This window comes from Apodemus sylvaticus, chromosome 14, assembly GCF_947179515.1.
Source record: "Apodemus sylvaticus chromosome 14, mApoSyl1.1, whole genome shotgun sequence".
Classification (NCBI taxonomy): Eukaryota; Metazoa; Chordata; class Mammalia; order Rodentia; family Muridae; genus Apodemus; species Apodemus sylvaticus.
In genome coordinates, this window is record NC_067485.1 from 11,014,466 (window position 1) to 11,158,185 (window position 143,720).

The 143,720-nt window shown below is 48.2% G+C and overlaps 3 protein-coding genes across 3 annotated transcripts; 1 reads left to right on the forward strand and 2 right to left on the reverse strand.

Annotated features, from left to right (window-relative positions):
* Positions 1-35,561: 35,561 nt before the first annotated feature.
* Positions 35,562-38,582, forward strand: Il9 (interleukin 9). Its single transcript, XM_052157637.1, has 5 exons — positions 35,562-35,675; positions 35,764-35,799; positions 35,884-35,916; positions 37,075-37,206; positions 38,424-38,582. Exons 1-5 carry the CDS (start codon positions 35,562-35,564, stop codon positions 38,580-38,582), a joined length of 474 nt encoding a protein of 157 aa, XP_052013597.1.
* Positions 38,583-45,833: 7,251 nt separating this feature from the next.
* On the reverse strand, positions 45,834-90,692 carry Slc25a48 (solute carrier family 25 member 48). Its single transcript, XM_052157638.1, has 11 exons — positions 90,623-90,692; positions 89,513-89,764; positions 89,253-89,383; positions 82,543-82,717; positions 78,724-78,767; positions 74,041-74,112; positions 71,482-71,740; positions 56,014-56,256; positions 54,211-54,344; positions 47,638-47,763; positions 45,834-46,197 (listed from the first exon to the last, which is right to left on the reverse strand). Exons 1-10 carry the CDS (start codon positions 90,690-90,692, stop codon positions 47,641-47,643), a joined length of 1,503 nt encoding a protein of 500 aa, XP_052013598.1. The 3' UTR covers positions 45,834-46,197; positions 47,638-47,640.
* An 898-nt stretch (positions 90,693-91,590) lies between these two features.
* Positions 91,591-92,931, reverse strand: LOC127664967 (uncharacterized). The gene is made up of 2 exons (XM_052157273.1): positions 92,491-92,931; positions 91,591-91,812 (listed from the first exon to the last, which is right to left on the reverse strand). Exons 1-2 carry the CDS (start codon positions 92,929-92,931, stop codon positions 91,591-91,593), a joined length of 663 nt encoding a protein of 220 aa, XP_052013233.1.
* Between the last annotated feature and the right edge of the window lie 50,789 nt (positions 92,932-143,720).

The following is a 143,720-nucleotide window of genomic DNA, read 5'->3' on the forward strand; positions in this document are numbered from 1 at the left end:
AACCAACAATGGGCTACAGATTTTAAAGCTTGTTTTTTTGTTTGTTTTTGTTTTTTGTTTTTTGTTTTCTAAATCTTTCAAAATATGAGATCAAGCCATGCACAGCATTCTGGAACATAGTTCTACGTTAACATACAGCATCTCTCATACTTGTAGTGACCAGCTTTATCGAGGTATAACTGGCAAACAAAAACTGAACATACCCAAGGATTTGTTGACTTTGAAACCATCATAGCAGACAAGATAATGAACATACTATAGATGTATGTCTCCCCCAAATTCCCTAGGTCCCTCTATAATTCCTGCATCATGGTTCTCCCCCTCCAACATTTTAGATTAATTTGCACTTTGTATTATAAATTGATGTCTGTGTTGTCTAGCTGTCAGCTCTTTTCCCAAATCAAGAGTTCAGTTGACACAGATCTTGCCACATTTGCCTCCAAGTGATCTGGACAGGCTTTTTTCCCCTGTTTTATCCTAATTCAATCTCTTTTAGATCGTTTTGTCACAGTATGAACTTAGATGCACATGCCAGTCTAGAACATTTGGGTTTGTCAAAGCCTCTACTTCGTAAACTTCACTTCCATCCACGAACTCAACCAGCCACCTCCACGTTCTTGTTCCTTGGAGAAGGCTTTTCAGCTTAGATCTGTCTTGAACCAGCATAGACTTGGGATTCCCTCTTTGACCCACTATGGCTCAGTCCTCCTTACACATCTCACTACCCATAGCAAGAACCTTGCAACTCCTGCCCCACCCCCAGAAAGCAGCTGTATCCCAGAAATACCCACCCCAACTTGGGTGGCAACTCACTGGAAAGATGCAAGCCTGGAGTCCTCTTCTCAGTCCTCAGGTAGTTTAACAACCAGGGAGACTTGTCTGCAGCTCAGCCATCGGAGCTTGGCTCCCAGCAGCTGTGAACTGCTCTACACAGCTGGGCCTCCGAGGAGCTTAGAGAATGCTCAGTTCCATTTCCCAGGAATGCGATCTACTCCTGCTTTCCAAAGTCCTTCCTGGAGAAGCTTTATCAGTTTCAAGGAAACATCCCTTATTCTGTGCCCATAGTTTTAGATTTCATTTTTTCATGATATCTCAAAGAAGATACATCTTATATTTACATTTTAGAAAAAATTTTAATGGTTGTCCTTGAATGAATATACCAATTCCCGCCCTGTCCTCAGGCCCTGATCCCTTGTCCTCCTCGGGATGTCCCTCTTTGGGCCTCTCCATGGAGCTCTGCCTCACTTACTGGAGTTTTCATTTCCAGCATCTTTTCAGGCTGTCTCCCCCCCCCCCCCCCCCCCGGCATCACTGCCTTTACTGAGTCCCATTCAGGGACTGCATTGGCTTCTGTATTTCATTCAGCTGTTGTGGTCTCCGGGACTTCATTCAGCTGTGTGTGTTTGTGCCTTCTGACATCTCTATGAATGGATTTGTCGTCATGCTGTTTGGATTCTTTGTCTGGAGTTTCATCTAGGTCACTCTTGTTAAGCATTACTCTTGATGGGTAGAATTTAGGGGAGACATGTCTTGGTTTGTTGCTGCTGCTGCTGTTACTTGTGTTTTGACATCAGAATGAACGTATCAGGAGCAAGGTCATTGGTTTAATCTTGTGATTATTTAAATTAGTTTATTATTTTAGTTGGAAGCATTTGCAAACTTCAGGAAACACTAGGTTGTGGCAGGGTTGAGTTGTTGCTTTTCTCTGTTAGAATGGTGTTCAGGGAGCCAAGCTCTATTTCTAGCCCTCCCTTATTGTTGAAAAATAAATTTCTATTGTTTAATGCTGTGCTGACTTGTCTGTGGTCACTTCACACACACACACACACACACACACACACACACACACACACACACACTGGAGTTATTCAAAGGGAGGGAACCTTACTTGAGAAAGTGACTTCATAAGCTCTAGCTTAATTGTTTTCTTTTGTGACTGGTGGGTGGGGTAGAGCCCAGCCCATTGTGGGTGGGATCACCCCTGGGTTGGTCTTCCTGGGTTCTATAAGAAAGCAGGCTGAACCAACAGTAAGCAGCACCCTTCTGCATCAGCTTCTGCCTCCAGGTTCTAGCCCTGCTTGAGTCCCAGTCCTGACTTCCTTTAGTGGTGAACAGCAACATTGAAGCATAAACCAAAATAAACATTTCCCAACCCAACTTGCTTTTTTGGTCATGGTGTTTCATTGCAGCAACAGGAACCCTAATGGAGACAATAACCTACCCACTTTAAGGTACTTTGTTGTAGTATAGCATATGGGCTAAGACAGCAAGTTGCTATCCAGGATTAGACTCAATATGAAGAAAACAGAGACATGGTCAGCCATACAACTCACCCTCATGCATAGCTAAAGAAGCCCTGAGTGAACTAAGGCGAAGATTAATGAGCACAGCCACATCAAGGACCTGATGCAGCATGGGAAGTGACCAAGTCTTTCCCCTAGGGTAAGGCTCAGAGGGGTGGCAACATCTTTTGATTCCAGTGCAAACCTTGAGTATAGGCACTGGTGAATTTGCAAAACTAGCACCTGCAGCTTCCTGGCCCAGCGGTTTCAGCCTGAGACTGCTTACCCCAAGAGACCTCTCCCCAATGCTGCCGTTCAGTTCCAGGCTGCTGTTGCCTGTTGGTGCCACTCCATCAGAGTGCCTGTGGCCCACCTGACTCCAGATTTTCTGCGCATGCCTCTGTTCTTTCTTCATCCTCTCTTTGTCCCAATCAGGACTCGGGCACAATCTTAAACTGTAATCTTTTTAGGAGGTAAAGAGACATTGATGATACTATGAGTAGTTGTATTTTAGCTATCGTCAGTGATGCAAAGGCCAGATCAGACCAGATTAAAAACACATAAATGCAGTTTTATTTGGCATTGTTCCCTGGCGTGTTCGCCTGGGCCAGAGAAATCATACAGGTGTCTGGATTAAGGTGCAGAGGTTTTATAGACCTTATGGGCAAGGAAGCGATAATCTGTCCCCCAGGAGTTGGGACAGTGCCCACGAATGGTTTAAACCTAAGCCCCTGGGCAGACACTGGGATGGGCACGCCATGTCAGAAAGTCGTGTTGCCTCTGTTGCCAGAAATGGGGAACAGGGCTTTGGGAGCCATTCCTTTGTTTTCTCAGAGTGGGTAGGGTTAGGGGAAGGAGGGCAAATGGGGTTTCCCTGCTTGTGCAGGGGCAAGCTCCAGTCAAATATAAATGGAGAAGGACGGGGAAGGGGAGAAGAGGGGGGGAGGGAAAACACACAGCAAGGTCAGTGGTTAGTGGATGGCAGAAAACAAACAGAAGAAAGAAATAGTCATGGGGTGGGCTGCAGGGGCAAAAGATATGTTAGGGAGCTAAGGAAAATTTCGACTGAAGAACGGTAACGATGCAGATAACATGGGCTGCCCTCATCTTTAGGAGGCTGAGGCACAGGGATCTTAAAGACAGGGCCCCTTATGGCCTTCAGGCAAGAGAAAAAGAAAAACACATAAGAGGCAGGAACTACAACAACGTAAGATGAGAAGAAAACAGGGCCAACCTGGCCTGGGAAGCCAGAACCTGTCCTCTAAGGTATTAACCCGGAGTGAGGGCTTCTCCCAGATGGCCTAGCTAGCTTTATGGAACAGATGCAGAAAGAGCCTCGTTTCTTCTGCTCTCTGGGCTTGAGAGACAGCGTGAGGTGATGGAGACTCGCATCCTGCTTCTGCTGTACCATTCCCTGTTGTACTAAGGACAAGCTGCTTCAGATAACAGGGCGTTTGTTGTTTTCATAGAGTTATTGGACTGGCTAAGACATTTGTTTACAGCAAGGGCTTAGGTAGCAGCTGGCACACAGTGAGTGCTATGCCAAGAATGTCCCTGCGACTTCCCCAGCTCCTTTGCTGAATTGAAAACCCGGAAGCTGGTGCTACAGGTTGTAGTGCATTGAGGAGCTGCTAGATATCGAGGGTGGGACTCTCACGCTTGACATTAGTGTCATTAAAAAAAAAAAAAAGATTACAAAATGCTAGCTCTCTCCTACCCAGTGAAGATGTAGACAGTAGAAAAGATAACAGGAAACAGGCCCATAATGAACCTACAAGCATTTAATGTTGAACCGCACTGCTTCCAAATTGTGAGAGTTCCCATTGTTTCTAAGCTACCCAGTTTATAGTTCTTTGCTATAGCAGGCTAATTAGACAAGGACAGCAAGTTGTTCAATACAGGCAGGAAGTCACGTTCTTTCTGGTGCTTCTCGCCCAGTGCTACGAGTTCACTGCACAGATGATCTCAGGCTTTGCACTTACATGCTCTAAGCTGCGACAGATTCTGGGTCATCTACATGGATATGCTAAGCGTTCTCAAAACATTGGTTCCTATCAAGTTTCCTGCTATTTCCTTCCTTCCTCACAACTAACACCTAACTTCCGACAAAAACAAAAACAATCAAACAAACAAAAAACAACCTTACCAGGCAGGACATACCAAGGGCTGAAAGGTCACACCCAGGCTGGAGTTGGATCCCTTCTCTGAGTGGAGGTTAAGTGTTTTCCACACCTGGATTAAATGGTACTTGATTTGACATCCACTTCAAACCCTACAGCGAGAGGGTTCATATGTTTTTTTGTAAAGAAAAGTGCATTTGAAATATGCCTATTATGTGTTCTAATGAAGGACTTGTTATTTGGGATAGTGTAATATTGTAATATATATCAAGTGTCCCAGAGGAGACGTCTACCCTTTGCCTCTTGTATACTGTCAGACTCACGACTGGAGGTGGGGGTGTTTGGGGGGATTGGGGTGGGGGTGGGGGGATCCGAAAGGGCACAGTGGGAGGAGCAGAAGGAGAATGTGATCAAAGTTCTCTAAGAATTAATACAAATAATAAGAAGGTTCCCTAAGACAAGGTTCCAAGTAGGCAAACACGAACAAAGTACAATGTTACATACATACGACACTGTCAATAATTAAGCGCACTGTTTTATATGCTAAAAAATTAATATAAAATTTTACCTTTGTTATTATCCCATTTGAACCTTTATTTAATTTTATTATTATTTGAATATCTATTTGTCATTACATGATTTTTTTCACTTAAAAGGATGTATATTATTTTCTAAATAAATTTCCACAATAGCAGGTTACACCATAAATATTTTCTATGTAGTAGAAAGCATACAACTTTTGCTTCGTAATCCCTTAGATTGATTTTTTTTTCCTGAGGGAAATCAGTAAAGGGAACATTTAATTTTTACTCAAAAAATTAAGGCTACTGGTTCAAAAATCATGTGTCTAACAATCCGTCCCTAAATGCAGCACTTGACTGTTCTCACAGCACGAAGCGCCCCCGGGAATGGGGAATTAGGAAGGAAGTCTTTCTAAATGGGTCAGGGTTAGTCACCACTGACAACAGCAACTCAAAGCCACCACTCTCTCTGGAGAATGAATAAAGCCAAGGCATTGCACGGAGCTCACGATTTCATTAACACCTGCTTCTGGCGCATGGTAGCCTGGTCTTACTCCGTTTTGTGGATCTGAACCACGTATTTTTAAAAACAAGGAAGAGAAATTGCTTTTAATCTGCTGCCTGGCGCTTTTCTAGTCAAGCTCCTGCCCAGCAGTCTTTACAATACAATGTAACACTGGGTCGTGGTTTCTGTCTTTGTAGATCATGTGGTTTGCAAAGCTGGAGTCCTAGCAAAGGGCTCAGAGTTCTGTAAATACAATCCGCTTAAAAAGAAACAAATGATTCTATTGCCACGTTTAACTAAAAAACGCCACAGGAATACTTTGTTAGTCTAGAGGTAATTTCCGGAGTACTTCATTCGTAAAAGACAAAGCCCTGTTTCATTACTTTGTTGGAACAAACCTGGAACCATTGAGAGAAAGGGGGGCATTCACTCCAAAGCTCCTTAATAAAAGGAAGCTCGGTAATAGATCATGCTTTATAGTTGCCTTGGTGACGATGTTAGGGTTCTGTCTAAGCTCCACCCCACAGTTACCTGGCAACCGCCAGGTAGGCCTGGCCTACTATAAAGGGTGCTGCTCAGCCCCTCCTCCCTCTCTTATCTCTCTCTCCTACACCTCGCACTCAGCCTCTCCCTTGCTCCTCTTGGGCTCTCCTCCCCTCCCCCCTCTTCACGTGGTCATGGCCGGCCTCTGCTTCTCTACTCTCTCCCTCTCTCTGCCTTTCTCTGCCTCCACTACCCCCTTAACTCCGATCCCAAGCCCTGAATAAACTCTATTCTATACTATGCCTGTGTGTGTCTGGTCCCTTGCGGGTAGGGATGCCTCGGCATGGGCCCGCAGCGGCGCCCCTTACCCCCACACCACTGTATGCCATATTCTCTAACCTCTTTCTCTTTTTATGATCACAACAACGGACATTTCCAAGAGTCATCATTAGCAAGAGTGACATTTTCTCAGATTTTTTTTTCTTTAACAAAAAGAAAAATTTAACATGGAGATACTTTCTTACACACTCTTTCAAGGCTCCAAGCGTTCCTGCCTTTTTAATGGCAAGGTCGCCCATGTTAATTCTCGACCTGTGAGTGGACTTAATACTGGGTAACAAACACACAGACACACACTAGCTTGTCGGATTTACCATCTGTGGAAAGAAAATGAAGGTGTTTTCAAAACAGGCTTCTCTGAGACTGGGGAGACGGCGGGTGGCAGTCGGGAGCACCGGCTGCTCTGGAATGGTATTCTCTTCCCAGCACCCACATGGCGGCTTACAACCTTCTGTAACTGCACCTCTAGACTCTAGTCTCTCTCTTCCGGCCTCCATCAGCATTACCCAGACTTGGTACATAGACATACACGAGAGCAATCTACTTATACACATAAAATAGAAATAAATAAATAGAAATAAGTAAAATTTGAATCAGTTTCAATTCAGTAGAAGGAATAGACTATTATAGGATTCTTACACTGGATTCACAAAATGGGATAAATTTCAGACAAAATAGAGAAATATACTGTTATTTAACAGCTAAAAGCCCTATGTGGGAGGTTTATAACAGTGATGGTCTCAACTGTTTGATTCATCGCTGATCCCTCATACAGTTCACCAAGTCTCCCAGATAGTACTACTAATGAATTATTCTTCTTCTGTTCTTTTTCCAAATAACTTTTATTAATTCTTTGAGAACTTCATACAGTGCGCCTGATCATATTTATCCCGTCCTACAATCCTGGATCTACCCCACTTCTCTCCCCACATAACTTCCTGTTCTCTCTCCTTCCCCCCCCCCACCCCCCAATTAAAATGCAACAGTTTGTGTTGGCCAATTGCTTTCAGATTTGGGGACTGCCCCAGAGTGTGGTCAGTATACCAGAGGGAGATCAGATCGGATCCGATCATCAAGGGCAAATGACTCTCTTTCTCCCAGCAGCTAACAGATAGCAATAGTTCTTCAGGGAGGGCTTTGGGCCCACCCTCTCCTCCATTTAAGTAAAACTACTGGCTGGACTGCATGTGCATCTGGCTTGTGGGGTGGTGTGACTCTGAGGCCAGCTCAAGAAAAGTCTGATTCTTTGGGATGGTACAAAGCCTGGAGCCTAAAGAAGAGGTTTCTCCCTGAAGCAGAGAACTAAACACTGTTTTCCCCACAAGGATCGCTCTCATCATAAATGCAGTTTGGCTTGAATCACAGCAAGTGAGTATAAATACTGTCCCTGAATCCTTGCTGAGCCTTTTCACCTTTTTATTTAACAGAAGAGGGTTTTCTCCTCAAAGAATATTTCATCATCCATTTTCTCAAACAACATCTAGCACTCACACTTGCCTTTAGGGAACTGTTCAAAATTTTTAAAGGAAATTTTATAACACAATCTCTTCATTTAAAGGAAATTTTATAACATGATCTCTTCATTTAAAGGAAATTTTATAACACAATCTCTTCATTCAGCAATGGATTGTGCTTCATGAAAAGCAAGTCGTTACTGCGTCACACCCTGAAGTATTCTGTCACTCTTAGGAAGGTGCTCCAGAAGAAAGCCCAGCCAAGTCTCTGATTTTCCTGTCATATTTCTTTTGGACAGAACTTTTAAGTTGGCAGGCGCATATGGGCACATGTGAGCACAGATGTATGCTTTTTTTTTTTTTTTAACAAGTAGTGACTATGGTAGGTAAACACTTCACTGACCCCTAAACACAATACTGCCCTTGCAGTCTTTGAATGACACAGCTAGAAACTTAATAAATGAAACACAGAATTGCTTACCCAACTGTCATAATGTGTATCCTTGAGTGTTGGGGTGGAATTTTCTATAGACATCCATTAGTTCTAATTTAAGATGTCATTTAACTACAATGTTTCTGTGTTTAATTTTTTGTCTGGATAACTTTTCCAATGGTAAAAGTGAGACATGAAGTCCCCACAATTGCTGCATTGAGATTAATTTTTGACTTTAGATCTAGTAGAGTTTGTTTTATGAAATTAGATGTGCCTGGGTTTGGCACACACATATTCACCACTGTAAAATCCCCTTGGTGGGTTGCTCCCTTAGAGACCTTTATCCCTCCCCCCAAATAGTCTTGGTTTGAGCTTTATTTTGTCAGTTATTAAAATGACTACACTACTTGACTTTTTCTTGGGTGAGTTGAAAATATTAATGCTCAGAGTTAATTTAGAATTATCTGTGTATTAATTCTTGTCATCTTGATTATTATGTTTTCTTAGGCACATTTCAATGAACTGCCTTGATACTGCTTTTCTTTTCTTGCGGTCTCCTGGTTGTACTTATCCTTATCTTTAGTCCAAAGTATTCCTTTCAGTATCCTCTGTAGGACTGGCTTAGTGGTCATGAATTCCTTTTATTCTTCTTTACTCATAAAAGATAGTTTTGTTGGGTATGATATTCTGGATTGGCAGTCAAGATCTTTCCAAGTTCTTCTGGCTTTAGAAGTTCCACTGAGGGAACGAGACATTGACCTATACACAAAACCTTCAACCCAAAATATGTCCTACCTATAATATGCAGAGGGATAAAGATAGGGCAGAGACTGAAAGATCAACCAACCAATGACTGGCCCAACTTGAGACCCATCCTACCCCTGACACTATTAATAATACTCTGCTATGCTTGCAGACAGGAGCCTAGCATAAGTGTCTCCTGAGAGGATCTATCTAGCAGCAGATGGAAAAAGATGCAGAGACTCACAGCCAAACATTGGGTGGAGCTCATGGAGTTTTGTGGAAGAGTGGGGGATAGAATAGAGTAGGCTGGAGGGGTCAAGGACACCACAGAAGACCCACAGAGTCAACTAACATGGGCCCATGGGGGCTCACGGAAGCTAAACCACCAACCAAAGAGCATGCAGGGGCTGGATTTAGGCCTCCTACACATCTGTAGCAGATGTGCAGCTTGGTCTTCATGTGGGCCCCCTAACAATTGGACCTGGGACTGACTCTGACTCTGTTGCTGCCATTGGTTCCCCTTTCCCTACCTGAACTACCTGGTTGGACCTCAGTGGGAGAGGATGTCCTAAGCCCAGCTAGGACTAGATGTCCCAGGGTGGGGTGGTACCCAAGGGGGGGGTTCTTCTCTGAGTAGAAGGGGGGGATAATAGAGGGAGGGACTTGTAAGGGCAGGACTGGGAGGAAATAAGGGAGGAAGGTTGCAACTGGGATGTAAGGTGAATAAAAATAAATAGACTTATAGAAAAAAATAGAAGTTTCTACTGTATAATCAGCTCTTAGAAAGGCAGGACCATTAGAATATGTGATTTGCTCTCTCTCTCTCTCTCTCTCTCTCTCTCTCTCTCTCTCTCTCTCTCTCACCTTTCAATAGTTTTTCTCTTGTGTTTTTAGTGTTTTAGCTATAATGCATAGTGCAGAGTTTCTTTTCTGGTCCTGTCTGCTTTGTGTTCTTTAGATCTCTGGATCTGTGTGGATACAGATTTGAGAAATTTTCCTTTATGGTTTAATTGAATATATTTTCCATGCCTTTGACTTAGCTTTCCTCACCTCTGTGCCTATCCATTCACAGATTTGGTCTTTTGATTGTTCCTCCTGAATCTGGTGTTTTTCCATCCCTGTGCTCTTCTGAGAGTCTCCTTGACTTGAGCACATGATCCAGTTCCTCTGTGTTGTCTGGATACCCCGATGCTCTGCTTTTCACATGCTCTATCCTGTTGGTGAGGATTTTCACTGAGCTTTCTACTTGACCATGGACATGTGCTCCTTCAGTCCAGATCTTCTTTATGATTTGCCTCCGTTGAACTATTTCTCCTTTTCTGGAACTGATGTCCCTCTGCAGTTGTTTATATTTTCTTAACTTCAGTTTATCCCTGTCCTCTTTCGTCTCATTTAAATTGTTTGTTTGCATGTCCTTGAAGTTATTTTTCCTTTTCTGAACATGTTTTTAATTGGTCTTTTGAATTCCATGTCTTCTATTTCATGTAGGTCATTTTTCTTCAGACTATGAGAATGATCCTTTTGGGAGGGGATATGTTGCCTTGACCTAAAGTTGAGCAGTGGGATAGACCACTTTAGGGAGGCTAGAGGGTGGGTACAGGTAGGGAAGGGAGGCCTTCAACACGTCTCCATCAGACTGGGTCATCTGTGGCTAGTCAGTGAGAGCAGGTCTCTAGGGCCAGAGAGAGGTCACGGGCAGCGGAAATAGAGGGGTGCCTTGTGTAGCCTCAGTGGAGCCTAGCCACTCTGTGACAGTTTGGCTCAAGAGGGCTCTAGATGGTCTCTTGATTGAACTGCAGACTCTCTACTTCAATTAGATCTTAATAGTTATCTCTCATTTCTGTCCGTAGTGGATTCTAGATGGTCTCCAGAAGTTGGTCTCTTCCTGTCTTCCTGTCTCAGCAAATAGAAGTTCCAGTCTTCAAGTGCTTGGGACTAAACTTTGAAATTATCTGACTCTTTGAATTTTTTTTTCCCTTTATCATCATGTCAGCACATCCCCCATCTTTCAAGCATGACCATAATCTGAGTCTCATCGCCGGTGACCTGCCACTAGACTGGCCTGAGTCATCATGCCCCCTCATGGGCTATCTGCCTCCCTCCTCTCACCCACGAAGCCTCAGAGCAGGAACTACAGTGTTACGATCACAGTATCTGCTCTAGCTCACCCAGTGGCCTTCTCTTACTCAGAGTAAAAGCCAAGTTAAGTCCTTAGCAGGACCTGTGATGCCTCCTACATCTGCCCCCAACCCCATGTCTCTGGTCCCCTCTCACCATCCCACTCTCCTTCCTCCCTCTTCTCCATACAGAGTCCTCCTTGCTGCACCCCAAGCACACTGATACCTCCGACTTTCTGCACCTGCTTTTCTGTCTAACCACAATGATCATGCGCAGGTGGCAGTCATCTCCTGTCAGGCCTTTGGCCCGGCGGCACTGGCCTAGTCTTTCTTCCTAGCACTTGCCGCTGTGTCCCGCAGGCAGGCACCCTTCATCACTTTATTCCTCGCACCTCTAAGTCGTGCTTGGAATTCAGAATACAGAGTGCACACAGACAGAGGTGGGTGAGTTAGTGTCCCAGCCCCTTCCAAAACCGTGCCAATAATGAGAAGACAGGTAGTAAGATAATTAGACAGATATAAAGACAGGGCGGAGAGGTAGAGGGTAAACAGATGTCTAGATGATAGACGGGAGCTGTGGGCAGATAGGAGTCATCTGTCCTGCCCAGTACTCTTCCCTAGGAAAAGCAGCACCAAGTATTCGTAGACAACCCAAGATAGAGCACGCCCATGGAAGGTTAAAGGAAGCCTATAATCATTATACATTCTGTATTTCTCATACATTAAGCACCAATGCCTTTCATTTGACGATCTTAAAGCATGTTACAAAAAGGGCACTGTAATTACATGTAGTTCTACATCACCCTTGCACTTCAGGCAGCACTGGGAGGCTCTAATGGATTCAAGAACTCACTTGCTCTTGACACATCTATATTATAAAAGAAAATCTGAGGTGAGCCCGTGTGGCAGTCTGACACTTACGCGGTGTCATCTGAGCCTCAGGAAATCTATTATGGTGTGGCTCATTAGCATAAGAAAAAATTGAAATGACTTATAGACTGTCTACCATCTCTTGGCATCTTTGGACCAGTCAGTCACCTCAGCTGACCTCATCTGTTCTGTCTCCCCCGGGGCATTCCACAATTGACTAGATTTCTGAAGGAGGGCTTTGAGGTGGAAATGGGGCTCACTCTCTCCTGCTAGTTAACGCAAAGAACATCTCTGAGGTCAAGGTGTGGCAGGCACGCTCCATGCTGGTCACACTGGGTCAAGAAAAGTTCTCTTCATGAGACCAAACCCTGACAAACTTCCCAAGTGTTTTGGAGCATGGCTTTGGTGTTTAGTAATCTAATGGCATGTCCCTTGACGCACTCACCTTCTCTTTAGATACCAATGATCTTCACCATCCCTCTCCAAAGATAAAAGCCTCTGGATTACAGCTTAAATGCTCAGCTCATCTGAGATTCCTACATGACCATTTGTATACCATGACCAGGAGTAAAACTACTGGTAAGCCTACAGTGAGATCTCGGGTCCAGCCTCTATGTCTGGATAGGAGAATTTGACTCCAGAAACCATGGATGGCCCAAGCATAGCTAGCATGCAACCTCTCTACAACAGGTACTGTCTCACTGGTATGAGATACGAGAGGCTGATAGAGCCTCCTTAGCCGTGGTCACAGATAGCTGTGTCTCCTCTCGTTGCATGAAATGGAAGTCCCAAAGAGAACACTGCTGCTCTGTGAGGCTCCGGCCACCGCGATTTAACGTCTTAAGTTGGACAATTGCTCTCACGAAAGTAGAATGCAGTTCTTCTAAATGGTCCTGTGCTTCAGCAAGATCGTTCTGTCATCTTCATCATCTGAAGAGTGGCTCAGATGATCAGCTAGGCCACGCCAAAATCGCATAATACAAACCACACAAAGTAATGATGCTTTAAACCTAGAATTAGCTCGTTACTTGTTGTGGTAGTTTGAATTGTAAAAGCCATATATTTAAAATGTTTAGTCACTGTGGAGAGACACTACTGGAGAGGGATTAGGACATGTGGCCTTGTTGGAAAAGGTGTGACCTTGTTGGAGGACTTGTGTCACTGGAGGTGGGCTTTGGGGTTTCAAAAGCCCAAACCATCCCCAGGGTTTCTCTCTGCCTGCTGCCTTCAGATTCAGATGTAGAACTCTCAGCTACTGTGTTTGTCTATCTGTCACCATGCCCCACCCCCACCATGCATATAATAGACTAAACCTCTGAACTGTAAGCAAGCACCAATTAAATGCTTTCATTTTCTGAGTTGCCACGGTCATGGTGCCTCTTCACAGCAGTAGGACACTGACTGAGACACTTCTTATACACTGAAGTAGTCCCACAACTCCAAAATGGTCAGTCAGTACCATCCACATGACAAAAGTGAAATACCGGGGCCATGGAGAATAGAGAACCCTGAGTCGGAGTTGTAGAGTTCAGCTCAGGCTTGGTGAGCATCTAGCCATTTCACTCTGACAAGAATTTCATCCCCTTTGGAGACAGAAACTATTGCATAGTTAGTTACCTGGGGAGATGTGAACCAATATCTATTCCCCCCATAACTGGTAGAATGTAGTAATTCCACTCAAGTGTAACAGTGCACAGTGAACTTCTCAGGGTCACTTAGAATCATCTAGCTAACCCAGAGGCAGGTACATCCCTGAGAAACCCACACAGCCTGAGTTCATGAAAAAAACTGCACCACTGGAGCTCCTGCTCAGCCAAAGGCAGCTTAGGAGTTTGGAGAGTCATTTTCAGTTCAGTTGCTGGGCACCTCTGCTGGGCACCTCTGCTGGGCACCTCTGCTGGGCACCTCTGCTGGGCACCTCTGCTGGGCACTGCTTCAAGACAGGCGGGCTGTTCTGAACTTCTTGTCTAAGAGTCTGTTTAGGCAGCGGACTGGTTTCTGTCTCTTTCAGGGGCTTGCTTGGTCTCGGTGACTTTTTGGAGGACTTACTGGCTCACATATCACTTGGGGAGGGAGGGACCTAGTAAATCTGGTCAGTTTCAGAGACTTCCTGAAGCTATTGAGTTGTTTTCTTCCTGAGCTTAGCTTAGCAAGATGTCTTTCCTACTGCTTGGACTGTTTCGCCCCTTCCTGTGTCTAAAGGAGCTTTCTCTGTGATGGAAGGCTTTATCGGGCAGGAGATCACTACACCATGAAACTGGAAGGGAGCGGGGAGGGAGAGGGAAGCTAGAGGACTGAAGGAAGAGAAATCCAGCAAGTTTCCAGTAAACAGTTTTTCCTTTGTTTAACTGACCTTATAATTTGCTAACTAGTGTCTTACAGACTTCAAAAGATGTCATGAGGCTCCTCTGTCAAGCAGGCGCTTTTTCCTAAACCTAACAAAAGAAACTGCAAGAGAAACCTCAGACCACAGGGGCTTGAAGATTAGGAGTGAATGAGGTAACAGAAGACGGTGACTCTTGAGAGCAGTCCTCATCATGCAGATTCCATGAATTGCCTATGACAGGGCTGCGGCAACGCCAGCGGCTCTGTGTTGGGGCAAATCGTGTGAAAGTGTGGGCACTTGGTGGGTTTAGTGACACAGTGAATAGAATTTTTACAAACTCAGATGTTTGAGGAGGAGGAGGTGGGAGATTGCTCTGACAATCGTTTAGTATGAGCTGTATCAGTCTCTCTGATCAGATTTTTTTTTTTCTTTCAAACCGCAAACAGGATGCAGAAAACTTGTGCTGAGACAAAAAATGTTTGGGTGCCAGCAACAGAGATGATCACTAAAAAAGTGTGTTTTGCATAGTTTTGTCAAGATAGGCAAACTTGTCATTTTCTAGCTTTAAATCCAGTCACGACAAGCAACTCTTCCAGTGATTCTTCACTGGTATAAGCACACGCTGAAAGTCAGCTTACCCATCTGTTTATATGCAGGCATTATAATCAAGAAAAAGAGAAACCGTTTCACTACCATTTACATTCTATAAATTACATTAAAGTGATGGTTTTTATCAAGACAGATAGGTATAGTAAATCTCTAGAAAGCACCGCAAACTAGAAAAATACTCACTTTTAGAACAATAGCCAACATTCTTCATGATATATCATGGACTGTTCAATCAACAAGCCTCAGTAAACTCGTAAATATTAAATAAAAATAATGTTTTATTCATGTAAAAATCTTCAAAGGGGCGTATTAAAAAGAAATTAATTGCAGTCATGAATGAGTTTTAAGGATACTTTCTTCTAAGGCTGACGAGATGGCTCAGCAGGTACTCGCCACCAAAGCCAATGACCTGAGTTTGATTCTGGCAACCTACGTGGTAGGCAAGCAGAGCTGACCCTACAAGCTGTCTTCTGACCTTGCAGGCATGCTGTGGTGTGTGTGGGTACACACACAGACTCAGATACACAAACAAAAAATTCATCAACAGTTTCATATCCGAAGCACATAATGGTATAACTATTTTTTAGCTTTCTGAAGTTCTGGAAAACGGAGTTATGACATTTGGGAAGAGCCACCAATAATGCTGTTAGCATCACCCAGCCATGTTGTTTACGGTTGAGGATACAGACGCCAGGCTAACCGCCTAGCAAAATGCTTTAATTTCCTGTTATTCATTCTTCTGTTTACGCGTCTCTCACTGCACATCACAGCATCTCCTAGAAATTCTAAAGACTTGGCTTTGCTGGTTAGCAACCTGCCATCTTGTTAGAAGTGCACAATGGCACCATGCACAGCTTTAACCACAGATTCATTAACCAGAGCATCCGTTCAGCAACACATGCCATTCACTGATCAAGACTCTGAAAGCAAGAGCGGGCCAGACTGCTTTCTGACTCTGGAGCCTTTTCTTCTGTGGAAGAGAAAGAGAATGAAGTGAAATACAAACAAGTGAGTGACTGGGAATGCGATTTTAAAGGACGATAAGTGTCACTAGGGAAACAGAACCGGTAATACGATAGAGGCTGCAGGAGGAGGGTCATATTAACAGCGCCATTTAGGTCAGTCCTTACTGAACATGGCATCCCAGCCAGACCCAGATGATGGGAAGGAGCCAAGCCGTTTGTTCTAGTCTCATAGAACAGTAAGAGCAAAACAGACGGGACTGGCACCATGTTAGAGGAACTGGGGCCAGTCGAGAGGGAATGTGATGAGGATGGCGAAGGTATCAGGGGCCAGACCAGGAAGAGCATCACAGATTATGGTGGGAAACTGCAAGTCTGGCTTCTGAGTCAAGGATCTTCAGCAGAATGAGGAAACCTGATTGACAAAGTATCTCAGTGGGGAATGGGAGAGCTGCTGGCCACCTATGATGTCCTAGGTTGAACTCTATGCAAGAGCATCAGGCACAGGGAGTCAGCAGAGGCCAAATTCGATGACTTGCATATACTGCAAGCTCTGTATCCCATACAGCGGTGATCATCTATAGAAGGAAGGGGTTCTTTTGTTTGTTGAGACAAAATGGCTTTCGACTTGCTATACAGCTGAAGATGGCCTTGAACTCCTGATCCTTCCGGCTTCCACCTCCTGAGAGCTAAGGTCACAGGCATGTGCTGCCACCCCAGTTTTGTGAGGTACTGGAGTTTGAACTCTTGCCAACTGAGTCACATGTACCCCAGCTCTAAAAAGAGATCTCTTTTTCATAGCCCGCACCATGCCCCGTGGAAGCAACCTTGAGAGAGAAAGCAAGGATGTGTGTTACAGCAAAGTTTACAAGGATTAGTTGTTGGAGAAGAGAGAAGCAGAAGAGTCTGGCCACATCCAGGGGTAGAGACAGCTGCTGCGTGAAATATGAGAGGTGATGGGCCTCTCATCAAAGCAAGCCTTAGGCCTGAGGGGAGCAGTGTGGCCCAGGACTGAGCTAGGGAAACTGGAAATTTTCTTTTGGGAAAAGGGCGAAATATTACCTCAGGCTACAATGAACAAAACATGCACCATGTCAGAAGCCAAAGTAGCACCTGTGCCCATTGAAGACATCTTCGCTTCAGTAAATGTAACCGCAAAGCACAAAGCTGTACCTGCACTTTGGATCCTCCCAGGATTCCTGACCCACTAGGAGATGGGGCTAAGGGACTAGAGTTAGCAGTCTGGGATGCTCCAGTCAGAGAAGGCACAACCTCTCCAACGTCCAGCCCTCCCCTCGTCCCCGTGATGATAGAAGCCCATGGAACCCTTTGCAGAGGGAGTGGTTCTGTCTGGTCCTCTCCTGCCACATACTCTGGGTCTTTGCTGCTCAGCCCACTGACCTTCCCTGCTGGACCCGAGATCCAACTGTGACTGGATGAGTCCTGCTGAAGCCCCTGGGACCGCCTGACTGACTGCCAGCTCATACAAGCTGGACCACTAGAACTGCTGGTGTTTATCAGACCTCATCCCGACTCCTTGCTCTGTGGGCCTTGTATATGATGTCTGCTAAATTTCTACCTAGATGAAGTGTAGAAACCCTTTGGTAACCTAGGTGTTTCTGACTCCTATCCCTGTGTAGGAAAATGAATGGAGCTTTACCTAGCTCCAGTCCCCTTCTGACTCTGTCTGACTATATCATCAAATGTGCTCAGGCATGCTGCTACTATCTCTTTCCCAGTGTCCAGGGGAGTGGCATAATGATTAAATTGGGGATAATTGCCTCTTGAGAGTTGTAATGGCTATTCCTGGTTGTCAACTTGACTATATCTAGAATGAACTACAATCCAGAATTGGAGAACTCACCTTTGACCCAGATCATGAGGCTGAAAGACAGAAGTTTCTGACCTGGACCTTAGAATAGAAATCTTGAGGCACAGTGACTATGAAAAGTTTAGGCCCAGGTGAGGTAGTATACGCGTTTAATCCCAGGAGACTGAGGCACAGGAATCTCTGAATTCAAGGTCAGCCTGGGACAAAACAAGTCCCAGATCCAGGGGTGGTGGCACACACCTTTAATTTCTGCCACACCTTCTGCTGGAGGCCTACATAAGGACACTGGAAGATGAAGATTCGCTCTTCTTCACCTGCTTGCACTTACTCGCCAGCACATCTGTTGGAACCTACTTCTACAGAAGACCAGGGGAAACAACTAGCCTCGTGGGACTGAGCAACTACTAGATCCTTGGACTTCCCATCCACAGCTGACCATTGTTGGGGAGTTGGACTACAGACTGTAAGTCTTTGTAATAAATTCCCTCAATACAGAGAGACATTCCATTTGTTCTAGAGAACCCTAATTCAGGGGCCCACAGAGTAAAATAAGCAAATCCACTCTCATCATCCTCTTGGGATCTATAGTGTATCTCCTCTGACTGACTAGGACAAGGAAAGTGAAGACAATCACCCTGTGCCTCTCTCTGTCCCTTCTGTTCTTCTCACAGTGTCTTGGCACTAGATGAGAGAGGCTTACAACTTGAATTCCTCCTACTCCATATTCCGGCCTGGGACAACTAGCCTCACAACCAAGCCATCACTGTGGAGGACGGCCTTCCATCTGTTTGCTGAATCTACATACAGTGAAAGAATCTACTTGCCACACCCAGGTGGTTGAGGAGCGAGCTGACTTTTTTTTTTTTTTTATAAAAAAGTAAGCTATTTTCGTACAGAAACATCTCATACTTGCAACACTAGTTTGTGATCCATGAAGCCATTAAGGCTGGAGACAGCACCTGAGTCTTTGGCATGTGGCTGAGTAACACTGGGGACTGGACAAAGACTTTAAGTCAGGCCAGAAAGACCAAGACTACCTCACGTATTACTACCTGACCTAGGACAACCCACTATAAGTACATTAAAACATGAAGGTGCCTCAGAGCCCAAAGAAATGAGGTTGCATTTGAGAGTGAAAGAAAATTACTAATGTGCATTGAGCTGGAGTCCAGGAGACAGCAGGCGTCCAGATGGAAGGTACTTAGCTGAACCAAGTATGTCTGGAAGGTCTAACTAGAGCAAGATCCCAACACATGCTCGGATCCTAACCCAGACAGACACTCTCCTGGAGTGTCGAATTTTCCTAGAAAGACACTAGGGACTACTTTTTCCAGATCATAAATAAACTCGGTTGACCAAAGAGGACCCCTAGCAAAGAAAATTCACAAACGCATGCCACCATTTTCAAGGAAGACAGCGAATACTGCACTCTTTGAGCCAAAATGAAACTCCAGTAGCTGACTGTAATAGTAAGTCCTGGCCACTGGAGAGTCCCCGTGGTTACTGAGAATCATATACAAAGCACTCCAGAGGATCCACTGTCTACCTCTTACTGAACATCATACAGACGGGGCACTGTCTACCTCTTACTGAACATCATACAGATGGGGTCTCTCTCTCTCTCTTTCTCTCTCTCTCTCTCTTTCTCTCTCTCTCTCTCTCTCTCTCTTTCTCTCTCTCTCTCTCTCTCTCTCTCTCTCTCTCTCTCTCTCTCTCTCTCTCTCTCTCTCTTCTGTCTCTCTCTCTGCTTTGCCCATCATTTTCTGAAATCAACCTGGAAAACACTATCATTCTTTCAGGCACACACTGAAGTGTGCAGTTGTGAGTGAGGCACACCTTCACTAGAGAGTACACAGCATGTCTCAGGTGTGCTGGATGTGGTGGGGGCATCACCAGAGATAGACGCCCCCCCCCTTTCCAACAATGAAGCAAAATCCTGGGGTGTAAAAGATGCCCACATCCTTCTGCCTTGCTCCACCTCCACTCCGAGCTCCTGGTACCCACCCCTCCTCTATTGACCTCAGCCGCCATCTGTGACTGTGGCCACGGTGGATATTTTTTTATTTGTGTCTCCCATTCCATCTGAACTGTTAAATCCAATGGAGAGAGAGCCAAGGAGTTTGTCTCTGGGCTGTACTCCGTAGTATGGTGAGAAGCAGATATAGAAAAAGAGGCCAAGTATGTCTTGGGGGCTAAACCAAGAGAGACTCAGCAGATCTGAAGAGAGATGAGGAAGTCAGCGCTACTCTAGCTTCAACACGCAGTCCTGACACAGAGCCTTGGGGAGGGAGGGAGCAAGTGACTAAGTCAAGCGATTCCTGGGAGTGCGTGTAAGCTTCTTAGGGTATCAGATGGCCAGAGGCTGCAAAGCTGTGTAGACAGTGCCTTCCCTATAGACTTGATGTGGGGTTTATAATAAGATAGCAATGTATAATATTTAAGTCAAGGGCTAGTTTATAGGAAAGGTTAAAAGAACTATTATCGAACAGCAGACTGATTTTTTATTTTTATTTTTTAAAGTTTAGGGACTGGTGGGATGACTTCATAATTCAGAGCACTTGCTGCTCCTCCAAAGGACACCAGCTCTCAAGGTTCTCAACGCCCAAGTAACAAGCTCTGGAACACACCTTAGATGCTAGAGGTCACGAGGCAGAGGCAGGTGGATCTCTGTGAATTTGAGGCCAACCTGGTTGACATAATGAGTTTAGGACAGCCAGAGCTACATAGTAAGATCTTGCCTCAAAGCTAAATGAATTGATTAAGTAAAGCTTAGAATGTTTAATTTTTTATATTTTATTTACTCACGGGGAGGGGGGGGGACAGGTTTGAGGACACAAGAAGTCAGTTCCCTCCTACCACGTGACTCCCAGGGAACCAACTCAGGCTTGTAGGCACGTGCCGTTACTAACTAAGCCATCCACCAGCCCAGGCATTTTGTGCTTGGAGTCCCCTATATATTTCCAACTTATGAGAAATCCCTAATTTCAAGTTCATCATATTCAAACTCCAGCTCAGTGCGGGACTAAGCAGGTGTACCAAGCCACTTGCTTGTGTACGTTCTTTCCTTGCAGTCCAGATGGTTCCAGAAGAAAACACGATCCCGCTATAGCGGTGGTGGAGTCTCACCTCAAGTGGTCAGACAGGTCCTGCCTTCTGCTTGTCACACGCCGTGTAGCCCCCTGCTGGGAGTCTGAGATGGACACAGTAACAGGATGCCCTCCCTCTCTGCGATGGTTCACAGGTGACAGTGACTTCTGCTCACTGATCCTCACCTCAACTTGAACACTGTGATAACACCAGTTGCCATATTAGAGATGTTGGCATTTCGTCTAAGCTCTGCCCCATGGTTACCTGGCAACAGCCAGGTGTGCCTGACTAAAACACGGGAGACTGTGATAGGGGCTGAGATGACCCTGCAGCCAACAGCCAGAGAGGACTCAGTGTGTTCGGTCCAACCACCCAGGAGGAACCAAATCCACCCACATCAGCTAGCAGAGGCAGGCCCTGCTTCCAAGGGAAACTTCCAATGGAACCGGACTCCCTTTGTTGACACCCTACACATCCTTGAAACACAGGATACAGCTGAGCTATGCCTGCTCTAGGAGAAACCATGTGACAGTAAATAAACATTGCTTTACACTCATAGTGCTGTTTGTTACACAGCCATAACTAAAAGAGCCAACTTGTCATAGTCTCACTGACTATAAGGGTCAGGGTTAGGGTCCAACCCTGAGCCATTGTCACACCTTCCCCGCCATGTAACACCATCAGGCCTTGAGGAAGTGAGTAAGGAGGAAACAAAGTTCAGTGTATTGAATCTTCCACCTCAAGTACCCAAAGAAGGCACTGGGGGCTGAGCAGACCGGTCCATCAACCCTGCTCATGAGCTGGGTCAAAGGGCAGAGCCAGTCCTCTGGGAAAAGAATTCCATGAGAGGAGTGATGGCCTGGTGCCACCTAGTGAGAAACGCTGAATCAACCAGCCTGCAGCTTCTACAGACGCAGATGACAAGTCACACAAGGGCTCTTGATTGGACAACCCCCTCCTGAGTGTCTAAGCTGTTAAGCTCTAAGCCCCAAGATTTGAGGACCTGGTTCAGTACCAGAGCCCACAGTATAGAAGCAGAGAATCGACTTCAAACGTTTTGTCACTGATTTCCATGTTTCAGCCAATGAAAAACCATTTACAAATAAATGGGGGAAATTTTAAAATACATGTGTAAATTATTCTCTGTTTTTGTTAAGCATGAGGAGAAATTATATTGGAAAAATGAAGAGAAATTATATTGATTTACATAATCCCAGCTGGAGATTATCTCAGCTCCTAATACTGATTTTATTATCTTTCTGAGCAAAAACCTATTTGCATTAATAGAACAAAAACATTACCAGATGCATAAAATACTCAGCAGTTTAAATGGATCGTTCAGTGCAAACGACTCTCTTTCAAGGTAAAGGTTCTTCCTAAAGTGCAGCCTCTATCTATTTCCTATGCTAATTATAATTCTGACAGTTACATTGTATCAAAACGGTGAGAACAGGTTGTTAGGGAACAAAACGATATTCAAAAAAAAAAAGAATCACTGAACAAAATTCCTCTCAGTGGGACACTAATCACAATGACCACCCTGTAAAGGCTCTTTCTAAAGAGCAGTCTCTATTTCCTAAACTACTTATAATTCTGGCTGTTACATTGTATCAATTCGGTGAGAGCAAGTTGTTAGAGAACAAAAACCATGTTCAAAAAAAAAAAATCACTGAAGACAAGTCTCAGTGGGACACTAACTGCAATGAGTATCCCTGAGGGGTATTGATGGGGAATGCACCATCCCCACGCCTGATTTCTTCTTTAGAGAAATAGAAGCTTCTAAGACTGGGGAAGGGTAGACCATATGAGCCTGGAGTATCTCATGACAAAAGAAAGTGAAAGTGAAGGGAAAGGAAAGGAGGGGGAAGAGGAGAAAAGGGAAGAGAAGAAAAGAAAAGAGGAGAGAGGGTAAGAGGGAGAGAGGGAAATCAGAGGGACATTTCCCTCTGAATACTAAATTTAAAAAGCCATACTCCTGTGAAAGCTCGATGCCCCAGTGTAGGGGAATACGAGGGTTCGGAGGCGGGAGTAACTGGGTGGGTGGGTAGGACACACCCTCATAGAAGCAGAGGAGGGGGAATGGGATGGGGGTTTCTGGGCAGGGGAACTGGGAAAGGGGATAACATTTGAAATGTAAATAAATAAAATATCCAATAGAAAAAATGACTAAGCATAAAAACAAAAGCCAAGCTGATGAACTCAAAGGGTGCACAGAAGACAACTCCAATAGGCTCCTGGCGGTAAACTTGGACTATGTGAGCCACAGGCAAAGCGTCATCAAACTATAAGATGAAATATACTCTATCCACAAATCTCTATTGGTAAATACTTTACTTGAGACATCCGGAGGCCAATATCCCATGTGTAAGAGTTCTAAATCATTTGTGAAGACACACAGCCATCAAGGAGGCAGGGCACAGCCAGTGACAACCTAAGTGCACCTAGTGTGCAGTGGTTTTCTCCTAAAGAACACCCTATGGGAGAGGAGGGGGAAAAGTCACCTTAAGACAGAGAAGCTGCAGGACCAACCAACCACCTCAGCCAAGCCATCAAGGCAATGAAAAGGTTGGCAATCTATACCTTTGACATCAAAAAACTAAAAGGCCTTTTTAAAAAATACTGAACTAGAGAATGTGACCTTAAGATTAAATGAGCCAACTACATGCTGGTCTGGAATAGCCAAGGAACCACTGTAACTTGGCAATTCTTCCTGCATATGCCTGAATTTCTGTAGGGAAGGTTATGTAGGTAGGAAGAATCAAGGTGTTTCCTGAAGAGAGGAAACAACAGTAACTTCCCCCAAAGGAGAGACAAAGCTGAAGATAGAGACTAGACACTACACTGAGGGGCCGGAGCTGGCTCAGCAGTTAAAAGTGCCTGCTGCTCTTCCAGGGGACTGGAGTTTGGTCCCCGACATTCATTTCTGGCAGCTTGCAGCTGTAACACCAGTTCTGAGGAATCTGACACCCTCTTCTGGCCTCCAAGGGGATCTGCACATATATCATATACTTACCTACACACACACACATACACACACTATCAAAATAAAAAATTGTGGTTGAATAACTCTGCACTGCAATCTAGGAACTGATGTAGGCTTTGTTCTAACGATGGCTGCTTCCCTAGGGCAGCCATGAGACTCATTCCAAGGCCTTTCTAAGCTCTCATTTTCCTATCTTCAGACAATGGTATCAACCACTTTCATGGTGGTAAGTGGGTCCCTCACTGTTGTTGGGACTTCATATGTACAAATCATTAATCATCTCCCTATGATGGGGGGCTCAATGGTGTCCCAATGATACAGATTCTAACATCATCCCCTTCTATGGATGAGAAATTAAGGCAGAATTGATATGCATAAGGTCATATTTATACAAAAGCAGCAGAGGCTCTCTGGCTCAGGTTTATACTCATAGCCACCCTGCTTTAAAGACTCCTTATGATGTATCCCAGCAGCACACATTTAAATGTGTGGCTGTACCTGCCAAAAGATCAATTATAGATATTGTTTGTGTAGAAACTAAGACAAATATGCAACCCACAGAGCCAGAAAAGAAATGGTAAAAATAAACTTAAATCAAATAGACAATAAGGGAAAGATATATAGTGCCATATTAGCGTGGTAGTTTGAATAAGATCTACCCCAATGGACCCATATGCTTGAATACATGGTGCCCAGTTGGTGGAACTGTTTGGGAAGGACTAGGAGGTGTGGCCTTACTAGAGTGGGTGTGGCCTTGTTGGAGTGGGTGTGGCCTTGTTGGAGAGGTGTGGCCTTGTTGGAGGGGTGTGGCCTTGGAGGAGGTGTGTCACTGGGGGGCAGGCTTTGAGGTTTCAAAAGCCTCTCACATTCCCAGTGCCCCTCTGCCTTGTGGATATCATGATCTCTGGGTTACTTCTCCAGCACTACAGCTGTGTGCCTGCCTGCTACTATGCTACCCATTATGACAGTCATGACCCTCTGAAACAGTTATCCCCCAAATAAAGTCTTTTCTTCTGTAAGTTGCCTTGGTCATGGTATCTTATCAGAGCAATAGAAGACCAACTAAGACAACTGTGATAGGCCTGACTATGGTTTTTTTTTTTATTTTGAATGTGGAAACCTTTAGGATTTTGAATTAGTGAAGCAGTTGGATGTGGCGAGATGGTCTTAAATGGGCCATTCTAGTAGGACTTGGAAGGCAGTAGTTCTGAGAGTAATGTGGACTAGAGAGATGCAGAGATGTACTAGAAGAGTTTTTTTTTTTTTCATTCTGAAAAGTTTTTTTTTTGTTAGATATATTTTTTATTTACATTTCAAATGATTTCCCCTTTTCTGGCTCCCCACTCCCCGAAAGTCCCATAAGCCCTCTTCGCTCCCCCTGTTCTCCCACCCACCCACTAGAAGAGGTTTTTAGAGGGAAAGAATATTAGCAATTGGGCTAGAGACCATACTTGTGATATTTTGGCAAAGAATATTGTGTCTGCTTTCTGTTCTTGTCCTAAAAATTTGACTGAGGCTAAATTGGAAAGTACTGGCTTAATTTCCTTAGCAGGGGAAAACTCAAGACAGCCTATTTCTGATTGGTGAATAAAGATGACTTTAGCCAGTAGCTGGGCAGAATTGAGAAAAGCAGGGCTTGGGGTTCCTAGGTTTGGAGTCAAAGGAGATCAGGAGGGAAGGGACAAGGTGAGGAAGAAGGAAGACACCTTGGGTTAGGAGTCAGGAAAGCACAGCCCTGAGGGCTGGCCAGTTGAAGATGTCCAGATGAGACATAGTAATAACTTTGGGTTATCAGTAGGAAATAGATTTTAATAACATAGAGGGTAGGTATCTGCCCAGCTGTAGTGCTGATTAAGGCTTATTATAAATATAAAGGTTGTGTGTGTGTATATCTTTTATCTAGGAAATAAATGCTCAAAGGCAGGGTAGAAGGCCCCTGATTGAGATATAATACTATCGACAACAGTCCTGTTCTAGGAAAATCAACATTTAGAAAATTAAGAAATGGGAGGACTGGTGGGCAGAAGATAACATGCTAACACTTCTCTGCCACAGGGGGTGGTGTTTGGCTCCAACTCTACTTTTCTCCCATCCCCATGCTTTCTGCTGTGTCACCTTCCAGAGTTCTGAGCAGTGGCCAAGGGGTCCCCTTGAGTCATCGATCTGCCGTGTGACTTGCTTTGGCTCTGCGGACTTGGCAGATGTGATTAGAACAGAACTTGGTGTGAAGCTGAGCTTAGAGCTTGATAGACTTGCCCTGTCACCATGGGAAGAAACCCAGCCAGTCTCAGGCATGAGAGCAGCGAGCACGGCATTCAGTCCACATGAGGCCAACAGATTCTTCTAGGAAAACCCAGCTGAGCCCTATAGATGTGTGTAAAATGTGTGAAAACCATCAGAATCTGGTGAAGTACTATGGTTATACCACAAAAGCTAAGGGCTGTATTTAAATATCAGTAGTAAAAAGTTGAAACACACACACACCCCAAACACACATGCACACACACACACACACACACACACACACACCAAACACACATACTAGATGTATTAAAGTAGCAAACACTTCATCTTTTACTTAGACTTTAGTACCTAAGGAGATATTCTACAAGGTCCACAAATGCTTGATAAGGTACATCAAGCATTCAAAATAAAATGTTTTGTCACAAGCCCTACACCCTGATCCTGCAGTATTCTTTATCCAGCTGACAACCACCCTCATCAGCTTCCCTGGCAAAGGCCTTGAAGTCATTTTGTGCTCTCTCTCTCTCTCTCTCTCTCTCTCTCTCTCACACACACACACACACACACACACACACACACACACACACATACACACACACACACTCCCCCTCTCTCATCATTTACCCAACTCCACCTTAAAAGATTCTGAGTTTGACGCTGGTTGTCATGTGTTAGCTACAATGGATCAGGCTTCTTGTGTTTCACATGGGGAATTACAACAACACTCTAAAAGGATGCCTGTAAAAGGATCTCATCTTCTATCCTGTAGCTCTTGCCCCTGCTATTCTCCATGCAACGGCCAGAGGAGGCTTCCTAAGTGTAGACCAGTGTCACGTCATTTCCCAGGCCTATCGCCCACCAGGGGTTCCCACTTTCCTCAGGGTAGAGTCTGGAATCCACCTTCTTTGCCTATAGGGCTGTGGTTTGCCCTTTTGCCTCTGACCACAACTATCCCTTTGCACCAGCCTATAGAAACACTAGCTACCTTGCTGTCTGTGCCTCCTGCATGGTAGGCACACTGGAGCCATGAGGCCTTTGTGTTACCCAGTCTTTCCCCCTCTGCCACAAACGCTCTTTCACAAGCTGTGCGCGTGACTCACTTGCTTTCTTTGAGCCTCTGCCCGAATCACCATCATCAGAGAGCCTTTCACCGGTTACACAAAGGCCCGAGCTCTGCTCTTCTCCTGTATCCCCTGTCTCTTTATTGGCTTTTGTCTTCCCGGGCACGGCTCACCACTTGACATAGTACCCGTGTCTTTATTTCCATTTGTTTCTCAATGTCTTTCTGTGCTTTCTACAATCTAGGCTGCATGGATCAGGGATTTGGGGCTTTTTCCTTTCTGAATCCTAAGAGGCCAGAACAATGCTCAGGATATAAGTCCTCAATAAATACTATTGAGTGAACCTAGGAAAAAAAACTTTGTTAAAAATTCATGGAACTTACATGAATTAAAAATAATAATAAACCTATAAAACTTAATTGAGGAGATAGAAAAACACTCAAATATATAGTGATAACTAAGCTTTAGGAAGTGAGGTCTCATTTCTTCTCAAATTCATTTTAGAGAAAATGTGTTGGACACATTCCATATAGTATTTAGTGGAGGGATCATCAAATAGATTTTAAAGGACAATTTAGAAGTGTTAATGTTTGCAACTATCTAAACTGCTATGTAAGAAAGAACAATAAGTGCTGGAGATATGTTCGCTCACCATCTGCAAGGACCTGTGCTGGGTGAGTCCTTAGCACTGGAAAAAGAAAAGGTAGCCATATGTTCTCTACCATCCATCAAGACATTTAGAAAACTACAGAAATAAGGTTGTAGCAACAGGAATGTGAACAAACATATGTGAGCAGATTATAGCCCAGAAATCCAGAATCATCCATACTGATTTTCAGCTTGATGAGATTTAGATTCACCTAGACATGTGTGTGAGGGAGTTTCTAGATCGCATTAACTAACATGAGAATGCCCACACTAAATGTGGATGGCTCTATTTCCTAGGCTCAGATCCTGGACTGAATAAAAAGAGAGCAGGCTGGGCATTAGCAGACATTGCTCTCTACTTTCTGACTGTGGATACAATGTAACCAGCTACCTGCTCCTCCGCCACCCCCCCCCCCATGCCTTCCCACCATGATGGACTGTAACCCCAACCTGTGAGGTGGAACCAATCCTTTCCTCAAGTTGCTACAATGTTGCAATGGCAGCTTGGAACAGTAACACAATCTCTTTAGTATGTATTAGTTACTCGCCTTACTGTGACCAAACACTTGAAAGAAGTAACTTTAAAGAAGAAAGGTTTTGTTTTGCTTACAGTAGCAGGGCGGGGTGGAGGGTGGGAGGGATCCAGTCCATCCTGATGGTAGCATGGCTGCAGGTGCAAGAAGCCAGCTAGTCACACTAATGCCACAGTCAGGAAACTGCAAGCGATAGCTCCTTGTGCCTAGCTCCCTTTCTCATTTCTAAACGCATTTTTAAATTATTTTATGTGTATGAGCATTTAACCTGCATGTGTGTCTGTGTACCACATTCATGATTGGTGCCCACAGAGGCCATAAGAAGGCCTCATGTCCCCTGGGACTGAAGTTACAGATAGTTGTGAGCTACCATGTGGGTGCTGAGAACTAAACCCTGATCCTCTGGAAGAGCAGCCAATGCCCTTAACATCTGCACCATTTCTCCAACCCCATTTTCTTCTCTCTATTCAGTCCAGGATCCCCAGCTCATGGAATAAGGGGGTCCTCTTATCTCAGTTAACCTGGATAATTCTTCAAAGACATGCCCAGAGGTTTATGCCTCCAGTGATTCTAGGTTCTGTCAAGTTGACAGTGAGTACTAACCACCACACCCCTTGTATACCACCCATCATCCACTATCCACCATACCCCATCCACCGTACCCCACCTATCACACCCCACATACCACCCACCCACTATCCACCATACCCCTTGTACACCATCCATCATCACCACCCACAATACTCCTTATACATCATACACTTTGAGTTATACTGACTTTCTGACTATATTAAGTGATCTTGGGATATGGGACGTGTGGGGTAGGCAGTACAAACAGAGGTTGCCTCCTGACATCCTCCACAAACACACAAGCTTTGGGATTTGCTACTTTTTATTCAGGTTGTAAATTCTGTGATTAAGACATGCCTCTGGACCTTGACATCTATTTCCACATAAATATAACTGTTTTTCCATATAAAAAGTTAAAAATAATTAGGTCACCGAGCCCCGTGTGAGCAAATACAGAAGGGTGCTGAATATGAACCTTTAACTGAGTCGAATATCTCCAATGTAGCCACGAGAATCATCATTTTCTGAACCATGTGGATATGAATAAATCAACCAGAGTAAAGGGGTCCCTGCAGTGTCTGGGAGGCACGGGCAAGTTTCAAGCAGTGATAGACTATGCTGGCCGTGGGGACTGAGAAAGGAGGAAAGAATCATGGGTCTCAGACTAGGGAGAGCTTCGCAGCTAGTCGATGGGGAACAACATTCCCCATCGGGCAAAGAAGAACTGGCCTAGGAAAGATTCTGGGGAGCGGCCCATGGTGTCCAGTTAAAAGGCCCCCTCCTTTGGAGAAAAGTGTATCCAGAGGGGTTTACCCCCAAATAGCTGATGAGAAATACTGATCTAAGAATAACTATTTGACAAAGAAATTAGTGCTGAAAGATTCTTGGTACTAGTTATCTCTCTACTGTTTAGAGTAAAATGTGGAATTGTTTTTCACTTGGAAATTTAGCTATTTAAGAAAAAAATTTTGGGGGGTCATTTTGTGTTGTGACTTCCTAGAACAAATAACCATTTTGTTGTAGAAATAATCCATGACACACTAGCCTTTTAATCACAAAATAAGTGTGTTGAGCTTTATCTTTAAATTATCTTTTGGTTGATTATTGTCTCCTGTCATTTATTATGAAAGATATTATCTGCACTCGATCTTGGCCTGCGTTCAGCTCCCCAGCCTCCCCTGTAGGTAATGTCACTGAGTCATTTTGAAGTTGGGTGTATTTCCTGCCTATCATTTGCATACTTGCATTCTGATGCTGAGAAAAATCCTAGAAGCCAAAAGTTGCCCAGGGCTTGGGCTTGGACAGAGCCTGCTGTCTCAAAGGTGTGTTCAGCTGCAGCACTCGGCCCCGCCCCGTGGCCCTTGTTTTGCATAAGTGAGTGCGTGTGTGGGGGGAACAGAATGGGAGTCCCCGCCCCCACAGCTATTCCTTGTGCAGCCTCCATGACAAGAGCAAGCCCTGCACCAAGGGCTCAGAACCCAAGTCACCTTCTCACTCCTCAAATGCTTCCATGTTGAGCTTCTTAAGACATTAGTTAATTGTCTGCTGGGAATGATGTGTTGGTTATGTCTAAATTTTATACATGTTTTATAATAATTTATATTATTAATTGTTTTTATAATAGCAATTCTGAATGATAACAAGTAAAAGAAATTTATATTATATACACATATGAGTTTTCACAAGAGCAAATTTATCAGTCATCTAGTCAGCAATTGCTGAGCACTTAATAAATTTAGAATCTGTTTTTGCCTATTTCTCTAAGAATGCCTTTGGCATTTGGATGGAAATTGCATTAAACCTATAAACTACTTTGGGTAGTATAGACATTTTAATATGCTCACTCTCTCAGTGCACGAGCATATGCAGGTTTCCCTTGTGTGTACACAGACCATCCTCAGATTCTGTTATCAGTGGTTTGTAATTTTCACTACAGAATTTGTCACTTCTTTGGTTGAATTATTTCTAGACTTTGGGGGTTTGCTTGTTGCTGCTCCTGAATGGTTCACACCATCTTTCTGTCTCAGCATCCTAAGTAGCTAGGACGAAGGGCTTGCCCTCCCAAACCTGGCTCATTCCAAGGCATTTATCTTGTCTTTTTTGACTTAATTTTGCTGGTATTTTTTGTGAATAGATAGAATTCCTCTCATATCTTCCAAGGAAGTTAATTATTAGTGTATAAAATATGGGTGGCTTTTATGTTAGATTACGAAGGATTTTTATGTCCTTCAGTTTCTCTGAATCCCTTTACCTTTGTCTTTTGGTGGCATTTGTAGAGTTTTGATTTATTTTAAATCTATATATTACATCATTTCATAACAGGTGGTTTGATTCCTTCTCTTCCTATTTATATGCCTCTGATTTCTTTTACTTGATCATTTCATCCATTGTTTTAAAAAGTAGTAAATGTTGACTGGCAAGAGGCAGGGTAGAATTTGGGCACTGCTGGTGGAAGGTAGATCAGTACAGACAGCTTAGTGTCAACATTTTAAAAAGATGAAGATCAGACTGGCCCAAGAATCTACAATCCTACTCCTGGTTCTATTGAAAGGAAAAGACTAGAAGCATGCAACAAGCAGAGCATGGCACTAATATAACAACTCAGATGTAGGATCAGCGTCCAAGTTTATGACAGACAGAAAAAGAGAAAAAGAAAATGTCTGTGCTTATGTGCTTGCACAATGGAATTTGTTCTACCACAACACTGAAATCTGCCACCTGGGACAGGATGCACACAATTGGAAGACAATATGGAGAAATAGGCCACACAGAGAAGCAAGGAGCTCCCACACATGGAAACCAAAAATGTTGGTCTCACAGCAGACAAGAGTAGAATAATAATCCTGGAAGGTAGGAAAGGTTGTAGACGATTAAAAGATGTTGGATAATAGGTACCAAGACACAGCTGGATTTCCATCTGTGGAGGAGGGAATTCTAGTGCACCATAGTCTTTTAGGAGGAATTAGTAGTTCACCAAAGCACAAGAACTCAGAGATTCCAAATGTAGGGATAGAAAGATGACTCAGAGGTTGAAAGTACTGCTTCTCTTGCAAACCCAGGTTTGATTCCCAGGACCCACACAGCATCTCACAGCCATCTATAACTCCAGTTCCAGCGCATCTGAGGCCCTCTTTGGCTTCCATGGGCACTGCATACATGTGATAAATTTACACACATGCAGATAAAATAGTCACATATATAAAAATCAAAGTTAAAAAATCTGTATATAAAAAGACTTTAAATGTACAGAAGTGGTAGGAAGAGGAAAGCGAGCTGTCTTTGGTGATAAGGACACATTGTATCCATACAAAAAGTATCAGCACAGTGATAAGAAAACATTGTATCCATGCACTGAAATATCACCACAAGGTGTCTCACAAATACATACAATTATTATGTATTGATTTTAAGGACATCTAGATATATACAATTGCAATAATTCCTGTGGTCAGGGAAAACCTGGTGAATGAGAGCAGACCTTGTGGGAGAGAGTTGGGGGGGGGGCAGTCCAGGAAGAGCTTAGCAAGCTGTAGGACAACTAGGCAGAAAGAGAGAGCAACATGTCCTAAAGGAGGTCAGGGTTTGATGAGATTGGACCAGATCAGGCCAAATTTCCAAACTGTGGCTAACTGCTGGGCTACGTATTCCAAATTGAACTGTGTTATCTTTCTGGGAGGAAGCCCCGAATGGATGATGTCTCCAGCCTGATTCCTTGGAACTGGAAAACTAGGTGATCAGCCTGAGAAGCACCCAAAGGTATGGACACCATCTTTACACCATCTCTTCTGGGTGGTAGGAGGGTGCTTACCCAAGGACAATGGGTCAGGGCAGAACTTTCTAGGTGATGTAAAGTAACCGGGATTAAAATGAGATCCTGCTGCAGCAAAATTGTGAGGAGAAAGTAGATCTTTAGTTGGCTGTATTACAGCACTGAACTCTTCAGAGCCCTGCCGGAAAGAGAGGTGCAGATGCAGACTGAAGTAGAAACTTAAGGGTTCTTTGGAAAGTCAGTTGTGTTGGATGGCATTTTGCTGGGACAAACACATGAAGAAGTATTTTCCTAAAGCAGAACAAGTGAAAGGATATTTTGCTGAAGCAAATGTATGAAGGACTATTTCGGTGAGGCAGACACAGGGGAAAGGATATTCTGCTAAAGCAAGCACGTGAAAGGACTTGTGATGAAGGTTTCTTCACTAAGGATATACATGCATTGGTCCACCTTATGGTGCACAGTTGAGCTCCATTTGTTGGGACTCTATAGAGAGAAACACACCAAAAATCTTCTGGTGGTACGCCTCAGCTTTTGCTGCTGCCACAGATTTGGCTGAGGCAATACACCTGGGGGACACACAATGTTTGGAACGAGCTTAAAAAGGACTTAACGGACAGTGACAGAGGCTGGGCTTGCTTGCATAGCTAACCGCTTCTTGGTCTCACATCTTTGCTGATCTCCACTACACTGAGAGAGGCACAGCCGAGATCTTTTCCTGGCATTCCTGTTGGCCCTGGTCCCTCCTGCTGAATGGTGCTGAGGCTGAGGTCTGACCGTCTTTGCAAGGGTGCGCCACCACTACTGCTATTCCCACTTTACCAAAGTGGCCTGCTGGTGGATCCATCAAGTATTTGCCAGGAATTGAGTTGCCACTGCTAACCTGTGAACTAAACTGCTGAATTCCTGAAAACACAGATGGGTTTTCCTCCCATTTCTAAACAAGTCTACTTCCCCTGTATCCTTTCTTTCCCACCACCTCTGGCTAGAAGCACTTTAGAACCATCCTTAAAAGAAGGCTTTGAAAAAATTAAAGTTACACTGGACTTAGAAACAAAAGTGTTTTCCACAGATAAGGAGGCCGTCAGCAAAAGGCAGGTATGTAGGACTAAGCTGTGAGGAGATTTGGCAAATTTAGGAAGAAGCATCTCTAGCTTGTTTACCTCTAAGAAAACTCCTTTTCCCGCTGTGTAGCCAAATTCTGACAGTGCCCCTCTCTCCTGAGAGAAGAAATTCAACAAAAACCAACACTGCCATCCTCTCTCATACCACCCAATGCTTAGTTCATTCCTGCTGACAACTAGAGTCAAGGTGCTCAGCCAGAGAACCTCTTGCCTGATGGTGCAGAAGGGAAACTTTGTTACCTAAATTTACCTCTGAATATAACTAGCCCTGAAACTTCACAGAAGCCCAGTTTAAATGCACTTTTCCATTAAAAAAAAAGTGTTTCAAATTAATGTTTGAGGTCAGTCAACAAACATTTAGTCAGAGTTTTTGAGTATCCAGGTATTTCAGTATAGAGAATAGGCTAGAGGACCAGACCATAAAGACCCTAGAATATAGGTCAGGGTGGGCAGGGCAGACCAGGGCAGGGTAGAACAGGGCTGGTCAGCCTCAGAGCAGCCAGGGAACAGTTAAGAGTTAAACTTGAGAGTAGTTGAGCTGGCATAGCCGGGAAGAGCAACAGCCCCCAGGCTGGCCCACCAGGCTCAGTTCCCAGACCCCACATGAAGAGCAGGATGCAGTGTTACTTACCTGTCACCTCAGATCTCCTACAACAAGAGATGACACAGGAGAATTGAAGGCCAGCTGCCCTGGAGTACGCAAAACAGCCAAAACAACAGAGACCCTGCCTCAGAGACAAGGCAGAGAGAGAGAATCAACTTCCACAAGCTGTCTCTTGACCTCCACACACACGGACCACTTGCCTGTCAGAATGCAGCTCGGCAGAATGCTTGCCTGTCCGAGTTCAATTTCTGCACCCCCAAAAACCTACACTTGGGATTTGGGGTCAGAACCTACAGATTCCAAATTGTATGACTTTGGGCCAATTACTTGTTTCTCTGTGCCTCAGTTTCCCTTATGTATAAAATCCTGAGGACAATTATAGCATTTACATCAGTACATCACAGAAGTCTGCTTTTTGGTCACAGTGATGAACATAAGGACACTAGAGTACTTGGTAGCTAAGATGTATACAGTGGCTTCAGGGGTAGAAAATGAGAATGGCAACTTAGTATCCGCTGGTAACTTAGTATCCGCTGGCAACTTAGTATTCACCTCACTTGGTGTTAACTTACATAAAGTTCCCAGGATGGCTGACACGTGCTGTGAGTGCTCTGGGTGCTAGGTGGTACTCTGTTTTAGTACTGAGCTTTGTTTTGTGTTTTAAACCTAGTGCTTCCTAGTACTATACCTGGTCTGTAAAGAGTCCAAGCATCCTCAGGGGTCATGCTAGTAAGAACAGTTCCAGCATCCATGTGCTTACAGAGAACAACCGTTCATATACTCGCTAGAGTTGACTTCTCAGCGGTATGTGTATGAGGTGAAACTTTTGTTCCTAGACCTGACATACTGTGTGTATCTAGCAATCAAGTAAACTGAGGCTCCAATAGCCAGAAGAAAACCCCAATGAGTGGAAGGTGAGCCTTGCTTTCTTCCCCCTGATATCCCCACCTTGACCCCTTCATTACCACCCCTAGAACTCACCAGCTATCAGCATTTCCTCTAATGTAGAGGGGAAAACACAGACCTGGGCTTTCATGGAAAGTGTTTTGAATCTCACAACCAGAATTCCTACCTTTAAAGGGGGTTGGGGCTAGATCTTTAACTTTTCCTTTAGTATTTCAGAACCGACTATTTGAAAAGCATCTTTTCTGAGGAATGGTATTTCCTAGCATGTCAAGTGACTCAGACTGATTTTTTTTTCAATATCAATTGGCCCCAACTTACAGAGAAAAAGTGGGCACTGGGTATCAGTTTGATGTCAGGGGTTTTTCCCAGTTTGAAGAGCTTTAAATACAGCTAGACTGGAAGATGCTGGCAGACTGAGCTCCAGACTCCTGTCAGCATGTTGGTGACATACATCCTGGCCTCTGCTTTGCTCGTCGGTTCTGTGCTGGGCCAGAGATGCAGCACCAGGGAGGTCATCCATGACACCAGTTTCCTTATTGAAAAGCTGAAGGTAGATTTGGGGGGCTGGGGAGAGCCACCCACTGGAGGATGACAAGGGGGACTCAACTCACTGTGGGGTATCTCTTTGCCTACTGTAGGACGATCCTGTGTCCAAATGCAGCTGCAATGGCACTGTAAGTGAATAACCTTTAAGACCCTTCCAAACTTCTCTCAGTGGTCACAGCTAGGATGCTCACGCCGAGACTTCTCTCTTGCAGGTGACCAGCTGCTTGTGTCTCTCCATCCCATCTGTAAGTATAGTCTGCCAAAGGTCACAGGACGCTGTTTACGCTTTGAAGAAAAATAGTGCATAAGACTTACTTGACATTCTAAATTCTAAATTACTGTTTAAGTAGGACTGTTATAGCATACATCTCACGTTTAAAACTTGTATTTATATGTACATTATACACACACATCTATGTTTTTAAGTTAGCATCATGCTCTTGAGAAAGCTGAATATTTTTCAGAGTCTAAAACTTACTATCTTCTGAGATAAATGGACATGTATAAAATGAAAAAAGTGAACATTGCTTGCTGATTCATCTTCTGGTGAGTCCAGATTTGTGGAACAAACAAAATAGCAGCATCAGGCACGAATCTAGACACCACACACACACACACACACACATACACACCTCCTTTCTCTGGCATCTTCCTACTCTTTCCCTCTTCCCTTTACTATCTCTTCCTCCTTCTCTGTCTCCCTGCTGGTCTTTAGTGGCTGCCAAGGGTTCCAACTGTCCTCTGGGAAGACAATATCTACGTTTGGTGCGAATGGGACCCTAAGAGAGCAACTCCCACTCTGGCAGTGAGAGGAAGGCAGGGGGCTCTGGTACTATTCTAACCCCCCGTTATGGTGAGGGAGCAGTCACTGAGACCTGTAGCCACTGCAGGGCTCACCCTTCAAGTTGGACCAGGGAAAGACTGATCTGGGAACCCTGTAGAAGTCAGAAGTTCCATTCTTTGGGGTTCTATGGCAAGGGAAGGGTCCAATCTGTCCCCTCCCTTCTCGATGCAGGATTGTAGCTTGCGGGAAACGCGACTCCTGTGCAAAGGCTTGTCCCATCAGGTGGTGTGAGAAAATGCATTTCCTTTCTCTGGACTTTCAAACTCACAGCCACTGGACCTGGACAGGGCCACCAGGTGCAAGGCAGATATAGCACCACCTTTGCTAGCGTGTCAGGTCTGCATTTCCTGTGTGGAATCTCCTTAGGAATGTCACTGGGAAATTGATGTCACCTGAAATTACTTAAGCTCTTTTCCTAGGGTGGCAAGGAAGAAGAGCATGAGTTTGGACAACATTGGTTAAAATAGGTTGCTCTTTAAAGTCCTCTTGGTGATTCTTTCTGAAAGCAGTCCTAGGCAGTTTTTATAAATCCTTTTCATACGCCCTTGTTCTTTACCAGGATGACTGTACCATGCCCTGCTACCAGGAGGGACTGTCACAGGTGACCAATGCCACCCGGAAAACAAAATTCTGGATTATTTTCACCCGAGTGAAAAGGACAGCTGATATCCTGAAGAACAACAAGTGTCCAGTGAGTTTTATGTCCACAAGTGACAAATGATTTCTGAGTGGATGCTGTCACCAAAGAAGTAGGGCCTTTGTGTCAGAGCCTGTAGCAGAGAAACTTGAGAGCAACAATTGTCTGCTCATCTCTAAGCAAATGAGAAAGGATGGCAAAGCGAGAGCAGGAGGGCCCAGGCTGGAAGCCGGGCAGGTAAGAAATTTAGCCAGGAACAAGAGCACCGGAGTGGGACAGATATGCTCTGGAGTCCAAGGTTCCCCTGGTCAAATGGAGACCACTGACACCTAAGCAGCCAATGTCTTCTCTCTGCTTGTTGGATAATGAAAGAATTCACCTTATTGTAAGCAAAAGTTGACTCTAAAGAGTCAGACAAAATTCACTTTACTAACCAAGGGTGTGGTAACCTCTAAGTCAGGGTTTTTTTGTTGTTGTTGGTTCGTTGAATGACTGAAAAGCTTTGTAAAAGAAAAGACACCAAGGTCTAGGTAAGTACTTCCACCTGCCCTACTGACTATCAGCATGTACCCTGGCTCCTGGGGCTGTGGCCAATCACTGTCCTGCCTCCCTGAGTCTTAAGTGTTCATAGAAGAGCACCAGCAGTCCAAAGTGCTGTGGTTGGCCAGCCTAGTCACATATCTCTGTCCCCAGTGGCACCTGCCTTGGCTATGTTACCTGTGCAGTTACACTGAGCACCTGCCTTAGAGGCCAGTTTTAGCTCTGTACCCCAGCTCCATAAGGAGAAAAGTGATACCTAGGAAAGTTATTTTTCTAATGCTATTGTATTTAATAAGAGACAAAGTTGCAACTTAAACCCTGATCCATGTGAATCCAAAGTCTCACTCAGAACTACAGTGTTCTAATGTGACCTTGAAATGGCAGGGGGGACATATACCAATATTTGTACTCAAAGAATCCCCAAGAAAAAAATTTCCCTAATGACATTTAAGGTCCTTTGGTGGGTAGTATGTGTGCATGTGTGCACATGTGCATGTATGTGCACAGACTCCTGGAATCGTGACCCCCCAAATTAACACTTACATGGTCTTACCAAATGCTAGCTAGCCCAGGGTCACCCTTCTTATTTTCCTCTGGTCTCACACTTCTCTCCCCTGCCCATCAACTGATGCCCAGGTTTGAGGGAAGACGGTCCTGGGCTGCTAGGTGTGCTGCTGCTACAGAGAGAGCTGCAGATGCTCACCCTGGCCTCTCTTCTTCTCTCCCTGCAGCTCTTTTCCTGCGAAAAGCCCTGCAACCAGACCACAGCAGGCAACACGCTGTCATTTCTGGAGCATTTTCGGATGACACTCCAGAAGCCACAGATGCAAGAGAAAGAGCGGAGAAGCCGAGAGAAAAGCCGAGAGAAAAGCCGAGAGAAAAGCCAGTGAAGACAGATACTATTTATTCTATTTATTGAATTTACAAAACCTTTTCTCCTTAATTGTTACAATGAAGAAATAAACTAAGCTATTCTAGACCAAAGTCCGTTTGTGGTTTGTGTTCTTTTGTTTCACAGTTGCTTTTAGAATAAAGATCCACTGGGAGGAGAAATACAAGCTGTCTCCAGACGCTTTCTCCTTGCCTATTCAATCCTGTTGCTCAAAGCAAATAAAGCCTCCAACTTTGTCACAGGTAGAACGGATCAAAGACTTGGTAATAAACAGAGTCAAACAGAGTCATAAGCCTGAGCTCAGAACTAGAGGCTGAGCCTTTACTAGTCTGTAGGCGAGCAGCTGTGAGGGGGCATAGCCTGAAAGAAGCCGGCAGCAGCGGCTAAGAACAGCATGAGGGAGACACAGGGTGCCACAGTTCTCAAGGGTTTGTTCCTGTGAAACAAACTGTGACCCCAAAGCAGAAAGGACCATTGTTTGGTGAGTTCCAAGGACTGAGAGACTCCTCAGGAATGAGAGCACAGAAGCTGGAGAGATGGCTCAGTGGTTAGAGCACTTGCTGCTCTTCCAGAGGACCCAAGTTCAGTTCCCAATGCCTTTGTCAGGAGGCTCCCAACCATCTGTAACTCCAGCTCCAGGGGATCTGATGCCTCTGCCCTCCAAGAGCCCCTGCAGTCATGTGCACATGCCCACATTCAGATAGACACACCTACATATAATTTTAAAAAGTAAATTCCTTACATAAGAGTGCAAAGGCCTGGTCCGGAGCTGGGGTCTCAGAGCAGGGCCCTTCAGGTGAGAGCATAAAGTGGGGAAGTAGGAGATCAACATGGCCTATTTACCTGGAGCCTGCTCGGGGAGCACCCACCATGTGCCAGACACCAAAATCCAACAGCGTAAGCCCCAGAAGGAACTTGAATCACACCATGATACTGGCAGAATGTGGAGGTAACTCTTCCCCTCAGCCTAGCACCCTACATGCCCCACCCCAGTACCTACTCTCTGTCCTAGGATGCTCACAGCCTTCTGGGTATGCCTGCCTGTCTCTCCACATCACACTCCGGCTCTCCAGGGACCAGCCCTGTTTACTTTAGCACTGGCAGTGAGCTGCCCTGCAGGAAGCACCATGGGAATGTGGTCTGAAGGGAAGAGTCATCTCCAGGGTGTGAGGCCACAACTGGAATTGAGTCAAGTGGACAGATTGGACCCAGAACATTCTGTGGGTCCACATTGCAATCTTTGCAACACCTCCAGGCAGTCAAGGGTCAGGTATACTACCTGCCTACCCCAGATGGAAGACTTCAGGCCTTCTGTTTGGCCCCTTAAGCCTTGACTGATAGACTGGCAGACATGAGGTCAAGGATAGCGTGGAGGTGGGGGGAGGAGAAGAAACCCTGGGTTCTGTCTTCATGGGTGAAGTTTCCAGAACTAGGCTCCTGCCTCTACACAGGGCACTGAATAAGGAAGGTGTCTAAGTCCGTGCTGTGCCTGACTTGTGTCTGGTCTGTAGATGCCTGCCACCCCCCCCCACCTTCCCACCTCCCACCCCACCCCCACCCCAACGAGGCATCTTTCTACACCCCTTCCAAACTTACCACTCAAAGTGTGACACACAGGAGATGCTGAGGGAGTGACAGACATTTACAACAATCATCAGATCAAACACTTAACGTTCTGCACTGTTTCTGTTTGTACCAGGAGGCAGAACCTCCTTCAGTGGCTCAGGACTGGCAGGAAGTAGACATGGTATTTCTTTTTTATGAGCATGAAAGTCCAAGCTTTCTAGGTTGGAGGCGTTCCCAAGATCCTTCAGCTGGTGAGAGCTTGAGAGCAGAGAGCCACGTCCAGATAGCTCTGATTGCCAACCCCTCTCTCTGCCCACCCGCTCTGTGGCTCTCCTATCTGTGTAAGATTTCTACACTACTTCCTCTGACAGCCCGGGGGTCAAATGGGTTCACCACAGCCCCAGGGCACACTCACTTATCCAGCAAGCAAAGGTCAGAAAGGGTTCAGATTTCAAGCTCTTAAGTCCTTTCAGAAGTTAATGCACAATTCAAGTGCCAACCCTTACATAACCGGACCCTGGGGCAAAATTCTATAATTAAAGGCATCAATATTCTGCAGCCAATCCCAAGGACAGTTATAAGAATAGGTCAAGGTTTACAGGTAAACAACAACAACCTTGAGTTGGCTGAGCTGTTTGGGTTTCAGGGTGTCAATAAGGGATGGGGAGCCACAAAAGAGCTTGGGGCTCACTTATGGTCCCTCTGGTCTGGGTCATCTCCAGGAGGAAGAGAGGCTTCTGCGGCTCACTGGCTACATGGCAACCTGGGTGGTTCCCCTGCATCCGGGTCTTCTGAGTCAGACCGAGCCTCAGTGTGGTTTGCTGGCCCTACTCATTCAGGATTGCAGGGAGGGGCGGATGCTGGCGGCTGGGATGCTCTCAAAAGACAACACAAGCGACTGCTGGGGGAGGGAGCAGGCAATAGAAACTGAGGCTTGCTGCCACATCAAAACCGCCTGCCAGCCTGGTGCTTTCCCTTGGCTTGTCTGTAAAGTTGAGTAAGAAAAGATTCACTCCTGCAGACAAAGTCCGAGGATAGCTCACCTGGAGTGAGGAGGGCACATCTGGGGTGAGGAGGGAACATCTGGCACACCTGGGATGAGGAGAGCACATCTGGGGTGAGGAGGGTGCATCTGGGGTGAGGAGGGTGCATCTGGGGTGAGGAGAGCACATCTGGGGTGAGGAGAGCACATCTGGGGTGAGGAGGACACACCTGGGGGTGAGGAGGGCACATCTGGGGTGAGAAGAGCGCATCTGGGGTGAGGAGAGCACACCTGGGGTGAGGAGGGCACATCTGGGGTGAGGAGAACACATCTGGGTGAGGAGGGTGCATCTGGGGTGAGGAGAGCACATCTGGGGTGAGGAGAGCACACCTGGGGTGAGGAGAGCACATCTGGGGTGAGGAGGGTGCATCTGGGGTGAGGAGAGCACATCTGGGGTGAGGAGAGCACACCTGGGGTGAGGAGAGCACATCTGGGGTGAGGAGGGTGCATCTGGGGTGAGGAGAGTGCATCTGGGGTGAGGAGAGCACACCTGGGGTGAGGAGAGCACACCTGGGTGAGGAGGGTGCATCTGGGGTGAGGAGAGCACATCTGGGGTGAGGAGAGCACACCTGGGGTGAGGAGAGCACATCTGGGGTGAGGAGGGTGCATCTGGGGTGAGGAGAGCACATCTGGGGTGAGGAGGGTGCATCTGGGGTGAGGAGAGCACACCTGGGGTGAGGAGGACCCACCTGGGGTGAGGACGGCACATCTGGGGTGAGGAGAGCACACCTGGGGTGAGGAGGACCCACCTGGGGTGAGGACGGCACATCTGGGGTGAGGCGGGCACACCTGGTTGAGGAGGGCACATCTGGGGTGAGGAGGGCTCTCCTGGGGTTCCTAAGGGATTCCTTGGAGAAGCTCTCTCCCTGTATCCCAGCCTGAGAATCTAAAGTCGCCTCCAGGGGGGAAAGGGGACCATCTCAGAGTTGAACATTTCACTTGGAATTCCTAAAACTTCCCTAGGAGTAGCAAAATCACAGCCCAGATCCACTCCTGGCTATTGGATAGAATGGGGCTTAGTGGGGGAAGGAGAAGTGGGGCCGGCTGGGGGGAGGGGAAGGGCAGCTAAATTTAGTTAGAAAATAAAAACAAGTTGCACCTGTGTCCTGCACACCCGAGGACACGGTTTGATAACTTGACAACCATAACAAGCATGCAGGTGCTCTTAGGAGTCTGTGTAAGCTCCACCCCACAGTTACCTGGCAACAGCCAGGTATACCCCACCCCACCTGAGGCACCCCCTCCCCCCATACCACCTTAGAATACATTCTTATGCCTCTTTCTCATTTTATGATCACAACAGGGACACACACAATAGCTACATGCTGTAGGGCCCTGAAGTACTGAGGCAGGGGCATAGAACACCGTTTTAGGACTTGGGTTACCTAACCCAGTGGCCCCTTCTTGCCAAGAGGAACCAAGCGCAATGGGCCCTCTCTATATGAGCAAGCAAATGGATGACAGGGTGAGCCACTGGCCAGAAGCCACACTGCTCCGGATGTACGGCTCGGGGGACTTCACAACTGGATCACATGCTTCTGGAATCTTCTTTGACAACAGATTAGCAGAAAGGATTCTGGGAGTTAGAACCCGCACCAATAACCCGTCCTGTGTCCTGAGCATGCGAAGCGTCATTCAGTGTTTGCCTCCACCGCACTCCAAAGCATGCTTATGAAGACACAAAGGGGCAACCGTGCCTCTCAGGGTTTCACATGGACCAAGTCCAGGGTACACAGATACAACATCCACCTTTGTCAACCTCCGGGCAAAAGCTAAACGGCCCGGGATCAGAGAGGATGACAGTTTTTTTATAGATGAGGAAAAGAGAAGCCCAAGCAAGCAGAGCATGTCAAGATTCTGGAGATAGCCACAGAGGCTGGAACCCAGGGAAAGGGCAGCACCCTGGGGCCCGAGAGACACCCTTGGGATTTAGTTGATCTCTGCTGCCATCAAGTGGTGATTCTATGGCATATCAGTCAAACAGGCTTTTGACCTCCAAGACAGAAAAACTAACTTTATATGCATCTTTGCCACCTTCCTCTGCACTTTTATTTTCTCATGAGCACACAGGATCTTCAAAATACTGTACATCAAGCAATGTCACAGACAAGCAGAAGAGCCTCCAGCCGCCCTATTCATTCACAGAGGAGGAAACTCTCTGCCTATCCAGGAGCACACAGTGGGAGATCCTGCCTGGCCTCTGACCAGGAGTGGTAACTCTTGTAACCCAACTGTGCAGTCAAGGCAGGCACCAGGGCACGTCTACTCGACACATCCTGGGATGGCATAGAGGAGACACTCTGGCTCCATCTCAGCACCCTGTAACACGCCAGAGCCTCTCCTGGCCAGCACCCTCCGTACCTGCCCATGATGCTGAGGTGGGGACGAAGCCAGCCTCTTCCTGTTGCAGGGTCTTGTAAGAGTATGAAAGCTTTGCTGGGGATCCTGTGCTCTCACCCCGTGCGGGTGCTCAACACACGTGAATACTGACATGGCCCCCATAGCCATGGGCTCAGAGCTGCTGTGAGAAGGCGCCTTGGAAGAGGGGAGGGGAGAGCGGCCATGGGGATGGGGGTAGGGGGAAGTTGTGATTTGGTGCTCGATCCCAATCACACAGAGGTGGTGGATCCCCCTACCACTTCTTCCTTGGGGCAAACCAAGGAAGATCTTAAAGGTTTGCTTTTTACATGGCTATGAGGACAGCTCCCTCACTGGCGTTTATGATCACCCTGGACCACATCTCTGCTTGGCTACTGGCAACTGCCCAGATGACAGTGCTGGGCGGGACTCTGAAGCCACAGTCAGCAGCGTGCTGAGAGGGGTTCTGGGGTGCAGTAGGTGTGGCTGCCACAGGTACAGAACTGGAAGTGACATCGTGAACACATGCCACACAAGAGTAATGCCATCTCCTATGTGGTTCCCATAGGAGGTAAGACAGAACCACAAGTCACACTGGAAAGCAGATTGAGAATTTTACTATGACTTCCATGTAAGAGTCCACAGACCACTGGCCTCTGCAAGCTCTGGCTGCCATCTGCCACTCACAACACCAACACATGACCCTGCTCAGGCTCGGGAGAGAGCCTTTAGATCTTCCTCTCCTCTATGTTTCGTCCCAGACTCTGAGCCCTCCCTTCCCAACTCGAGGACCAGGAAGAAAATGCTACCCCCTTAGCTCAGCTGGTTTCTCTCTGTGCTGGCAACATCTCCACAGACCTAAACTGAATAGAGGAGGGTGACCACAGTCTCTTAGAAGCCATCCGTCACACAGAAACAACCCAAAGGGCTTTCAGTGCTTTTATTTGGGAGTGCAAGTCTGTGCTGGGTTTTCAGCATCCGTGGGCACAGAATGGTTTGCCTGTTTTTCTCAGGTTCTAATCCAGAGTTGAAAGAGATGGTGGCTGCCTGGCCTACAGTCTGCTGCTTCCTTCCAGTACTGGATTGGGGAAAGAAACAGAGTCTGCAATCATGAAGTGAGGCCAAGCTCAGGATGATGGCTGTGGCCCACCTGGCACCAGGCAGAGGTGGCTGATGGCTGGGGCTTCCTACTCTCCAGTAATTCACTCTTGCCGATTCTACAGGTATTGCCAGCATCAGTCTGCAGTGGAACGAGGCCTGATCAGATTACAGTAGCCCTGAGAGGAGAGAGGGCGCATAAAGAGCCCTCTTTTGAATTGTGGCCAACAGGATCTAGGCTCAGACAACCCACGTGGAAGTGATTTTCATGCCATAGAGATGTGGTAGTGCTCACCACACGCTACGGTCATCAGGAAGGCTGTGTGGGTTCGTTTGTAAAAGTTCAAACAGTGTCACAGGAAGAACGCCATCTCCTGTCTCTGGTTATGAAGCTTCTTGTAAACAGAAGCAAGCTCCCAGGTCTGGAGACTACCCATCAGGGCAGAGTATAGCAAGGCTCTGTTCTAGGAAGGGTTCTGCTGTACCAGGATTCTGAAAGGGCAGGGACTGATGACAGGACTCTTGACTGATGACACGGGACTCTTGAGGAAACCTAAGGACTGCTTATAAGTGACTGGGACCCTCTTCCTCAAGCCATCCATGACAAAATAACTGCCCCACACAGTTCTCACTGAGCGTCACGGCTCTGCCCTGAGTAGCATGGAAGGACACAAAACTAGGGACAGATGGGAAGGAAGGTACTGTCTCTCCGAGACTCTGGGAAGCTGTATCCTCTATCCCAGGCATATATTTGGAAACAATTTTTGTTGAACCTTGTGCCTGGGACTCTGGAGACAGTCCCCATCCCACCATTTCTTAGGGTCTGCAGTGAGTGTGCCAAGGTCATCTGAGATACATCGCCTCCTCCATTCTGGTCACTGGATGAGGAGTGCGGCACTGTTATTCAAGTCTTCAAAGAGTTCATGCTTCTGCCGCACAGATTGTGGCCTGCTCCAAACCTTCGTAAGTCAAAGCCCAGGCTTGCTGGCAGACCTGGTGTCCATGACTTCTGGTTAGAGCAGGGTATTTAAACACCTTGTTCAAGACAAGGCTGCCAGGATCATCCCCCTCCCACTGAAGACAGCCTCTTCCTACTCCTCAACCCCATGGCTGCCCTTAGAAGGTTCCCCCTCCCCCTTCCCTTCCCCCCCCACCCCCCCAAGGAGGAAGGGTTTCCCAGCTCTTTGCAAAGAAGACGACATTCAGAAAGAAAAGCTTCCAGCTGGCTCCACTACCACTGCTCTCAAATGCCAGGAGTTGGCTCTCTAGAAACTTCCACCAGCCTCCTTAAGGAGCCAGTCCTCAGGGTGGGTGGCCAAGAGTGGCCTAGTGTGACAGCTAGGACAAGTGCCCAGACACTCCAGGAACTGAGGCCTTGGTTCAGAAGCCGTTCTGTAAGTGAAGATTTAAACCACGTGACATGGGTGTGGTTCCAGGCTATTAGGCAGGACAGCGCTGTGCAAAGTTGGCTCTGGGTTTCCGAGTACAGTTGGACCTTATGGTGAACGCAGGATTCTTACTTTGTTCTTTCTGTAGTTTCTATATTCCCCTACAATAGAAAAAGGCATTGATTTTATTATAGGATTTAAAATATTTATTTCTCCCCATAGGGTGGCGGGGAGGTGGGGAATGTCTGGGCACAGAGCTAGGAATGAAACTGCGGTTCTGTTCTGCCCTGCCTCGTCCTGGACTCCATCCAAACACAAGGACGCTTCACCAAGAGCTTTAATCTTGTGGAATGTGCTGCCACCCCTTTGTATTTTGTACAAAGGGGGCAAAGAGCTAGAACCTTGTGTCAGCATCCCAGTGAAAGGCTGCAACAGTTTATTTAAGGCCAGCCTCCACGTTCTCTGTGGTCAGCCTGGCTGCGGCTCTCTTGCATCTAGGACCTGGCATGCCACACTGTGCTTCCCAGCAGCCCCTGCGGCATGGGATTGGAGGACAGTAGTCAGGCTTCTAGCATTCCCTGATGGTGGTCATCCTCCTTAGTAGAACTGGTGGCCACAGAGGCAGAGTGACAGGCTTCGCAGCAGATGTGAAAGTCCAGTGACTGACCCCTCCATCTTCTGAGCTTGGCAAGTGACAAGTTTGAGTCCAGGAAGGAGCAGCAACAGGAGGGGGCGGGGCAGTGCTGAGTCACCATCAGGAAAAGGTGGAGAGAGGAGACAGTGCAGGTGCATCCACTGGGAAGAACTAACAGAGGGGAGGGGAGGGCAACTGAGGCAGCTAGGGGTCTGTAGTAGACAAACCACATCTCAGCAGCTAGGGGGGTTCTGTAGTAGGCAGACCACATCTCAGCAAAGAAATCAAGCTGCCTTCCTGGAGGAGGAGGCCTACAACTAGCCCTGGAGGACAAAGAGCTGATGTCACCAAGACCAAGAGGGGGTTGGCTCAAGGCACCATGGGAATACAGATGGGGGAGAGAAAGAGAAGTGTTCAAGGTGGAGGGAGGCTGGCTAAAAGACGAGGGGGTATCAAGTTCTGTTTTCCCGGAACTGTTGAGAGTATTTGAGCAAAAAGTCCCCCGTGCAGAGCTATCCCGATCCTTTCTCGTGAGAAAGGAAGAGAAACCCTGGTTGTACGTGGCCATCTTTCAGAGCTTTGCAAAGGAGAAAATCAGGCTTAGTTGGAAGCGGGGAGACGGCCCTGCGTAGGCATGGAGTGACCACTGGGGTCAGGGTCCACAGGTCACGGGTCACTATATTTAAGAAAGAAGCTAAAAGCGCTTCTCCCCAAGGGCTGTGGAAGCTGGAAGGGGAACCAAAGCAGATGAACTGCTTGTGAGTTGGGCCCGGCTTAGTCACTGGAGGCCACACCACTGCCAGCCATGGCTGCTTCAGGATGGTAATGTCCCAGTGGGAAGAAGGCAGGCCTCTTTGCTCCTAGACTTACCACAGGGGACAGGGGGGCACTTCAGAAACTCCTGACACCTTAATGAGGAAGAATGGAGGCCCAGCTTCAACCCTGGCTAGGAAGAAAACACACTGACCTGTCATTTGCTTCTCCCGGTGTGGTCGCCCCGGAGCGCCTTCAGGGAGAGCTCATACCCAAGGAACATGGCCGCGCTCATGGGGAAGCCGCGCACAGCATTCACAGTGATGCCCCTAAAAAACACCTTTGGGGCGTGGGGAGGTGTTAGTCCAGGGTGAACCCTCTGGGTGCCGACCCACACTGTCTCGGCAACACTGCTTCTGAGGGCGAGGGAGGTGACTGCAAGTGCAGGGTAGCCCAGTCCTGGCCTGGCCAGAGCCCAAAAGATCTGAATGGGGAAAGACTCTGGCAGGCTTCCAACTCGCGACAGCTGTGATGGCGCGTGGCTTCATGGGCTCTGATGTGCATCCGCTGAGGGCTTCAGCGAGCTGAGGTCCAAGCAAGTCTATACTGGTGTGGCTCCATGCAGCTATGCCTGTTCTCCCTGTCTGTCTCTCTGTCTCTCTGCCTCTGTCTCTGTCTCTCTCTGTCTCTGTCTCTCTGCCTCTCTATGTCTCTGTCTCTGTCTCTCTGTGTCTCTCTGCCTCTGTCTCTGCCTCTCTGTCTCTGTCTCTCTCTGTCTCTCTCTGTCTCTCTCTCTGTCTCTCTGTGTCTCTCTGTCTCTGTCTCTGTCTTTCTGTGTCTCTCTGACTCTGTCTTTCTCTGCCTCTCTGTCTCTGTCTCTCTCTGTCTCTCTCTGTCTCTCTCTGTTCTCTCTGTGTCTCTCTGTCTCTCTCTGTCTCTGCCTCTCTGTCTGTCTCTCACTCTCTCTCTCACTCACCCCCCCTTCCTCCCTCTCCCATGGGTCTAGAATCTGATATAAAGCACCCAGCCACATACAATGACAGTGATAGATGCTTCCTGAAACATCCCCAAAATGGTCGAGGTAGAGGACAGATCAAGGACAATGCTTAAGATCATAGGCATGGATACAGTCACAGTATGGATAAGTGACAGCCTCTTTACAGGCATGGATAAGGTCACAGCATGAGTAGGTGACATCTCTAATTATAGATTGTAGAGAGAATCTCTTTCACTGGGTAGAAGAAGCATCACCTGTCAATAAAATGCCATTGGCCTAATAGCACAGGCAGGAACTAGGGAGGTGGGACTTCCAGTGCAGAGAGGATTCTGGGAGACAGTCAGGGCAGGAGACTCACCTGGAACTCTGAAGAGGAGATGCATGACACTGAGAAAGAAGTACCAAGTCATGTGGCACACTTAGAATAGAGTACACTGGACTATCCAGATGTACATTCAACAGAGCCAAAGCTACTGGGCTAATAGCTCATTCATGTATAAGGAGCCTTAGAGTCATTAATTTGGGGAATAATGTGGATAAGTAGAAAAACACAAGGTTACAAGTGTATTTAGCTACAACGGTGACAATGTTGGGCCACTAAAGGGTGCTCCAGGGAACAACCCAGACATCACTTCTTAAAGCCTTTCCTAGTACCCAGTGAACCAGTGGGCACCTGGTGACTGCTTATCACGTGTGAGGGCTGAGGTGGTATGGTCTGAATAGAGAAGCTGCTAGCCTCTGCCTCCATCCCTAGCTAATGCCTCACATGAGCTCCTGGCTCTGTGTCCTCTTAGCTAAGCGCAGTCTGGAGCAATGGCAGGATTACCAGGTGACAATTGGAACAGACGGGTCCAGGGATCCGCCCCTTAAGGCCTACTCCGGAAACTGCACACTCAAAAGGCAAACCCTACCCAAAGCAAGATCGGAGAGCTGTCAGGATACAAACTGAGCCTTCTCACACACACAATCACTTCAAAGCTTAAGCCACGGGGTAGTTCATTGTCAGAAAGAGACTAACGACTGTACATGTGCCCGGTTTTGGGGGCCACTGGCAGCCAGAGGATACAGCTTGGCCTAGGAGAGTGGTTGACTGAACACACCCTGGAGCCACTCGGGCAGACCCATGTGGGATGTGGGTGATAGCGGCACTCCTTTCTAATGCCTAGCCATCTTGGAATTCTTCAGGCTCATTCAGAGTGACTGAGTCCAGCTCGAAGGGGAAAATTCCAGGCTGGTGCCCAGACTCTGTAACCTTGACTTGACTCTGCTCCAAGTCAGATCCAAGGTAGGCCTGGCCCTGGAGCACAGCTCATCTCACAAAACAGCCTTCAGGATGTTGGGACCAAGACACTCCCACCCATGAAGCCTCCATGGCCACCTGCTACTGGGACACTCTAGCCTCCTCAGCCTGTGGTAACCCTCCTGTCCCCACCTTGTATGATCTCTGACTGCCTGTCCCATCTACCTCTCTGGGCCATCTCTGGTCTCCTCTGCTTTGAATGCTCTCCAGACCCACTTGCAGCCTCTGTCTATCCAATCATGGCCACCCCAGAGTAGGCAACAGCACCCTCCTGATCACAGGATGCCCTCATTGTTCCCTGTGGTCTAGCCCTCGGTAGCCTCTGATGGGGTAAGGAGCGCAGTCTGTGGGTGTGGTTTCTGCTGGTCTCAGCACTCACCGGGCCTCGGCCCTGAGCGGACCTTCGATAACTGCTTGTTAAGTGAGTCACTGAAGGATGGTGAGCAAGTGAATGAATGACAGGGTGAACAACTGAATGGACAAGCAAAGAGCAGCCAGTGCTGAGGGAGTCCTGGCAGTAGGAGCTGAGAGTCTTCAAGGAGGGTGAGGCCCTCAGTCCTGTAAAGGGCAGGACCACCACGCCACCAACCAGGCCCCCATCACCCTTGACTACCACCACCTCTCCTCCCCAGCCCTGCTCTAGCCTCATCACACCACCGGGAGCCCAGGGCTCAACCTCCTCGGTTCAGGAGCTAAAGTCCCCTTTCAGGAGACAGCACATGCGGCCAAGACATGGCCTCAGAGTGGGCAGAGAACGGGACCAAAGCATCAGGTATTATCCGTTGTAGTTTAGTGGCGGGTCCCTAAACTGTGGGCTTCTGGGTTTCTCCCTTGAGATATGAAGACCAGGTCAACCTGCTGCATGAGTCTTTAACTAATAACCCTGAAGGTTAACAGTCCTAAAGCTCAGGTCAGTAAATGGCCCAGTTTCTAGTCACCTGTCTGCTTTGGAAGCTCCGTCGGTGTACTTAACCCGCAGGTGCAGCCTTCCAGCTGGTGATTACTACCCAGGAGGCCTTGAGACTACAGACAGGTCCTCCACCTGCTCAGGACTCGGGGCTGCATTTGCTTCTCACATTACCAACCCATGCAGCTGAGAGCCCCTAGCACAGCAGTTCTCAACCTTTCCAGTGCTGCGACCCTTTAATACAGTTCCTCATGTTGTGGTGACTGACCCCCCAATCAGAAAATTATCTTCATTGCTACATCGTAACTGTAAGTTTGCTACTGTTATGCCCCCAATGTAGATAGATATCTGATATGTGACCTCTGTGCATGGCTCAGTCAACCCCCAAAAGGGGTCGAGACCTACAAGTTGAGAACCACTGACTTATCCAAACTATTGGCCATCCCAGGGGGTGGGAGTGTTTAGAAGAATGAGACAGCCTGCCCTGTCCACAAACTGCAAAGCTAAATATGGAAGCAAAGGGCTCTAGTGCACACGCACGCACACACACACACATTCACACACACACACATTCACACACTCATCCACACACATACAGACACATACACCACGCACGCACTCATACACACACACACACATTCACACACTCATCCACACACATACAGACACATACACCACACATGCACTCACACACACACACACACACATTCACACACACTCATCCATGCACATACAGACACATACACCACACACGCACTCATACACACACACACACATACACACACAGAAACCAAAATGAAGACAGCTCTAGTAGACAAGAAACACTTGTCTAACAGAGTAAGCAACAATATAAACCACAGGAAACCACAGGAAAGGCAAGTTCACAAGTTCAACTGGCCCTCACTTCCATGCAGGAACTGCAATGTCCAGTGTTTGCAGACCACTGGGGCAGCACCACAGATCACGTACAGGGCTCTTGAGCACAGAGGAGGACAGAGACAGCCTCCATAATGAGAGCATTGGAAAGAATAAATGACAGAAAGAAACAGATGAAGAAAGGAGAGCTAGGAAAGACTCCATCCTGCCCAGCACAGCAAAGCAGGAAACCCCATTACTAATATGGGAAACAGAAAGGAGAGACAGTAATCCAACCTGTCAGAAAAATAACAAGATGACAGAAATCAGGAAGCTCCTCTCAACATTGGCCTTAAGTGCAAATGCCATCAACTCATGAGTATAGAGACCATTCCAGGTGTATGCTTCTGCAAGAAACACACCCCACACCCAGAGTGTAAAGGTGGAGGACAAAGGTCAGCTGGCATTGAATGGAAGATAAAAATCAGCTGGCATGGCTATCCTGATATCTGATAAGGTAGATAGACATCAAACCAAAACCGGAAGAGATGAGAAGGTCATGCATGTGAAGGAAGGGAACAGTCCATCAAGAAGACATAGTAATCGTAAATACAGATGCACCAAATGGCACTCAATTTCCAAAGTAAACATGAGAAGAAATTAAAGGTCGTATAGATCCTGATATAATAATAGTGGGTAATTTAAGTGTTCTCCTCTCATCTAAAGATGGACCACCAACTTAAAAGTACACAGACAAAACCCCTCCACCTTAAATTATAAGATAGGTCAAATGGATTTAACATATCAATGAAATATTCCACCCAAAAGATATGAAATATACATTTCTTCTAGAGAGCCTGAGGAACTGTCTCTAAAATAGGCTACATTCTAGGACACAAATTAAATCTTGGCAAATATAAAGGCATAAAAACAATCTCTGTTTCTTATCAAATCATAGTGGAATAAAACTAAAATAAGATAAAGCACAGAAACTGTGAAAATGCATGGAAATCAAGCAGTATGCTTACCAACAATTCTTAAATGTTCATTGAAGAAGCCAGGGAGAAAATTTAAAAATCCCTTGAAATCAGATGAAAATTAAAACATCCATAGCTATGAATGATGAGTTACACAAAACAGGGTAGTTTTATATAAACATCGTAATGGTGCACTTCAAAATTTAGGGAAAAAAAAAAAAAGAATTAGCCAAACCTCCAAGCAGTGAGTGGTAGAAAGAAAGAAAGAAAGAAAGAAAGAAAGAAAGAAAGAAAGAAAGAAAGAAAGAAAGAAAAAAAGAAAGAAAGAGAGAAAGAAAGAAAAAGAAAGAAAGAGGGCAAAATTAGTGAAATTAAAATTTAAAAAGAAAAACACAAAAACATTTATCAATCAAAGAGGTTGGTTCTCTGAAACAATAAACCAGATTGACAAAAACCCCTGGCCACATTAACAGAGAGAGAGAGAGAAAGAGAGAGAGAGAGACAGAGACAGAGACAGAGACAGAGAGACAGAGAGAGATATCAAATTTAGAGATGAATTTTCAATTATATCCAAACATTCCTTGAGAAATACTTAGAATATCTGTGTTCCAAACAACTGGGAAGTCTAGAAGTAGATAAGGTCGTAGACACTATGGCTTACCAAATTAATTCAAGAGGATACAATTTAAAGAGATACAGAGCACTTGAATTAAAAAAAAAAAAAGCTAGAATAAAAAGTCTCCATCAAAGAAAAGCCCAAAATTGGACAGATTCGATGATAGATTAAGTAATTAAAGAGCTGAAGCTAAGGCTCTGGACTCTTCCATAAACTAGAACAGGAAGACATACCGCTGGGTTCACCCTACAGAAGCATCACGACCTGATACCAGTGGCGGCTAAAGACACCCAGGAGGGAATTATAGACCCATTTCCCCAATGAGCATAGACACAAAAATTCTCAATACAACTCTTGCACACGCTTGCACACCACAACCAGGTGGGGTTCATCACCTGGATGGCTTGATTAAACATATGCAAATGGACAGAAATCACATGATCATCTCAATAGATCCAGGAAAGGCAGTTTGGCAAGGTTTTACATCCTTCCTGATAACAGCCATGAAGCGTACCTTAGATGAAACTAAGGAGAAGGCGAGACGGAGCACATCAGCACACTAAAGGCCGGATACCGCAAGCCTGCAGCCAGCCATCCTAAGCTGAGGAACACTGAAAATGTTTCTCTGAAATCTACAATGAGACAGGGTGTCCACTCTCTCCTCTCCTGTTCAACACAGCGCTTGAAGTCTTCGCTGGAGTAATATGACAGGAGAGGAAATAAAAAGAACACAGATAGAAAAAAAAAGTCAAGTGGTCCCTATTTGCAGATTAGCATGCTCTTATCCTTAAAAACCTAAGTACTCCACCCCAAAACTTGATCCATATTTTCAGCAAAATGTCAGGGTGCAAAACCAACGTACAGAATCCAGCAACATTACTATACACTATTAGTAAACTCGCTGACAAAGAAATCAGGAGGTGTGTGTGGGGGGGGGGGGGGGAGGTCCCATCTACGACTGCCTCATAAAACATAAAGTATTGAGGACCAAACTTAACCAAGGACAGGCTGGTAACCTCCAGCGCCTGCTTTCTCAGTCCCCTCCCCCAGCCTCACCATCACAGGTGTGAACCCTCTGGCAGGCTGCAGTGGACCCAGGGCAGCTGCGGACCCAGGGCAGCTGCGTGCAACCTACCTTAAAGCCTTCTTGCTGGTAACTCTGGGAGATGCAGTCCAAGACTCCTCTGTATTTGTTTAAATAGACCCCGTCGGCCTGGATTCGACTTTTCACGACATCCATTGGAGTGGCTGTCCCCCAGGAAATTGCCCCTGCAAAGTTAAAGAAACCAAGCGTGTTAGCGCTGGCTGTCTTGGGTCGTCGAGGCCTGGCTTCCTGGAGATGCTGTCCTCCAAGGCCTCCTTCCCAACCCCCATCTCCATAAGCGGTGGAGGAAGTGGCCCAGCCTGGACCGTGACTTCTGATCCTCTCTCCATCCACTCGTGCACCTAACGAAAGCCTCCCACGCCTCCTCCGTAATATGGGCAGCAGTGCTGTGTTTATGAGGCTGGTGAGAGCCTGGAGCAGGAGACTGGATCGTGGCGGAGCTCCACACGAGGCAACATCATCAGTGGGATAGCAACTGCGTCAGGGTACTCAGAAGTCTCCCAAGCAGGCAGAGAGAGCCCAGCGTGAGACCTGTGACCAAAGGTTCATGAACAAAGCCCATCTGTCACAAAGACTGCTCACTGACAAAGGCCAGCCTGGGAAGATGGGGCGTAGCCTTTTCCTGTGTAAAATCCTCTCTAAACCTGTGGCATAAAACAGAGAGACCACATGGAGGGGTCATCCTCTCTGGATCAGCTTGAAAGTTCCAGTGTGAGCATTTGTATGACCTTGAAGGATTAGGGAAATTGGGGTTTTGTTTGTTTGTTTCACTAACACAGAAATTGTCACATTCTCGGCTGGGGAGAGACAACAATCCAATATCAAAGCCCAGGGCATTTGGGTTGCTAGGTTTTGTAGCTGCTGCCCAGCAGCTCTTCAAAGAGACTTCAGCACACCCTGGAGCCTCTGCCCACGCAGACCTCAGTGCTCCAGCTTTCTGCATGGCCTCTGGAAGCCTCTGTTCACCCTCTCCTGCCCTTGCCAGGGCTCCTAGCTGCTTCTCCACATGTGCCTAGGACACTCGTCCCTCTGGTACAGTGGGAATGTCATGAAATAAGGCCAGCAGGCCCTTGGCACATGTTCTCCACGCAAATGAGAGCAGATGCGAACTTGGCGCGCTCTCCCTGGGAATGGGTCCAAGGACCAGCCTCGGATACACGGGGCCACGGGCAGACCACGATTGTTTGGCTGAGGCCTGGGCTTTCTGTATGTTTTCCGTGAGCTTAAAACACAGAGAGCTTGAAGGAAGAGGAGGGGATGAAGAGGAGGAAGAGGAAGATGCCTGAGAGGCAGCAGGGAGCCACATCAAAGAAGGCGTGTGGCAAACCGCTCAGCGCATGCTGACTTCCCTCTGAATGAGCTGGGGTTGTGGTACAGCGTAGGAGGTGACAAGCCCAGGTGACAAAATGAGCAAGTGTGGCTAGCCTTGGGTCTTTGTGACTGCTGGGCCCCTGGGTATCTCAGGGCAGTGTGGAGATTGGCTTTCCTTCCCATATTTAAAAAAACCCAACATTTGGCAAAAGTGAAGAGATAATAGCTTCTCCCAAAGCTCAGCAATGCCTGTCACAGAGAACATGCTAGAATGTACCCATTGCTTCAAAGTCCAGTGAGTTCACATAGAGACTCTCACTGGAGAGAAGGACATGGGAGGTCAAAGGGCCATTCTCTCTACTAGGTGTGGCACAGAGTCAGTGAAAGGAAGGCTCCTGCATATTTGGCTGGATGAGGCCTGTCTCCTCAGGATGGGGAAAGTTGCGGTGGATCCCTCTGTACTCTACCATTACTGTGGTAGGCCCAGGCCCCAGGGACGGGACTTCCATGGCTGGTCCTTACCTGCAATGCCCCCTGCCAGACACACTGCATAGGGGCTGGACCCTGGGCAGGCCTCAGGTGTGATCTGCTCGCTCAGGAGCACATAGGGAATAAAGTAGCAGCAGTATCCCGGGATGTCCCTCAGCAGCATGGCGCTGGCCCCCCGGTACAGCCCTGTCAGGCCCTCCATCCGCACAATGGTTGCAATGCAGTGCACTGGTCCCTGGTATGCTGCCACTGCTCTGGGCTTCAATCCATGGCTGGCTGAAAAGACAGGAGGGAGATGGTGCCAAGTGACCAGGCAGGTAAGAGACTGGCCAGCCCTGGGCACAACAGTCAGTCCAGCCCATTGACAGTCCCCTCTCAGTGTGGCTCATTACTTTCTACCAAGCTATCTGTCACCCTTGGCAACTTTCACCAGAATTCTGAGGCTCCAGGAAGGAGCCCTGGTAACCTATATACCAGACTAGACACAATACAAGCCAAGCTGCTCTGAGATTCTTAGAGCCTTCTGGCCAACCATCACTGTGCATTTCTAAGCAACTGTGGCTGAAGAAAGAAGAGAAGCCAAGTCAAGCTCTATCTTGATGGGGAATTGATAGTCTTTCAAATTCATTCATTCTCTCTCTCTCTCTCTCTCTCTCACACACACACACACACACACACACACACACACACACACTGTGTGTGTGTCTCTATTTGTCTCTGTCTCCTCCAACAGTGTGTATATGAGAGAGAAAGAGAGAGAGAAAGAGAGAGGGAGAGAGAGAGAGAGAGAGAGAGAGAGAGACCCAGTGTGGTAAAATAAATTATTTGAAACCATGCTGTCCTGAATGCAAACCCTCCTCTGCCACTTAACAAATGCCAGCATTTTCTACTCTTGTTTTCTAGTTCTTAAAAGACAGATAAAGAGTCATGGAGACAATCCAGGGAACATTCCAAGTCCTCTGCATGGTGACTGGAATAGTGTGGGGTTTAATAAGTTAGCAGCCGATGGTCGTTGGTAGGATCCACTGGCTGGCTGGAGGACAGGCGTGTTCTGACTCAACGCCAGCCCTGACCTGGGCTGTGCCCTAAAACAGCTGTAAGGCAGCGTCAATAATTCTCAACATCAAGGGCCCTGGATTCTGTTTCCTTTCGTAACAGGCCTCAGACCTTAGCACAACTGACTCCATGACGGAAGTGCCATTCAGGCCATAAAACTCAGCACATAGACAGCACCACCTGCCAAGATGAAAACAAAGACCTAATTCATCAAAGCCCATAGCTTTGGGAAAGTCCTTAAATGTAGTAACCTTGATGTTTGGCATCTATAGTTCTGCTTCTGACTAACTGTTCTCATTAGCTGAAGTATGCCAACCCATCATAAGGGTTTTGTGCTTGGAATCTCACACTGAAAAAGGCTCAGGCTACAGTAGTATCCCAAACACCGAGTGGAGTCACTAGAGGCTAATAAAAACTTTCTATTGGCTTAAACCCTTGCCTAAGCAGTCTTCTCTGGTGGATACCCCACGACACTTTCAGGGTCACGAGTCTATGCTGGCTGGTCGAGGTCTGCTCTCTCTTAGCTAGTCTAAGGGTATACAGAACAGCGGAGCCTTAGTTACTCTCCCAGCCAGTCCTCCAAGAGGCTACCCACAATCCTCCTTATACTCTTCTCTGCTGTGGCTCATGGTTAGAAAGGCCTTCATGTACAGACACAGTGGTGCTCAGTGTTCCTTCTGAAGGTTCCCACTAACATGACGTGGTCGGGATGAATCATGAGACCCAACCAGGACCACAATACTGTCTGAGCCACCTGGATTCAATGCCTGATCCAGGCATATGATTGGCTCTTACTGCATACTGTAGACAGGAAGTGGCCTGCTGTCCTGGGATCTCTTTCCCAAGTCCTCAACATTCCATCTCTCTCCTATGAGCATTCGGCCTCATGGGGTGTGTAGTTGGGATTCGAGTAAAGGACACGGCCTTTATCTCATCCTTAAAAGTTCACAGTAACCAGGGCAGGCTGCACTGGCCTGAGAAGCATGTCTGAACAAACTCCTATGAATGCATTTCCTCCTCTGTAGGGGAAGGTAGGTGGACAAGGTAGATAAACACCACTTTGGGGTGCTTTGAGAAAGAGCAGACATTGTGACCCTTGAGAGGCCCCAAGAGGTCATTTTTTCCCAAAACTATGATGACATCAGCAGTATTATAGTGGGAAATTTGTCAGAGACCAAATAGGTGTTGCTGTCTGGCTGTGGAAACCCTGGGCTGAGCATGCCCCTCTCTAAGCGAGGCTGGCCTGACCCAGGAGTCAAGGCTCCTTTAAATCAGCTTCTACAGGGTGGATCTCCGGAATTACTGACTGAAAGACTGTGTCCAGCTAATGATCTGCTAGTTTGGTGTGGATGTTGAAAGAACACTTGCCAAACTGCCAGCTAGCCCTGTCAATAAGCCCTTCCGGTTTTCCCCTTTCCTCCCCCCCACCCCCCAAGTCAGCAATAAGAAAATCCTCTCATATTCTCCTAAGTGCTATAACATAAGCAATCTAGCTGTTATCAGCTTATAGTACTCATTTGTGGCTATTAAAGCAATATACTAGCCAGTAAAATATACAATATATAGACTATAATAGAAGTTATAATAGGAGTGGAAACAATCACCAGATGCTGACATAGCTCTGTGCCAAGCCAAACTGGAACTGTTAGCACTTGTCAACTTGGCAGGATTGTAACAAAATACCCGAGGCAATTAACTTCTGAAAAGGTTTACTTTGTCTCACAGTTTGGGGGTGGGGGTGGAGCCTTTCAGTGGTTTATTAGCCTCATTGTGTAGAACCTGTAGCAAGGCATCACGGTTACATAAGACAACTTCATGCAAGTGTGTAACATTCTTTGAGCATGTCAGCCCTGTGCCCTGCTGCCCATGCCTGTCTTATCTATTCCCTTTTTCCTTACTCAGTCTTACTTTTTGCATGCTATATATACATATATGGTTTTATGTACCTATATAAAGTATGAAAGCCACAATTGAGGGAAAATATGGAATCTTTTCTTTCTGAAACTGACTTAATTTACTTACTAGGTTATATCCAGTTGAATCAGATATATCCAGATTATATCCTGTAAATGACATAACGTCACTCTTTGTGACTCAAACAATTCTACTGCCCACCCATCCATACTTCTTTGTGTGCCTATAGCTCAGCCACTGTGGCCCTGTTGCAATAAGCACTGGTGTGCAGGTGTCCTGACGTGTGTTGATTTGGTGTTCATGGCAAACACCCAGGAGTGGTTCCGCTGGCTCGGTTTTAGGGGTTTTGTTTGTTTGTTTGGTTTGGTTTGTTGAGACAGGGTTTCTCTGGCTATTCTGGAACTCACTCTGTAGACCAGGCTGGCCACGATCTCAGAAATCCACCTGCCTCTGCCTCCCAAGTGCTGGGATTAAAGGTGTGTGCCACCACTGTCCAGCCGTTATTTTCTTAATGATTGCCATTCCAACTGGGGCTGGAATCTCAGTGTACATTAACTGGTCTTTCTCTGATGGCTGAATGGTCTTTCATGTGTTTATTGGCCATGTATTTATTGGCAAGTGTCTACTCATTTCACTAGGCCATTTATTGATTGGGTTGTTTGATTTACTGTTATTTAGTTATTTGAGATCTTTCTATAACCTGGGTATTAACCCTCTGTTAGATATCTAGCCATTGAGGATTTGCTCCCTTTCTACGGTCTGTCTCTACACTCAGCTGTTTCCTTGTTCTACTAGTCAATTTCTAGCATTATTCCCTGAGTGACCAGAGTCCCATTCAGAAAGTCTTTGCTAGGCCAGTGTGTAAAGATGCTTGCTGCCTAGACTGATGACCTCAGTTGCCTCTCCTAGGACCAACAGAAGGAAGAACAACTCTCATAACTCCTCACGCATGCGGAATGGCATATGTCTCCCCGACTCTAAATAAACAAATATAATTTAAAATCAGAAAGTCCTTGCCCACGCTGATATCTTAAAGTATTCTCTGATTTTTTTTTCTCTAATACTTCTAGGGCTTTGTATCCTACATTAAGGTCTTTGATCCATTTAGGGTTTATTTCTGTACAGGGTGAGAGAGACAGAGACAGAGAGACAGAGAGAGACAAAAGGGACAGACACACACATATACACACAGAGAGAGACAGACAGACAGACAGACAGAGATCAGAATTCAGTTTCATTCTTCTTCTATATGTGGCTCTCCAGTTTTGCCAGCACCATTTGTTGAAGAGGCTGTGTTTTTCTCCAATATTAATTTTTGGCATTGTTATCAAAAGCCAGTTGCCCACAGTGGTGAGAGACTATGGCTGGGTCTTCTGTGCTGTTCTGTTCTATGGTCTGTCCACATGGTTTGTTTGTTTGTTTATTGTTCTTAAGACTCTGTAGTAATCAAGTTTGTTGACATCTCCAGGGTTTTTTTGGTTGGTTGGTTGGTTGGTTGGTTGTTTCTTGTTTTGTTTTGTTTTTCCCTTAGGATTATTTGGCTTTCTGGAATCTTGTGCTTTCATGGGTATCTTAAGATTTCCCCCCCCAATTTCTGTAAAAAAATGACACTGGAATTTTTATGGGTTTGCCTTTATATATGATTTAATATTTCTGCTTTCAATATTGTCTCTGCTCTCTTGGTTTAGTGTTTTAACTGAAATGTGAAGTCAGTGGGTTCTTTTCTGGTCTTGTCTGTTTAGTATGCTCAATTCCTACTGAAATGGCCATCTGTTTCTCTAGATTTGGGGAGCTTTGTGCTATGGCTTTGTTGAATACACTGTGTATACCTTTAGATGGAAGCTCTATCACCCTTGACATGATTTTTTTCATAACTTATACATTTGATCTTTTAATGGTATCCAATAGATTTTATGTGTTCTGTTCATGTTTTATTACATTATCTTTGTCAATGTCTGGATGGTCTAACATCTGTCTTCCACCCCGGCAGTCCACCTTCTATTTAATCTATTCTGTTAGTGGGGCTTTGTACAGAGGAAGTTTTTTTGTTTTGTGTTGTTTTTTTACATATTAAAACCTCCATTTCTTACATTTTAATTTATCACTGAGTTCCTACATCAAATCCTGTTTGACTCTCTTTCTTCATTTATTTATTTGGATTCTATCTCAGTTCATTTGATAGTTTACTTGTATCCTCTGATTTCATTAAGCATTTTTTTACAATGCTTTTGTGCTTCTTATACAGCTGGGACTCAGGCATCTAGGCTTTTGTGTGTTGGTTAGATGTTATCAGCTATGTTATTTCTGTTGAATTATGTGCAGTGTACAAGAGGGGCTAGAGAACAGCGCAGATGGTGAGTATATAACTTAGTAGCTGAACCCTCAGTCCATGCACATAAAGCACCAGGCTCCCTCTATTACTCCAAGAGCATGAGCTACACAAACAACTGCAACAGCTGGGCAGGACCACCACACAGATGTCACACTGGCCAGTTGAAAACAGCCATCCCTTTGACTTCAATAATAATTAAGGGATAAAAAACAAGGGTCGTATGAAGAAGCAGTAGAGAAGGAGAAGTTGGGGTAACTTTGGGGTGCACTGAGCTCAAAGATCACTAAAGCTATGGAAGGCTTGAGTTAAGACATAAGAAGAGAAAGCACAGGGGATGAGAGAGAAGAAATGACACAGGAGTGAGGGAGAGCAACATCTGCTCACAGAAAGAACAGTAGAGTGTTGACTCGAGAGCAGGTGGAAAAACACAGAACAACCATAAAACCTAACGAAGCAGTAGACAAACCCAAACAAGAAGGCTGTGATACAATCACAGAAACGTCGAGATTATACATTAACAAAGATTAAAAGCAACAAAGAAAAAAGTAAAAACACAGTGCATCAAAAAGTCCACTAGGACTAAAAATCAGTCTTCCTTCCTTCCTCGGTGGGGTGGGCTTTAAACTCGCTCCCTGCTGTAATGTTTCCTGGGGTGAATTGCTAACAGGAAGAAGCACAGTTAGCAATGACAGTTCGAAGCTATGAAGAAGCCAGGTTTCAGAGTGCTCGTGGCTCCAGGAGAGCTTAGACAGGCTCCGTTTCAGAGCGATTCTCCAGTGCAGCCATGCAGCTGAGGGAGCATGGAGGTCTCGGTCCAGGGAGTTGCCGCTCTCTGGCTCCTGTTCACACTCTGCACCAGCGAGCAGAGGCAGCACAGGGGCATGCAAAGGAGATAGATGCAACTTCTGCTGCAGGTCCGTGTTCACTGCCCACCCCACCCCACCCCCACCCAGTCTCCTGGCATGCCCTCGAGCCCAAGACCTCACAGCCAGGATGGATGCCCATGGTGCATCTGGCCCTTAGTCCTGCCACATAGAGAGAGCATTTCTCTCTGGCTGCATAACTTCACTTTATGACCTATTTCAGGTGGGCTGATTGTCTAACCCTAAATACTTCAGAACACATATCCTGAGGGTTGAGATGTCATCTAGCCCTTATCTAATCTATCAACTATAACCAAGCTGCCATGTGACCTCGTGATATCCCTGATAGCACTTTTCTCCTCCAAGAAGGAATCTCATCTTTCCATCTATGACATTCTCATGACACCCACATTCAGAAGGAAACAGCTTTTTCTTGCTATAGACCAGTCCTCATCCAGGGGGTGTGTGGGGTTCCTTGTTCGGTCAGTGAGGTGCTCGGCTCCTGGTTTCTTCATGCTTTTCTTACCTCCTTTTCCTGAGCCTCGGTTTCAATCAGTTCGATTCTAAATTTACACTTAATAAAAAAGTTTTTTCTCTTCCTTGACAACTTCACACACCTACAGAGCCACACCTACCATGACGCTGCACAGCCTGCAATGCTCTCCTGATAACCTAAGGCTAAAGAACCCATCATAAAGAAAGAATCATCAAAGAAGCACTCACGGAGCAGGAAACCACCTCGGGGCGGGGCTTGTTTAGCATCCTTCTGCATGGGTTCTGTGGCATGCATGGTTCATACCAGGACCACAAAAATGTGTCATCAGCTGCAGACATTGCAGTTCTAGGCCCACGTGAAAATGCATCACAATACTCACAATGGCCAGGCCACGGTCACAAAGGCTTAAAAGGATGAAGTCTCTGCGTTATATTTATCTACTCAGCAGCCATGGTAGAAGCCAGGAAAAACTACCCCAGGTCAATACTCAGCTGCTGAGTAGGTTCTCGAATGTTCTTCCAGAAAAGACAAGAGTTCCAAAAAAGTTGACTATGCAGCACCGTGAGCTTTATATGCTGGCCCAGAGCTTGTGGCTTGCAGTCCCTACGACTGGCTGCAGCCAAGCCCTGGGTGAGAGTCCTCCGTAGCTGTAGCACAGACTATGGTTGGTGAAGGCAAAATGTGAATGATTCCTATAGGCTGATTTGGGAGATAACAGGAAAACGGCTCTTGGAAATAAGTGTGCTTGAATTTCCTAGACCAGCACACCACTTGCCCAATGTAGTGGCTATTCCTGGTTGTCAACTTGACTATATCTGGAATGAACTACAGTCTAGAATTGGAAGACTCACCTATGATCCTAATTTGGAGGCTCAGAGATATAAGTTTCTGACCTGGATCTTGATATAGAGATCTTGAAGCATAGTGGCTAAGACAAGGAGATCTCCGAGTTCAAAATCATTTGGGATTAAAGGCATGGATGCACACGCCTTTAATCTGGGCCACACCCTCTGCTGGAGACCTACAGCCTTTAATCTGGGCTATACACTGGCTGGAGATATATAAGGACATTGGAAGAAGGAAGATTTACTCACTCTTCCTTGCCTGCTTGACTCATGGGACTGAGAAACTGCTAGATCCTTGGACTTTCATCCACAGTACTGCTGACCATTGTTGGGGAGTTGGACTGTAGACTGTAAGTCATTGACAAATTCCCTAACTATATAAAGACTATCCATACATTCTGTGACTCTAGAGAACCCAAACTAATACACCCAAGGTGGCTAAGGAAGATACAGGATGTCGAATCCATGCTCAGCTCACTAAATTACTGATGCCACACCAACATCTTGAGCCTCCCAGGGCTGGCCCTGGCATAGGAGTTGGGCGCCCATGTATGTGTAAGGATTGAACAATATTTTCTTCTAAAATATTTTAATATCTCTAACCATACTTGTTATAGTTTAATGAGGATATACATAAAAATCAACTTCCGATCATTTCTTATCATGAATGCTTTGTCATTGAGACAAAGCTGCTAAGGACTGATACTTTCCCTAAACCAAAGCCAAGTTACCTTCCTCTAACTGGTATAGATTATAGATCTCAGAAGGCCTACAGCCCCATTAGCACACAATCGCCACACCACTGGCTCTCAACCTTCCCGATGCTACTTGCCTTTAATTCAGTTCCTCATGTTGGGGTAACCCCCAACCATAACATGTTTTTCGTTGCAACTTCATAACTGTAATCCTGCTACTGTTGTGAATCATAATGGAAATGTCTGGGTATCTGGTGTGTAGCTGCCAAAGGAATTGTGACCCATAAGCTGAGAACCAGTGCCCTACTCGGAGACTGGCAGGATGTGTGACACAGGGGAACGGACCCTACTGCTACATTCACTTCACCCAGGGATTGGGAGTCTCACGTAAACCTACAGGTCTACATCACCAGTTTGGTCCCTGTCAGGACTGCTTTGACAGAAGGCTGTGTGTAGCTGGTTCTATGACTCTTGGGGAAGTGTCCTGTTTGCTGGACTCACCTCTGATACCCCTGCCTCTTATCCCTCTGCAGGAGGTTCTTTTGCTTGTTTTGTTTTGGGGGGGGGGGGGTAGATATCTGGATGTGACACTTCTATTTCCTGTATGCTGTCTTATCCTCGGGGACGGTTATGTCTTCTTGTTTGTTTTTCTGTCAAATTGACACAGACTGGGAGTCATCTGGGAAGAGGGATTCTCAGTGGAGAAAATGGCTCCATCACATTGCCTGAGGGACACGTTCTTGATTAGCAACTGATATGGGCCTAGCCCACCGTGAGTGATGCCATACCTGGGCTGGTGCTCTGAGGTGGTATTTAAAAACAAATCAAGCTGAGCAAGCCATGGAGAGTGCGCTAGCTTCTTTTATGTCAACCTGTCATGCAAACAAGAGTTTCCTAAAGGAGACGATCTTAATTTAGACAACGCTTCTATAAGATCTGTTTCTAAGGCATTTTCTTAATTAGTGATCGACAAGGGATGGCCCAGCCCATTGTGGGTGGTGCCACCCCTGGTAGTACTGGGTTCTATAAGAAAGCAAGCTGACCAAGTCATGGGAAAGGAAGCCTATAACCAACACCTGTCTATGACCTCTGCATCAGCTCCTGCCTCCGGGTTCCTGTTCTGCTTGAGTTCCTGTCCTGCCTTCCCCTAGTAATGGCCTCCAAGCTGGAAGTGTAAACTGAATAAACCCTTTTGGAGTTTTGTTGCAGTGATAGAAACCTTAAGACAGAGAGCAGGCCAGTGTTCCTCTGCAGGTCTTCTTCAGTCCCTGTGGTACAGGTTCCTGGTCTGAGGTTTCTAGCCTCCTGACTTATCTTCATGATGGAATATAAGATTTCTAGCTTCCCGATGGACTGTCAATATGAGAGGAAGTAAACATTTTCTCCATGAGTTGCTTTTTGGTCATCATATTATCATAGCAACAGAAACCAAACACACTTTCTGAGACAGGAAGCTTCCTGGACAGGAACCTGTGGCCGGTGACCCAAAGCACTCAGCATCATCGCATACACACTAGACAAGCAGACCTGAGCAGGTCCCCACATCAGGGCCACAGGTTCATATGCTTGGCTTTCAGCACAAGCTGACACTGAGCTTGGCCTAAGGCTTGAAACACTAAAAATAATCCCCACCCCACCCCACCCCCCAGTCATGTCCTCATCCACAGGTGGATGAGAACTAATGGGCACCCCATATGTTCTCTGGGCAGACAAACTGGCTATTCCCTCTTATGGTTGGGCTTGGGTATGAGCAGCCTGGCACACCCCTCGACCACATGCTAGGAACTTCTCATCTGGGTTGTTCTTTGCTAGCTGTTATTTCTCAAGAATCCATCAGTTTCCCCAGGGCCAGGACGCTCTAAAAGAGTCAGGTGCTTCAGTAGAAAGAACCCTGCATTAAAAACACACCAGCATGCGTGTTCCTGTTCAGTTACTGAACAACCATGTTCAAAGGACTAGACTTCACAGACCTTTGTTTCTTCACCTTTATAAAGAGAGGACAAAGATGGATGGCTGGTCTACTTCCTTGGCTTTGTGACAGAGAGTGTGTTATAGACACACTTCACTGAAGTGAACGTTTTGAGACTGCACTCTGCTCAAGTGAATTAGTTACCATTCCTATGTTTATTGTCCTGTCCTGATAGGAATCTGTGATTCTGAAAGTATACACCTGTCAACTTCACCACCTAAATAAAGATCACTGATAACTATCTGGGAACAAGAACATTCAAGGCTGGCGTCAAGACATCAGGACAACACTTAGATTGTCCACTGATTTCAAAACAACAATAGCAAATGCCTCAATGTACCTCCAACTCAGTATATCATACTGAGTGCATGGCTTTATGCTCAGCCTCTCTAAGACCTCCTCCCTCCACTTCTAGGCTGCCAATGGCCCAGCCCTCACTTCCTGTTGGTGTCTCAGAGCCTCCTAGAGAAGCACAGCCAGACTATCAAGGGCTGGAATGTGTCTGGGTTTTCTGGGTCTCTCCTATGTCCCCAGAGTTCCTGACTTTCTGCATAGTTCCCTCATTTAGGAGGTGAACGGAGCTATCATCCATTATTTCTTCACTTAGGAAATCTTAGAAAATCTGCTGCACCTCCCAACTGGAGAAGAGTAGAGTGTGTGCATGTATTGTGTACATGTATGTGTGCATGTGTGTGCATGTGTGTACCTATGTATTGGCATGTGTGTGCCCGTGTGGTGTGGCTGTGTGTATATATGTGTGTTGGCATGTGGATGGGCACATGTTGTGTGCTTGTGTGGTGTGTATGTATAGTGTGCATGTATATGCGCATATGTACATGCATAGTGTATACATGTGTGTGCATGTGTATACATGTGTGGTGTCCATGTGTGTGTACATTTGTGCATGTATGTGTGTTGAACATGTGTTGTATGCATGTGTACGCCTGTGTGTACATGTGTGGGATGCATATGTGTGTGCACCTGTGTACACATGTGTGGTATGCATGTGTGTGCATGTGTTGGCATATATATATACATGTGTGATGTGCATGTATGGTATACATGTGTGTGTGCATGTGTGATATGTGTGTGTGCATATATAGTGTGAATGTGTGCAAACATGTGTGGTGTGCATGTGTAGTGTCCATGTGTGTGCTTGTGTGTGTGCATGTGTTGTGTGCACATGTGTGTATGTGGTATGCATGTGTGTATATGGTATGTTTGGTAGCCACACATGTATGCAGCGGCAATCTAGCTATTCTGTGAAAGAGAAATCGATGCACCCAGGAACACAGAAGCATCAGGCATGTCCTCCCCAACTGGAGACTTGTGAGGACCCAGCGAAGCAAGAAAACAGGTCTCTTTCCATCTCTGTTGCTATACAGATCTTGTGTTCTAGAATGTCTGCCCAAACCACATGGATCCAGCCCTCAGCTGGCCTTCTCTTCCGCTTACCATTCATCCGTCATTGGCATGTAGGCCCATCTCCTCCACCCCAGCGACATTCTGGCCCCTGGTCCAGCTAGAGTATTGTCTCTGTGATGGCACTGAGTTCAGCACACTCTCCATGCCCCTCTTCTCACACTCAAAGCCTCTCTGTATTTCCTCCTCCCCTCCCACTTTGGAGAAGAAAGCCTTCCCCTTCTCAACTTTGTGCCTTCCTCAAATGTCAATTCTTCCAAGGACCCGCCCCACCATTACCACAGATCCTCAGAGTCTCGGGCTTCTGCTTCTACACATCACAGTAGCTCAGCTGAGCTAATTACCTTGTTGTCTCAGACATCTGGGGGAGCACGAGTGAGTCCCACAACCCAAGCACCTGCACCTAAGGCCCTAAGTTCAGCTGCCCTATGACACAACTCAGGTGGGCTCACTCTGTGGTCCAAGCTGCTTCACTGTGGGGCAGAATCTCCCTCACTGTTCCCACCCCACCCCATATCTCCCAGAGTTCCTACCCTCCAGATCACTCACTCTTCCTCCCCACACTATCTCCTGCCACTGACCATTGCTCCCTCAAGGAAATATTCCCACCCCAGATCGTACCATTACTCAGCACTGGGGCAATGCTCATCACGCCTGCTGCTTCTCGGGTGCCTTCCTGAGCCACACAGCCAGAGTTCAGAGCCCTTGACACATGTGTGTGACTTCCCCAAGAGCGGTGCTGTGTATCTCACATCTCTGCTTTACATACTCTGAAGGACTCAGAGGGGCCCAGGAGGTGATTATGAAGGAAGGATTGAGTCCCAGGGTAAATACCAACAGACAGAACACAGCACAGTTGCCTCCAGCTGGGCCTGCAGGTGACTGGGATCATGGCCAGTGCTAAATCCCCTTACATCTGTCAACTTCCTGCTACATATGGGCCTTGGAAGCCACACTTCAGGGTTTTGGTGGGTACTCGGAGCCATGAACTTCCAGGTAGAGGAGAGCATTGCAGGCCATCTGCTTCTAGGATCCAGCGTGACAGGGCAACAGGGGGACTGATGGCTTCAACACCCAGCTCCGATTTCCAGTCATGTCCAATAGGGCCCCAGATAGGCTCATTCATGCCAGTAATAATACCGAAGGGAAGGCAGGTTTGTGAGGGGCACCTCTGAGAGAGCCCAAGCCACTCCTCCTTGCTTACCAGTGGGCAGGAGCACCAGAAGCCTAGCTGTGGAGAGCTTGAAGAGTCCATAGGAGGTTGTGGGTCATGCATAGAGAAGTGTGAAGTGCTGTAAATGTGTATATGTGTGTGTGTGTACATGTGTATGTGTACAAGTATGTGTGTGTGCATGTGTGTATGCATGTGTATTGTGTGTGCATGTGAATTTATGCATGTGTGAGTGTGCATGTGTGTGTGAATGTGTGTGAGTATATATGTGAGTATGTGTATGTGCATGTATGTATGCATGTATGTATGTGTGTGCATGCGTGTAAACGTGTGTTCATGTCTGTGGTGTGTATGTGAGTATGTGTGTGGTGTGTTAGGTAGCTGCTCATCTGTACAGCAGCTGCCAATGCAGTGTGACAAGGCCCTTCTGCATAAGTTTCACAACGTGTGCCAAGAATCTTAAAAATGGCCACACCCTTGGGCCCACTCATGAGGGGAAGAGCCCACACACTGAGAGAAATAGCCCCAGTAAAGGGGTTTCTTTATAAAGGAGTTGGCTGGTAACTTCCCTGGGGTGGAGACAAACAGCAGACAGGCTAAATGCTCACCAGCAGGGAGAGGTTTAAACAGCACGGTACCAACCATGCAGGTGGACGGTTACTTCACAGTTTCAACATGCCAGGCACTGGGCCAAGAGCTCCATGGACCTCCAGTCTGTCCTCGCAGTGGAGTGACACAGCTGAAGCTGAAGGTAAGTCAGTTTCCTCAGTTTGGGCGAAGATAGGATTGTTGACAGCCTAACTCCAGAAATAGAATTCTTATTGTAGGGTACTGGCCCTGTCTGTGTGCATGTGCATGCATGTGTGTGTGCATGCATGTGTGCACGCGTGTGTGTGTGTGTGTGTGTGTGTGTGTGTGCGTGCGCATGCGCGTGCGCGTGCGCGTGCACGCACACATGCTCTTCAGGCAACAGTGCACAACTATTTTAAATATATGCATATGTCGTTTGAAGGACATAGAAAATGTGTCTGTTCCCATGGGGAGTATAAGAAGATATAAAACCGTGTATGTAGTATATAGTGTATATTTGTAGGTGAGTTATCCTAAAACCCTTACCCTAAGAAAAGTTATCAGAAGGAGGCACCTTAATGAGTCCCAGTGAGTCTCTACTGTGCCTCATGTGGGTGGAAGGCCATTTCCTCTGTTCTGATCAGGTTTCTTTCACCCATGGAGCGCCATCAATACACATTCAGGAGAAAGTCGCTGGCTCTCCCAAAAAAAACGATGACCCAAGCCGCCTCACTGACCTCCAGCCCATCCGACACATGTCCTAGAGCAGATGACACAGAGTCACCTGGCTACTGGCTTCAGAACATCCGGCTGCCTCCTATAGCACATGACCGTTAACCTGGACGAGGACTGGCCGTTTGAATTGAAACCACAAACCAAGGGGATCCCAAATGGCGCCTGGAAATGCAGCTGTCAGCAAAGCCATCGTTCACAAGGCCTGAAGCTGAGACTGCACGCTTCTGTCAGCCCTGGCCCTGCTCTGTGCAGCCCACATGTCAGGCCACACGACTGTCTCTTTGAGTTTATGCAATTAAAGTACCTGACAATTTTTAAGTGTGATATCTTACAGGAAGATTCATTTTATGTCTTGTCTTGAAAAATACCAGGGGATCCAAACGCATCAGACCACAGGATAACAGCCATGTGGAAACAGTATCCCAGTTGTCCCATTGGAAGGACACTGCCAAGGTTATAACCCCACTGCTACCCACTCTGCACCCTCCCCCTGCACCCCCTCCCGCACCTTTCACCCCCTTTTGTCTGGGGTGCTGTTTTCCACCAATAGAGGGAGGCACGCAACGAAGTAAAATGCCCTGGGTTCACATCTCAGTCAAAAGAGGAAAACCAAAGCCAAACAGAAAGATTGTGCATCATCAAAATGGGAGAGGGCAGGCTTCCTCAGGCCTCGGCTTACTGGGGTTGCTGCCTTCAGTGCAATCATCTGGAATCTCTCCCTACATCCTTGCTTTCGCCCCTGGGATGGACCAGATGGGCCTGCCGCATGGCTCCCTGGTGTCTCTGTTGTGACTCTGGATCCCCTCCACCCTGATACTGATATTGGAGACAGACACACATCTTCAGAGCAGCTGGGCCCCAGGCACTCCCTGTGTATGGTGGGGAGCATCAGCCTCATGCCCAGAGACAGCTACCAGGACACGGGGCTCAGAGACCTGGGCCAGGAGGCTCCTGAGTGAGCTTGGGGGACTCCTGGTATGTTTGACAGCCAAACCCCAGCCTTGGTGTGCAGGGGGATCCCACAGCGACCATTCTGAAAGCTGGCAGCAAGGGCGGGGCTGTGGGGGAACTCATCATACAGACACCATGACAGGAAAGGCCAGGGATGCAGCCCCTCATTCTATAGACATGGAGAATTGTGAATGTACCAAGAGCAAAACCCAAGGTATTGAAATATGTCTCCTCCAGTCTCCTCCGGCACTCAAGTAGGCCAAAGAGGATAGCGCAAGCTTCTCTCTTCTCCTTCCTATTCTGTCAAGCAGGGAGGTGGGGTGGGGTTGGGGGCGGGCGGGGAAGATGGCCCCTGTGGAGAACAGGGAGGATGGTGGGTCTTGCTTACTAATAAGGTTATAAACAATGGTACCTCAGATCCAGACAAGTGGGAAAGGATCACAGGTCCTCAGACGCCGGATTTCTCTCCAGTGGCCTCTTACCTTCCTCAAATGGCTGTGTCTGCATCTGCAGTCGGATCTTGATGAGTTCCACAGGCCCGCCCAGACCAGCAGAGACCACGCCGGTCACCATGCTAGCCAGGAGTAGATCAGGCAGACTTCGGCCAAGGCCATCTTCGAGTTCCCCACAGCGGTACTGGCTGAGGAACCGTTGGGTGTTGCTGAAGACCCCGAACACCACGGAGTTATAGATGGCAACGCTGGCCAGGGGGAAGGACATGCCCTTGAAGAAGCCGAACACCTGTGGCGAGGGACCCAATGGGAGACGTGAGAGGCCGACCCTCTCCCTCAGGGTCTCTACTTACATACCAGGTATGGGACACACACACGCACCGGCTCATAATCAATAATCCACTGTGCCACAGAAGAGCCCCCAACAAGGGTCTAGGTGACACAGAGAAGACAGAGGAGGAAGGTCACATGTGACTCAGGCAGTCATCGTAGCCCTAAGGATGGGCCTCCTGCATAATGCAGTCTTGGCCCCAAACGGCAGAGCTGGGAGAGGTCAAGTACCAGCACGTCTCCTCACGAGCCACTCAAGCAAAGCGCGCTCTCTCTCATTAATTTCTGTGAGTCAAACCAATAACAAAACAGTGTTCACCCTCACTGAGTTCATGATCTTGGGGTAGGGCAGATGGAGGGTTTGGACAAACTGACAGGCAACACAGTACAACTCACCAAGTCTGTGGTGACGGGCTAACAAAGGGACTTTCTAAGAGTACCAGGGACAGCATCTCAGAACGGGACCCCCTCTACATACAGGTGCATGTACACATACACATACACCCCACACATACCCCACACATACACACGCACCCCATACACACACACCCCACACATACAAACATACCCCACACATACACATGCACCTCATACACACACCCCACACATACAAACACACCCCACACATACACATATAACCCACACATACACACACACCCCACACATACACACATACCCCACACATACACACACACACCATATACAACACACGCATATCACACACACATACCATACACACACATACCACACACACACACATGCACACACCACACATACATACACACACCACACACACATATGCACATGCCACACACACACCACATACACCACACACACCACACACTACGTACACATATACCCACACCACACATGCACACATACACACACACATACCACACACATATGCACACATACATATATACCACACACATACCAAACACACATACACACACCACACACACATACACATACATACACACCACACACACACCACACACACATACACACCACACACACACAGAGAAGAAAAGAGGGAGAGCAATGGATGGGGAAGGTGAGAAGCAAAGCTTCCAGCAGGGGCCAGAGTCTCCTCTACAACTGCATTCTCAACAGCCCACAGCTGCTCTAAGGGAAACTGGAAAATTCCACAGCCATCAGGAGAGCTGAGACAGTACACATGTGCCAACAACGAGGAAGTGCTAAGAAGCCACGTCACAAAACGAAAATCGTGGCCGGAGAGGACACCTCACACCTCACAAATGTGTGTGTGTGTGTGTGTGTGTGTGTATGCTCACATGGGCATGTGTCCTGTTTCAGGCTCTTCCTCCACAACCTGAGACCCTGAGCTACACTGTCTCAGAAATAACACCTGAAGTCCCCACCAGAGGCCTGGCACTGGGACACCGGCTGGCAAGTACTGCAGGGAATGTGGCCAAAGAAAAGAATCAATGGCCAAATTTCAGGAGACTGGGGAATCGCACCCATTTACCTGAGAACTCCAAGTACGAGGTTGGCACTACTCACCCGGATTCTCAGAGTGGCCAATCAAGATTTAAAGCCACACTGGCATTGTCTGTTGGCAAGCTCGGTCCCTGCAGGAGGCTGTACAGGCCTAAGGCATTGTTACAATGTAGCTGTGACAGCAACATCTCACGGGGCACATTTCCAGGACCCAGGAGAGCCCTGCAGAGCCACCTGCCCTGAAGGACCACATTTGACTCTTTCTTTACACTGAGCCATTTTATCCTAAATGTAACTTATAAAATCGTAGATTCCCCAAAGGGTAGTCTCAGAAAGCAACTGCTAAGTCTTAAGAAGGGAGCTGGTGTTACAAAATATTATTCCATTTCCTATTTGAAAATCAGCACTTGCGTCACGTGTTTGGGTGGGGGCGGGGATTCCCACCGCATCCAGAGAGACTGCTGAGGCTCAGCCTCCCGGCAGTCAGCCATTGTGTTGGGAAACTAACAGTCCACCTTATTTGTGCAGGAACTTTCCATCCCGTGGTTCTAAATTCCTCAGAGCTTCTCCAGAGAGTTCAGACAAAACTTTGGAAAGTTCCTTCCCGGCAATGTCCTAAGTGACCAGGGGTAAGCTGAAGTGAGGCAGCATTTGCCACATGGTACAAGATGAGAGGAAATAGGTGAGCCGCAGCAGGAACGCGCTGCCTCCCGTCAGCCGCAGTGATGTAGGAGGGCGGGTCCATGAGGTCCGAGGGAGGCCATGGCGGGCACCCTCCACCCACCCCAGGGCACTTACGCTCTCCCTCCTGTACACCATGCGGATGCAGTTGAATGTGTTCGCATAGCCGACACCAGCCTGCAGGCGAGTCTGTGGAGAGAGGCAAGGGCAGGGAGCCACTCAGAGATGGGTCACAAGCCCCAAAGACACCCTACCCCAAGAGACCCACAGGGGAGGAGGAGGAGGACCAGGCTCAGTCCTGGCCAGCCGGTGCCGCATGATCTTCAAGGACACTTGCTCTAATATCCATCCACCCAGTGCCATGCAGCAGAAGGCTGCTTTGGATCAGAGGGTGACCCAGATCGGTTAGCTGTGTAAGGACAATGCTTGCTGGACTCAGGAGGCCAGCCTCTTAGGTACAAAATGCCAGACCTCAGCTCTGTCCCTTTTGTGCTGTCTCTCACTTCACCCTTCTAGATGCTTCTGGGGGCACCGGCTAATTTTTCCCAGCAGACATCTTTCTAGTCTTTGCTCCTTTCTTACCAGAACACAGCCTGGGCCCTAGTGTCTCCCTCTCACCTCCACAGGCTGATTTTTCTTAAAATAATTGAAATCATGTCACTCTGTTTATAACTCTCCAAGGCCTCCTATGCCAAGGACATTCTGGGGATTGGCCTGCCTATACCCTCCGAGCCATTTCTACCGGTGGCATCCTGCCTCCATGACAACTGTAGCTATGTTTCCTGCCTCCAACCTCTGTTCTGGGCCCCTAGTATTTCCTCTGGTCCCTGCTCTCCTGCTGGGTCTGAGCTTACACACAGTAAGTAGGGTTTCCATCAGATTACTCCATCGGGGCAGGGCCCCCCATCACCCTCTCCTCTTGCCCTTGCCTGGAGTTGGTCACAGCTTTGGAACAATTCTTTACAACTCTACAGTGACTGAAGAGGTCACACAGGAAAGGTAGATGGCACCCTCTGAGGAAGTCTGGGTCATTAGGAGATGACAGGCACCGGACAGCAAGGAAGTTCCTAAGATTACTCAGGGTGGTGTCCTGGACGCTGAGGCTCTGCTTCTCTTTCAGAAATACAGCCTGGCGTTCTTCCTAAGATGCCTTCTCAGTCCCTATATCCTGCACTATCTGTTAGGAGCCCCACAGAGGTCAGTCACCAAGCCAAGCTCCTGGACCCTGGTTACCCCAGGAGCTGGTTATCAGTGTGCACTGACTGCAGACTGCATAGGGGCATCAGGAAGACCTTTGCCACATCTTACAGATGAAGAACACTTCTGATTTAGCTTCCATCCTTGCTGTGGCGGCTTGAAGCAGCCCAGCATATTGTCAGACAACTCTAGGTATTAGACATCCCAGTTCCTCACCACAGAGCCGCCAGTAGCCCAGGGCAGGGGAAGAAGCCTTTGCCTGAGGCCAACAGCCCAGGGCTTGCTGATCAAGGCACTCCATGGATGAGTCCTACGCCCTCAGGCAGGCCCCTGGCTTACCCTCTCCTACCCCTGAAAGTTATCAGGGGAGTTATGAATTGCTCCCTGCTCTGTCTGTAGCACCCACTGGACAATCCTCATGACAGCCTCACCCAGGAGGTGCTATTTACCCATTTTACAGACTAGAAAACAGGAAGGCTCAGTGCCAGGAATGGGTGTGTCTTAGTTACTTTTCTATTACTGTGAAAAAAAATATGACCAAAGCAACTTATAAAGGAAAATATTCAATTTAGGGGGTCATACAGTTTCATCACTGCAGAGAATACGGCAGCAGGCAGACAGGCATGGTGCCCGAGATGTAAGCTGAGAGCTTTATATCTGACCCAGAAGAATGATTTACAGGGAGTCTAACTGGGAAAGGAGTGGGCTTTTGAAACCCCAAAGCTCGCCCCTAGTGACATACTTCCTCCAACAGAGCCACACCTCTTAATCCTTCCCCAACAGTTCCACCAACTGGGAGCCAAGCATTCAAACTTGAGCCTACTGGGGCCACTCCCATCCAACCCCGTCCCTCCAGAGGGCAGGCCTTGTGGCTAAGATTGGATTCCTTTATTATTGTGCTTGTGGGTACACACATACATGGGGGGCTGCATGTGCACATATGCACATAAAGGTCAGAGGACAACCTTGAATATCATCATTAGGGATTGAAGGCTACTTAGAAAAGAAAGGTGACTCATATCCACTTCCTTTGAGATAGGGTCTCTCACTGTCCCAGAACTCACCAATTAGCTAAGACTGGCTAGCAAGAGAGCCTTCTGTCTCCCTGACTCCTGTGCTGGGATTCCAAGTGTATGCCACCATGCCTGGCATTTTCAACATGGGTTCTGGAGATCAAACCCAGGTCCTTGTGCGCACCAGTCAAGCCCTTTGCTAACTGAGCCATCTCACCGGCCTTGACTGGACTCCTATTTAGATTTGCCGAAGCCTTTGCTGTTGGCAGGGAATCTAGAGAAAATGTTAGCCAGAAGGAAGGAGGATGTTCTGGGGAAAACAAAAGCCCAAGGTTAGATTCAGGGCAGACCATGTGAGTCCACTACCACACTGGGGAGTCAGCAAGAGGTTTTCAGGCTGGACACACCCGGATCTTCTCACAGGCCGAAGGGTTTTTCCCAGGATGCAGAACAAAATGAGAAGGAGGAGCCATCAGCCTTTCCAGGTGTTTGTGTTGGAGGGGGGCAGGCTTGAGTACACAAGAAGCAAAGGTGCTCACTTCCCTAATGGCAAGAATCCAGTGTCCATGTCCTTAGAAAGGAGACAGATCTTTGGCAAGAGTCACAGACCACATGAAGGCAGAGGCAGAGTTGTAGCTAGAGTGGTAAAGCCATGGTCAGAACTGCAGCCACAGAACAAGCCAGGAGGGAGGCATGGGGCAGAGCCCCACTGGGGCTTCCAGAACAGTCCAACACCTTGACTTTGCTTTCTGCTTCCTGACTGTAAGAGTGTCTTGTTTGTTTGTTTGTTTGTTTTTAAAATGTATTTATTATTAGTTATGTGTACGGGTGTTTTGTATGCATGCATGTCTGTGCACCATGTGTGAGTAGTTACTGGGCCAGACCAGGGAGTCAGATGCCCTTGGAACTAGAGTTACAGATGGTTGTGAACCACCTAATGTGGCTGCCAGAGCTTTGAACCCAGGTCTTTTAGAACAACAGCCAGTGCTCTTAACCACTGAGCCATCTCTCCAGTGCCAATTTCTGTTAAATTAAAACAGCCAATTGGTGCTAATTTACTACAGCAACCCAGGAAACTAATACATCAGTCACCTTCTTAAAGACCAGTTCTTCACAACCATCCAACCATAATTTGTTAAGAATTCCCTTTTATCTGGTCAGCCAGAGGGACGGTGGCACACAGCCGTGTTCTGACACAGAGGTACAAACTTGATGAGCAATCAGTCCATGGGCCATCCACTAGGAAGCCACTCAAGAGGAGGGCTTTTGAGAGGTCTCCATAGTGCCCTCAAAGAGAAATGTATATGTACTATTTACATTTACAATTTAAACTGACCTTTAGACACATTCTCTGAATCTGATTAAAATGATGTGGTAACTGAATGATTAATTTACACTGATAATATTAAACTGATGGCTCCCCACTATAAGGGTATCAAGAACAGCTCTCCCGATGTTACCTGCAAGGCAGAGTGAATTAAGCCCTGCTAAACAGGCTTTGCAAGTAGGCACTGCCCAAATCAGGGTCTGGACCCCATAGCCTGTGCAGTTCCATAGCCCATGACTTCTGGTTTGAAGTGTGCTTGGCAATTGATCCCACGGGTGTTGGTTGTCTGTCAGAGGAGCCTTTGGTGTGGGTAGACTGGAAAGGAATTTGACAAATCTGAGTAAGTCGGGTGGCAGGGGTAACCAGTGTCCTGCTGACAAAGCTAAGGATAATAGCTGAGTCCCATCTTGGAGGAGAGCTAGACAGAAGGCAGAGAGTAGACCTAGCCCTAACCTAGGAGGGGCCCATTGTCACATACAGAGGAAGACAGGCAGAAAGGAAAGTGTAGACATGTGAGTCCGGCCTCTGAGCTGCTCCTGTACACCATCTAGGCATTCTTTGTAGTCAAAAGCAGTATTGGCAGTCATGTTTCTGGGATTTGGCTGGGCCCTGCTATCCACAGATGGGTGGCAGGTGGTGGGTGGTGGGTGGCAGAGAATCAGAATGTCCTTTTTTGGTATCTTATCCCTTCATCTCTCTGTTTTTCATGGTAGGACATGGGACATGCCCTCCTACTCCTTCAGGAGTACCTGTGAATGTCAGGATGGCTCTGCTGGCTCCAGAGTCTCCCACCCTATGAGCCTTTTCAGGGTTATTCCAACCTAGGTCGAAATCGCCAACCTGACATCCAAGCACCCTCAGGACTGAGGGCTGACCTGCCTAGATTTGGGTCCACAGCTGTAACACAGAACCAGATGAATCAACAAAACTGGTCTTTCTGGCCTTTCCAAGGTAGAGTCTCTACCCAGGGTCATTTCACATTCCAAACCTTTCCTGACTGTTTAGCTCCCCAGGTACTTGGAGGATGTTAAGGAGAATCAGCAGAGCCCTAGCTCCTTTCTTACCAACTCACAAGATCCTGCTGATAGACAGGAGACAGCAATGGAAACAATGTTTCCTAACACCCGAATCCCTTGGGATGAGCAGAGGGCCTGCCCTGGAGTCTGGCTGGAGGGTTTCTAGTGGATCAGAGAGAGGCACCGTCCCAGGAAAGACCCATGTGCATTACTTCCCCAAGAGGTCATGAAAACACAGCTACTGTACCTTGACTGTGTCCAGAGGGTAGCCAACAATGACACTGGCTACACCTGTAGGTCAAAGAAGAACAGCTGGTCACCCAAACTCTGGACTCCTGGTTTGTCCCTGCCATCTCCTAGAATAGGTCAGAGAGCTGAGGCACAGCAGACATCAGTCAGTTAGTCACTAGAATGATCTTCCAGTGTGCAAGGCCTGGTCCAGTTACTGAGGAAGGCAGAGAGAGGAGGGTCAAACCTGGGCTTTAGTTTTAAAAGGACTCCCAAATAGAAATTAAGGCTCTAAGACAACCGGATGGCCACACGTGGAAGAACAGAGTTAGTCCCCTGCTTCATACTACCTATAAAAAGTTAATCTGGGATACACCAAAGGCTTAAAACTATAAAGACTTAAATATATTGGAAATACTTTACAAACCTGGTTTTGTAACATTTGTAGTTACAGTAAAACACACACACACATATAATCAAGTACAATCAACAAAAGAACAAAATAGGTGAAGTAGATATCACAATAGATACTCTCATGAGAGTGAAGGGGAACAGCTTAAAAACTAGATATCATTTACAAATCATATACCTGGTAAAGGCCTCAAATCCAGAATACCCCAAGAACTTACAGATAAAACAATGTTTAAATGGCCAAAATAGGCATCCCTCTGAAAGACATGCCAATGACCAACAGTACGTGAATGCATACTCAATATCACAGGACACTAGGGAAATGTAAGTCAAAACAATAATATTTCCATTCATATTCACCAGGATGGCTGCAATTTTTAAAAAGGAAATAATAAGCATTGTCAAAGATGTAAAGAAATTTTAAAAAATTTTAAACTTTTTTATGTGAATGAATGCTGTCCTGAATATATGTGCCCCGCTTGCCTGCAGTACCCATAGAGGCTAGAAGAGGAAATCTACTTCCCAGCAACTGCACTTATAGATGGTTGTGGGTGCATGGATGCTTGGAACTGCACTGCAAGAGTAGTGCTGACTCTTAACTTCTGAGCTACCTCTGTAGCCCTGAGGCATTAGAACTCTTGTTTGTTGTTGAAAGAACCAGAGCCTTTGCTCTAGAAAACTGGTTATTCCTCAAAAAAAGTTAAACACAGGATCACTATGTGACTCAGCATTTCCAGTCCTAGATCTATACCTAAGAGCTGAAAGCAAGAACTCAAAACAAAACAAGGACACTCATGGTCAGCATACTGTTCATCACATGCCACAAAGGCTGGGAACAGACCCGATGTTTATTAAATGACATACAACGAATAAACATGGTGCATAAAAATGAATTACTATTTAGCTGTGAGTAGTACTTTGTAGCCGTTTTCTCCAAATAGAAACATCCTATCTTGGAGAATCCTTAACATTCAGGAAGTAAAACTCACAAGTCTCAGAACTCCCTGAAACTTATAAGATTTACAGGATTCTCTTCCCAATGTTACATAAACAGTAAGGGCTGCTGGAGAGAGGAGACTTCCTAGCTGTACTGAGAACACGTATGCAGTAGCTTTCAGGAGCCGTCAGCAGCTGGGGTATGTGCAGAGCAGCAGCTGCCTGTGAGTCACCCAGGCTCCTGCAACTAAGCTCTTGTCTATACCTCTGTAACTCACTCCAGTAAACTGACTTGTTAAGCTAGACTTTGCTGGAATCATTTCTTTGGTCTGTCACCCATACTCTGTCTGGGGTCACAAAACAAGTAGGATGAACCCTACTGCAATGTGGGCAAACCTTAAAAACCATAGTGTGCTAAGCTAGGAGGCCAGACACACAAAAGGCAGACAGGCCGCACAACTTTATTTAAATGAATTATGTAGAGTAGGCAAAGCCATAACACAGAAAACAGATAAATGGTTTCCAGGGCTATAGGGAGGGGAATTAGGAGTGACCACTGAATGGATATAGGCTTTCCTTTGGTCATGTTAAAAGTAAACTCTAAAGCATTTGTTTAGCAAACAGTGAAATGGGTAGCTTCAAAGCAGGAGTATAAGGAGGAGACAGAGAGAGACAGAGAGAGACAGAGAGAGAAAGTGAGGCAGACAGACAAGACAGAACACCTGGCTACACACATACTGGTGTAAAACAGTCCCAGATCTAGGTACGAAGCCTCTGTGGTGCCCAGCAACTGACAAGAACACAGGGCTCTTTCTCTAGGACCAATTCCTCCACCACACTGATGACAGGAGCTCTGCCATCAGAAGTGGGTTTAACAAGCCAGGCAACAGGGGCACTTGTTGCTTGGTCTAGAACCTCCTGTCTGAGCAGCCCAGAGGTGAACAGAAGCAGGCAAAACCTCACTTTGTCATCAGGAAGGGGAGCTCAGCTCTGTGGGTACCTGGTCTCCCTGCCCAGAGCAGGGCAGGCATCCTCGGGTCAGGAGCAGTAGCTCAGAGCCAGCTGCAGACAGGCATCTTCCTGCCCACCCTTACCACCTACCTGAAATCAGGGATGAAAGTAAAAGGCGGGGTGCTAGGGCAGCAGTTTCCAAAGCTTGGAGGATCTGTAGAGCTTCAAAGGAAAGTGTGAGGCATCGTGAAATAGTGTTGTATAGTGTCTCCTTAAGGAGGACAACCAAGGTGATAGGCAAGCTTAGGGGTTCAAGGACTTCCAGGGCCCCAGGCGGACTCTTGGTGCCCTGTTGCCTGGATTAGGATCCTAATGCCGGTAGATGTCCACCTTAGGAAAGTCACCAAATTGTTCTGCATTTCCATTTCTTATCTGCTAAATAAGGCTGTAAAGGCGCCGACTTCACTGGGGTTGCTATGCAATGAGAGAAATGCATACAAGCAGAGCAAAGGGCGCACGCTGCAGGATTCCCAACACAACAACAGCCCAGAAAAGCAAATATTTAGGACAGTGGCTGTTCTGAGAGGTGGGGGCACAACTGCGAATCACAGGAGGATGAGGCATGCCTAAAAATACTTCCCAACCTACAGGGTATTTTACCTCTCGGTGGAGTTACTAAAAATCATCAAATCATACACTTGAGCTAGAGGTGTTTTTAATGTAGAATACAAACCTCTGAAGATACAGCACAGGCACTTCAGCTGACCTGGAACCTGCTAAGCATCCTGTCCATGGGCTGCAGGTGGCTGGGTATCCGAAGCGCCCTTGCAGTGAGCCTGAGGAGGTGCCTCAGACTCTCAGTCTTGACTTGATAGAGACCTCAGGACTCAGCAAGCCCCAGCTGGGCTTTATTCAGAAACTTATTTTGTCAACCACGCCCAGCTAATTTGTTTTCTTTTTGCTGTGGTGAACTATGGTGAATGACACCTGAGGGGGAGGTGGGGCACCAAAAGATCCAGAAGAGCTGGAGAGAGGGGCACTGAAGGCGGCCAGACCAGGATTCCTCTCAGCTGTCTAGAGCGCCGGCATCACAACGCTCCACTTCCTACCCTGCGGGCTCCGCTCCCTTCAGGATCAGCGCCCTCAAGACAACCTGATCTTGAAGTCTACGTTCTTGGCCACCCTGAGACCGGGATTCAGCAGCCAAGCCAAGTGCCAACCCAAGCACAAGTTACTTGGAGATATGTCACCAACTCAGGTGCGCCCCGGGTCACTGAAGGGTGTGCGCGCATTGGGGTGGCTCCATTGGTCGCCAGCTCTGACCAGCTGTTTAATCATTATGGGACCCAAGCAAGTTACGTTGGGGCCTAAGTTGAGGCAAATCAGAAGCTCGAGGAAATCGATGTGAATCTTAAAGAGCTTGGCTTCACAGACTAGGACGGACCTCAGGACCAGCCAAGCGCACTGGGCTAGGGACACCGGGTGCTGCAGGCGTCGCGCACTCCGGGATGCGTGATGAAATCCGCAATGCAAAGCGTACTGAGCGCCCTGGGTGCAAACAGCCAGCGCCGCTGGGCAGTTCGCCCCGTGTGCGGAGGGTCTTTCGCAAGCACACTCACCCACTCACCTCCGATCCAGCCTGCCACAAAGTCTTCCAGCTGGAAGTTGCCCATGGCCGACACGGCGAGCGCCTCGCCTTCCCGCAGCCGGCGGCGCTACGTCCGTTAGCTCAGTGAGTGTTGGCCATGGCCCCAAGGGGCCAGGAGCACAGCAGAGGAGCGACTCGGTCACTCTGCAGGTTCTTCTCTAAACTCCAGAGTTCCAGCCACCCGCGCTCGGGCTGACAGCGAATGAGGGCGGGTGGCTGACAACCCGCCCCCAGAGGATCTTAAAGGCACAGCACTTCCACAAGGTGTGATCCAGGAGGCGGGGCCCCAGTCCCTAAATCCCCTTGGTTCTTCTGGCCACTACTCTCTCCCCAATAATACAGCTTCTGAGTTTGTGTCCAGGTGAAAGGACACAAACAGGGGCCGCCAAAGTTCATCAAGAGCGGGAAGGAGGGAAGCTTTACACGCACCAGAAGTTGCCTGCAATAAACTCACCTGGAAAGACTCAACTGTTAACGACAAACAGCTCTGCAATAACTAATTGAAGGTTTGGGGAGCTGATCCGGGTTAGTGGGAAAGATCACCTGCTGTGCACACATGAGGACCTGAGTTGGGGTTCCCAGAACCCATATAAATGCCAGACATGGTTGGGTGCCAGGAACTTCAGAGTTGGGGTGGAGGTCCCCAGAGACAGGAGTATTACTGGGGCTCACTTGACAGTTTCATGGGAAACAGAGTAGGAGAGTTAAGGTTCTCTTCACACACACACACACACACACACACCACACGCACACACGCACACACGCACGCACATACATACACATGCACATAACACACATATGCGTGCACACATATACACATGCAAGTACACACATGCACACATACATATGCATGCAAACACACACATGTACACTTGTATATATGTACACATGTACACATTCACACATGTGTGCCTGCTTATACACATATATACATACAAGCACACACACATTCATGCAAGCATATACACACTCACAGGCATACATACATACACATGCATGCACACACATGCACAAAAACTAATTGAACAATATCTACAAACTGGAAATTCTCAATGCTTTGATGGGCTGACTGAAAGCCACAGACAGTTTCACTATAAGATGGAGTACACACACACACCTTCCCAGGCCACTTTTAGAGTTGCGATGTCATCTCCTCCTCCAGGCCTCACACGGTCCACATGCCCTGGATTGAGAGTCCCATTTACTAGTGAGAAACTGAATAAGGCAGTGGGAGGCACCTCACCCAGACATCAGTATCAAGCCAGCTCCAAATAAATACCAGCTCTGGATGAATCCACTTAGCCAAAGCCTCCTCCCTGGGCGAGGGCTTACCCTTTTCAGCAAGTCTGTGAACTACACCTCATGAGCCAGGAAAGCCATTATGTTTAAAATATAAAATGTGTATGCATCCTACATGGAGAGGGTTAATCCTTCAGAAAAGTGGCCAAAGCAGGGGATGAACGTAGCCAGATCTCAACCTGAACAGATTTCAAATTTCCCCCCTAACCCTGGCTGCCACAGGCAAAAGGCCAGGGAGAAACCCTACCTGGAAAGAAACTCCTGGGGCCCCTCTGATGTGGGCACAGAGTCCCCTTCTTGTGGACAGGTCTATCCTGCATTGGGGGCCTTCTCACTACAAAGGGAGCAAACAATGTTTCCAACAGGCAGGCTACAATGAAGCAAGCAAACTCCACTACAGGCTACAGTGAAGCAAGCGAACTCTGCTACAGACTACAGGTGCTCTCTGATGCTCAACTTTTATGCTGGTAGAAGCCAATGATCTCAACAGAGATGGACGATGAAAGACTATTAATGAACAGAAGGTAACTTTGGCTCCCAGTTGGCAGCACCCCAACCCTCTACAATCACAACACTGGATCAGTCAGCAACTCAGCAGAACCTTCTATATACGTGAGGCTTTCTCAGAGAACTTCACACCACAGCCCTGGAGACCTGAGCTTGCCCTGGCCAGCCTTCAGAATGGCAAGGGCAAGGCTGGGGACTCCCTCCAGGACCTGCCAGGAACTAAGGTGATACAGCTAGCTAGCATTTCCCTCTACTAAGTTGCCAGAACGGAAGCCACAGACAGCCACCTCCTTCTCAGCCAGGATTCTAAAGCAGGCAACTTTCTTCTTTGGGGAAGCTGCAGGTCCTGAGTCCTGTTTTCTCAGCTTGGAAGAAACACTCCTCACCCACGCACCCCAAGGCACACCCCTCCTCCCTGTATTTATGTGCTCTAGAATGTACAGTCACTGCTGCCCGATCCCCCTCCTGAGATGGCACTTGGTGGGTGTTAGTACAGCCCTGTGCTGACCTAACAATATGATTCCTCTCAACTGTGACCCTTCCTCTAGCCACGTCCTCTCGGGGCCCTGTGCTCAGAGAACCTAGTGGTCCAAAGTCTCTCTCAGCCATAGCTGGGGCGGGGGCAGGGGCGGGGGCAGCCAGTGGCAGGAGATCCCCACCAGATTCTGGCTCAATCCACACTAACCCAGCCAAAGGATGGTCCTCTCTGCCTCCGATTCCCTCTGTAAGCAGGCCACACACCCAGCACAGCCCAGGGACATCCAGGCTGGCCGCACAAGGCGCCTTTGTTCCATTAGGAAAGCCCTGCCTTCCCCTGCCTCTGTGGGTGACCCTGTGTTCAACAGTGTAGCTTCCAGCAGGAATGCACTCGGGGTCCCCGCTACAGCACTCAAGGTAACAGGAGTGATGGATACTGCCTCTAGCAAGTGTCTCTGCTGGCTCTGCTCTTGTCCCAGGATGCCACTTTGTGGTCAACATGTAGGAGCAACTGCCCTGGCTTCTCCTCCCGAGACAAGACTCTGACCACCGACCCCTGCTATAGAGACTGCTGATGAGTGAGGCTCAGATCCTCCTGTAGCCCCTTTACCTTCCTTCATGGCTTGTGTACAGAGTTCACTTTTAAATCCCAGAGCCAAAGCCACCCTAGTACACCCGAGTACAGGGCAGATCACGAGGCCCAGGTTGGCAAGAGGAATCTTGCAATGTTCTATGGAGGAGCAAAAAGCCACAGCCTGTGGCTGAGCTCAGTTTGTATGCACATAGTGATCCACTCAGCCTCGAGGCCACATGGTTGTCCCCAGCACTAGGCTCCAAGTTGTGTTCTGCTATGCCCATGATCGGGCCTGGAACCTTTGGGAAGGGAAATGTAAGGTCTCTGAAGAAGTGAGTTTATCGTTGGAGTACATCCGATGTGGCCAGCCAGATTCCAAAGCCACTCTTGCAGGACCGCCTAGCACTTCCATACAGATGGCCAGCTCCTCAGTCCTGGGTCAGCACCATTAGGGTGGTCTTGCGTTGGCAGGCAGTATTGCTGGCAGATAAGATGCCCTCCCTGGCCCAGGGTACTGCTGTTTTGATTGCCAATGAACAGTTGAAGCCCTCACAGTCCTGATTGCATGCATGGGCCTGTCCTTGAGGCACAGCATAAGAGAACCGTATGTCATTTGGCAGCATGGAGCAGGCCCCCCAGAGTCCTGAGCCCTGGGGTACTGGACCCAGCAGAACACTGGATCCAGAAGAGGGACAAGCTGTTGCCCTTCCTGGATTTGCCTCTAGGGGGCAGAAGTGCTACCGCCGCTGTCGGAATCTAAGCTGTCCTCTCGGCTGGGGCACAAGCAACCAGCTCACAGGGAAACCCGGGCTGAGAGTTAACTTCTCAGAGATTCAGAGGCGGAGACTCGGACGGGCTCTGTAGGTTCCATTCCATTTCTCTCTCAGTGCTTCCACACAGGGAACCCCAGCGGTGTCGTCTGTGTTATAGAGGCATGTCGGGGGTGGGGGCACTGGAATCCTTGGATAATGGGGCTCATTTCTGGTTTCTCACTGGCTCCTTCAAGGGCAACCAAAGCCAGTCTTTGCTTCTGAGAAAGCGGCTAAGGAAGAGACAGTTTGCCTCCTGGGATGCATTGTGAAAGCTACTGGGAAGTACCAGAGGAGGGAGGTCTTTCCAGAAGTCAGGAAAGGCTCTCTGCGGCCTGGCATCTCTGACTGTGCCTGGAATCTACTCAGCCAACTCTGGCTTGCCAACTCTTTTCTTACCCAAGGACTCAGTCCCTCCCTGTGAGCACCACCTACACCCGAGCCAGCTGCGGACCTGCTGTGGTGAGGGCCTGCGGCTTCCCCCCCCCCCTTTGTCTGCTATCCATATGTAGATATGGGGGTTCCTTGGAGACCTTCAGGAACCTTCCTGAATTTACACCCTCATCTCTCCTCTCACAATCCTGTGTCACTTGACCCCAGGCGCCACTTCTGAGCACTGGGCCTCTGCTCCTCCTTCCTTACCTCCACCTGAGACTGATGCTTCCCGCACATCCTTGAGAATTCTGACCCCGCCCTCTGCCACCCCAACCCCGCCCCCATGCTCTTCTTCCATACTCCTCAGCTTGGGAAACTGCACCTCCTCTAGATGCCTTGCCAACCTGGCAATACGCCTCCTCTTTCTCCCAGGGCCTCATCCCGCCAGCCAGGGATTCCTGCTGTCCTCCCTTCTCCATGGATCCCACATCCACTGTCCTCCAACAGCCCAGTCACTGCCCGAACATGGTGGACATAGGCTCTTCGCTCCCTCTGACTGGTCCTGGGCCCCGTCTCCAGTGGCTACTCCAGCAGGCCTCTGGAACGTGGCCTCTGCTCTGGCCAGCTCTGTGCAGTGCCCTCCGGGGACTCTGTGGCCTTGACTGTCCTGGCTAATTCCCTGTTAAGGCGTGTGCAGGTCTGTGAGACAGAGGGCAGTGGCCTTTCCACTCCTTCCTCCTACCACCTAGCTTTGTCCAGCTGGAGTCCAGCCAGGCGATGTGGCCTTCACACCCCGCATTCCTTCCCTGTGTGGGACTGTGTGGACTGGCGCCTGTAGAGAGACTTCCCCACCACCACCCTGCTCTCTGGCTAACCCCGGTGCCTAACTCCTTTGTAATCCTGCTTGGCTGCCCCCTTCCCCTGCCAGGCCTTTGCTCCAGTGCACATCTGCCTTGTCTGTGCTGAACCTGCCCACGTGGCTACCTGTCCACTCTGGCTTGTAGTCTGTCTACCTTGTCCCCTGGGCCTGCAGAGGTCTGATGTTCTGTCAGCACTCAGAGGTGCCTTGAACAGGGAGGCCATGGGGCAAATGACTAAAGGAGCAGCCGCTTGGTGTCAGCCGAAGAGGGAGTCCTAATCACGGCCGAGCTGAGGAGGCAGCTACCTCACGCTTCTCCAGGGCCTTTCCCGAGCCCCACAGAATCCTGGCTTCTTTCAGACCCTCTGACGTGTCAGCTGCTTTCCTGCCCCAGGCTTTTGTGCTGATCACTAGACCTCTTTCCCCACCAACAGACAGACAGTTGACTGATGTCTGACAGGCCCCACACACGCTTTGGGCCTGCCTTATTCCTGTGCAGGCTGTGGGAGGTAACTGGAGGTAGAAAAAGGCCACACTGACTTCCTGGTTGTTATGTGAGCTTGTCATTGGGAACGGGATTCCTTCCAGCTCTCTGGGGTCTGCCCAGAGAATGCTCAAATGATGTTCAGCCTGTCGTCCACCCGGTGAGACTTCAGGAGCTGTGCAGCGCATGTGACTGTGAAGGTGGAGTGGCCGTCTGAGGACTAGGCTGCCTGGTCGCTGCGCCAGTGTTGACGCTGCTGCAGCTGGTCGCTGGCGGTGTCGGTCTTAGGCAGGTGTGACGCCTTCTTAGTGTCTGAAGAATTAAACTGTAGACCTCAGGGACGCTGGCTGTGTCTTGACAAGATGGGCCAGGAGAGGGCGCTACTGCACAGCACTCGGTCGGAGCCTCCAGGTTAAGAAGGAGGGTGTGGTCTCAGGAATGGAGGAGGGGTTTCCTGCCAAAGGCTGGTAAGGAGCTGGGCTCTGCATTAAAAAAGGTCCAGCGAGAAGTCTAAGGGTGCCAGAGAGACTAGAGAGAGAGAGAGAGACAGAGACAGACAGAGACAAAGAGACAGAGACAAAGAGACACAGACAGACAGAGACAGACAGACAGATCTTAGACTGAAAAGATCTATTCTGTAAAGATCTAAGCTGTAGGGCTGGAGAGATGGCTCAGTGGTTAAGAGCACTGACTGCTCTTCCAAAGATCCTGAGTTCAAATCCCAGCAACCACATGGTAGCTCACAATCATCTGTAACAAGATCTGACTCCCTCTTCTGGAGTGTCTGAAGGCAGCTACAGTGTACTTACACACAATAAGTGATCACAAACAAACAAGTAAAAAAGAAGTAACAAAGATCTAAACTGTAGACTGAAAAGAAGAAAAAATCCTTGCTCCAGGATCACTGGCAGCTTGTAACCAAGTTGCGGGTGGGTGGCCAGCTCTGCCAGGCTACACCAGGCTTTCGGGGGCGGGGGGGGGGGGGGGGCGCGGGTGCAGGTCAAACAGATTCCTTAACGCCACTCAGTTGTGATGATTGTGAGACATACGGGCTGCTCCACTCCAAGCCCCAAACTTGCCTTCAGGCCAGGACTACTGGAGGGAAGTGACTTCCCTGAAGGCCCACAATTCCCACCCCACTGCATAAATGCCGGGATTCCCCTGCCTCAGCTTCTTTATCATCAATAAAACAGGATTAGCATGCCAATTGCACCACACCCCGAATGCCAGTGCAGGATCCTTGAGTTCCGTGCCTTCTTCCATGCCAGGTTCTGAGGGCTGGGGACCGCCTGACTCCCCTCCGACTTTCCCCTCAGTTGATGGACACAAGTGGGCACAGGCTGGCAGATCTGGAAGGAAAGGGGGTACCTGTGTAAGAGGCTGACAAGGGATGCCTCTGCCTGAAACCTCACTGGGAAGCCAAGAGAAGTAGGTGGGGTTGGGTCACGGGGCTGTCCTTCATGCCCTGGAGGCCTCACCTATGGCTACCTGAAGAGTGCTAGCAGTGTAGGGAAAGAAAATCTGAGGGCAGATGGGCATGCTGTGGGGAGAGGCCGAAGCGCGTGGGAAGACGGCGCAGGGCAGTGGTACATCTGAGCAGTGGCCCGGGAGCCAGGGGGTCAGCAGTCCTTTGCTCCTGGGAGTCAGGATGCTCATGGGCTGGAGCCTGACCCCGGAGGACGTTGGGTGGTGGTGCCAGGAGCTGAGATGATGAACGTAGAAGGTGGCATCTACAGGTCAGTGACAGTCTTCAGGGAAGAGAGCTGCTGCCATGAGTGGACAATTACGTCACCCATGACAAGAATACAGGCTCCTCTCAAAATAGTGCTTGCACTCAGGAAACCTGGTCGATCTACCACCTCAGTCGACCCTAACCCCAGGGCACACATATGCATCAGGCAATAAATCTCCAACTATCCTCTGAAGGAAGAGGTCAAACCTGGGGTCATTGGGCTACATACTGAGAACTCATATCATTTCTGATCAATGCCCAGGTCTGCCCACTTGCTGCAAGACTTGGATGCATCTGGTACTTCTGTACCCACTTGCACACCTACTAAAAAGGCCCAGAACGTGGTCATAGAGCTTCTCCTAACCGACAGTTTCCTTAAAAAAAAAAAAAAAAAAAAAAAAACTGTGAGCCAGAGTCTAACTTGTAAAAAGTAACAATGTAACAATGACCTGCTGTTCCTGGCTTGGTCTTCTGAATAGCTGAGAGTAAAGGCCTGTGCCACCATTGTCCCTAGGGTCCAGTCTGAGGTCACTCTTGGCTTTGGAGCATACCCCACAACCCACTGCTTGCTGCCCCAGGGTCAGTGTAATCACCACACAGGCAAATGCCCCATGTTGAAGAAGAGCGAATTCAAAGAACTCCAAAATAATTTCTTCTGATCCCGTAACAAGTGTGGTGGGGGAGGGTGGGGGTGAAGAGTACAATCCTAAAGCAACATGGATTTCCTACAAAATGCACCTCGGTTTTCCTAAACAGCAAAATGGATCCAGTGAGAAGCATCAGGAGAAGCAGACTCACAAGGGTCTCAGGTGCACACTGGGTGGGAAGGGGCAGGGGGAGAGTAAACGGGTCCCACCAGAGCCTTGCTGCATCTCCTGCTGTGCCTCAGGCTCCCGCTCAGCTTCGTGACCAGCCAATCCCGCCATCCCTGCAGCCCCAGCCTCAGGGCCTCTGCGAGTGCCAGTGCTTAGAATCGGAAGTGGTCTGCCCTCCCCACTGAGCCTGTTTCTTAGTCTGTAGAATGAGATTGTCTCTAAAAGTCTAGCAAGGCAGGCTCCTGGCTCATAATGAATGCTCAGTAGAGGGGAGGGGCCTGCTTCTGAAGCACCACACTGAGGTGGTGCGGCACCCCAGCCTCGTGGTGATTCTCTACAAAGCCAGTGCGCACTGTGTGTCTTGTGTGTCTTCAGGTCGTTGAGCGAGCCCCTGCTGCCTGCGCTCAGGCTTGCAGCAATGAGGTCCAAATGGGCACGAGGAGGAGGAGGAATTCCCCTGCAGCCACTTTTGTGATTCCCTCCCCCCAACCACCACCACCACCACCACCACACACACACACACACAGCATGAGGCAGATTTCCCAACCTGGAAGAATAAGGTGGGATAGATGGGACAAGATGGCGAGTTTCCTGGTGTGGCATTGGGTGGCTGACTGTGGCACAGGCCTCTGCTCCTTAATGAGAAAGGCAAGGCCCGCCATGAGGAGGGAGACACCAGGGTGGAAGACCACGTCATCACCAGGCACTGAAGAAGGTGTGGAGGGGAGGGGAGAGATGGTTCTCTCGGTGGGCCTCTGTGGGGGAAAAGAGGATTTCCCCCTCCTTGGTGGTCTCGTCATAAAAGACCTCTTTCTACCCCAGGAGCGAGGAACAAGGAAGGCCTGAGATCTGGGCACTCACTAGGCCAGCTGTGGTCCCAGGACAGGTGGCCTGAGCTGTGGAGCCTCCGTTCCAGTTCCTCTGTCCCTCACCGACCTGGAGGTAGTGGAGCATGACAGCCCGGAAGTCCCCGCTGCTCCTTAGCAGGCTGACAGCACCAGGTTGGGGGTCACTCCCATGAGCTCCCTGGGACAGAGGAGGAGAGCACAGGGCTGGTGCGTAGCCTCTCTTCAGGGCTTCTGTAGTATGGTACAAATCCCGAGGCACCAAGAACATGGCGTCTGGCGAGAGGGGGGTCCTGGTCGTCATCACACACGGGCCCTCCCAAGCAGCAGCAGCAGGTGGGTGAGCGTGAAAACCCAGAGATGAGGTCCGGGCCTGCCAAGGGAGACTGGGTGAAGAAAAAATAAGATGCAAGCTAGATTCAGGTCCAGATGCCAAGGTGGACCCTGGCCTACAACCAACTCTACAGGAGTGGGCAGGACCTAGGCCATTTCTGTCAAGTGGGGAGCCCTTGGTAATGTTCCTCTTCCCCTGGAGGCCACTATGGGAAAGTCTGATCCTGGCCAGTACTTAGCTCTGCAGTCCCTAGACCCCATGCCCAGCGGCTTGTTGGCAGGGGTTGCCCATGAGATTAGAGGGCACAGGTCTGGGTCAGAACCCAGACTTGGCATCTGCCAGCAGTGTAACCTAAGTCATGCTCCTCTGATTTCTTAGGAAATATATCTCACCAGCCCCGTCTCATGGTCAGTGGGATTAAATGAAATGGCTCACATCCAATGTCTGGGCGTGAAATTTGTCTAACAAATTTCAAGATGTAACCAGATGTTTCTAGGGGCTCGGATGTGGCTTCAGGCCTTTCCTTGAATTCTTGTATGTAATTCTTTATCTACAGAGTCACTTTCCTGCAAGGGGGAGCTAGTGTACAGTTGGACAGTCCCTCCTAGTCTCTGTGCCTATATCTACTGAGCCATTGGGGACCTGGCCACAGTCTTATTGGGATGTAGGCCCCGGATAGGTGTCTGGAGCATTCCAGACTCTTGCTGTTGCCGTCCCTTTTCAAACTCACAAGGCATCCATCTCTGGCTATCACTCTGTGGCAGCCATCTTGTGTCTCCCTTCCTGGAAAGGAGTCTCTGGAGCCCAGACACCAGCAGCAGCCTTGATGGGTGGTGGCACTGGCCAAGTGCTCTTCCTGGGAACGGTAGTACGGGAAGAAGCCACTGGGTGGCGCTGAGTCCTCGAGGAACAGAGCCCCTCTGCTGCTCCAGCCAGCTTCGTGGCCTGGACCGACTTCAGCCAGCTGGGCCAGCTCCTCCATAGCCAGGGGCTGCTCATGCGTGCAGAAGGGCAGGTACTCTGAGCCCACCTTGGAGAGGCTGGGGGAGCCCAGCGGCTCCTTGTCCTGTAGACTGGTAGCCCGCAGTTGCTGGTACAGGTGTTCCGGGTCATCCCCCAACAGGAGGCTCGGAGAGATCAAGGGACTGAGCTCAGGTTCCTGGTTCTGCATTGCCTAAGAAGAGAGGACTCCGTCGTCCGGTGCTGCCTGCGCCCTCCCTAGTCCTATCTATATTTGGGAGGCTTCTAGAGTCCACACCTGATCAGGGCTCCCCTCTGGGGAAGTCCAGCACTGCTCCTCACTATAGTCCAAACCTGGGCTCTCTAGCCTCACTCACTCCCCCCACCCCACCCCCCGCTGGCTCTGTTCAGCATACCCTGGGCCCACCCTCAGGCTGCCTGGGCATCTGCGGCCCTCACCCCACAAGTCTCCCTCAATTCCCTCCCTGTAACTGTTATCTCAGGATTGCTTTTCTTCACCTGCCTGCTTTCTCTGCCTATTCAATGCCCCCGACACTTTTCCAAGAAAAACAAAAAAGAACAAACAAAAGAACCCAAGAAATTGTTTCTTCTTCCAACATCCTGATCTCCGCTGACTCCCCTAACTAACTCTGTTGGGGACACACAGGCCTTCGCTTGGCCTTTCCTGAGCAGGTCCTGGGCGCACACCATTGTGCTTTGCGACCTTTCCTGGGTAGTGACTGCATATGGCTCCTGATCAGGGAGGCTTCCTTTGCCCCCTGGGTTAGTCCCAGCACCTCATTGGCTGACCCCTCCCAGGCGAGGACTCTCGTTCTTTGGCGCACCCTCTGCTGTGAAGCACTCGTATTGATTTGCTTCTCCCCCCCCCCCCCCCGACTATAAATTTCATCTATCTGGTCTACTTCCGTTTCCACGGGTTCTAGAAAAGCCCTGCTGCCCCAGCGGTCAGCAAAGAGTAGAAGGAGGAGGGGCAGAAAGTATGGAAGGAAGACGATGAAGAGACAAAGATGGGGCTGTGGAGGTGGCTCAGGGGTTAGGAAGAACACTGGCTGCTCTTCGGACAGATCCAGAGTCAAGTCCCAGCGCCCACAGGGTGGCTCAAGGCATTTGTAACTCCATTTCTGGGAAGGTCCAATGTCACCTCCGTGAGCATCAGGCAGGCATGTTAGTGGTGTGGAGACACACATGCAGACAAAACACCCATGCACATGAGAGGGGGAGAGAGGGACAGAGGGGGAGGGGAGGGGGAAGGCGAGAATGAGAGGGAAGAGAATGAGGAGGCCCACAGGTTTGGCTAGCGTGGAGTTCTTGCTCAGAGTCGGTGGGGAACAAGCCATGACTGATGAAGAGGCAGAGAAGAGAAATGGGGGATTCCTTCTTGGCCAGGGGGAAACAGAGGCCTGGATTCTCCACTTCCGTCACTGCCCATTGGACTATTTCCAGTGGCCTCGATCTACTCCAGCTTGGAGACTCTGGATTTCATGGCTAAGATTATTATGGTCTGGGCTCTGGCTTTCCTGACTCTTCTAGGGGTCTCAGCTCTTGAATCAGCGATAGCCCCTAAGTCGCTGAATGTCACCTAACTCCTGGGGAAGTTAGATCATGGACTGATGGTGCCAGGGAGGGAGGGAGGGACCAGAGCACACATCTGGCACTGCAAAATGCCCCTGCTCTTAATCTGCATAAAGTCACAGGGATGGACTTGTCTAACTGCACGGTGATGGGGGAGCAGGCTGAGCAATGGACCAGGGACTGTGCCCCACCTGTCCCTCTGAAGCCTTCACTGTACATGTGTGTATACATGTTCCCTGTCCGAAGGCCTGGCACGGTGACTATGCCCTCCCTTATTTGCATAATCTTGGCAGATGCAACCGCAGCTAGATGAGTTTTACTGGGTTAGGGTATGCCTTAGATTTAGGACTGGCAAACTTGGACACACTCAGGGAGCCTGAAGGCCGTGTGATGATCTCTTGTGGCAGCACCTGGAGTGACAACTCGTCCCCAGGAGCCCCAAGAAAGAACGGACTCTGTGGACACCCTGGCATCAGGCTCCAGGCCTCCAATGCTGTGTAGCAATGGACAGGACCATCATCTAAACCCACCGGGATTACAAGTCAGCTGTGGCAACCTTAGGATCCTAGCAGGTATCAGAGGACTAGATGGCTCACTGTTGAGTTGGAGGGCCCTGCTGGTACTTCCTAAGGAAACCCCCTATGGTGACTCGCCCTCTACCTAGCTTCCTGCCATCGAGGGGGTGCCAACCAGGACTGACTGTTCTTAGGGAGGAGGAGGATCCATGATTTTGTCTTTCCCCCTGGGTTGAAAAGGGACCAGGTGTGACAACTCGACGCCCCAGAGGCCTTCAGAGGAGATGCCCCACAGGCTCTACTGATCACACTCACCTGCCCTTGCCACTTAGAGTCCCGGCTGGAGCTGGCTGGAGCCCCAAGTGCTGACACTAAACCTAAAACTCAAGACTAGAGCTGAAAGGTCAAAAGCCCCTCCCCTGCAAGCCCCCTCCCCGCCTTCTCTTCACTAGGCAACCCCTCCTGCCTACTGAGAGAAGATTCCACCATGAAGTCACAAGGCCTGATGCCAGGCAAGAAAGCCAGATGGCTCTGTTGCCATGGAGACCTCTGCCCTACATCCAGCACCTGTGCTCCTCACCTGCCTTTTAATTCAGCTTAATCCAGATGGCCCCAAGAGAGCAGAGAAACCAAAAGACGGGAAACATCTGCAGTCAGACCTGCTCTTTTCTCTGGGGCCAGTGACTCACCAGAGACCTGTGCCCAGAGACCACAGAGAGACCCACCATGGGGTGGAGAGGACAAAGGTTTCCACGGTTCTGTCCACTGACCGCAGGGCATTCGGGGAGCTGGCCAGCACTGTGTGGGTTTCTACTCACCTGATACTCCAGCCTCTCAGCCTCCTCGGGCCACAGCCGAGGCATCCCATCATGCCTCTTCCCAAGTCATGTGTAAAGGGAGCGGGTCTCAGGACTGATTACACAGAGCCACCATCCCAGTTCCGGTAGCCATCCTAGTGCTGCTGCTCAGGGGGGAAGGACCAGCCTTGTTGACCTCTTCCTAGAATTCTGCAGCCACGCAGGGCTAACGTGTGCCCCGTGCTTCTCTCTGTAAGCTTTTGAGTCAGGAGGGTACCACTGCTGTGTCATTTCAGGAAGGGATGGAGCATAGAGAGGAGATGGAAGACTTTGGAGTTCTCTGAAGCCTTGGAGCATGAGACAGGAGCCTCGGAGCTCCGAGGTCTGCAGGCCCCTGGGCTTCCCCTGGGTGTGGCCAGTGGAGCCCTCTGGGGCTCAGGCATGGCCACAGGCATGGCTCTTCTAGACTGCACTCGACCTCACTCTGATGGCCTCTGCTGCTTGCTCATTGGGTGATTTAAAACAAACAAACAAAAAGAAAAACAAGACTTGACCGTTTAATCTAGGTGAATTCATTTTTTCCCATAAATGGATATAGTCCTTGGTTTTATAACTGGGATGCCCAACTCACTTAATATCATTTGTAAATATTTCTCCCCAAAATTGATTTGAAATACCAATATAACCCATATGATTAACTTTTAAAGCTCAAATCTGTTTCTAGATTTTTTTTTAATATTCATCTCTTTGACTCACTTGGTATAAATAAACATATCGTTTGGACATTTTTCAGACTTATTTACCTTTAGCTCTTGTTATACAGTCAACATGAAGGCTAATCTCATTAGCGAATCAGCACGTCCAATGGAGCAGCCAAGTTCTGCTCCTTGTTCAGACCCAAAAAACTAGTTTGGTTTCCCACCTGGGGTGAGTCGATGTTTGTCCCTGTCCCCCCAGGAATAATACCACACACACTTCCCTCCTCTCTCTCCATCGCTTCCTCCATCTTCCCTCACCTTTCCCAGGAACCCAGCCACCTACCTCACCACACAGGCTTTACCCTGTCTAGAACATTATGTCATTGTACCAAACAGATTAGTCTCTTGGCTTCTCTTCCTCACACACTGCTCCTGTCTGTGGTCCTGCTACTGTGTGAGCCACTGGGCTCCCACTTCTCCAACTGGTGCCTCTGCCCCTGGATTGGGCACATCATTGTCCCACTGTGAAATGTGTTTCTTTGTTCCGATGGAATCTTTATCCTTGTTTTCAGTAGTTCATGCTGCGCCTGGGCATGGTCTTCACAGAGCACATGCTCTTGGGGTGCACGGACCCTCTGAATATGCCAGGTCCTGCCCTTTACCAACTTTGGGCCCTTATTTCTTCAAGCATTTTCCCAACTCTATTTCTCCTGTTATCTTGGAAATATAACAACAAATACATCATTAAATCCTAAAAATATTTTCTCACTTGTCCTCTGGGGCTCATTTCTCTCAGACTGCATCATATTTACTGACCCCCAGTCTGTGTGTGACCCCCGGTCTGTGTGCCCCTTTTCTCTAACTGTTGATTCTCCTACTGGATCATGCAAGGGACATTTTTAATTCAGCCTTATATATATTTTAGTCGCAGCACTTCTGCCTGTTCTCTTTAAAGGTGTCTCTGGAGTTCTGTGGAGACACGGCCCCTTATTCCCCTTCCACACGTCTCTCTAGATCCTAGGGAACATGCGCTCACTGCAGCCTCTTTGAAGTCTTTGTCTGCTAATCCAGCAGCCGTGACTCACCTTGGGATTTGAACATATTCTTTTCCCTTGAGAACTGGCCGCACTTTCCTGGTTCTTTGCATGCTGGGTAGATTTGGATTATTTTAGAAATGGGAAATGTCACTGTGTATAGATGTTGGGTTCTACCCATAATCCTTTGTCTGAAGGACACTGATATTTTGCTCTAGATAGTCTTCAGTTTGCTTAGGTCTAATCTCAGGCTCAGAGTTGCCTTGGACCAATCAGGACAGTGGTTCTGGTCTCCGGCACTGTCCTGATTTGGGGCTGTCCTAAGCATGCACTATTTAGCAACTGCGTGTTTTGTTTTGTTTTGTTTTAAATAGGGCCATGGTTTCCATTTCAGTTTGGTTCTCAAGATTTACTCTGCCACTGTTTGGATCTCTGCGATTTGTGCATAGCTCAGGGGTTAGGCTGAACCTACTGCTTGTCCTCACAGAATTGGGGGTCCATATCTTTATCTATATTCCTGGATATTCCTCACACCACCTTTCCAGAAGCCCCCGTCCCACCAATCAGATTTTGTCAGCTAGAAAGCAGGGCTTTCTTGTGGTGTATCCTTTTGCCTCTGCCTCTACCATGGGAAGTGGGAGAAGGGAGAAAAACGGGGGTGAGGGAGAGGAAGAAAGGAGGAGCAGTGGATGGGGTGAGGAAGGAGCAGGGTGGGGGAGGGGAGCAAGGAGGGGGAGCAACGGGGGCGGCACATGGCTGCTCACAGATTTTTCTCTCTTTTTTTTTAATCTGCATTCACTCACCTTTTAGAATTCTCACATAGCAGCTTGTATGTTCTATTTAGAATTTCTAGTCACAGTAAGACTGGGCTGTCACGCGTTTATATTATCATCTTAGCCTCATTTTTGCCCATTTTGTTGTTGTTGTTGTATCACAAACACTCCTTATATATGCAGGATACAAGTCCCTTGTCAAGCATTTGCATTATGAATATTGTCTTCTAAGGAATGCCTTTTTAATGTTATTATTGAAGCCTTTCTAGGAAACAAAAGTTTGTGAAGTTCAGTTGGTTTTTCTTGAATTGTGCCAGTTCGTCCCTGCAAACGGCCCAAAAGATAGGAAAAGTCTTATTCGGGTGTTGCACACGGTGGCCCCATGGCCCACTATAGGAGCCCACACTGAGGACTCACGTGTCTCCATATGTACATCCTGAATCCCAGGGTCAGAGACTCAGGGCTGGAGACACAGCTCTCCAGGTTGAGTCTGTGCCGGGTCCCTCGGACCAACGTGCCTGAATCCCCTAGCCTCTGTTTGCCAGGAATCCTGTTCCCTGCCCAGAGAGTACACTGTGAGTGGGAGGGATCCTGTGGTCCCATGGTGAGCACAGCGAAGGTAGGATGTTTGAAACTCCTGATTTCCAGGAGCACGTGGTGCTGGGCACAGGCAGGGTAGGAGAAGATAAGAGATTGTGAAGGCTGAGTCTGCAGGAGGCAGCAGGGCAGGTCATAGCCAGGCTGGCTGCAGTCACAGCATCTCTGCGGGACAAATGCACAAACACTGGTCCCCAGGATGCTGTGCGGTGGAGGCGGCCTAGGCCCAGCAGCCCACCAGAACACTGTGGTAGTGGACTTCCGGTCCCTCAGGGTGACGTCAACGACGGCCTGCTTCCATGTCGGAGAAAAATACCTCCCAAACCCTTTGCATTTTCCTTCATGTGCCAGTCCCGGTGCCAGTCACATGTTTGCCCAGAAGCAGCTCCTGGGGTTTTATTGTCCTGTTTGGACAATACCAAGGCTCACTGTGGTCCATCAGGAGCAGAGCCTTCCCCTCTCCATGCGTCTGGGATCTCCCTGGCAAACTTTTCTTGTTCAGGGAGGAGCTTTAGTAGAACTTCTATTCTTCATCATCTCAGTGCCCCGTATCAGGGACCCTGTAGGTTAAGGGCGTCAGAATTAGCCAGATGTATAATTGTAAGAGTGTACACACACCACAGTTCCTCAGAACGCAGTACTTACCGCCTTGTCCACAAGGGGGCGACTGATTTCTATTTATTCTGGAAGGTCCCTATTGGGTCGTCATTAATGATTACTTAAGATGATGTTTCTGTTTCTTTGTGTGTGATTGTTTCAGAGAAACCAAAGCTCCTTATGCAAGGGTGGCGCCATTTTCCTCCCAGCTGACAACTTTCAGATGGCAGATTGTTTGAAAACATATTTCCGAACCATTTACACACACATCCTCCCCTGCAGTTAGTCACGGGGTGGGGGATGGGGGCGTCTTCTAACAAATACCACATCTCGACCACGAGAACAGAGTCTTGTGGTCTTCTACCCTGAAATCAGGCAAATTATTTAAATTCACAGGAAAGGGGGAAAACCGTATTTTTGTCAACATCAAACAGAAAGCATTCTCTCTTTGAACATGTAAATCCCTTAAACATATTCAAGAATTTTAACAAGCATTCCAGAAAGCTATCCCGTTACTCTTTGAAGCCCTGGAAGGATTTTCTTAAAGTAGTCACAGGCTCCTCAGGGCTGGAAGGGGCCTTTGCTGTGATGTAGGAGGCGGGAGGTGCTCAGGCCCCGTGAGTCCCTCTGGTCCAGAAAGGAAAAGCAGTTATCCAGAGCAGGTAGGCCGATGGAGGGTGGGACTCTTCCAGAAAGATGAAAGCTTGGGTCCATTTCCTATCTGTTCTGCATCATGGGACAGTGTGGTGACCTGCCTGCTCACCCGCCACCTCCTTCTCAAGGAGGAGCTGTAGCTCTGGACTCCACAGCTCCATCCAGGGACCATCTCTGGGGGGGTGGGGGGGAGGATGGTCAAGAAACTGAAAAAAACAAAAAACAACAAACAAAACACACACAGTTCACAGTTCAGCAGTGTCTCCTTTGGAAATGGCAGAATGTTTTCAGAGGCAAGTTATCGATGACACTTTTGTCAATAACGAGGGGGACGATGAGTTAGAGAAATGAAGCCATCACACGACATGAAAAGGACAACACAGACCTGTGTTTACGGTCATGGAAAATGCCAGAACATTCCACTTACTAAGGGAGGGCTGGCCAAGGAGGTTCTCCAAGATTCTCACGGAAAGGAACCAGAGAGAGTTCTGGGCCATGGGTCAAACTAGCCGAGTCACTCTGGCTTCTCTGTAGCCACAGTGGTCAGGACCGCATGGAGCCCACGGGGAGGGAGGGAGGCGGCAGGGAAACAGAACCGGAAGTGGATGCACACAGACAAGCAGGAGCTTTGACAGGAGCATGAAGGAGAAAGAATCTACGGGGCTGGGAGACAGTCTTTTTACAAAGGACAGTGGGACTATGGGTGTGTATGAGGGGAAAAAACTCAGTATATATGAAAATCAATACAAAAATGTAAATAACACCTCAAAACTTTAGGAGGGAAAAGAAGACATGGAAAAAAAACACCATTCGTAACTAGAACAGGGTAAGGGTCTGAGGGCATCGAGAGCGTCTTGTGGAAAGAGGAAGATCTGGGAAATTAACCCCGTTGAAGTAAAACTTCTGCTTTGAAAAACATCCCCCTTGGGCTGGAGTGATGGCTCAGTGGTTAAGAGCACCGACTGCTCTTCCAGAGGTCCTGAGTTCAATTCCCAGCAACCACATGGTGGCTCACAACCATCTGTAAGGGTCTCTTCTGGTGTGTCTGAAGACAGCAACAGTGTACTCATATGAATAAAATAAATTAAAAAACAAAAACAAAAAAAAACCTTTAAGAAAAAAAAAAGAAAGAAAAACATCCCCCCAAAAGGAAGGAAAGCAACATAAAAAAGGGGGAAAAATAGGAAAACAAAAAACCTCGCAGAGCATGTGTGTGACAAGTCACTACAGGACTGTAGAACTGACCCTGACTGGGAAAGCACGCCACAGCTCGGTTAGAGAGTGGATGAATGACCAGAGGAGACAGTTCGCCAGACTGCCTGCAGGTGACCTGTAAGGTCCCCGAGAAAGTGCCTCAGAGGGTAAAGGTGCTTGTTGCCACGCGTGATGATTTCGGTGGATCCTAAAACTCATGGTGGGAGGAAAGAAAGAAGCCTCCTACCTTCTTTTCTGACCTCCAGGCTGACCTTGAAGTCACTGTGGAGCTGAGGATGACCTCGAACTTCTGATCCTCCTGCCTTTTCCTCCCAAGTCGTGGTTTTACAGACGTGCTTCACCGAGCCTGGTTTGAGGCAGTTTGGGGGTAGGTTGGACCCATGGCTTCACGCATGTGAGGCAAACAGCCTGCCAGCGGAGCCGCCCTTCATTGCTGGTTAGAACCTCATGTGAATCTCAAGATCTCCAGATTCAAAGTTTAGTTTTAAAGGACAGAGCGTGAAACTGCCCTGAAAACCAGAAGCTGTGGACATGTGTCCCAGCAGACGCGTATCCTGGGGCTTTGCCAGAGCCTCACGTTTGCTGGTCGTCTAGAAGAGGTGGTCAGGTCCTAGGTGTACTGTGCATACCTGGATGATATGAAGGACACAGCAACCCTTCCTCCCTTCGGTTCAGGGTTGCTGGTCAGAGTGTGAAGCAGGGATGGCCAGCAGGGCCGGGTTCCCTGGGAGGCACCCTCAACACTCAGGCCGTCCTACACAAGTGAGATCTTGCAGTCAGTTAACATCCATCAGCAAGTGGCAAATGAGCAGGCACTAGTAATTAAAGCTCACACATTCTTTCTCTCCAGAGTCGCCCTTTGCAGGGTTTAGAGTCCTTAACAAGAACAGCTTTCTCCAATTAAACAACCGCAGGTAGCTTTTGCACAAATCTCAGCTGTCCGCCTAGTAGCCGGAAGGTAAACACGGCACGACTTAGCGCTCTGAAAGGTCCAAGACAAATGCTATTTTGATCTGTCAGCTGCTCCTAATGAGGACACAGCTATCAGAGAAGTAAACAAGCCATCAGTCTGAGAGGACCTTCTCACAGTGCTGAGTGAAGTGGCTGGAAAAACTCACCAGGCAGCAAGCAGGCAGCAAAGGCCTGAGGGAAGAGCAGCAGTGAACCACAGAGCCAGAGCAAGGCCTCAGAGGAAGCGGGAATCCTGGTCGGGCTTGGCTCTCTGGGAAGGAGGCTCTCAGCAGCACAACGCGAACAGAAGATCCAACCCAGTGGCCTTCCCTTCTCTACCTGGAATACAAGGCGCCATGTTGGACCTCTGGGCCTAGGCACTTGCTCTGTCCCATGTGGGTGGCCTGCCTCCAGGTCTGCACTTAGTGGGTCCCTCCTACCCTTCCTCTTCCTCAGGAGAATCACTGTCTCTCAACTGGCCTCTAGGCCCACCTCCAGCCACACGGTCCCTGGCTGTCTCCTCAGAGCACTGCCTCGGGGAGCACGCTGCTTGTCTGGCAGCCTTCTGAGGCCCTCAAAGTGGACGAGGCTGTTGATCTGTGTGTGTCTTATTCACCCCATGCCTGCCAGCTTCACCGAACGCCTGCCGAGAACCAATAGGGCTGCCTCCACACTAGAGGCTTCAGTCTGTCAGAAGAGCTTGGTGTTTCCTCCAAAAATCCCTCTCCAGGAGTTTCAAAGGCAAAAGTAAGTCCTTCTCACCTTGTGAGGAATAAGCTTGGAAGGGCAGGGCAGCAGGCCTAAGGCTGCTGAGAGGCTGGCCTCTGCTCCTCTGGTACCCAGGTCTCTGCTACCTGCCCTGCCCACCTCCACCCAACAGCTCAGGCCGCAGCCAGTCACTGCCCCCTTTACTGGGCAGACTGACCCCAACAGATCCGCCTTTTCTGAGGACAGAGCAGCTGGTGAGCTCTAATGCCTCTCCTTCAATGGCAGATGCTGTCTCTAGAACCAGCTCCCTCTAAGGGAGGGTCAGAACTGGTCACCACCAGAACAATCAGATCCTAGCCTGGCCCTACCAATCACTCGCCTACTCCGTGAGGAAAGGGCCTTCCTGACTCTGGCCCCTACATCCCAGTTGGTCAGTTTTGCCCTGTTCAGGGCTCCCGCAGGATGGGGCTGGAGACTTGCTTCCCCTATAAAGACAGATCCCTTCCTTGGCATTTCATCTAGGCTCCACCCCACAGTTACCTGGCAGTAGCCAGGTGTGCCTGACTCACTATAAAAGGGGTTGTTGGCCCCTCCTCACTCTCCTGTTCTGTTCTGTTCTGGTCTGGTCTCTTCCCTTCTCTCCCCTTCCCTTCTCTCCCCTTCTCTCCCCTTCCCTTCCCTTCCCCCTTCCCTTTCCCCTTCCCTTTCCCCTTCTTCCCTTTCCCCTTCTTCCCTTTCCCCTTCTTCCCTTTCCCCTTCTTCCCTTTCCCCTTCTTCCCTTTTCCCCTTCTTCCCTTTTCCCCTTCTTCCCTTTTCCCCTTTTCCCCTTCTTCCCTTTTCCCCTTCTTCCCTTTTCCCCTTCTTCCCCTTTCCCCTTTCCCCTTTCCCCTTCCCCCCTTCCCCCTTCCCCCCTTCTCCCCTTCCCCCCTCCCCCTTCCCCCTTCCCCCCTTCCCCCCTTCCCCCCTTTCCCCCTTTCCCCCTTCCTTCCCCCTTTCCCCCTTTCCCCCCCTTCCCCCTTCCCCCTTCCCCCTTCCTTCCCCCTTTCCCCCTTTCCCCCCTTCCCCCTTCCCCCTTCCCCCTTCCTTCCCCCTTCCCCCTTTCCCCCTTTCCCCCTTCCCCCTTCCCCTTTCCCCCTTTCCCCCCTTCCCCCTTCCCCCTTCCCCTTTCCCCCTTTCCCCCCTTCCCCCTTCCCCCTTCCCCCTTCCCCCTTCCCCTTTCCCCTTTCCCCTTTCCCCTTTCCCCTTCCCCTTCCCCTTTCCCCTCCCCCTCCCTTCTCTCTCTCTCTCTCTCTCTCTCTCTCTCTCTCTCTACCCTTTCAACTCCCCCTCCCCATCCCATACCCTAAATAAACTGTTGTCCTGTGGATGATCCTTTAGGGGAAGGGACGCCTCAGCATGGACCCGTAGAGGCACCCACTTCCCCCACACCATACCATGCCTCCATCAAACATATAAAACACAACTCCCTTAGCTAAGGCTGATTGGGAAACCTTGCAGCTCAAGACCACCCCAGTCCCCACAGGTCAAGCTCTGACTGGGAAGAGGTGGTTGGTACTAAGTTTGGATCTCCCTTGAGTGGGCCTCAAGGGAATTAGATGGAGCAAAGCAGGCTCTGGAAGTTAAGATGTGGCTTTGAAGAAGCTGCGTGTCAGCATCCTAAGCCTGCCTCTTCCTCTGAATCTGAAGGCAACTCCAGTGGCAGCTAATGGAATTAAACAGCCACATAAAAACACTGAGTACCAGGGCTGGAGCAGTGGCTCAACAGTTAGGAGCACTCGTTGCTCTTCCAGAGGACCTGGGTTCAATCCCCAGCACCCACATGGCCGCTCTCAACTGCTGCAACTCCCAGTCCCATGGGTACTTCACCCTCTTCTGGACTCTGAGCAGCAGACAAACTTGCAGACAAAACACCCATGCACATAAAGTACATCTTAAAAATATACTGAGTGCCTGGCACAGGGATGTGTGGCTTAGAAAGATGGTGTTGGCAATGGACGAAGGTGAACATGAACCATCCATTAGAAAGAATGATCTCTCCTTATACCAAGATGGACAGGTAATTTGTGAGAGACTTGTTAGGAAACAAGGGATGTATTGAGTAGATAAAAAGCTCCTCCGAAACAGCCAGCATGGCAAGATAACCCAGGGTGCAGTAGTGGGGTGTACACCATGGTGGTAACCAACCGCTCTCTAATTGGACTTAAGACCCATTCAGTAAGAGCTAAGCTTGCTTGGTATCAGAAACCTAGTCAACTATACAGGGTTAGTGAAGTCATGTATCTTGAAGGAGAATCTACAACCATGTTACTAGACCAGCACGTTCCCTAACTACATCCTAAATATTTGTCTTTATACCCACAGACAAATGTGGTCCTCGCCTCTCCTTAAGGAAACTTCTCTTTGCAACAGACAGAGACTATTACAGAACACTAGAGCCAAGCAAAAAGCACTTATACATCTACTACCCCTGCACCTGTAGTTCAGGGATCATTTTAGGGCCAGAGGATCAGGGAGTTTGCTGTGAGGATCTATCTTCTAGTATGTCAGAGGCTACATCCATAAAGTCTTACCAACATGGTTCCCTGAACATGAATTGAACAAGGACAACAATAATAGACAGACAGTGAAGGCAAGGATGGGTCGTGGGTGGCACAGGGCATCAATCCTCCATAGAGAACTACATGCAACTAAGAATCCCGAGAATGGAAGAAAAAGTCTTCCCCACGGAAGGGCAGACCAATTTGTTAGCCAAAATACCACATGGTCAGCCCTAAAAGCATCCTAAATATTTGTCTTTATACACACACAGATATATGTGGTCCTCATCTCTTCTCAAAGAAAATTCTCTTTGCAACAGAGACTATTACAGAAGACTAGAGCCAATCAAAATACAGTTGTACGTCTCCATCCCAATGTTACCTATGAGTAACATTATGCAGATACACAAAACATGTACATCCTATACACATGTAACAACAATTAATGAAAAGGGGGCCATGAATCTGAAAGGGAGCAGGAGAAGGGTGCCTGAGGGGGTTTGGAGAGAGGAAGAGGAAGGGGAAATGATGTAGTTGTCGTATAATCTCAAAAATAAGTAATTTTATAAAAGCACTCTAGCCTTGGAAACAGTGTTGTACCTGCCCTAGGGAGACATTTTAATGCCAGATAAATCTAGAGTCCCGCCACACTGAGATATTCTTGGAATCTATGTGTCCATCCCTGGTTACCTTTAACCTCTTCCAAGTGAGGACAAGATGGTCATTTGGGGGACTGGCAAGCAGATGGTCAGAGTCTCACTGGAGGGCACATGTGAAGGGTGCGTGAGGGTCCGTGATAAAGACAGGCTGCAGCCATGCAGAGCGAGGGCTGGGGAGCAGGGGCTGCGGTACAGACCGCTGCTGTGATTATCGCTGTTTACAGAAACGTCTGCTCACAGGCAGGCTCTGGGACGATTAGGAAGGGGAGATTAAAAACAGTTGATTTGGTTGAGTGATGGGATTTGGGGTGATTAAAGCAGCGGTCTGTTACGGTTGTTACCATGCGGTTTGTGCAAGTTTTTAAGCAGAAAAAGAGAAAGAATTGAAACGGAGTACACATGCCTCAGGGGTCCCCTGAAGCTGCTCCCCGACCCTGAAGCTGCTCCCCGTCCGTCCCTACGACTTATCATTAAAATGCATCTAGCTCCAACATGGCTAGCAAAGCAGGGTTTGAAAAAATAAAGTAGGGGTTGAAACATTGAATCTGTTATTGCACAAAAGTTTCCAGAGAGGCAGGTGGTAGAAGATACATTTGTTGTATCAAGCTGGCTGATGGGAACGCGAAGGCCATATCACCTTTTAAAGAGCTGACTTCCTAGCTGGCTTGGGGGCAGGTTTGGAAGGTGGGCAATCACAATTCACCAGCTGCTTCCTATAGTGGGGTGATCAAATGATTATACCTGATGCATCACTATGCAACTCCTGACATTTTTTATGATGGACACACTAGGGAGGACAGCACTTGATTCCTGTGGAAGACAAGGGTTGGGTGAGGTTGAATGGAATCAGCCATCAAGGAACCTCTGCTGAGCTTTGTCCTGTTACCAACAGAATGGGAAGCGGTCACTATGACGGCAAATACAGCCTCAGGTCCTCAGGTAGAGGCAGGGTGTGGGGAGTACCTCTTCCTCAGGCACACAGCTGACTACATGGTCTTGTTAGAACAACAGGTGCTACATAGCAAGCAGAATGGTTCTTAAAGGATTAATGGTCATATCTAGAGGTGACTCCCTGTGTGCAGCCAGAGTGGAGTTGCTGAACTCTGCACACAAGAGCCCAGGGAAGTTCTGGTTTCATTAGAGACTCAGTGGTGTCATGTGATATTTTTCTGGAAACTGTCTTATGAGGGGATATTTTGCTGAAGCAGACATGTATGTGAGAGAATGTCTTGCTGAGAACAGATGTGGCGTTTTTCTGGAAGCTGCCTGGTGAAAGGGCACATGATGTTTTGCTGGAGCAGACACTTGAGAGGATATGATGTTTGGAAAGACTGTAAGTATAAAACAAACAGTGGTGGAAAACTTTTGCACTGGATCGCCTTGCAACTCTTTGCTGGTCTTCGTTGGGCTTTGCCGAGACTGGTCTCAACGCTGTGTGGTATTGGTTCACCTTGCTTTCTTTGCTGACCTTCATTTGTTGTGAATTTGGGGGAGAGAAATACACCAAAGAACTATTGGAAGTGCTTCTTGCCACTTCCACTGACTCGACCCTATCAGCAGAGCCTCACAGTTTCTTCTGCTCTGAGCCACTGCACTGCTACTGATTCCTGTTTGGTATTTCTTGAGAGGACTGAACTGCCACTGCTGATTTGTGTTTGTGTTTTGCTAGTGGACTGGACTGCTAACAACAAAGATTGGAATTACCACAAAGAACTATCTCTAAATAGGACCACACCCTCTGTTCCCTATGTTGGGAGGTTGAGGCATTAAAGAAACACAATTAGAGTAGGTTTTGAAAAGTTCCAAGCCTATTGTCCAGGGAAGATAGAGAGATGTAGCAGAGGCCAGCCCAGATAGATCGTACAGACAAGAGAAACAAAGATGGCACTCAAAGATATTCCAGGATCCTTTGACTGTCAGGAAACTGATGGCGACCTCAGAAATGTTCTACTTGGTCTCTTCACACAATCCCAAAATGTGTGAAGAAATGCTCACTCTGATGAAATTCTACCACGGGTGAGAACTGAACTCCCAGAAAACAGGGCACTTGCCTGGCATCCAACGCTACATGCCCTTGTCAATGACTGTGGTTCCAAGCCCCCATGTCCTTCCTGTTCTCTGTCACAAAGAAAACGAAGCACAGCTGTGAGCCTGGAGAAGGGGGCACAAACACAGAGGCTGAACTCAGTTATAAACATGCACAGGTCCCTCCGCTGGCTGTTCAGACGGTCTAACTATCCAGGGGGCACCTGCTCCACCACTAGTGGGAGAATCTTGATCAGGCTCCCTATTTAATTACTTCACATGCGCAGAGCAATAGACACCCTGACAAAGTGCCTTCTTCATATAGGCTGGAAAACGTGCAAGATTTAAAACAAAGACAAAGGGGCTCCTCCCTCTATGGCTGCCCAATTAGTAAGTTAATTAGTCTGTTAGTACACATATTTATTATATAGCAGAGTGACATTTATATTGTTTTCCGTTCCGGGCCTTTTTAAATTGTTGACAGCAAAAGCTAACACACAGGACATAGATTCATGTCCACAAGGGATCCAAAGCCCTGTGGGAAGATCTGTTCAGGGGTGTTGCGGAGCTGTCTAGGAGGAGAGGGGTCTCACTTCCCTGGGCTCTGTGCCCACCCTGCCGGCCATCTCTGACTTTCAACAACAGGTAACCACTCAAGCATATCTCACAATAATCAAAGAGGAATTCAGAGCATGGAGCCCTCAACTTCCTTGGGCTGCATCCAGGTTAATCTTCATCTTCCCAGAACCTTGGCATCTTCCCTGCCGATGAGCATGGCTGTCAGCACGTGCCTGGAGCGGGTGGAGCGTCTCTGAAGCCTTCTTCCCACCTTAAGGAGCCTCTTCATCCCTCAGGGACTCCACCTGTCACCCCTGCCTTCCCCCCCCCTCGCTCCTGAAGCTAAGGTCTCTCTGATGACGCTCTCACATCCAGCTAATGTCTTTCAAGCAACAGTTGAGCCTTTTCACAATCATTTGCTTGTGGGCTCGCACAGGGTGCCAAACAGAAAACAACACCCTCTGCCTTCCTCTGCCATCTATCCTTAAAAGCACTCTCCTTTCTTCATCTACACCCTGCCATGTTCTGGAACACTGAGAAAATGGGTAAGCCAACATCAGAGGCAGGAGGAGCTGAGCCCCTGCTGCTCCCACCCAGAGAACGTGCAGTATGGCCTCTCTGCCCCTCTGCACTGGGCTCCTCCCCATCTATAAGTGAGCGTTCTCATGCCTGGCTTGTGTTCCCCCTTCCCTTTTGTTCCTTGCTGCAATCCTGGAGCAAAGGAGTATGGGGGAACCATGGAAACCAGACCCTCTGCAACTGTGCTGGGACTTGTTTGTATACAGGACAGGTGCTAGGTGCCAGGGCATCACACCCTTATGAGGGCCCCTCTGCTTTTCAGTATCTGTGACAACAATATTGGGGTTTCTGGGGTTACTACTTCCCACGAGGACTCATTTTAGTCCTTTGTAAACATGTCAAGTCAGACAGGCTGGCCAGATCATGGGAGAGTGGCACAATGCAGTAGGTATTAAGACAGTCAACTCTGGGGTTGGAAAGATGACTCAGTGGTGAAAAGCACTGACTGCTCTTCCAGAGGTCCTGAGTTCAATTCCCAGCAACCAAATGGTGGCTCACAACCATCTGTAATGGGATCTGGTGCTCTCTTTACAGGCATACACCCAGGGAGAACACTGTATACATAATAAAGTGTGTATATAAAAAAGGAGCTCTGTCTACAGAGAGCCCAGCCTAGCATGTTATAAGAATAAAAAGTACACAGCTGAACTTGGTTTCTGGTGCTCAGGGGACCTGAGTTTTTCTGTGCAGTCAGCACTTGCAAAGCTATGGAGTCCTGGGACGTTCTTTTGTTACCATCCAACCCACGGCAAGGAGCTGACCTGCTATCAAGGGCAGGGGCAAGGGGGATCTCGGGCAACTTCTGAGTGACAGAATAGTGAAATGGGCATACTGACTCTCGGAACAGATGGTTTGCAGGGTCTAGAGCAGCTCGTCCACAAGTCACTTCAGGCTTGCTTCCTTGCCAGGCCCTGTCTCTGGTTGTATGGGGCCTTTACCCTTTGAGGTCCATCCCAATCAATGGAGAATATGGTGTGTACCACCACCAGAGTTGACAACTTTGGGCCTTCAGGAAAGTGCTAGTGCAATCCATAGAAATACTGACCAGAGTTTATCTCCAGCCCTCCTTGGTGGAGAAAGCTTAAGGACTCATGCCTGCCTGTGGCCAGGGCCAGCCACTGACACTGTTGTGTTCCCCGCCTCTCTTGCTTCTCCTCTGTAACTTTAATTTTTTTCAAACCTTATTTTTAAATGATGGTTCTTGAATGCTTTAACTTTCCTTAGCCTACCACCCACCAGAGGTAGTGGGAAAGAAAGAATATGGGGGAAGTAGACCTGTTTAGAAAGGTTCTTTGGTGCAACTCCCATCTGTGCTGTCTGGAAATAGGCAGTTCAGTTCACAGGTCAGCAGCAGCAGCTCAGTCCACTCACAAACACTTCACAGATACACAAGCAGTCTAGTTCCGGTGAGTCGGGTTAGCAACAGCAGTAACATGACCTAGCTGAGACAGCCAGACCTCAGCGTCAGCTCAAGTCAGCAGGAGGAACTAGCAGGAACACCAGGAGTTCTCAGATGTGCCTCTCTCAGGAAAGTGAAGATCAGCGAAGATGTGAGACCCACAAGCGTTGCAGAGCTGGCTGTACCAGCAAGCCAAGCTCTGTCCCTGTCTCTGCCACTCCATGGAGTCCTAGTTAAATCCTCCCAACATCACATGTCTTCCACAGCACGTGCATCTAATCAGCCTGAGTCCTTGGAGTCCCGACAAATGCAGCTCAGCTTCACAATGTAAGGCGGACCAATACATGTGTGTTGTTAGCAAAGAATCCTTCATCATGTGTCATTTCATGTGTTTGCTTTAGCAGAACATCCTCTCTCCTGTGTCTGCTTCAGCAAAACATTCCTTCATGAGTCTGCCTTAGTCTTTCACCCGTGTCCACTTCAGGAAAACACTCCTTAACATGTTTGCTCCAGCGAAATGCCATCCAACACAACTGGCTCTCCAGAGAACCTGTAAGTTTCCACTTTAGTACCACGCTCCTCCCACACTCCCAGCAGCATCTTGAGCAAGCACAGGCACATCCCTGCCTTGGGGTTCTTCAGGTTCAGCACTGACCCTCAAGTTGATGCATGAAGAGGGAGGGGTATCCCGAATGCTTCTACTGCTACTTTGAAGGTGCATCTCCAGGCAAAAGCACACCCACCCCCAGCATCCACTCCTGTCCCACAGCCTCTGTCCTTCCCTGCTGTGGGACTCCAGGGGCTTCCTGTGTGGTAGGTGCACACTGGGCTATTTCTTTAGTACCATTTCTCCAGTCTGCCTGCTCATTATCTGAGCCTGCTCCTAGACCCAACACATGCATACACACACACACATGCATGCATATACACGCACACACACATGCACACGCACACATTGGTGCTTTGTATGTATCTTTCAAGTCAATCTGAGAAAAATAGGCCTAAGAAATTCCTAAAGAGAAAAATAAATCCTAGATTTACCACTGTGAAGTCCCAGGAGTTCAGATTGATTTTGTTTACTTTTCTGTGTCCAAAGCCAATGTTTCTCATGTTAATGTTTTATTTTGGCGTGATTGTAGATTTTTATGCCAGAGTACCCCTTATCTGGTGTCCCCAGTGAAGGCAACCTGTGAAATCATACCAGTCCATCGCAGCCAGGACAATCTCACATCCTGAGCATGCTCACATTAGCCACAGTTGTGCTGGTACTGTTCCCCTATGTATGGGGGAGGGAGACAGGGGGGAGGGGGAGGGAGGAGAAGGGAGGGAGTGAAAAAGAATCATTCAATGAAGTTTTATGTGTCCATCAACCTCAACAGGATACAGAACAATTCCAAAGTGATGAGGGTCCCCACCCCCTGGCTATCCAGTTCTCTCCTACCCCCCTAATGGTGAAGCCAGAGCCTGTGAGGATTGACACTCATACAGCTCAATGCACTAGGAATTTGTTCTTGTCACTGAGGGATGGAGAATTTGTTTCTCCACCCCGGAAGAGGAGTGGAAACATTGTAACAGCCAGAGGACCAGGATGTCTGCTGAGATACTTTTCTTCTATATGGGACAATGGCACTGCACCCTTAAAATCTCAACAATGTGGCTGCTTAAACAAGTCCTAAACAATGATAGTACCAGTTGAAGTGCTATCATTGATGGGGAAAAAACTCACAAGGGCCCACCCCTAGATGGAGTGTAATAAGCCATTGATGGCTGCTAATAGCAGGAGAATCAGCCTTGCCCAGAAATGAACCACTTACATGATTATCCAGTCCCAGGTAGTCAGCCCCAAGAACATGCAGGTGCAAGCCAGACTAAAAGAACTCAGAAGGTTTCATTTGCATATATTATTCATACAAGTAACAGCATTAATTAAAGAAAACGAGAATAAGGATGCAGAGGAGTTAAGGGTAGGCTCGGGATGGGTGTGAGTGTGATGAAAATGCAGTAAGTTAGATAAAACTCTCAAAAATTTGTAAAGGTACATTAAAAACAATTTGTTCTTTCTATTGCTCTAATATTGCAAACCTCTTCTTTTTAAAGTATTTACTTTACATCTCAACTAAATCCCCACCTCTCCTCCAAGTCCTTCCTCCTATCCCCATCTTCCTAGCTACTCTTCCTGCCTTTCCCCTCAGAGAAGGGCAAGTCTCCCATGGATATCAACCCACCTTGGCATTTCAAGTTGAAGTAAGACTAGGCGTACAAGTTAAGGCAGCCTAGTTAAGGCAAAGGGTCCCAAAGGCAGGCAACAGAATCAGAGACAACCCCTGCTCCCGCTGTTAGAAATCCCACATGAAGACCAAGCTGCACAACTGTTACATATGTGCAGAGGACCTGGGTCCATTCCATGATGTCCTCTGGTTAGTGGTTCAATCACTGTGAGCCTCTCTATAGAGGCTAGTTGGTTCCGTAGGTTTTCTTATGGTGTCCTTGACCCTACAATCCTTCCTCAACCTTTTCCACAAGTTTCCCCAAGCTCTACCTAATGTTTGGCTGTGGGTCTCTGCATCAGTTTCCATCAGATACTTGGTAAAGCCTTTCTGATGACAGTTATGCTAGGCTTCTGACTGTAAGAATAGCAGACTATCATTAACAGTGTAGGGGGTGGACTGCTTCTGACGGCATGGGTCTCAAGCTAAACCAGTCATTAATTAGCCATTCCTTCAAGTTCTGTTCCATTTTGACACCTGTACATCTTGTAGGCAGGACTAATTGTAGGTTGAAAGTTTTGTGGCTGGATTGACGTCCCCATCCCTCCATTGGAAGTCTTGCCTTGTTACAGGAGATGGCTGGTGCAGGCTCCATATCTTTCCCCCTCCCCATTGCTAGGAGTCTTAGCTAGGGTCACCCTCACGGATTCCTGGGAGTTTATGTTGCCCTAGGTTTCTAGCTTGTCCCAAAGATGCCCCCTCCAGCACCACCACCATCCTGGACTAGTTCTAGTTGTCTCTCCCAGGTCTCTCTCCCTCCATCCTCCTTGCCGTTCCTGTCCCCACCCTCTCCTGCCCAGCTCCCCACACACAAACCCCCATCCACCCATGATGTGTATTCTATTTCCCCTTCTTAGTGAGATTCAAGCATCCCCCCACCTGAGTCCTCCAGATTGTAACTTAGCTTCTTTGGGTCTGTGGATTGTAGCATGGTCATCTTTTACTTTACAGCTAATGTCCACTGTGAGTACATACCCTGAACTCATGTATCTGGGTTACCTCACTCAGGATGATCTTCTCTAGTTCCATCCATTTGCCTGCAAACTCCATGAAGTCTTTGTTTCTAGTGGCTGTGTAATGCTCCATTGTGAAAATGCACATTTTTCTTTATCCATTCTTTGGTTGAGGATCATTCAGGTTGTTTCCAGTTTCTGGCTATTATGAATAAAGCTTCTAGGAACGTAGTTAAACAAGTGTCCTTGTTGGGATGGTGGAGCATCCTTTGGGTATATGCCCAGGAGTGGTTTAGCTGTGTCTTGAGGTAGAACTATTCCCAGTTTTCTAAGAAACCATCAAATTGATTTCCAAAGTACAAGCTTGCACTCCCACAAGCAATGGAAGGGTGTTCCCCTCACTCCACATTCTTGCCAGCATGAGCTATAGCTTGAGTTTTTGATCTTAGCTATTCTGATAGGTGTAAGGTGGGCCAGTGTGTCTTTTTGAGTAGTAGATGCTTTGTTGAAAGACCCATTGCATGCTCACAGATAACAGTACTGTGTGAATGGTGCTGTACTGAACTACTCTGAGGGCCTCATCTCCACTGGAGGTGGGCACTACTGGAACCCCTGGCCAGACACAAAGAGAGTGGCAGGGGTGATCCCCACAGACAGGGCTCCTCTTGGCTTATTGTAACCTGTGTGGCTAGGGGAAGTTGGGTCACCTCTCACATTCTCATGACTGTCACTGTTAACAATGGCTTTGGCAGGAAACGGTAAGGTTTTATAGCTTGAGCACAGTGCCTGGTTATTAGTACTCATCAACACTGGAGGCAGCAAAGGTTCCAGAACATTTCATGAGCCAAAGCCTGTTTGGGAGCCACTGGGGCATTTGTCTGCCTCTACCCTCTCCAGAACCTGAGCTCAGTCTTTGTGGGGCATATCAGGCTATGATTCATTACAGAAAGTTGGCTTCCTTTGCATGTGTATGTGTATATGTGCATGTGTATGTGTGCATGTGCATGAGTACATGCATGTGTGTATGTGTGTGCGTGCGTGCGTGTGTGTGTGTGTGTGTGTGTGTGTGTGTGTGTACATTTCTGTGCCTGTGTGTGTATATTTGTGTGGGTGTGTGTGGGTGTGGGTGTGGGTGGGTGCATGTGTAAAAAGCCAGCCATCTTGGAGATTTACTCTTATCACCTGGCCATGGCTTCTCTCCCTATCTGTTTGACTTTATTTTAGCTAGATGGGACTACACTCTGGTATTTGAGACCCAAGTCGAGCACCAGCATTTAGAATAAGAAGTTTTTAAAGGCAAAAACCACATCTCACCCAGCAGTTACAGGGTGTGTGGATGGGGGTTGTAGAAGCAAGTGGTTTAACAGAAGCTAAGATAAGCAGTTAGCTGGACAGGGAGGTCTGTCAAGCAGACTAATACATTTAACACAATGTATTAGTCAAGGTTCTCTAGGGTAACAGAACTTATGGAATGAATATATATATATATATATATATATATATATATATATATATATATATATATATATATATATATAGGGGGGGTGAAGGCTACTGGAATGACTTACAGGCAGTCCAGCTAATCTAACAATCTGTGAATGGAAAGTCTAAGAATCTAGTAGTTTCTCAGTCCACAAGGCTGTACAGGCTGTACATCCTAACTGGTCTTCAGTATCCTCTGGAATCCCAAAGAAGTAATGCCTAATGCCGCTGAAGTGATGGATGGACTAACAAGGTAAGAGCAAGCAGGCATAGGGCAGAAGCCTCTTTCTTCCAAATCTGTATAGAGCAGGGGTTCTCAACCTTCCTAATACCAAACCTTTAACACAGTTCCTCATGTTGTGATGATCCTCAACCACAAAATTATTTTTGGTTGCTACTTCATAACTGTAATCTTACTACAGTTGTGAATGATAATGTTTTCTGATCTATGTTTTCTGATGTCTTAGGGGACCCCCGTGAAAGGGTCATTGAGAACCATTGGTATACGGGCTTCCAGGAGAAGGGATACCTCAGATTAAAGGTGTGTCTTTCCACCTCAAGATCTATCTTTTCCCAGCTCAAAAGATTTGGATTAAAGGGGTGTGTCTCTCTAACTCACAGATCCAGATTGGAAGTGGATCTGCCTACTTCAAATTAAACAAACAACAAAATCCCTCACATACTTCAAGTTAAACAAACAAAAAAATCCATCACAAGAAAGCCCTCCATTTTTAGTTTTAGATGCAGTCAAGGTGACAACCAGAACAGCCATAACATAGAAGCTAAGCTAGCTGGGGCACCTTGACCCTGGGTTTCTAGAATAGACTTTGGTAATCTTCCACAGGGCTTCCTTCCCATCAAGGAGAACACTTTCTAGTTAAATGTGAAATGGCTCATCAAGAATACAAGTCAAAGGAACCTCTGTACTGTCTTGCCCTGTCACAGCAGGAAGCAGCTTTCTCTTTGCACACAGGTCTTTGGGGGCACAAAAGCTTTGTCACCGGTGAGAGTTCTTCTACAATGTAAACCATGAAGAAGCAAGGGCAGCAGTCTGTGGCTGTCACAAACCTTGGAGACAAACTCTCAGACCTCTCTGGGTAATGACTGCTAGGAATCCTCTTGGCCCCTTGAGACAGGTCGCTTCCTGGTTCGCAGCTTCTCTCTTGCTCACTCTCCCCCTCGATCCTCTCACGGCCCCTTTGTCTGTCGTCCAAGTTCAGCCTGGAATCTTCCCTCTGCCTGCTTCTTCCAAGTCACAATATAAACGGTCTCCATACTTTAGGAGTAGTTGTGTCTGCCTCCTTTTATTTCATTTTTTTCAGTCTTCTGGTGCTGAAATCTGGGATTGGCATATGTGAGTTCTTTTCCAACCTCCTCGGCCCCTTTGGCCCAAGCTGCTGATTTGATTCTTTTAAGGTACCATAGAACTGCCTGCTTTGTCTACTACTTTTACTATAAAAGCCACAGGGCTGTTCCAGGATGGCCTTCTTGCGCTCCTGGGCACCTATCTTCTGGAAAGGGACGCCTCTCCATGACTTTGGACATTTTTCTCTCAGTCCACTTAGGGCTTGACACTTTAAAAAATGGCTGCTAGGAATAAAAGAGTAAATTATACAAGACCTAGCTTGTTCCCAGTAAAACATGAGAAATATAACACGAGACTCCCAGCTCAGGTAGCAAAACCATATCACAGCAAGGACTTGTGAACTTCCTGTTATCCTCAGACAGCCACGTCCTGGGCAAGTAGAGCTGTCCTGCTTTGCAAGGCTAGAGCAGATTCTTGATAATGGAATACACGCAGTTCCAGGCAAGAACCACCTGGGTGATCCAAGTTGGATGTTTTCTTTCGGGATGCATTAACACAGTCCTGATGGATTTGTAATTTAAGAAATTTGTTTTCTCTTACGAATACCTTGTGCATGACACTATTGTGGTGCCCAGACATTTATCCATTCCCCGGGGCCCTGAAGAGTTCTGAGAGGTGTGAGTCACAGCTTCACAGTACCACCTTCCCTGAGCAGCAGGCCACCCAGCAGGCTCGAGCATCATTGGTAAGACCAGTAAAGAGATGATAGCTTGGGTCCTGCTGGGGATGGGAATGGGGGTTGGGCTGGGGGTGGGGCTGGGGTTGGGCTGGGGTGGGGAAGGCCATGGAAGTCAACAGCAGTCACCTCCAGAGCATACTAGCAACCTTGGCGGGCTTCTAGAAAGAGTCATAGCCTCAGAGACTAGGGGCTGCTTGCCACCCTCTGGGACCTGAACATTACCTTAACCCACTGTGCCCCTGCCTCATCTTGTGACTCATACAGAGAAGTACCCATCTGCGCTGGAAGCCCAGCGTACACACGGAGCCAACACCCACTCAGTGTCCCACCAGCTGCCCCTTCTGCAGTTTCTTTCCGTCTATCCTTTGCTAGTTCAGCCCTCACACATCCACCTCTGCCCTGGAAAACAGCCTCCTGGCCTTCTGTGTTACCTGACCCTCCCTGTCCAGGTCTCCTCTCTCTCCTGCCCACCCCACAGCATATTCATCTACACCATAGCAGATAGTTTTCTCTGTCATAGACTCAGACATTTACCCGTCAGGATCTATCATCTTTCTGTATGATTTCCCCAAAACTCTAGGCTTGAGGCCAGAGCGCCAAGCAGAGTATATAGTCCATGTCCTCTCTGTCCAGGTTCTCTTACACCCTCTGCAGGCCCTGCTGCCTTCCGGGTGAAAACCCCAGCAGGTGACCTGAAAGGACTCTCCGCTCACCAGTGTCATGTCCCCTGGCAATGGCTCAGCAGTTGTACTCCTTTATACCATCTGGAAGTGTGACACATGGCAGGACAGAACTACTTCTAGGGCTAGAAGATGGAATGATGTCACACATGGAAAATGTTTAGAGCAAAGCCCAGTAGAGGAGGTACCCAGAGTGTCTAACATTATCATCTTTGTCTGCCTGCGTTTCCAGTCAGAGCATCTAAGTCAGGATATGGGTAAAAATGGACCCTGAGTTCAATTGTACCAAACTGCCCTGTACCCTGGCTGGTGTCAGTGTTGCAGCTACCCTCAAACGCCAGGGACAGTAGTTAGGCAAAGTTGCTGGTTCTGAGCCGACTCCCGCAGAACTGCATTGTTGAGCAGCCAAGAGTGTGGGAGATGGCAAACGGTCGGTCGGCATGGAGAGACCGCCGCCCTTCCGGCCTCTAAGGCCCCAAAGAAGTAGATCTTTTCCAAGGCTAGGCCAGGAGCTGAGGAATTTATGGAAAGGAAGATGCTGCATCTGCCTGTCTTCCTGAGGCTCTCGGGAGCTTTGGAGCATTCCTGTGGTCCAGGTTCCCCTACGCAGACACCCTGGCCTTCCTGATTGCTGTGCCCAGCTGGTGGCCTCTGTGGAGTCAAGCTCTCCTCTGCTAATGCATCTCTCTGTATTTGGAATGCATCTAACCAGCTCCAGGTGGATGGCTAGGACCCAACGCCTGCGGGATGGGGAGCCAGGGGAAACGGCTCCAACTTCACAAGCCCACAACCCGGAAACCATTATGGACAAGCCTTGCCTCCCAGCACTTGTGCGCCCTGCCTTTGTGACTGCTTCTTCTGACTGGGTCCTGGGAGGTGAGGCTGAGGGGATGAGCAACAGGTGTTCAGCCCACCCCACTGCAGGGTTCCCCAGAGGCATGTGGGGGCAGGTGGGCCCATGCCGGCAGGAAAGTGGGCTGTGCAGAGCACCCCAGCTCTCTGCCCCATTCTATGCAGGATCTCACTGTAGATTCAACATCAGAGTCCAGAGGGTTATGGAGAAAGAGACTCACAAATCTTGCTATAGAGCATCAAAGGATGCTCTATACCCCAAGGATGGCCATTTCAGTCAGTCAGAACCTGGGCTGAGAGGGTAAGGCCTGCTACCAAGGCCCAATCCTTTTTCAGGCCTACTAGAACCTTAGATTTTTCATCTTCAGGAGGTAGATGGTCTCCCTCAGGGCTCTGCACTTGTGTTAGCTCAGCTATCAATTAAGCAGCTATGAGAAGCCAGGCCTAAGTGAGGGTAGCCAGGGAGGGATCTGCTGGGCCCCTGGTGTTTCCAGAAACTTTGTAAGATGTGAAGTATCAGAGTTGCTGACATTAGTGCCTAACACTAGAAGAAACTGTGCTACACAGAGGGCAAAATCACACAGTCTAGGTTACTGCTCTTCATATAGCAGCTTACTTCCAACCAATCATAGACTGGCACGTGCTGGTCAGTAAATCAGGGCTGAGCCTATGTTTCCAGCCAGCTCTCGGTGTCAAGGATCTATAAAGCCACACTTTGGATGGTAAAGTATTATGCTAATGCAGGGCAACCTGTTCATTAAACCTAAACTATAACTCAATTGATCCAATTAGCTACCTAATTGCAGGATTTGATGGGAGGAACATAAATCCCTGAGACTAGGCAGCTAGGCTCCTGAGGGTGGGTTGTATGTCTCTACCTGTCTGTCTAGATATGGATCCTGCAATTAGCTACATAAAAATAGCTAGGTAGACAGCTACATATCTAGATAGACAGAGGGATAGGTGGGTAGATGGATGGACAGATGATAGCTAGGTAGACAGCTACATATCTAGAGACAGAGGGGTGGGTGGATGGATGGATAGATGGACAGACAGATGATGGATAGGTAGGTAGATAATAGACAGATAGAATATTTGTGGATCTGTAGATGACATTTTTTTCTTCAGATGCGACATAAAGGGGTAAAGTACTCCACGCCCCTCCTCCATGTTGTTGAAGTTAAGGTTCTAAAAAGCCCGCATAAAAGACACAGTCCAGATATTTTATTTATAAGCCAAATTTTTCTGACACACTCCTCAGGTCTAAAGCCCCTTGATACTTGCTGCTTCTCTTAGCTACATGGCTCTACATCACTGTGGCTTCCCCTTCCAGTCCCAACTTACTCCCTCTCTTGCCCAGTCACGGGATCTAGCCAGTTATTGATCAGTTACATTGGGGAGAACCCTAACTTCATGTTCATGGCATCACGAGTATGTGAGCATCTGCTCACCAGGAGCAACCATACCTTATAAGGAGCCAGTTTTAGCTGCAGGATACAAACATCAGACTCACCCACTACACCTCAGTGGGATGTGAAGTGCTTCCTGGAAAGGAAGTCCAGGTGCTAGGAGCAGATACAGTTTGAGCACAAATCTTAGATGTCTTTTGGCCCTTGATCCTTCAGTGGGGTCTCATCTGATGGAACAAGAGAGCAGCACCCTCAAGACAATGCACCGAATGTGAGCCCAAGGTGGGGGACTGCAGCAGGCCAGGCAGCTGGAGGCTCTCTTCCTTGGCCTTTCTTTTTTGGACCTCAAAAGAAGCAGTAGCTCACTCTCTTTCTATCTGCTATAAATGGGAGGGAGGAGGGGGGCACCTGAAAATCCGGTTCTTTCCTTGATGAACTCTGTTCCCAAAATAAAGCTGACAAACTCTGTCAGCAGCTGGAATCTTCCCTCTTGCAGAGAGCACCTCGCCTGGCAGTTGACTTAAGCGGTTATTTGCAGGCTATAATTTTCACAAAAACAGTAGGGTGTGCCTGGCGGGAGATGTTTTCTACAATTGGAAAGAAAACAATGAGAAAACTTTGGAACAAAGAGAGCACTCAGATTCTCGACAATTCAGGGCCAAGGCTTCACAAAGACAGGCGAACTTTTCAAGTGACTTGAGCAGAGTTAGGGAAGTGTGTTTCAGAAAGCAGAGAGAGCACAGAGCCTGAAAGGCAGCTGGGTAAGAGAGGTTACCTGCCAGAGGGGACAGTGGAGACCCAGGGTTGTCCAGGAGAGGAAGGGCAAAGATTTTGGAAGCGACAGCAGTGAACGGGGAGGAAGGATTTGGGGAGGTGAAAGCCACGAGGGTGAGAAGGTGGCCAAGAGACAAGGCAGTCTTGCACACCCATCCCAAGAAGCTGAAAGACAGACCAGGCAATGAGAAAAACATTAAGGCACAAGCAATCCTGACAGGAGATCAGCAGCAATTTGAGAGCAGCTCCCTCCCGTTTTCATATATAAGTTCCACATGCCCCTGGATCAATAGGAAGAGAACATGATGAAGTAGATAAATGGGGGAGTTGGGAGAAAAGAGGCTATGAGAACCTCAAGGCCCCTTTTTAGTGGGCCTTAATGACCCCCAAACATGAACATGACAGGCCACAAGGTACCCCACAACCCTTTTGATTAGTTCATACTGACACACATGGTCCAAAGCCATCTGTGAGGCAGATCCCTGGAAGGTTTGATTTCATTAAACTCTACAACGAGGAGACACTGACAGAGCCCACAGAGACAGGAAATAACTTCAGCTTTAAGCAGAGCCATGCCTCTGCAGACTGAACTGCTTTAAGCATGAAGAACAGGTGAGCAGGAAGGATGGTGGGAAGGCCTTTGCTCTTTATTCTAAACTAGCCCAGATGCCTGCCATGGCTTCAAAGACACCTATCTGCTTGCAATGTCTAACGTTTCTGGCTTGGCCATACACAGTTGTCTGCAAACAGCATTTGATGATGCAGAAATCAGCCTCTGATGCTGGGCTCGTATTTGAATCCATTGACTGCTTTCCGAACACTGACTACACCCATGATATAGCAGTAGCAAGAGAGTCTAGGACTGCTGCAGCTCTGGGTTAATGCTGGCTCTAGAACACATTGAGCAGTTCCCAGGCTCTCTAAAGGGCATTGTGCTTATAGAGTGCCTTAGGGCTTACTAACACTAGCTGCTATAACAATATTGACAGTCTGCGCAAAAAGCTTTCACCGTTGACCTTTGAACCTTTTACCTTTGAACCGTGTAGACTGTGGGTACTTACCTTCTTCCCCTCAAACACATCCAGTTGATAATTTGCATAAAGCGTTCCATTGGTCAGAGACTCCCCACGAATAGCTGCTTTTCACAGATGCCTTGATGACCACAATTGGCTTATGTCTACTTTGGATGCCATATACATTATGCAGTAACAAGCGCTCAGAACCCGTGAGGGACCACCATTTTGGGCGATGAGTTAATCTGCCTCTCTTTTGGGGATGGTCAGCACACACAGTGCCATTTTAAGCAGAAACTCGGCAGCACACGAGCCGGTGGCCACAGTCACAGGGGTTACACAGTGTGCTCTGCAGTAAACTACGAGGCCACCATTTCCTCCAGCATCTTCACACCTTTGTCAGCTATAAACAGCCTCTCAGGTGTGCACACGTCTTGGGAAGCTATGAAGTTGATTTTCATAGGGGAAATCCTTAGTTATTTGATTGGCTGATACAGACAACAAGAAGCCAATCACTGAGTGAAGATACGGAGGCGGGATCTTCCGGGCAGAACAGGAAGGGAAGGGAGGAGAGCAGGGTCAGACTAGATGAAGTACAGAGGTTTTTGTTTTTTTCCAGTTTGTCATAAACGTCAAACCTGTAAAAGCCTCATATAAGGGGATGTGCAGGTGTGCGGTCAAGCCTGTATTGTTCAGTCAGCTGTGTCTGTCGCTCCCGGGAGATCTGAGGGGCTTCTGTCCTGCACGGCACCCTGACTGGGATCCAAAGATGGCTCCACCATCTTTGAACTCTTCATGCTTTCTGAACAGGCCTGTAAGTCGTATGTCAGCACGTAACACTTGCAGTGTCTCACGTGTCGGGTAGACGGACATTTGTCTCACGGGTCTAGGGAGTTTTAAAAGTGAGGAGTGTCTGGAGAGGAGGGGACCCAGCTTTGTCCTAACGTGGTGGAAAGGTGGCCAGGAAAGAAAGGCTAGGGGGAGCTACCTCACATCTTAAACCAAAACATGTCAAGAAATTCCTCCGGATTAAGAAAATAAATAAATCCACATGGGGGGGGGGGGGGGTATAGGAAGTTGTTGTTGTTGTTCTTGTTGCTGTTGTTTTGGTTTGTTCTTTGAGACTGTGTTTTTGACAGTTCCTTACACGGACTACTGTTGGGCTAGAGGAACTCACCATCGAGCAAACTGTGTTTCCTCACCTGTGAGAAACAGCCTGCTTTGCCAGTGAGCTTCCCAGACCCCGGAATAAAGATGGCGTCCTGGGAGGAGTCAAAGTTTGCTTCCCAGTTACTTAGCTGCTTTTCTCTTCCACATTTGTCCCCGGCATGCGATAAATGCTTAATTCACAATCTCCCTGGGAGCAGAGTGGTTGGGGAAGTGGCCCAAGGTCACACTACGGGTCTGGTTGTGTGGCAGTACAGGAATTTGATTCCTGACAATCCGGTTCTAAGACCCATGCTTGTTGCCTGACACAAATACACTTTGCCACTGTTAAAATTTTTAAAAAGAACAAACCCAGAAGAAGCCTTAAGACCTGAGCATCTTCAGAACTCTGAACCCTTCACATAGCTCACAACAAAAGGGAAATGGTGGGCGGAGCCTTCTCTATCCTCTACTGCTGAGCCATCTGCCCAGCCCCAAGAATCTGGGTGTGTATCAAGATCTCTCCTGAATTTCCTGGCCACAAAGGTGCAAATCAGGAGTGTTGGCCTCCATCTAACCCTGAGCAGGGATTCTCCAAAACTTCTCTTGTCAGAGAGAGGTCTAGGTCTGAGGTGGGTTTGGAAGAACTTAGAGGCCAGTCAGTTAAGATCTCAGTTTGGGGGCAGGTTTCAATATGTGAGGCAAAGTCTGCAATTGTACCCTTCTCTTTCCAAAACAGTTCTCCATCTTTGATAACAGTACAAGTAGCTTGGCCAAAGCCATGCAACCCAAAGAAAACCGTGCCAATGAAATGGCATTCTGCCATTTCTGGGCAGAGCAAAGTTATATTCCAAAGCAAAGATAAGGACCTGAGGTGTGAGCCCACTGGCCCGCATTGTGCTGATAGCCGCCTAGTTTCACCCATCCACCGGGATTCAGGAGAGCTGACTCCAGTGTTTTTCCACCAGAAGTCATGAGGGGTGATTCTCTAGGCTCTCCCCAAAGTACCCCAGGTCCCTGGCTCGGGAAGCATTCCTTCCATGGCTTCCACCCAAGCCCCACTGTCCCAAAGCGCCCAGCAGCAGCCACACAGGGTCCAGCCCAGCTGTGATGAGGACGCCTTGGGACAGCTTGGTCATCTCTGCCTGTCTGACAGTCCGGCCCCACCCACCATTCAAATCCAGAATGAACTCCTGTCTCTCCACGAGGGTAAAGCCCAGCCATCTGGACCTCCCTCCGTGGGAGCGCTCAGCAGACTTCTGGGAGGGCTAATCTTAACGAGAGCAGACAGCCCGGAAGACTCGGGGTGCAGGGCAGAGGAGAGAACTGGGACAGGCTGGGGAACACTGGCCAGGGACTATTTCTAACTCTCTCTCTCTCTCTCTCTCTCTCCCTCTCTCTCTCTGACACACACACACACACACACACACACACACACACACACACACACACAAACCACCACACCCACAGTCCCTGTATTAGCTTTTGAATAACCCTCCTGGGTGAATGAGGTATAGACCAGACGGACTAAAGAAAAGAGCTCTTGAAACTAAACAGTGAGCAACCCAGGGTGGCTGTACTGCTTCCCGAATTGTGCTGCTGTGTGGACTTAGCTATAACAAGAGGCAGAGGCCTTCACTGGCCATATACAACTGTCCTTGCACAACACATAAACACATATTTCCTATTGCCTGTTTCAGACCAGGAAACCCGCAGCACGCCAGGCATGTCTAGCAGTAAACACATACATCATGGACTTTGGTGTCCGTGGCTTGCCCTGGGTTGTCCTTGTGCTTGTCCTTACATTCCAGGCTAGTGCTGAAAGCATCTCATGCCCTTAGTCCTTTGAGTCGTGGGATGTTGTTCACCCAGGCTACAGATGGTAAAACTGAGGATTAGAGGACTCACCCCAACTCAAAGGCAACGTACAATCCATCAGGATCTGAGTGGGACTTAGCGTTTGTTTCATTCTATCAGAGTCCACATGCGATGCCAGGGCAGAGGTCTGGATATCTTGAAGCCTCAGTGCAAGGAAAGGCCTGGCACGAGTCCCCAAAGACCTGGAGCTCACAGCTTCCCTCTTCTTCCTGGTTTCCCAGGCCATCAGTCACCGCCCTGCAGAAGCCACCTGCAGGACAACCATGTTTACTCAGGTGCCAGGTGTGGTGGGCAGGGGCCCGGCTGAGGCTGGACAGCTTCTCACAGACAGGTTTGGAGAAGAAAGTACAGCAGTCAGGAGAGTTCAAAGCAACTGCTGAGGACAGAGGTGGCGAAGCTACGGCTGGCTCGGACGCACCTGCACTCAGCCAGGCCGCCCATCCTCAGGAGCAGCTTCTGCCAGCCCCTGCTGTGGCCAGCAGGGAGCCTTGGCTGCAGAGACCAGCCACCCATCAGGAGTTGTGGACATTCCCTGTGACCTGTGTTTTTGGCCTGGTGTCCTGTGATATCCCAGCTCTACCTCCCAGGGCTCTCGGTAGGCAAACTCTCAGAGTGGCTGGGCTCAGAGGCCCTAAGAAAGCTGGGCAGACTCACTTCCTACATAGGCAGCTTTAGGCTGGTCCACTAGGCCAGTGCTGAACGATCCTCGTACAGTTTAGACTGGACTGGGACCTGGTGCACACATGCGTCACGCATTGTTGATACCACTGCCCTCCTTTCTGTCACTGTCACCAAGCCTCAGACAGCATATTCACCAGGTACTAAACTCTCTGCTCCGATCACCATATCATCTGAGGGCTCCTCATGGCTGAGGCTCCGCAAAACCAGACAGCTGAGTGGCCCTCTCGCTGTGCCACGGTGGTGACAGGGACAAGGACCATCTGAAAGCAGCAGCCCATTCCCCACCGAGCTGGACAGGCCACAGTTGAGTTCCTTGTGATGTCATCTGCTGATGTCATCTGCATGCCATCAAGAGTGCCTGGCAACCCACAAGTCCACTTTTGTCACACTGGCTGTACCTGCCTTGATGAGAAACCCCCCTTCCTTCCTTTCCCCTCCCTTCCCCTCCGCTCCCCTCCCCTCTCCTCTGCTCTGGCTGCTGGATGTGAACCGTCAGCCCAGACATGCACTCCAGTCTGCCTGATACCAGGGAATCAGCTAGATGCTTGGACGCCACCAGAAAAGTCAGTCTGAAGCAGAGCTCTAAAGTCAGCCATCAGCCATCAAACTGGGTTTGAATCCCGACTCTGTCATATGTTACACTTGAGATGTTCAGTAAGTTACCCAGCCCCTGCCTCTCCATTCCCCAATCCAGAAAATGGGTATGATATTGCCCTTGACGAGGCAGTAGAGGAACTAACTACTATTGGAGAACTACTAGCTACTAGTTAGTAGAGAGCAACGATTCACTTAACAGTCTTAACATACTTCCTGAAGCACAACAAATATGAAACAGCAAAATTTGATCAAACCTGAGCCTTTCTTACACCATCAAATTCATGAACAAACCCCATTTGGCAGCCAGAAATCCCAAACCTCTGAATTTAGCTAAAGAAAGTCACTTCTAGGTCCTAGATCTCTCTCATCTACTGGAGGAATGCTGCTACCATCCTGGGCCCTACTGACAGAGGGTGCATGTTGCTGTTAGAAAAAAATCTTTAGAAAGCTCCAAATCCAGGACAGGGTAGGGATGGGATTAGAGTTGCCCTGCCCTCTATCCAACAAACCCAGAATCTATTGTTTTGATTCAGGTGAGCCTGGGTTTGAGGTAGCTCATAGAACCAAGACCACAAGCAGCATGTGTCCTATCACTGAGGCCCTGGGCTTCTTCATAATCTCAAGCCAAGCCCCAGATAGTTCGTGGTAGCTAGAACACCCACTGAATGGAGCAAACAGACATTAGTGCTTGCTATGACAGAAGCCTTTGTGAGAGCCCAAGGCTACTGTGGATGCCCAGCACAGCACGAGGCACTAGATAAGGCTGACTGGGGCTGGGAGGGTCCACAGACAGTGCCCTAGACCTTTGGGGACTGGCACAGAGCAAAGGGGTGGTTGTGGGGCACTCAGAAGAGAGGGCAGGTGTGAATACAGCCATGAGGTCATGGTGAGATGTCACTGCCTAAAGAAGGATATCAAGGAGGTGGAGGAGGGTAGTAGGGACACAGTTGGGGGGAGGATCAGCAAAGGCTTTCTAGAGGAAAAGACATGGGTACCAATAAATGAACCAGGTTAAGGTTGGCAGTGGGACAAATGACAGACAGTGGGATGCCAGGGGAAGGTGACAGGCACTGCTTCACAGAGCTAGGCCACCTCAATCACTATGATGTAGGATAAGGAAATCAGGCTCTGGCACCTAAGCAAACATGTGGTTCTCTGTTGTCAGACTCAAGCACCTACACTCAGGGTAAGGAGATGCCCACGAGCCCAGGGAGATCTGGCAGGGTAGCCTGTGAATACACCACAGAGATCTCTGCTGGGTGAGGGACACAACTGAGTATCCCTAAGTAGTGACTGATGGTTTCAGGATGCCATTAGCAGAAGCCAACACAGGGCTCCTAGCAAGCTGTTCTACATCACGGCCCCATCTTTACCCCAGATGAAAGTGCTCAGGCATGCACGTCTGCCTCAGCGATTTCTGCCTGTGGGCTCTGCCTGATACTAAATATTACCCTCTTGCCTGTGGCTCTCTGCGAATGGCACTTTCATAGGAGTTTCTGTAATAAGGAACTTTTGAGGTCTTTCATGTCTTGGAGTTGATGAGAGTGACAGGGGCTGTCAGGAGTGATGAATAAGCCAAGCAGGTTTGGTCATGAAATGGCAAGACTGGAGCCAGCAGGAATGCCTGACAGTGCCCAGTGGCATTTCTCCAAGCGGGCGCCATCTTGGCTGGCTGGTGTGCTGGAGAGAGGGGCTCCCAGGTCGGGTTAGTTGAGAAGACTCTTGCTGAAAGGGTGTCCAGCTTTCCCAGCTTTGGACCTTCTCAGCCCCTCCCCTGTGGACAGCACTGAGCCCCCAGCCCCCAACCTCTGCGTGGCCTATACTGTCATACTGCAAGAATAGGAGTACGCATCGCAGAACCTGGAAATACAAGCCCGGAACCCCTACTACTTTGGAGGACAAGACAAGTGAAGATTTCCATTCAAGGCCAGCCTGATAAACTTAGGACTGTTGAAAGAAAAAGAAGAGAGGGGGAGGGATGGAGGGAGGGAGGGAGGGGGAGAGGGAGAGAGAGAGAGAGAGAGAGAGAGAGAGAGAAAGAAAGAGAGAGAGAGAAAGAGAGAGAGAGGAGCAGGAGGAGGAAGGAGGAGGAGGAGGAAGGAGGAGGAGGAAGGAGGAGGAGATGTGTGTGTGTGTGTGTGTGTGTGTCTCTCTGTGTGTGTGTGTGTGTGTGTGTAGCCCAGTGGTAAGCACTTGACTAGCATATACAAGACCCTAGGATCAATCCTGAGTGCCACAAAAAGAAAAGACAATAATAGACACATTGCATCGTGTGGGGATATCAGAGCAAACTCTCAGCTAGCTACTGTCAGCGGTAGGTGTGACTCTAGCTGTTTGATATTAGAAATGCCTAACTAAGGGCCTTGGCAGAGTCCTGCTCCCTCCGAAGGCTCTGGGGAGGGCCTCTTTCTTGTCCCTTCCTGGCCTCCATTGGTGTGCAGCAGCCTGTGGCCTTTCTCAGCACGTGAACACGCCACTCTCCTCTCTGTCACCTTCCTGATGTCTCTAAGTCTTCACTGATAGCCCACACGCTAGTCCAGTATCACGTCACCTCAATGTGGTTACACCACCTGTGTCCCACACCAAATATGAGCACATTCACAGGGTCCCACGATCAGGACTTGGCCACTTGTTTTGGAGGAGTAGGGGGTGTCACCAATCTCACTATGGATTAGAGAGAACAGAGGAGTGGAACTAGCAGGGGAGCTCAGCACAGAAGACTCTGAAGCCAGGCTGTGAGTCTGCAGCCTCTGAAGGAGCTATCACAGGCTCTTGGCACTCATCTTTGGAGTCTGTACGGAGACATCCTAGCTCTAACCACAGAGGATGGCTGTGTGATGGAGATTATAAAACCTACATAGGGCCCAAGCCTCCGATCCCTGTAAGGGCAATGGGAAGGGAACAATTATTTCTGTAGCTTTGTCATTGTTAAAATCCCTTCCAGAGATGGGTGTTACATATACAATGTCTGCCCTTCCTTCTCACAATACCAAACCGAGGTACAAGCCTACAGAGGTCACCCCAGGGAACCTGTGAGTCTATCAGGATTACAAACAGGGGTTACAGGCTGCCACACTAGAAAGTCTGCACCCAACATGGATGATAACTCCTCCAGGGCCACACAGAAGGAGCCCCTACCCCAGTCCATCCAGAGTCCTGTACACTCTAGCCTAGTAGGTCTCAACCTTCCTAATGCTGCAACCCTTTAATACAGCTCCTCATGTTGTTGTGAACCACAACCATAAAGGTATTTTGCTGCTACTTCATAAGTGTAATTCTTAACAGTACTATTATGAATCCTAATGCAATATCTGTGTTTCCTGATGGTTTTAGGTGACCCTTGTGATAAGGTGATTTGAACCCCAGAAGGGTCACAACCCATAGGTTGAGAACCTCTGCTCTAACGCCTCTCCAAAACCCTGAGACCATGTGTAATTAGGGCAGAATTGCATACAACTGGATGGGAGATGGCTTGATTGCAGGTAAGAGGCCCAGGGCCTTCCCTTCCCTCTATGGGGGTGAGGGGTGTGGTAGGCAGGAGGGGGGCAATCAGCAAGCCTGGCTTGATGATCTTTTGTGAACTTCTGAAGGTGGCGGCCATTTGTCTCTGAGGAGAGTCCTCAACAGTATGGGGGACAGATAGGGGCAGACAAGACTTCTGTCTCCATTTGGATGGGTCCCATCACATCTGAGGAAATCCCCTAGCATCTCATCTGGCCAGATGTGAGAAGCAGCAGGCTGCACTCTGGGTCAAAGTCTCCTGGGGAGCATCAAATATAGGCTGTCTGTCCATCCGTGTGTCAGCTCAGACACTATCATGACACATCAGACAAGTTGCCAAGAGTTTGGGGGCCGGTGTTGTTCTCTAAGTGGGACGATGGTTCCTCACACCCTGAAGGTTAATACGAGGAATGAAGTAATAACACAGAGAAGAGCTTTCTGACAAGGGATTCCCTGTTCACATGTGTGGGGCAGGCGACTCTGTCCCTCACTGCACTGCTCCCCTACGTTGGTGCCAAGGCGTGTGAGAACGAGACAGAGGCGATCTACCATAACTATAAAGAAATGTGCCTCAGCTTGTGAGGCCACAGGGAGCCACGCTCGGACTCGGAACCTTGGTGTATAGTGATGGCAGTGGTCCAGGGTGAGGGGCAGTGCAATGGGCTGAGTTACCGGCTTAGCCATCCAGGAGCAATCACTCAGAGGTCTTGACTGGGGCCAGATGGCCAAGTGCTAAGATGGGTGAGCACAGCTCTGACCTCTGACCATCTCTGCTGGAGCTCAGAAGGCAGTAGGAGTAGAGAGAAGGCAGCGTCCTCAGGTGACCGCAGTGCAGGTGCAGATGGCACCTATAGTGACTATTCCTGGTTGTCAACTTGACTTTATCTGGAATAAACTACAATCCAGAATTGGAAGGCTCACCTGTGATCCTAATCTGGAGTCTGAGAGATACAAGTCTCTGACCTGGATCTCGGCATGGAGATCTCGAGGCATGGTGGCTATGAATCCCAGAAGATAAAGACAGGGAGATCTCTGAGTTCAAGGTCATCTGGGACAAAGCAAGTCCCAGATCCAGGTGTGGTGGCACACACCTTTAGTTTGGGCCACATCTTCTGCTGGAGACCTACATAAGGACATTGGAAGAAGGAAGATTCACTCTCTTCACCTGTTTGCCTTGTGGGACTGAACAACTGCTAGACCCTTGGACTTCCATCCACAGCTGCTGCTGACATTGGACTGTAAGTCATCAACAAATTCCCTTACTATATAAAGACTACCCATACATTCTGTGACTCTAGAGAACCCTGACTCTTAGAAACCTATCACAAACCTATGGGCAGGACAGGGCCTGGCAGAAACTCTACCTCTCTTTGCGAGGCAAGAATGTAAGATCCCTGGGGCCTGGCTCCTCTAATTTATGGGGCCTGTGATTTATAGGTTTGTGTCAGCCTGCACCAAACCTACCTTTCAAGGTGGGAATAGAGACAGGTCTAGCCTCCAGGCCATGAAGCATCTGCACAAACACAGACACTAGGTGCAGGTGTGTCCTCAGAACCTCAGAGAGGGGAGCTGGCACAGGGCCACATGCACTGGGCCTGAGGGGACCGTCACAACTCCCTCCCAGACTGTCTATGCAGCTACCTGCTTCCACAACCAGTGTGAAGGGTGGTAACTTGTGCCAGCAAAAAAAACATTTCCAACCTAGGACCACCCCCCACCCCCCATACAAGGTGGAGCCTTAGAGGGTCACACAAGAGAGCATTCCAGGCATGGGAGTGGTTGGTATAAGTATTGGCTAGCTGCTGAAGGGTGCTGTGGTCTGAGGTCCAGTCCCTAGCACAGTCCCTTGCAATGCTGAGGTTCATATTTTGGTCAACAGTATTGCCTCAGTGCCTGCAGGACAATTGGCAAACTGGAGAAGGCCCTAAGATCATAAATTGAGGGTCAAAGGCGCAAGTGTTGGAAAATATTCATGGTCCCGGGAGTACTCGTGGCTTTGCAGCTCCTTCAGAGACTCTAACTCCTCATGAGACAACATGAGGTCTCCATGGGTCCCCCATCAGTAGTGGTGAGGCATGTTGTGGAAACCACTGCTCATGAGGTTGGCCTCCATGATCACGCAGGTGGTCACCATTCTTGCACACGAGGTTCCCAGAGTTAGTTACTGATACCATGTTTCTAAAGTTGTAGTTTGTGTAAAATACAAGCATAGATCTTAGGGTGTTGTTGAGAACTAACTCTGTGGTCTGCATACCCATCTCCAGAACCAGGCAGCAAGGTTAAATGTTCCCAGTAACCCTAGAAACCCCCTGGTGTCCTTTCCTGTCAAGCTCTGTGTCCTGGTTTGCTTCTCTGTGACTGTGACTTGCGGAGCAAGGGTGCATTCACCCTACAGGTCGCATTCTGTCATGGAGGAAAGTCAGGGCAGGAGCTCAGGCAGGAGCCTGGAGGCAGGAGCTCAGGCAGGAGCCTGGAGGCAGGAACTGAAGCAGAGACCATGGAGGAGGGTTGCTTATTGGCTCATACTCCATGGTTTGCTCAGCAGCCTTTCTTAAGCAACACACCTGCGTAGACATAGCACCTTTCATGTGGGCGTGGCTTTCCTTGCCAATTAGCAATAAAGAAAAGGCCCTCAGGCCAGAGGGATGGAGATAACCCCCTAACTGAGGCTCCCTCTTCCCAAGTTGACGGCAAAGCTTAGTCCTCCCCCGCTCCCCTGTTCCCAGAGGCAGCGTCTGCGGAGTCCCAGCATCACAGATGCTGCATCTCCGAGGCCCCGTCCTCCCACCTGGAGTTTTGCTCAGCCTCCTGCTCACAGCGGTCACCCGTGCTGCTGCGGGCATTTTCAGCTTGCTCCTTCTCCTCTGTGCATAGAGACTTACTAAACAGTCTGTATTCCGGTTGATAGCCATTTGCTTTATCTCTAGTTCAGGGTTAGTATAAATAAGTTCACTATAAAAATCCCTGGAAATATTACAGGCACATGTTTTCATAACATTTTAGTAACAACAGTTAAGGTGGAATCGCTGAGCCATAATTTAGACAGAATATATTTATGAAAAAAACCTATTTTCAAATAGACATTAAAGTAATAAAAAGTAAAATTATATATTAAACAAGGAATGCCTGCATTAGTTACTTTTCTGTTGCTGTGATAAAATCCCAAGACAAAAGCAACTTATGGGAGAGTGTATTCGCGCTTGTGATTCCAGGGGAAAAGAGCCCATCATGGCGGGCAGGTGCAGCAGCTAGCAGCAGACGTGACAGCCAGAGTTGGAGGCTGAGAGCTCACATCCTCAACACAAGCATGAACCAGAGAGAACAAACCAGAAGTGGTGGGAGCCCTGAAGCTCTCTAAGCCCACCCCACGTGACACAGTTCCTCCAGTAAGGCCGTGCCTCCTAAAGCTCCCCACACAGTGTGGCCAACTGCCAAATGAGTGCTCCAGCGCCCGAGACTACGGAAGACACTCCCCTTTAGGCCACCACATGGCCAAACTGCTTTCAAAAATAAGGTTACCATGGCACAGTCTCACTAGCAATGCACATGAGCTCTAGTCTTCGCACATCCCCAGCGCTGGGCATTACAGTCCTTGCTTCACTGTGGCACTGAACGCAGGCCACCACCCACTGAGGATGCAAAGCCTGTTTCCTGTGGTTGTGTCACTTACATACCTGCTTTTGTGAGACCGGGGCTTTCATTTGTAAACTTGGCTTATTTGCCTTTCAGTTTTAACCTATCAATCAATAGAAGTATACAAATATTGTGTCTATGACTGAACCAGCCTGCCTCTTAACAGGAGAAACCACCTAAGCCATGCCCTTTCCAGGAGTTGGTGGAAAGAGACCCTAAGGAACAAGCCAGGCCTGGGGCTTGGGCTCACAGCGTGTGCACCTCAGAGATTTTTCTGTCTGTGTGCCTACCATGGCATTCACTTTCTTTTTTTAATATTTTATTTATTTTTTGTATATGAGTACACTGTAGCTATCTTTGACACATCAGAAAAGGGTATCAGATCACATTATAGATGGTTGTGAGCCACCATGTAGTTACTGGGATTTGAACTCAGGACCTTTGGAAGGGCAAACAGTGCTCTTAACCGCTGAGCCACCTCTCCAGCCGATGTATTCACTTTCTCCATGGAGTCTTGCAGTTGGCGTTTTTTGTTTCTTGCCCAAGAAAGCTTTGCTCACCCCAGGGCTGTGACTAGTGTAGGGTTTTTTGTTTTGTTTTGTTTTGTTTTTGTTTTGTTTTTTTTTTCTTGCTTTCTGGAAGCTGTTTTGTTTCTAAGTTTTATATCATACCCGTGATGGGCTCACATTGCTTTGTTTTTAAGTTGTGGTGGTTGTCTAGCACCATAAACACTGAGGAAACACTCTGGTTCTTTGCAGGATTAGACCTGACTTGAGCCTCAGGCTAAAGACGTCATTTCAGTCCTAAGAAAGGCCTTTTGTTACTACTGTGGCTCTGACCTGTTACTACTGTGGCTCTGACCCGTCCTGAGAGAGAACACCAACTGACCGCAGGTCGAGTGGATGTGGATGGGCTGCACATCCACTTGTCAAACAACGGGCTTCCTCCCCTTCCCTGCATCCACCTGAGAGGCAACAAAGTTTCATTTTCAGTCCAACTTTGAGAGCACAGTGCCCATCAGTGGCCTAGGAAGCCACAGAATCGTAGTCCAGCCTTAGGATAGCCACCAGGAAGATTCTGGGAGCCCCGGTCCCCAATGTTGGTTGTGTCCCAGGGGCCTCTGATAGCTAGGAAGATAGTACGAACCATGCCACCAGACGGACAGCTCCAAAGACATCAAGGCCTGATGCTTTGGGCTCAGAACTCCCACAACCATGATAGCAGATATAGGGACCCACTGGTGTGGACAGAGGCAATGTTAGGACATCGTAGGACATGTTAGGACAATGTAGGCTTCTCATGATCTCAGAAGGAAAAGCCTTGGGCAAAAATCTGGTCCTAGGGACAAATACTGTCAGCCCAGCCTGGTGGCTGTAGGCTTAGATTTTTCAAAACCTGCTTAATAGGGGTTTTTTAAATCTTCAACCTCCCTTCTACCCCACCTACTAGAGATAGAAGAAAGAAAGATTAATAGGGCATGAGGACTGTGGAGCTGTTCTTCCGGGAAATTCCAATTTTCATTGTCAGGATATCAGCAGTCCAGTCCAGAATACCAAACACAAATCAGTAGCAGGGGCTCGACCCAGAAGAAACCACGAGGCTCCACCGAATTGGCACCATCTCCAGAAGTGGCAAAAAGCAGCTGGAATACCGTAAGAAGTCCTTTGGTCTGTTTCTCTCTGGGAAGTCACAACGGGCAAACACCAGTGAAGACCAGCAAAGCATTGCAAGGCACAGCAATGAAAGAGTTCCCTCCCACTCTCTGGGGTTATGCTTATTTATACCCTTTCTAAGCATCATGAGTCCTCTCAAGCATCTGCTTGATGCCCTTCACAAGACAGCTTCCAGAAGAACATCACATGACACATCTGAGTCCCCAAAGAAACCAGAAATTCCCACTTCAGATGGCCCTCCGGGCCCGGGGCTGATCCATATTGTTGGGGGGGGGTCTTGCCTGCACCTCAGTACCCTGAGAGCCCTGCAGGCTCTGTGGGCACATTGACATACCCCTGTCACCTACCCACACTGTAGGGACCAAACACTCGAACCCTGGCACTGCTACTTGGAACTCACAGATGAGCAGAGCTTGGGCCTTGCTCAGGTCCAACTCCTCATGAGAAAACAGTACCACAGCTAGTGAGCAGGGACCCAGAGAGCTGAGTGGGGAGTCTGACTCCAGAGGCAAGAGACATGCCAAGGCCACTGGTCCAGAGGGGCCGGCTACACCCTCAGTGTCCTGAACACAGGGCTCAGATGGAGTTCACCGGTGAAGATGGTGACCATTTTGCACTGAGCAGGAGAGCTAGCTGAGTCGAGCCAGGCCACATTGCTGAGGTGCAAGCCTTATGTCACCTCTTTCCTCAGAAAAGAAGTGTCACCTGAGGTGACCTGTGATATCCTGGGTTCATCTGTGACTTAAAGAGTTTTTGAAAGCCAAGTTTCTTCCCGAGGCTCTTTCAAGAGCGTCATCTGAGCATCGTTTATAACTCAAATAATTCTGGTGTCAATTGTGTGTCTTTAATGAGCCCAGAAATTTTCATAATTATCCTTTTTTTCCCAAAGACATAATTATAGGTTAGAGTACATGCTACAGACAAGACATTTAAATAGAGCTTTTTACACGCTTAGGAATTCTGCCTTTCCCTTCAAAAAAAAAAAAAAAAAACATTTTGAAGAGGGTTTCCAATTATCCTTCTCCTGCCTTTCTTCCTCTGAGTAAACACTGGGAGGTAAAATGATCATTGTCCTTAGGCAAAAAGTGTCCTATGTCTGGCTAGTGTACCCAGCCCAGAGTGTCTCCCCTGTGCCTCTACTGAGCACAGAGACTGGCAGGAGGTGGCAGGGGTCTCCTAGAGTACTGTCCTATGTGGAAAGCCCAGGTTAACCCCCAAGCAGTCTCAGTGTCTCTGATGGAGAAAAGGGAATGAATGTATTAAGCTCTGATTGATGCTATGGTCAGAACCTGTACCCAGTGATAACCCAGGACCTCATTCTATGGCTTGAGTGTGAACTGGCAGGTTGAAGAAGTGAGACAGGACAGAGAGACTGAAGACATGTGTCTGCCTGAGACAAGGCGTTGGGCTGTATAGGGGCACACGACCTGCTCTTACAGATCCTGCTTCCCCAGCTCTTTCTTGTTGAGTGACTAAAGCGGCCACCCCAACCCCATTTCTAGGGCTGCTGGGCATGTGTTTACTTCTGAGCCCAATAACCCCTGCTCTGGGGAGAAGATGGGGAAGGAGCAAAACCATGTGGCCAGCTTCAGAGGACAGGCTCCAGGACCTCTGTCCTCCAGCTGGGGTCCAAGAGGAAACACAGCTGCCTCCGGCACAGGAAGAAGGTGCCAGCACAGCTGCCCAAGGTGTGGGGCCAGCCAAAGAGAGGCCCTGTGGGTGGAGGGTGCCCACTCATTCCAGCAGAGGCTCCGGAGAAAGGGCAAGGCAGTTCAGGCAAGAATCTGACAGTCCAGCTGCACACAGTCTGTGCCCATTACAGCCCAGCAGCCCGCAAAGCATGCTGGGAAATCTCAGGGAAAGAAGAGGATCCTCTGGCTCTGGTGTTCTACCAGAGAACTTTTCACAATAGCATGCTGATTGACAACACATTTTTTTGTTGGCTTAAAGCCTTATCCTTGTGTAGATCTCCTGTTCTTGGGAGAGAGGGAGTCTGACCACTAGCAAAGATAATATATTGGACAATTTCAGATAAGTAGGAGAGAGAGTGATTCTCAGGGGAAAGGCTTCTGTGTGGAGGGACTTTTGAGCTGACCCACCCACGACATCAGCATCTCCCCCACAAGACCCTAAGGTAGAGGGACGAGCTGGTTCAGCCACCCACGGCTGGAGCAAAGCAGGGCTCTGCAGAGCAAGAAGATGCCAACCCTGATGTTAGAAGTGGAAGCTGGCATGTCTGCGGCAGTCAGCTCACAGCCTCAGAGTCCGTCCTGTGAGAACTTGGAATTTCAGAGTGAGGGCCCAGGAAAGGCCTGGCGAGCTCAGTTCTGAATCATTCTGTTATCGGAGCAAAGACCCAGCCCAGCAAGGGTCATGGAGGGACTCCTCGTCCTAACACTGTTCATAACAGCCATTTTTTATCTCTAACCACAGAGCCAGTGTCCTAGCAGGCGGGTCTTATCCTCACAGAAGATAAAGGCCACTCAGATAGTTTCTGTCTCTGCAGCCTCCCCGCCCTGCCTGTGTGGGTGGACACATCTGTGTACGCAGCACTTCAATAAAAAGCCTTCACACGGCACACTGGGCCGCCCAGGAGACACGGCACGTTTCATCCAACTGCCAAGAATCATCTTTAAAGTCTCCCCTGCCTTGTTGAGGGGCCAGCCACTTGCTCCTGCCCACTGTTATGGCTGTCTCGCTTCCTGAGACGCACTGTCCGGGAACAGACAACCCTTGGCAAGCTGCAAAGGTGGGCTGGTGGCCTGAGGTTCACCAGCTCTGCTTTCCAAACAGCCTTTCAAGTGACTCTCCTTAACCCTTCCACGAGGAAGTGTCTTTTCCATCAGGACAAAGGGACCAAGAGGCTTTGGGAAGCTAGGGAGGCCATCATTCCACAAGCCCTTCCCTCCCCCTCCCATGAGGGGCAGGGAGAGCAGAGGCCGCTTCAGGCTGTGCTGGGCAGCTCTTTCTTCCTTTGCTCTCAGGGTGACAACTGCTTGGCTTCAGGATCCAGACCTTTGCTTGAAAGCAGCTACTGTGAAACAGTGCTTATGGATCTTTAGATGATGTCTGGGAGCAAAGGTGAGAGGATGATTGATTGGTGATGTCTGACTCGAAACAACATAGGCCTTAGAGGCACGCTGCCACTTTAGCCAAGGCTGGTAAGTTTGGGGACATGAGGAAGAGACCGTTCTCTTGTCTATAAGTGGGGCCCTTAGAGGCACCTGGGAGCCACCAGCTAAGCACTGTCTCTCTGAGTTATTGCTCCTCAGTACTGGGCCCACAGGGAAGATGAACTGCCTCGCTCATCTCAGGCCTAACCCCTTCATTTGATGCAAATTCCCATGTTCATGGCAACCAAAACAGGTTTCAAACCCACAATCCTCTGGGGCAGTTCTCCACAGTAAATGAAACAGGGTTAGATCCCTGATAATAAACCAAGGTAAGTGGTAAGTATTTTAATTAAATATAAAGTTTAAAATCTTAGAAAGAAAGAAAGAAAGAAAGAAAGAAAGAAAGAAAGAAAGAAAGAAAGAAAGAAAGAAAGAAAGAAAGAAAGAAAGAAAGAAAGGAAAGAAAGAAAGAGAAAGAAAGAAAGAAAAAGAAAGAAAGTCTTCAAGTCATTAACGGTCCCCTCAAAAATCAAACGAGGAAAAAGCATGCCGATTTACTTTTGAAATTCAAGATGAGTTAGTTTGGGAGTTTTGTTTTGAGACAGGGTCTTGCTCTGTAGCCTAGGCTAGCCTTGAACTTGTGACACCGCAGGGCTGGGGTTACAGGTGGGAGCACCTCCCTGGCATTATTTGAGGCACGCCATCATTTAACTTTACCTGGACTGTATGTCCACTTTAGAGGAGGCCAGAGGACCAGGAATTTGAAGCCATCTTGGCTGTGAAGTTGTTGAGGTGAGGGTAGCCTGGGCTGCAGGAGAACCTGTCTCCAGAAGGACAGTTTAAAGGCATTTGGAAAGCTCTTACTCTGGGGGCCTTATGTTCTAGTGCAAGCCTCCACACTCAGGGCTTCAGTTGCAGCAAGACAGAGCAAATCCGGCTGACAGGAAAACAAATATGCATCTCTTTGTTGACTGGCAGGCCTAATCGGCAGCCTCGTGCTAGTTGATTGCAAGATTATCAGCAAAGACAGTGGATATTTGCATAGCATGTAAATGTGGAGGGTGATTCTGCCCTGAAACATTTTCCAGAGATTCAGACCAGGAAGAGGGGCTGAGAGAACCCTGAGCAGGCACAGCTGGGCTTCCTGTCTGCCCAGACCTTGCCCTATGACTTCTATGCTTCTGAATAAGCAGTAACCCTTTGGAAAGGCAAAGTGGGGAGGAATTCTGGAACACTAAAAAGCAGTCCATCAATAGCCCATCTGAATTATTTTTACCTATTTTTCTACTAGGACGATACAGGCTTTGTAAATCTGTTCATAGAAAACTAAGCCAGGCATAGAAAACTAAGCCAAACTAACTCATAATCCCAGGACTCAAGAAGCTGAGGCCGGATGCTCTGGGTTTAAAGCTGGGAGAGAAGCCTGGACTATGTGAGTTTCAGGTCAGCCTAGACTCTAAAAGAAAGAAGGAAAGAAGGGAGAGAGGGAGGGAGGGAAAGAGGCATAGAGAAAAGGAAGGAGGGAGGAAGGGAAGGAGGGAGAGGTTGGTGGCTTATAAACCCATTCTTATCAGTCCATCTCAGGGTCCATGACATAGGGCCTCCTTGCTGGCTGCACTGCTCCATGCTGGCTGCACTGAGATGGATCCATTGCCATTTAAAGAGCTATCCTGAGCTATCATCTACATTTTCCCCAAAGGCTTCTTAGTTTGAGCTGCTGTTGGGAGGCCCTGTACGAGGACTTATGGCCCTTCTAGGCTGCTTCAGGATAGAAGGGAAGCAAGCAAAGGCTCGTCAGTGCTCCAGCTGCCTTGCCTGTGTCCTCGTCCTAGGCTTAGGGTACACTCCCCCCCCCCACTGCATCCCAGCCATGTCTAACCTCCAGGGGTGTGAGTCTGGAGCCACCCACTGCTCAGCTGTGAGCATGATCTGAAGCCAACACTCAGTTCCCTCAGCATTCGGCAAAGTTGTTGGTCAGAAAATATTCCCATAAAAAGATAAAGGCCTCACAGAACAGGGTTGCCTAACTTACACTCCTTGCAACTCCCTTTTCCCCAAGAAAATCTTAGGATGCCCTAGTTATGTAGGTACACAAAGTTATCATGAAAACAAAAACACTTGCTGGTAGTAAATCACAAAGAAAAACTTAAACAATGGCTTAATATATATAAATGTGTGTGTTTATATTTATTTATATATATTTATATATTATATATAGGACAAGTGGCAAGATTATATGTATGTATATATATTTACATATTGAGATAGATGTGCTTCTCCCATTAAGGAATTGAATCGTGCCAAATATTTAATATTGCTGGAGAAAGAATTTTTACATCTCTGAATTAGTCAAAATATTCATTTTATAATCATCAATGCCAAGAATGTGCCTTCACATAAATAACCTACAAAATGACAGATGTATATGAGGATGACTTCAGGATTTTTCAGAAATTCCATCCTAATCCTAAAGCCAATTTTTGTATAATCTTTTTTAATGAAACTCAAGTCGGAAACTCAAACAGCAACTTTTAAATTGTAAGATCCTAACAACACAAACCAAAGACTGACTCACCTAAGAGGTAGATTGCTGTGGTCCTCTGCAGTGTGAGGTCGGCCCACACAGTGTGGAGCAGGAAGCACCAAGCCCCTCTCTCTGGCAGTCAGAATGTGACAAGTTGTCTATATTGCTGAACCAAGAATTAGATAAGGGGTGGTCTCAAGCCCCAAATTATTCATTAAATAAGACTTTGTGTCCTAAACCAATAAAATCAAGAATTTGGGGTAAGTCCTGCCTTATGGGAGGAGAGATCAGGAATGTCTCATGATATGGGACACATCACACATCGATGGTAATAAAAAACATTCTGAGCAGCTCAGAGAAATGCAAAAATTCTTTGTCTTTTAAAGTCACCGTCTAATGTCAAATCAGCAAGCCAGCCATTTTTTATTTTCTCCATGCTTCTGGCTTTTCTGTAGAATAATATATTTAAAATGCTTCACACTGGGCTTGGCGATGCACACCTTTAATCTCAGCTCTCTGGGGCAGAGGCAGGCAGATCTCTGTGAGTTGGAGGCCAGCCTGATCTAACAGAGAGAGTTCCAGGCCAGCCATGGCTAGATAGTGAGACCCTGTGTCAAAAACCTCAACCTGAGCCGGGTGGTGGTGGCACACGCCTGTAATCCCAGCACTCTGGGAGGCAGAGGCAGGCGGATTGGAGGCCAGCCTGGTCTACAGAGTGAGTTACAGGACAGCCAGGGCTATACAGAGAAACCCTGTCTCGAAAAAGACAAATCCAAAAAACAAAAAACAAACAAACAAAAAAAAAAACCCTCAACCTGCATCCCCAGCCCCACCCCCACTCCCATGATTCATTTTTTATTTGTTATCTACTTGTTTCCTATACTTACATGCTGAGGAATGAAAATAGGAAAACACTGTCTTTCTTTTCCTACAACTAACTTTATAAAAAACCTGGATGTATATTAAAACATCCTCAGTTCATAACACATAATAGCACTGTCCCTATTTCAGCCAGCGTCTCCTGGCTGGTATGGCGTGCCAGCATGCGCAGAGTGAGGCTATGGAGAAGCTGCCTGATGCAGGCAGGGTAGGTGAGCTGACAGGAACAGATAGCACACACTGTGCATCCGGGGGCTGACTTGCTGTGTGTTTAAAACCTTTTGCTCCGGTCCATTCCCTGCCCAGACCCACACTCAATTATATGACCCCATAGGAGGTTGTGCCTCACAGCATAAGAAGCTGGAAGTTGGGGCTGGAGAGATGGTCAGCGGTTAAGAGCACTGACTGATCTTGCAGAGGTCCTGAGTTCAATTCCCAGCAACCACATAGTGCACATAGTGGCTCTGCAATGGGATCTGATGCCCTTTTCTGGTGTGTCTGAAGAGAGCAACAGTATACTCACATAAAATAAATAATCTAGAAGAGGGAGGAGGAGGAGGAGGAGGAGGAGGAGGAGGAGGAGGAGGAGGAGAGAAGGAGGAGGAGGAGGAGAGAAGGAGGAGGAGGAGGAGAAGGAGGAGAAGGAGGAGGAGAGAAGGAGGAAGAGGAGCAGCAGCTAGAAGAGTTAGGTCAGCCTGTCTCTCTTGGCTTGCCTGAAATTTTCTATAATAGAAATCTCACACCTTAGGATACTCTCCAGGCCTTGGAAAATCAAGACAGCTGTCAAGCCTATGTCTAAACATAGGAGGCAGAGACACAGAACCCTACACACAGTGTGGCATCTCTCAGGATGGAACTGGAACTCAACAAGTCTCCCTAACCCATCTGCCCCTGCAGAAGCCCAAACCTAGGGTTGGGCGCCATGCAAGACTCTCAGGCAAGCAACCCTGGCGGAATCCAGCCCTGGGCGAGAAGCCCTCTGTCTTACACTCCTAGGTAGAGCCTTGGCCTCTGAGCAGCGGGGATATCTGAGAGTAAAATTTATGAGCCCTGTTTCCACTGGATTCGGCCTTTTAACCCCAGGAGCGCTTAATTGCCTTTCCCAGCCTCCCTTTAATAACTAGCTCTGCTCTTGGCCGATTTTGGCTGAATTGAGAAACGTTGACTGTGTGACTGGAAACGGAAAGCTCATTACTTGATACTTGATACAGTCTGTGCCAAATCCTTCACTCATTCGGTTCATTGGTGCGGTATCTTTCCCCACAGAAATCCACGTCACAGCAAAAGCTGCCACTGGGAGCGTCTGGGAGCCCATATTTTGATAAGAATGCCAGCCCCCAACTCTTGAGCGTGAGTCATACAATGACTTGTAATTCTTAGCCCCTTACAGAGGATTCCAGCCTCTCTTTGGGGGCTCCCAGCCCCAGCCCCTCCTTCTAAAGCAAGCACACAGAGTAAGGTGTAGACATCTGGTTCCTGTTTTTGGAGTCAAAATTGATCTGCTGGGTGATTCTTGGCAAGTCACTTAACCTCTCTGAGCTTAAGCTTCCTTAATCCTGACTCACCAGACACCTCTCAGGAGGAGGGGCTGGTGGCCAGTTAATGAGCAGGTGTTTGGGGGAGGGATGGCTGGATCCCAGGGAAAGAGGGGACCAAAGCGGGGCGAAGCTGGAGGGGCCTTAAGGCATAGCCCAGCAGTAGCTAAGCCTGCAGATTAAAGCGGAGACGGTCATTTATTTGTCCAGCCGTCCTCATTTGCTGCTGATGCGGTCTCGAGTGTTTAGGTCCTCTGCAGTTCACCAGCCTCCAGGTGGCCTTCCTCAAGTCACCTTGCCTCTGTTGGCTTTGTCCTATGAGGTGTTTCTCAGCCCCATGAGACCCTCCTCCCTTTGTGGATCTCAAGAGTGTTCCAATCCAGCAGATCCCAGCCCTTAAACAAGGGCCTTTCCCTCGTTAGCCTCAGAGTTTCTACCAACCCCTCATTTTGCCAGAAACTTTCTGGTGCTAACAC

What these genes read in the sequence shown, in the direction of transcription:
- Slc25a48 (XM_052157638.1), bottom strand. Translation starts at nt 90,692, where the DNA reads ATGGCGGGATTGGCTGGTCACGAAGCTGAGCGGGAGCCTGAGGCACAG. An exon ending in ACCCTCTGGACACAGTCAAG is followed by an intron (nt 74,113 to 78,723) that starts GTACAGTAGCTG and finishes CTCTCTCCACAG; the next exon opens with ACTCGCCTGCAGGCTGGTGT. An exon ending in ACCAGCAAGAAGGCTTTAAG is followed by an intron (nt 47,764 to 54,210) that starts GTAGGTTGCACG and finishes CACGCCCCAAAG; the next exon opens with GTGTTTTTTAGGGGCATCAC.
- Il9 (XM_052157637.1), top strand. Translation starts at nt 35,562, where the DNA reads ATGTTGGTGACATACATCCTGGCCTCTGCTTTGCTCGTCGGTTCTGTG. An exon ending in TCCTTATTGAAAAGCTGAAG is followed by an intron (nt 35,676 to 35,763) that starts GTAGATTTGGGG and finishes TGCCTACTGTAG; the next exon opens with GACGATCCTGTGTCCAAATG. An exon ending in TGAAGAACAACAAGTGTCCA is followed by an intron (nt 37,207 to 38,423) that starts GTGAGTTTTATG and finishes CTCTCCCTGCAG; the next exon opens with CTCTTTTCCTGCGAAAAGCC.
- LOC127664967 (XM_052157273.1), bottom strand. Translation starts at nt 92,931, where the DNA reads ATGCAGAACCAGGAACCTGAGCTCAGTCCCTTGATCTCTCCGAGCCTC. An exon ending in TAGCCAGAGATGGATGCCTT is followed by an intron (nt 91,813 to 92,490) that starts GTGAGTTTGAAA and finishes TTCTTCACCCAG; the next exon opens with TCTCCCTTGGCAGGCCCGGA.